At 44.9% G+C, this 144179-nt stretch overlaps 1 protein-coding gene, 1 long non-coding RNA gene and 1 pseudogene across 4 annotated transcripts; 1 reads left to right on the forward strand and 2 right to left on the reverse strand.

The window, feature by feature from the left end:
• Nucleotides 1-27165: 27165 nt before the first annotated feature.
• slc39a13 (solute carrier family 39 member 13) lies at nt 27166-95774 on the reverse strand. Of its 2 annotated transcripts, XM_078548815.1 has the most exons (11): nt 95610-95743; nt 94922-95062; nt 65679-66034; nt 57222-57335; nt 54818-54939; nt 52350-52535; nt 52155-52244; nt 44512-44562; nt 34355-34487; nt 31664-31763; nt 27166-29159 (listed from the first exon to the last, which is right to left on the reverse strand). In XM_078548815.1, exons 3-11 carry the CDS (start codon nt 65992-65994, stop codon nt 29087-29089), a joined length of 1185 nt encoding a protein of 394 aa, XP_078404941.1. In that variant the 5' UTR covers nt 65995-66034; nt 94922-95062; nt 95610-95743; the 3' UTR covers nt 27166-29086. The 2 variants fall into 2 exon arrangements, with proteins under 2 accessions (XP_078404941.1, XP_078404942.1); XM_078548816.1 differs by lacking the exon at nt 94922-95062 and having other exon boundaries at nt 95610-95774.
• A 111-nt stretch (nt 95775-95885) lies between these two features.
• Nucleotides 95886-101437, forward strand: LOC144684207 (uncharacterized). 2 transcript variants are annotated; one of them, XR_013577451.1, is made up of 3 exons: nt 95886-95990; nt 99433-99499; nt 100259-101437. It is a non-coding gene; the product is annotated as an uncharacterized LOC144684207 (long non-coding RNA). The 2 variants fall into 2 exon arrangements; XR_013577452.1 differs by having other exon boundaries at nt 95913-95990; nt 99439-99499.
• Nucleotides 101438-139179: 37742 nt separating this feature from the next.
• LOC144685055 (maestro heat-like repeat-containing protein family member 1 pseudogene) lies at nt 139180-143853 on the reverse strand (annotated as a pseudogene).
• Between the last annotated feature and the right edge of the window lie 326 nt (nt 143854-144179).

A 144179-nucleotide genomic window follows, 5' to 3' on the forward strand; every position in this document is an offset into this window, starting at 1 on the left:
GTACCGGGGCGGGGGTACGGTGAGGTTGCAGGGTGGGGGAAATTGAAGGTGTTGGAGGGGTGAGTTTGGAAGGGGGGAATCAAAGGTGTTGGGAGGGGGGAACAAAACTGTCGAGGGGTGAGGTTGGGGGAGAATCAAAGGTGTCAGGAGTAGGTGAGGTTTTGAGGGGGGAACAAAAGTGTTGGGGGGGTGAGGTTGGGCGGGAGGAATGAAGGTGTTGGGGGTGGGTGAGGTTGGGAGGGAGAAGGAAGGTGTCAGGGATGAGGTTGGGAGGAGGGTGTAATGGGGGCGAATGTAGCGAGTGGAAAGGTAGGTGTAAGGGGGGAGCAAGGTGTAAGGAAAAGAGTTCAGAGGGGGGAAGGAGACTGGAGGGGGGAAGGAGTCCAGAGGGGGGAAGGAGTCCAGAGGGGGGAAGGAGTCCAGAGGGAGGAAGGTGCCCCAGGGGAGGAGGGAGTTCAGAGGGAGGAAGGGTGGAGGAGGGAGTAAAGAGGGAGAGGGGGGGATGTCCAGGTGAACATGCAAGGCAGGGGTCTCCTGGGGAGTGCACTGGGGGTAGGAGGGAATGGTGAATCTGAGAGGGGGCTGAGGGAGCCTGAAGGGTGGGAGGGTAAGGGTGTGTCAGTAGCGGTAGAATGGATGGCGAGGGTGGTTGGTGGGGACTTGGAGGCAGACACGGACCCTGGGGGTGGGAGGAGGAGCTCAGGGAGGTCAGTGCGGATGGGGGTGGGATTCTCAGGAAGGTAGGGAACATACATGTTCACTTGGACATCCTGAAAAGAAAAGGGTTCGGGTTGATAGGTGACGGTGGGAAGGTAGGAGGTGATGCCAGGGGGGTCGGCAGTGATGGAGGAAAGGACATGGGTGACTGGGGGAGGGGAAAGGATGGGGGAGTTGAGCAAAAATCTAACTACACACACACACAGACAGACACACTTCTCCCTCCAGAGTCACTCATGGTCCAGCAGAGTGCAACTGAACTGCTAGTAGGGGTGGTGGATGCAGGGGGAGGACTCGCAAAGCCTGTCAATGAAGCTGAAAGACAACATTACACATTATTAAGTGAAAGTGAATATATTTTCCAATTATAAAGTAACAAAATGTGTTCACCTGTACAACCACTTGTCATCAGAATTTCTTAACTTTTCTAGGCCCACCACTTCTTCTAGGTGCTGCCCTGATATCCGCAGCAGGGGTGGAGACAGCCTGTGCAATAGTTGGCCCTGTTGCCTCTGATGACTTCAGCGTGGGTCCTCTGGAAAGCCAAGGCCTGGAGGGCCACAGCTTGCCTTGGCTGTCCTCCTGTGGGCCAGCTGCTCCCTCTGTGGTGACAGAGGACGAGGTTGAGGGGCTCACGGGCAAAATGGACTCGGAGGGAGAGGACAGCCTCTGAGATTCCTGTGTGGATGACCCAGGGGTGTCCAGCTGCCACTCCTCCTCCCTTCAGGTGCCCAGGGGCCCCGGCCTGACTCCTTGAAGGGAAGGAGCACCTGGAAGGACATTGAGGCGCCGTGTTTCCCTCTCGCGTTACCACCACAGGAATACACCCATGGCTCCCGCGATGGAGTGCAGGTCTGCACACATCTCCGTGTTCTGCTGGACCAGGGTCTCCATGGCGTCCACCATCCTTCCCATGGAGACCTCCATACGTGCACATGTGGGGCACCACTTCATCAGAGCGCAGGCAGATGCACTCCTCCGACTCGCAAGCCACTCTGTTGATGGCTTCCAACAGCTCTGTGTGATGTTCCCCTGCTTTTTGCTGAATCTCCACGATGAGTTGGAATGCGAATATAGAGGCTCGTCATCTGTCATGGGCCTCACAGGTATCTCTTCCCCAGCAGTCCTCTGAGTGCCGGGGGGGCTCAGCCAAACCTGCCTCCTCCTGTCCATGCAGTGACCACCAGATTGTGAACCGAGATTGTGGATCGAGGTCCCAACGAGGTGTGTGTCTCTGCGCTGGTGCAAGGTGTGGGTAAGCGCTGTGATGGCTCTTCCAGGTTGCTTATTTCCAGCTCTTCACTGGAGGGGGTCCTCTTAGCTGGAGGTGAGGATGTGGATGGAGCTGAGGGACTGGCAGGCTGAGGGTGTTGGTCGCTTGGCAGATTTCCCTGTGAATCCAAGTAGAGATAGTGCATGGCAGCAGAGGTAAAAGCAGGAGAGAAAGCACTCACATTTGCGTTGAGAGAGGGATGATGTGGTGCAGGATCCTCACGTGGGTGTTTGCCGCTGACCTCACCGTCGTCACAGGCAGGGTCCACGTCCTCACCAGTCAGCGCGATGGCACACTCCTCAAAGTGAGTGAGGGGTCTAATGTGGATCACTCCATCCCCGGTCTGGGATCTCTCCCTGCTGTTGTGAGCCAGCTTCTCCTGCATGAAAACAGATGGAGAGATTGGGAGCAGGGCACCTTGCACTGTGTGGAATGTTTGTGTGGTGAGCTGAGCCATGGACGGGATGAGAATGCGAGCTCCAGAGGATATGAATCTGATGGGCTCATAGATGTAAGGGTGTGTGTGAGAGTTAGTGGTGTTGTCCCTTGAGGTGTGAGATCCATGTGGATGTGTGATGGGTTTGTGAGTTGAGAGTGATGAGGTGGTTGACTTATGCTGGCAGAACAGATGAGAGCATTCATCCTCTCCCTACACTGGATGGCTGGTCTCTGTGCTCTGGTAACAGTGACTGCCACTGCCACCGCCTCCTAGGCTGGATTGGTGACTCTGGTGGACCTCCTGAGGCCAGAGCGGGGGTAGAGGACATCGCGGTGGCCTTCCACTGCATCCAACAGGTGCCCTACAGAGGTGCCACTAGACTTAGGGGCTGCCATCTTCTTTGCTTTCAGGTCCATCTGTCGCCTGGAGCAGTCCTGGTCTGTAGACATGAAGTAGGCATGCGCTCTGGTGCGCTTTAAACATGACACCCGGAGTGAGGTCATGGCGTGGCGGGCAAATCCGAGCCTGCCCACCAGCGATCTGACCTGTTTATCCCCTTAAACATCAGGTAAATTTCCCTTTGAATGCTTGAAATAGCAGCTCATGTCCAGTTACTTATCAATTCCAATTTCAGAAACAGGCTTGGTGGTTTTAAATTGTGGTTTTGCATCAGAGACAAAAGTGTTTGCAATCAGTTTAGAGGTGATTTCCATGTCTCCCATTCTCAAACACTTTATCTCGTAATGTAATAAATAGCCTGTGTAGTTAAGGCCCAGTCTCTGAAAGGTAAAGTCCTTTTGCTGCGCTTTAATTCTCAAAACTGCTGGCTTCACTTGGAGCTGGGAACCATCATCACCTGTTTAAAAAAACTCAAACAATCGATTGTGGCTCTGGCCAAGAGCCCAATGGGTTAATATATCCAAACATATCTGCAAATTTAGAAACTTAAAATGTAATAATGCCCAATATACATCAGTAATCCAAAGACTGTGTGAGGAATTTTTAAAAAACAGCTGTCAGCAGAAAGAGTTAACTCTGTTACATGTTTAGGGGGGTTGTGTGGGGTGGGGGGAGGGAGTGCCAAGAAAACTTGGCAGGCAATTGCATCACTTTACCAATTTAATAAAACTTCCCAAAGCACAAAAACCAAACTCGATTTTAAACTTGCAGTATTAAATTCTTTTCTTCAACTTCCCCAAATTTTAGTTTAAATTCCAATTATTTTGAAAGGTTGTTAGCATTTTGTAAGAGACAACAGCTGCTTAAAAAGACACACACGCAATGGCCTCACAGACTCCAGAAAAGGAACTGAATCCTCCCCATTGCTTTTGTTTATCCTTTACTCCTTTAAACCAATTTTCAAGACAAAAATAGAATTACCTGGAAAAACTCAGCAGGTCTGGCAGCATCGGCGGAGAAGAAAAGAGTTGACGTTTCGAGTCCTCATGAACCAATTTTCAAGTTCCGATATTTGCTGCTCACAGAATCTCACAGTGCAGAAGAGGCCCTTCGGCCCATCAAGTCTGCACTCAAACAAATGTAAAAGAAATAGTCAGTAAAATGTGAGTTTAGTTGACATTTTAGCAGTTCAGTGAATCGTATGATTTTGAAAGGTTCCCGTTGGATTGCTGCCGAACTCCAGGCTTATCTTTATATTTTGGGAACAAACTATTATTTTACAGTTGTATTCTAGCACAGTTCCCATTTCTTTTTAAACAGAAACTCTCAGCCATTGAAATTATTTTTTAGCTTCCTCTCCAAAGTAATTTTTTTGAATCTTTGATGTTTGCGAACAACACCCTTTTTAATAATAACAATTCGAATGTACCATATACTCTCAGCTGGGCTAAAGTACTCCATAGGGTCGGGGTAAGGATCCTAAATGATGCTGAGGCAGGAGGCAGATTTTTCTGCAAATACACTCGGGCTTTTGGTAGGGAACTGTTTGATGCTAACTAGGACCTCATGCGTGTCCCAGTCCATCTCTTGTTTTGATTCCAGGGAGCCTGCAGCTAGGATCAATTTAAAATCGTTTCCTAACTCTGCATTGGAACCTGCTTTGGTCCCTGTTGAACTCTGAAAAGAAAGATTCAGGTGGCTTCTCTGGAGCCACTTCAACCCTCACGGGTTCCAGTGTTTGGTCTAATTTTTCACCTTTTTATTCAGCTGTAAGGCAAACACATGTGCACTGTGGACCAACCTATTTGGAAGCTTTTTCAATGTCACCTTTTCTTTCTGAACCCTTTTAGAAAGCTTATCAAAAATACACTTGTAATCTTTCACTCCAAGCTTTCTTGTTTTCAGTCAAACTCTCTATTAGTCGTTCCCCAGCATATGCCGTTGTGACTCCTGGCTTCACTTAATAACTACACCACATGTTTGATTACAATTTAAAACTGCTGCTTCTTAAATTCCAAGCCAATTATACCTCGACTACTGTGTATCCCACTCCTGACACCATTTGCAGGATTTCCTGGATTCGGGACCACAGATACCTAAATAGGCAGTCTAGCTAGTCAAAAGTAATTTTAAGATGGTTTATTAAGAAGCAATAGTTTAGATATGATATATTAACTAATTAGGAGAAGTATACGACCTGTAACAGCTTATGATAACAGCATTCCACTCTCTAGTCGAAGAGTTAGGAAACTCTTCCCTCGATCTTCCCCATCCTCCTCTGGTCCATCTTCCATCTGAAGAAGGCAGCTGCCCATTGAGCCCTGCCACCTCAGCCCCCTGCCACCAGTATGACACAAATCTATATACCCTTTTTTGGGGGCGGGGGGCTGGCAGCTTACCCAGTGTCAATCATCTATCTAACTATGCTGACCAATGGACAATGTATATAGGTATTCCAAACGTCAGGGTGGTTACCACCCCCCTTCTGTGTCACCAGAGAGAGAATCAAGGCTGTTTAGCTAATCCCATAAAATGCAGAATACACCCACTTATTAAAGATTCCAATTTCTTACACCCCACAGCTCTTTCTACACCTTTCACACCAAATTACTCCAAATCTTCACACCTAAAAATCTTCCTCTTGGCCCCATCACAAATATTCCCCTCTCCTTCTCCCCACAAAATCTATCCCTCCTCTTTTCCTCATCCCATCTCCACCTTCTCCCGCTCTCCCCATCCCTCCCTCTCCCTAACCCTCTCATACGTACATACGAACATACGAATTAGGAGGAGTAGGCCCCTCAGCCCCTTGATCCTGCTCCGCCACCCAATAAGTTCATGGTTGATCTGAATGTAACCTCAACCTCATATTCCCGCCTACCCCGATAACCTTTCACCCCCTTGTTAATCAAGAATCTATCTACCTCTGCCTTAAAAATATTCAAAGTCTCTGCTTCCACTGCCTTTTGAGGAAGAGAGTTCCAAAGACTCACAACCCTCTGAGAGAAAAAAATTCTCATCTCTGTCTTAAATGAGTAATCCCTCATTTTTAAACAATGACCCCGAGTTCTGGATTCTCCCACAAGAGGAAACATCCTCTCCACATCCACCCTGTCAAGACCCCTCAGAATCTTAAAGGTTTCAATTAAGTTGCCTCTTACTCTTCTAAATTCCAGTGGATACAAGCCTCATCTGTCCAGTCTTTCATCATCAGATAACCCATCCATTCCTGGTATTAGTCTAGTAAACCTTCTCTGAATTGCTTCTAACGCATTTACATCTTTAAATGAGACCAGTACTGTATACAATACTCCAGATGTGGTCTCACCAGCGCCCTGTACAACTGAAGCATAACCTCCCTACTTTTGTGAGGGGAATTTTGTAATCAATTCCCCTCACAATAAACAATAACATTCTATTAGCTTTCCTATTAATTGCTGATCCTGCATACTAACCTTTTGTGATTCATGCACTAGGACACCCAGATCCCTCTGAATCTCAAAGCTCTGCAATCTTTCACCATTTAGATGATAAGCTTCTTTTTTACTCTTCCTGCCAAAATGAACAATTTCACATTTACTCTCTCTCCCCCCTCTCCCCACTTTTCTCCCCCTTTTTCCCATCCCAAAATCTTCCTCCTCCACTTCTCGCTACCCAAGTACCTCCCCTCCACCCCAAGTAGTTCCCCTTCCCTTCTTTTCCCAAACTTCCTCCCTCCACTTCTCCCCACGACCCCATTCCCAGAATTGGGCTTCAGTTATTTACAACCCATATCAGTAACTCAGACAAGTAGGACTGAGTTCAATGTAACCCATTTTGCTTTGACCCATCAAGCCTGCTTTGTGATTTAATAAGATCATGACTGAGTGTATACGTGATTCCATTTGCCTGCCCTATCCCCATCATTCTTGGTTCCATTTGTGCGCAAAAATCTCATTTTAAATATACTCCACATAGAATCCACAGCACTTGGGGGGTAGAGAATTCCAAACATTCACTCTGAATTCCTGAATGGCTGACCCCTTAACTTGAGGTTTTGATCCCTAGTTCTAAGCTCTCCAGCCAAGGGAAACAGCCTCTCAGCATCTACCCTGACAAGCCCGCGAATAATTTCTAAGTTTCAATGAGAAACTTCTTCTAAACTCTAGAGAGTAAAAGTTCATTCTATCCACTTTCTCCTCATAGGACTACCCTCTCATCCAAGGAACCAATCTAATGAATCTTTATTGGACACTCTCTTAAGGCAATTATATCCTTCCTTCAGTAAGGAGACTAAAAGTGTACATAGTACTCCTGGTGTGGTCTCACCAAAACCATAAACCAATACAGCAAGACTTCTTTCCTTCCATTTATACTCCAGCCCCTTTGCAATGAACAGTAACATATCATCTGCCTTCCTAATTGCTGTATCTACTTATTAACTTTGTGTGATTCATGTACAAGGACACCCAAGTTCCTCTGATATTTATTTGTCCCTCAGCTTTTAATAAAATATTCTGTTTTTCCTTTTTAATTCCAAAGTGGATAATTCCACACTTCCCAACATTAGACTCCATACTGCCCAATCACTTAACTGGTTTGTAGCCTTTTGCAGCCACTTTATGTCCTCCTCACAACTTATATTCCCATCTAGCTTTCTATTGTCAGAAAACTTGGCTATATTATGCTCAGTCCCCTCATTTATGGTTGTAAATAGCTGAGGCCTATGCACCTTTCCTTGCTGCACTCCAATAGTTGCACCCTGCCATCCCAAAAAATATCCATTTATTCATACTGTTTTCTCTTCATTAACCAAACCTTCACTCCACCCCAAATCATTTCCTGCCCTTTTCCACACTCCCCTGCCTTCCTGATCTCCTTCCCCTAACACACCCCAAACCCTTGCTAATCCCCTTCCCCTTACTCCACCGTGAACCGTTCCCAATCCCCTTCCCCTCACTCCACCCCAATCCTTTCCCAATCCTCTTCCCCTCACTCCAACCTAAACCCTTCCCAATCCCTTTCCCCTCACTCCACCCCAATCCCTTCCAAATCCCCTTCTCCTCACTCCATCCTAAAACCTTCCCAATCCCCTTCTCCTCACTCCATCCCAAACATTTCCTCCCCTTCATGTCATCAAAACCCTAAATCCTCTTGTTGCTTGACCCCAAACCCTTTGCCATTCTGGAAACGCTTTTCCACCTCAAACAAGTACCCTATCCTTCACTGTCCTAAATTCTTCCCCAACTCCAACACTTCCCTTCCCTCCACCACTCTCCGCTGCTGCCCTACTTCCCACCTCTTTACATCACCTACCCCAAATCCCTCCTGATTGCCCAGCCCAAACTATTCCCTTTCCCGTTTCCCCACCTGCACACCCCAAACCCTATCTCCCTTGTATACCTCTGTCTCCTGTCTCTAATGTGTTATCCTTCCTCATCCTTCTCAACCTGTCTGTAATTTTTAACACACTTTACTATACCATCCTGCTCCATCGTGGTATTCTAGCTGATTCAGATTGGTATCATTGGAATAATGTGAGAACGATCAGTTGCATCACAACCTCACGCCGAAACCTTTGGAGGCCTCCAAGGCTACATCCTTTCACCTTCCCCCTCATCTCACCCCCCACTATTTCTCACCCATGTATGTACCTTTGCAAGGTCATCAGAAAACATGTAAGGTTCCACATCTACACTGATGATACCCAGATATATCTCACCATCTCTCTTGACCTCTCTGCTGCCTCTGTGTTGTCAGACTGCTTGAATGATATCCAGTACTGGATGTGGCCCCTGCCACAATCTCCAGTCCTTCACACTGTTTCCATTCCCATCCCTAACACTGTGTGAGGGATGACCCAGACTGTTCACAACCTCACCATCTTATTTGACCCCGGGCTGTGCTTCCAAACCCCTTATGCTGTCCATCAAAGATCTCCTATTCCCGCCTCCATTACATCACCTGTCTCTGCCCCTGCCTCAGCTCATTTGCTGCTGAAACCCCACATCCACACTCTTGTTGGCTGCAGACTTGACAATTCTCCTGCTGTGCCGGCTGGCCTCCTCTTCTTCATCCTTTCAGAAATGTGAACTCATCTCAAATTCTGCTTCTTGAATCTGAACTTGCACCAAGTTCTGTTCATCTATCCCCCAATTCTTGTTGACCCACACAGACTCCCAGCCTGTAGAATCACAGAAGTGGGCAGTCATTTGGTCCAGAGTCTATGCTGGCTCTTTTGAAGAGATATCCATCCCACTTCCCCAGTTTTCTCCCAGATCCCTGAAAAAAATTCTCCTTCAATATTTATCCAGTTCCTTTTGACGGCTAATATTGAATCTGTATCCACCACCCTATTGGGCGATACAATTCAAATCATAATCACATGTTGTATCAAAAAGGTTTTTTTTCATGTCACCTCTTTTTTCATGTCACCTTTTTTTTGTCAATCACTTTAAACCCATGTCCTCTGAGTATTGATCCTTCAGCTATTGGAAACAGGCATTTAAGAAATAGAAGCAGAAGACCATATGTCCCCTTGAGCCTGCTCTGCGATTTAATATGATCATGGCTGATCTTACACCACTTTCCTGCTTGCTCTCAATATCTCTTGGTTCCCTAACAGACCAAAAATCTATTTCTCCCAACCTTGAGTATACACAACAATGGAACATCAACAACTCTGAGGTAAAAAATTCCAAAGATTCACAACTCTCTGAACAAAGATAGCTCTCCTCTCAGTTCTAAACGATTGTCCCCTTATCTTGAGAATCTGTCCCATGTTCTAGATTTCCTGACCAGCAGAAACAACCTCTCAGTATCTACCCGATCAAGCCCCTTCAGAATCTTGTACGTTTCAACGAAATCACCTCTCATTCTTCTATACTCCCACAGTATAGGCCCAATTTACTCAGCTTATAGTTAGAGGACTAGCCTCTCACCCCAGGATCTAATGTAGTGAACCTTTGCTGTACTGCCTCCAAACCAAGTATATCCTTCCTTAGAAATGGAGACTAAAAATGTGCACAGTATTCCACATGTGCTCTCGTCAAAGCTGTACACAATTGTATCAAGACTTCCTTATTCTTGTACTCCAATCCCTTTGCAATTTGCCTTCCTAATTGCTTGTACGAGCACACCTAAGTCTCTCTGACATCAACGTTTAAAAGTTTCATGCCTTTTTAAAAAATATCCTGCTTTTCTATTCTTACTAACAAAGTGAATAACCTCACACTTTTCACATTATACTCCATCTGCCATCTTGTTGTCCACTTACTTAATGTGCTTATTTCATTTTTCAGCCTCTTTGTGTCCTCCTCACAGCTTACATTCTCATCTAGCTTTGTATCATCATCAAATTGGATACATTACTCTTGATCTCTTCACCTAAATCATTAATATAGTTTGTAAATAGCTGAGGCCCCAGCATTGATCCTTATGGCACTCCTCTAGTTAGTCTGCCAATGTGAAAATGCCATGTTTATCCCTCCATAAGATAAAAACAAAAAACTACTGCGGATGCTGGAAATTCAAAACAAAAACAAAATTACCTGGAAAAACTCAGCAGGTCTGGCAGCATCAGCGGAGAAGAAAAGAGTTGACGTTTCGAGTCCTCATGACCCTTCAGCAGAACTGAGTGAAGTTAGGAGAGGGGTGAAATATAAGCTCTTTTAAGGTTGGGGGGGCGGGGGGGGCGGGGTGGGGGGGTGGAGGGGGGGTGGAAGAGAAGTTGGGTGGGGTGGGGGGGTTGTAGGGACAAGCAAGCAGTGATACAAATGATCAAAAATTGTTACAGACAAAGGAACAGGGAGGTGTTAAAGGTGGTGATATTATCTAAGAGAATGTGCTAATTAAGGATGGATGGCAGGACACTCAGGTCGTTGACAGGGCCCTCAACCGTGTCCGGCCCATCTCCCGCGCATCCGCCCTCACGCCTTCTCCTCCCTCCCAGAAACATGATAGGGTCCCCCTTGTCCTCACTTATCACCCCACCAGCCTCCGCATTCAAAGGATCATCATCTGCCATTTCCGCCAACTCCAGCATGATGCCACCACCAAACACATCTTCCCTTCACCCCCCCTGGCGGCATTCCGTAGGGATCGTTCCCTCCGGGACACCCTGGTCCACTCCTCCATCACCCCCTACTCCTCAACCCCCACCTATGGCACCTCCCCATGCCCATGCAGAAGATGCAACACCTGGCCCTTCACTTCCTCTCTCCTCACCGTCCAAGGGCCCAAACACTCCTTTCAAGTGAAGCAACATTTCACTTGCATTTCCTCTAACTTAGTCTACTGCATTCGTTGCTCCCAATGCGGTCTCCTCTATATTGGAGAGACAAAACGCAAACTGGGCGACCGCTTTGCAGAACACCTGCGGTCTGTCCGCAAGAAAGACCCAAACCTCCCTGTCGCTTGCCATTTTAACACTCCACCCTGCTCCCTTGCCCACATGTCTGTCCTTGGCTTGCTGCATTGTTCCAGTGAAGCCCAACGCAAACCGGAGGAACAGCACCTCATCTTCCGACTAGGCACTTTACAGCCTTCCGGGCTGAATATTGAATTCAACAACTTTAGATCTTAAACTCCCTCCCCCATCCCCACCCCCATTTCCATTTCTTCCTCCTCCCTTTTGTTTTTTCCAATAATTTATATAGATTTTTCTTTTCCCATCTATTTCCATTATTTTTAAATCTATAACTATAATACCCTGTCAGTCTTTCCACCCTACCCCCACTAGAGCTGTACTTTGAGTGTCCTGCCATCCATCCTTAATTAGATAATATCACCACCTTTAACATCTCCCTGTTCCTTTGTCTGTAACATCTTTTGATCATCTGTATCACTGCTTGCTTGTCCCTACAACCCCACCCACCCCCACCCAACTTCCCCCCCCACCCCCCCCGACCTTAAACCAGCTTATATTTCACCCCTCTCCTAACTTCACTCAGTTCTGCTGAAGGGTCATGAGGACTCGAAACGTCAACTCTTTTCTTCTCCGCCGATGCTGCCAGACCTGCTGAGTTTTTCCAGGTAATTTTGTTTATGTTTATCCCTACTCTCTGCTTCCTGTCCATTAACCAATCCTCTATCTGCACTAATATATTACCTCCAACTCCATGAGCCCTTATCTTGTATATTGACCTTTTTTGTGGCACCTTATCAAATGCCTTTTGGAAATCCAGGTATACTACATCTACTAGTTTCCCTTTATTTATTCTCCTAGATACATGCCCAAAAAACTTTAATTTGCCAAACATGATTTCTCTTTTGTAAAACCATTTTGACTCTGTTTGATCATACTAAGGTTTCCAAAGTGCCTTGTTAACACCTTGTTGCGGAAAGGAGGGAGGTTGATTTAAACAGCCCTGATTTCTCTACTCACCACCCATTGAACAGAAAGATGTTTTTGATTTTTGACTTCCCCCTTTATAAGTCATGGCGTATTTTCTCCAACCCTTCAGGTTTGGAGTTATCCAATCCTCTATTAACAACCCTACAGCAAGCTCGAGATAAGGTAAAATAAGAGGGGTAGTTTATTTTACACACACTCAAAAAATGCAGGATGGGGTTTTGCATTCATACAATAAAAGAGGGGCAAGGGAAAGAAAGGGGTTCAGGTCAAAGACCATGATAAAAATAAGAATTATGGTTTCACGTTAGTCCAGAGTGCAGAATTAATGTCCAAGGAAGGTTCTTTTAGGTGGCTTTGTCTGTCCTAGGAACTCAATTGCATGTTGAGTCTGTGAAGATGCAGCAAAGTATTCTTGCATCCTGGGTATTAGTTCACTCTGTAGGCAAAAATACAGGGTTCTTTCTGGAAATCAGACTTAGAGAGAGATGGAGGTCAAAGGCAGGCTGCTAGCCTGGAGTCTAGCTCCCTTCGGAGTTAAACCGCAACTGACGATAAAATTCAAAAGCTGTATAATTAAAGGAATTCAAACAACTCAAGTCTTAGTCATGTGACAGGGTGGTTTCAGGTTGAGCTATTCAGGTAACAAGGCCCCCTTGTTAAAACCCATTGTATTTTTAGCGGGTGACTCAAGAGCTATTAGTACAACATTGGAGATGACAAGTTCCAAACAAAGAGTTGTTTGCCTTTGTCCAGAGCTGGCTGGTACAGGCATATCATCCATGAATCCTTTGTGTTGGTTTGGCTGGAATATTTATACAATACAAGACACATTCCAGAAGATTGATGAGGCAACCTTTGTTCATTGGGAAAATTATAACCACCTCTTTTAGAACCCTAGGGTGTAGATCATCTGGTTCTAGGGATCTGTCAGCTTTTATTATTTTAAGTTTCTCTAATAATTTTTCTCTGGTTATTTGTTATGGCACAGTGGATGGTAACTACTGAGCTGCTCAAATCCCAGAGGGAAACTTGAAACAGCTGTCATAGCTATTTTGCAATTTGTACTTTATTTCGAGTTGCGTGCCCTAAATTCAGAAGTAATAAGACTGCCACGACATCAGAGGTTTTAGAAAACTAAATTAAACATTTATTAACAAAAGAAAAGATTTTAAGCACATACATAGGTCTACAAATTACTACTATAATAACTCCTAGCACTCCTAATTAATCAGGCTCCCAGTTATACCTCCGTTAAGGTAACAGTAAAAACAAATATGATACAACACGATACCCTGGGCAGTGAATTTTCTCAGTTTCGGTTCCTGTAGACAGCAACTTGATGCACAGAGGCTGGAGGCTTTTCACACTTGTGTTAGATCTTAGAATGCCTTCCCCCTTACATATAACCTCATCTTGTTTATACACGTTTCTCCCTTTTAATGCAAATTCCATTGCTCCCATATATTTTTGCAACTTACTTTTCTCATAAATCTTTTCATAGTACTAATTTTATCAGTAACCTTTGGGGAAAAATAAACACACTGTTTGGCTTAGCTTCTTCTGGCTAGATGTAATATCTTACCATCTCTTTGAAATTCAAACTACTCTGGCTTATCTAAAAATCCAAATTTTCCTCACACCTCACATTCTAAAACTTCAGCCATGTTTACGTATTTAGCATTTCAAACCTAGCTTCTTTGTTGATGGTTCAAAACCTCCAGATCAGCAGTCTCCAATTCAATTAAATCCCCCCACACATAGAAACTAATCCAAATCCCACTATTAGCCTACCTTTACAATAAATCACAATAATACTATGAAAATTACTATATTTTCATGACACTATATTAATTAAAGTTCCTCAATCTTATTAGTCCATCGGTTGCCCTCTATTTCTGATATATAACTTGTATCTTCCACTGTGCAGCAGATGTAAAATATTGTTCGATGTCTCTGCTATTTCCTCATTCCCCATTATACTTTTTCCAGTTTCTGCCTCTAAGGGTCCAATGTTTACTTAGACTACTCTCCTTTTTATATACATGTAAAAGCTCTTGCAATCTGTTTTTATGTTCCTGGCTAGTTTACTTTCATTCTGTTTCTCTTCTTTATAACCTTTTGGTCATCTTTTACTGGTTTCTAAAACTCTCCCAATCCTTACACTACCCTTCCTCACAACATTATCAGCCTCTTCTTTTAATCTGCTGCTATCCTTTACTTCCTTAGTAAGTCACAGATATAATTTTTCTTGCTGAGTTTTTGTTATTTTAAGAAATATATTTTTGTTGAACATTTTGAATCATTTCTTTAAATTCTTCCCCACTGTTTATTTGTTGCCATTCCTTTTAGTCTATTCACCCAAACAACTGTAGTTAGTTCTCTCCACCCCCTCCTCCTCCCTTCTTTGTCTAAATTTAAGATTTTTTTTGGGACTTGAGTATGTCATTCTCAACTTAATACGGAATTCAATTGTATTATTACTATCCTTTCCCAAAGGGTCATTTTCAATGAGATTACTAATTAACCCTGCCTCATTACATAGCAATAGATCTAAAATAGCTTTATCCCTAATTGATTCTATAATGTATTGTTCTAGGAAAGCATTCTATAAACTCATCTTCTATTCGACCTTTGTCCAGTTGATATATAGACAGGGCCAGGGAGAGAAATCACGGCTCCTGCTGATTCTCCATTTTCCGGGCCCCTTATTCAACTACCCCCCCCACCCCCAGCCCCACTTAACCACTCCCCCCCCGCCACCCTTGCCCCCAGGATATATATCCCCCTTTCAAGATTCACCAATCAATTGACCAATCATAGAAAGGTAGTAGTAAAATGATAATGGAAATTGTTGGTATTTGGTTACAAATATCATTCAATATATATGCTGCATGGGTCATTAATATTAAGAGCAGCAATGATATAATACAATGTGAGTTTGTGTGCGCCCTTTTGGTGATCTCACCATGACTATTAAACAAACCAGAGAGTACAAATTTTACTTTATCAGCATTGTGCAATATTGTTAATTTGACAGGATAATATCCCATTAGTTATTTATAACACTATGCAGATGATAACACTGATTTTGATGACTGCCCCAGCCCTCATTAACATGTTCTGCACATTGCACCATATGAACACAGTGACAGTAAATTCATATTTGGGGGAAAGATTCAATACTAGCAACCCAGATAACTGCACAAGATCTTTTCCATTCTGTAGAAGAATTAGGAAACTTCCTTCGGACTGGATGCATGATATTACTCAATATAATTATTTCATAGAAGAGGTGTAATTGGATTCTATTTTATCAGTAAGCTCATGGGTTAGAAAGATCAAATGACTCCTGAGCAACAAAGTGGAATGATTGAATGATATAGGTCTTCACTGTCAGTGAGAAGCATTAGAGCCCTCAGGTGTCTCTGTGTGACATAACTTTTAAGAGGCCAAAGCACAAAGACTGAATGGTTCACAATTGTGTCTGTGTCCCCTTGATCAGCAAGTCTGAAGACTCTGCTGATTGCTGCTTCTCACTACAATATATATTTCATTATCTACTATACAACACAACTTTATCACGATATTTCATTCCTCAAAAAGCTCATAAAAAGCACCAAGATAGAGTGGGATAGTAGGTAAGTAGACAAAGGACAAGATTGAAGTCAATGGAAAAGACTCTTGAGAATCATGCACAGTGTAAAACAGATTACTGATTCACTATGAGCCCATTACACACTCCTGTCCTGGCAATCTCACCCCACAAATGCCACTCACAATAAACTTTCATTAGGAACAATATAATCAGAACCCCAGCCATGATTCCACCCTCTTCGCAACATAATTATAGACGACAAAAGCCATCTAGCCCAGTTCATCTTATCCATCAAGAATGCCATATGAATATATGTATTATGAGCAGGAGTAGGCCATTCAGCCCCTCGAGCCTGCTCTGCGATTTGATAACATTGCCTACATTATACCAGCGACAATAACTCAAAAGTACTTAATTAGCTGTAAAGCAATTTGAGGCATTGTGAAAGATGCTGTATAAATGTACATTTTGTCTTTTTTTCATTAGACCTGAATGCAGTGGATAGAGTGGATGTAACAATGGTAAAATTGGAGGCCCAATGCTGATTCTCTAAGGATAATTAATCACAGAGCAATCAACTGATGTTAGGAAAGTGGCTACAAAAAAATCATTACATTTACAAAATAAGTTAACTCTGTAGCTAATGCAGCCTTATCATTCTGACTTCTCAGGCACCAACCCACAATATACCATAAATGGAATCTGCTCCTTTTACACTAATGACACCATCCCTAGCATTTGTCAATCAGACATTTACCAGTAGTTTAGGAAAAATGTAGATTGAATTGTTGATCTGAATTTTTCAGAGAAGAATGATACAAGATACATAAATTCAATACAGCCTTAGCTCAAGAGCTGTATTCTTTCTCCTTCCCCCAGAAGCTGTCATAAAAATTGTGTTGTACACTGTGAATTTACATCCTAAAATGGTAAAATGTAATTCATAAATAAGAAACTCCAAAAGCAGAAAAAGTGATACCCCCACCCCACACCACCCCTGCTACCCTACCCCTAACTACTCCTGCACCCCTCCAACACCCCCCAATCTCCCCGCACCTCTCCAACACTCCCAATCATCCCCCAAACCATGACAACCCCAACCACCCCCACACTCCACCAACACCCCCTCACCCCACATCCCACCAACACCCTCAACCACCCCCCACACCCCAACACCCCCACATCCCCAACCACCCCCACACCCCACTAACAACTCCAACCACCCCCCACACCCCCAACCACTCCCATATCCCAACACCCCTAACCACCCCCACATCCCACCAACACCCCCAACCTCCCCCACACCCCATCAACCACCCACACACCCCCTACCCAACACCCACAACCACCCACTCACCCCCCCACGCCAACACCCCCAACCATCCCACAGCCCACCACACCCCCAACCACCCCCACACCCCACCAACATGCCCAACCACCCCCACACCCCACCAACAACCTGCATCCTCTCTCCACGCACCAACACCTGACTTGCCCCACTCACCTCCAACACATCCCAATCTCCCCCCACCCAAACAAACCCCAACCTACCCCCAACCCAACAATAACCCCCAATCTTTCCCACACCCCACCAACAGCCACCAAACTCCCCCCACCCTCCACCCCTCCAAAAGCCCCCAATCTCACCCCTACCCCAACACCGCAACCTCCCCCTCACCTCCAACATCCCCAACCTCCCCCCTCCAACTTCCCCAACCCTCGCTCCACCCCTCCAATACTCCCCAGCTTCCATCCTCTAACACCCCCAACCTCCCCCCACACCTCTAACACCTGCAACCTCCCCCTCCAACATCCTCAACACTTGCTCCACCCCTCCAACACCCCCAACTTCCCCCACACCTCAAACATTCCCCAACCTCCCTGCACACCTACACCACCCAATCTCCCTCTATCCTCCAACACCCCCCAACCTCCCCTCCAACACTACCCATCCCTCCAACACTTCCAACCTCCTCCCACATCCCAACACACCCCAACCTCCCACTCTCCTCCAACACCCCCAACCTCCTCCTCCAACACCCACAACCTCCCCCTCCAACACCCACAACCTCCCCCTCCAACACCCACAACCTCCCCCTCCAGCACCCACAACCTCCCCCCACCCCTCCAACACCTTTCAACCTTTCCCCAGGCCTGCAACTTCCCCAATCTCCCCCACCCCTCCAACACCCCCAATCTACCCCCACCCCTCCAACACCTGCCAACCTCCCTCCACTCCTCCAACTTCTCCCTCGACCTCACCAACATCCTCCAACCTCTCTCCTCCCCTCCAACACTTGCCAACCTCTCCCACATCCCTCCAATGCTCCCAACCTCCGCTCACCCCCTAACTTCGCCCAATGAACCCCCCTCCAACATCCTCCAACCCCCCCATCTGTGCCAACCTCCCCCGACCTCTCCAACACCTCCAACCACCCCCCCACCCCTCCAACACCTCCAACCGCCCCCCCACCCCTCCAACACCACCAATCTCCCGCGCCCCTCCAACATCCCGCAACCTCACCCCACCCCTCCAACGTCCCCTCACCCCTCCAACTTCCCCCAACCTCCCCCCACCCCTCCAACACCCCCAACCCCTCCAACATCCTCAAACCCTCCACCCTCTCAACTGCCCCAACCTCCCCACTACCCCTCCAAAACCCCCCAACCTCCCCCAACCCCAACCTCCCCCGACCCCAACTTTCCCAACCTCCTCCCACCCCTCCAATACCCCCTACAAACCCCCATCAACACCTGCCAACATCCCCAATCTCCCCCTCCCCTCCAACATCTGCCAGCCTACCCCCAACCCCTTCAACATTCCCAATCTCCCGCTCCTCTCCAACATCCCACAACCTCGCCCACCTCTCCAACACCAACATTCCCTCCAACACCCCCAACCTCCTCCAACGGCCCCCCAACCTTCCATGAACATTCTCTCCCAGCCCCAATTGCCTCTAACATAGAGATTTCACTTACCAGTTTTCAAAAAGAACACTCTTAGTTGGAGGGGTGTGGGAAAGGTAGGCGAGGTGCTGTTGTTGACCTTCGGTCAGATTTGTGGTTTTCTGGCAGGCTTTTCAAAAAACAAATCAGAACTCCAAAGCTCCCCAAAGATCAGAAGTAGCAATGCAGCAACTCAGTGAAATTAACCTGGCAGATCGGCTTTAAAATATCCGAACTATCAAGATGACGGCTTTTTTTAAAGTCAGTCTTTCAGATCTGCCTCTGGCTGTTCAAGCTGGGGGAACAACAAGAAATTCCATTTAGAGCAACAAGCCTGGTCCCCTTTAGCCCCTGGGCCCCAGTGTTTGGCACCATCTGCATCCTGGGCCCTGTATACAGATTAAAGATCCCCCAATTATTATATTGCCTATGTTATAAGCTCCAATTTTTTCTTGTTTAATGCTTTGTCCAATGGTATAACTACTGTTATGGGACTTATAAACTATTCCCACCAATTTTTTCTGACCCTTATTATTCCTAATCTCCACTTTACCTGGCTTTTCAAAATGTTGTGCACCCTGGAATATTTATTTCCCAACCTTGGTCACCTTACAACCATGTCTCTGTAATAGCGATTCTACTCAACCCATTATCCTTATTTGTGCTGCTAGTTCACCTATCTTGTTATGATTGCCTCATGCTCTCAGATAAAGAGCCTTTAATGTTATTTTTTACCATTATTCTTTATATGAACCTTACTCGCTGGTATACTATTTCTGTTAAACTCTTTGGCCCTTCCTGTCCCACACTGAGTGACTTTACTGAAATTGTTACACTGCTTTGTTGTCTTGACTTTTCTCTTGAGATTCTTAAATTTTCCTGACCACCCACTCCTTTTAGGTAAAAGCCCTATACACACCTAGCTGTGTGATTCATTAGAACTCTGATCCCAGTCCAGTTTAAATGTAGCCCATCCCAAAAAACAGCTCCCTTTTTCCTGAGTGCTGGAGCCCCATGAGATGAAACCCTTTCTTTCCACACCACTCTGAGTCACACATTTAATTCTCTAATCTACTTGACACTGCCATGCATTGTTCAGGTAATAATTCAGACATTATTACCCTTGAGGTTCTGCTTAATTCAGAACACAGTTCCTCAAAATCCCTCCACAGAACCTCATGTTTAGTTTTACCTATGTCATTGGCTCCAACATGGACCATGACAATTGGATCCTCCCCTTCCCACTCATCCGTGGCTGCAAGGTGTCCTGAACTTTGGCACTGGGCAGGTAATGCAACCGTTGGAACTCCTGGTCATGGCTACAGAGAACAGTGTCTATCCCCTGACTATACCATCCCCTATCACTACCACATTTCTATTCACTTCCCTGATTTGAATGGCCTCCTGCACCATGGTGCCATAGTCAGTTTTCCCATCCACCCTGAATTCCGTGTTCTCATGCACACAGGTAGCAATCACCTCATTCTTGTTGGTCCAAGCCAAGGGCCAAGGCTTTTCCATCACAACATCCTGGATCCCTATATCTGCCTGACTCACAGTCGTACGCTCCTGTCCCTGGCCATTGACCACCTCTAAAGTACTACTTAACCCAAGGGGTATGACTGCCTCCTGTATCCAGGTAACTGTCCCCTGCAATTGCCCTGCAATTTCTGCAGTTCAGATGCCAGCTCAATAAATCTGTGTGGAAGTTCCTCAAGCTGCGCACACTTGCTTCAGATGTGATTGTCTGGGACTACAATGCTGTCCGCAAACTCCCACATCGCAGCTATAACACATCACCTGCCTGCCATTGCTATCTAAATTACTTACTATTTAATTATTTAAATTTATTGTTCAATCAATTGTTTTTGTTCTATGCTTAATTTATCTAGTTTATTAATTTAATAAATAGTAAGTTAGATTCTTAGCTCTGAGTTTGACACACCTCCCCAACTTAAAGAACAAAATAAAAGTACAATACTCAACCACCTAACTTCTGCCCTATGATATCATTCCTTTGTTTTTGTTGATTGATAGTCCACTTTGAGTCCCGCTCTGGTCTCTGCCACCACTGCACTGTTTATATATTTTTAGTAATCTCCTGGACTGCTCTGGTCTCTCATTTATTTAAACTACCTAAATGTTTAATGATCTTAAAATCTCTAGCAAATCTCCTCTCAGCCTTCTCTGTTCTAGGAGAAAAACCTTAAACTTCCCCAGTCTATCCATGTAACGTCATCCATCATCCTTGGAATCATTCTTATTTATCTCTTTGTACCCTCTACAATGCTTTCACGTTCTTCCTAGATCAGTGCCCACTATTGGTTGCAATACTCCAGCTGTGGCCAAACCCATGTCTTATATAGGTTCGGCATACCTTCCTGACTTTTGTGTTCTGTTCCTCTATTTATAAAGAACAACTTGCATTTATATAGCACCTTTCATTACTACAGGATGTCTCAAAGTGCTTTGCTGCCAATGAATAACTTTTGAAGTGTCATCACTTGTAGGAAACAAAACAGCCAAATTGTGCACAAGTTCCCCCAAATGGCCATGTGATAATGATCAGGTAATCTATTCATCTATGTTGATTTTTTAAAAATGTATTCTTTCACAGAATGTGGGCTTCGTTGGCTAGAGCGGCATTTATTGCCCATCCCCAGTTGCCCTTGAGAAGGTGGTGGTGAACTGCCTTCTTGAACTGGTGCAGTCCATGTGGTGTAGGTACACCCACGGTGCTGTTAGGGAGGGAGTTCCAGGGTTTTGACCCAACGACAGTGAAGGAACGGCGATATATTTCCAAGTCAGGATGGTGAGTAGCTTGAAGGGGAACTTCCAGGTGGTGGTGGTGTTCCCATCTATCTGCTGCCCTTGTCCTTCCCGACGGTAGTGGTCGTGGGTTTGGAAGGTGCTACCTAAGGAGCCTTTGAAAGTTCCTGCAGTGCATCTTGTAGATGGTACACACTGCTGCCACTGTGTGTTGGTGGTGGAGGGAGCAAATGTTTGTGGAAGGCGTGCCAATCAAGTGGACTGCTTTGTCCTGGACAGTGTCAGGCTTCTCGAATGTCATTGGAGCTGCAGTCATCCAGGCAAGTGGAGAGTATTCCATCACACTCCTGACTTGTGCCTTGTAAATGGTGGACAGGCTTTGGGGAGTTAGGAGGTGAGTTACTTGCTGCAGGATTCCTAGCCTCTGACCTGCTCTTGTAGCCACAGTATTTATATAGCCATATTTATATGGCTAGTCCAGTTCAGTTTCTGGTCAATGGTAACCCCCAGGATGTTGATAGTGGGGGATTCAATGCCATTGAACGTCAAGGAACGATGGTTAGATTCTTTCTTGTTGAAGATGATCATTGTCTGGCACTTGTGTAGTGTGAATGTTACTTGACAATTGCCAGCTCAAGCCTGGATATTGTCCAGGTCTTTCTGCATTTGGACATGGACTGCTTCAGTATCTGAGGAGTCGTGAATGGTGCTGAACATTGTGCAATCATCAGCGAACACCCGCACTTCTGACCTTAAGATGGAGGGAAGGTCATTGATGGAGCAGCTGAAGATGGTTGGGCCGAGGACACTATCCTGAGGAACTCCCACAGTGATGTCGTGGAACTGAGATGATTGACCTCCAACAACCACAAGCATTTCCTTTGTGCTAGGTGTGACTCCAACCAGCAGAGAGTTTTCCCCCTGATTCCCACTGACTCCAGTTTTGCTCCCTGATGCCACACTCTGTCAAAAACTGCCTTGATGTCAAGGCCATCCAAATACTTCCCCTACACTGCCCCCTGTATATCCAGACACTCCCCCTACACTGCCCCCTGTATATCCATACACTTCCCCCTACACTGCCACCTGTATATCCATACACTCCCCCTACATATCCATACACTCCCCCTACACTGCCCCCTGTAGTAATTGCGGCAATTGGCCGAGTTGAATTTGTCCTGCTTGTTGTGTGCAGGACATACCTGAGTAATTTTCCACATAGCCGTGTAGATGCCAGTGTTGTAACTGTACTGGAACAGCTTGGCTAGGGGCACAACAAGTTCTAGAACAAGTTCCTGATATCACCTGGAGTGAATTGAACTGACTGAAGACTGGGGACCTCCGGAGGAGGCCAAGATGGATCATCCACACAGCACTTCTGGCTGAAGATTGTTGCAAATGCTCCAGCCTTATTTTTGCATTGATATGCTAGGTTCCGCCATCACTGAGGATGGGGATATTTGTGGATCTTCCTCCTCCAGTGAGTTGTTTAATTGTCCACCATCATTCACGGCTGATGTGGCAGGACTGCCGAGCTTAGATCTGATCCGTTGGTTGTGGAGTCACTTAACTCTGTCTATCACTTGCTGCTTATGCTGTTTGGCACTCAAGTAGTCCTGTGTTTACCAGGTTGACACCTCATTTTTAAGTATGCCTGATGGTGCTCCTAGCATGCCCTCCTGACATTGAAGTCACCCACCCAGAGTAAATTCTGCACCCTTGCCACCCTCAGTGCTTCCTCTAAATGGTGTTCAACATGGAGGAGTACTGATTCACCATGGAGGTGGGGGAGGGGAGGGGGGGTGTGGGGTACGTGGTAATCAGCAGGAGGTTTCCTTGCCCATGTTTGACCTGATGCCTTGAGACTTCATGGGGGCCACAGATGATGTTGAGGACTCTCAGGGCAACTCCCTCCCGACTGTATACGAATGTGCGGCCACCTCTGCTGGGTCTGTCCTGCCGGTGGGACAGGACATACCCAGGGATGGTGATGGTGGTGTCTGGGAAATTATCTGTAAGGTATGATTCCGTGAGTGTGACTATGTCAGGCTGTTACTTGACTAAAACAAAAAACTACTGCGGATGCTGGAAATCCAAAACAAAAACAGAATTACCTGGAAAAACTCAGCAGGTCTGGCAGCATCGGTGGAGAAGAGTCGACGTTTCGGGTCCACACAACCCTTCAACAGAACTGAAGTATAGTTAGGAGAGGGGTGAAATATAAGCTGGTTTAAGGTGGGGGGCGGGGGGAGAGAAGTTGAGGGTGGGGTGGTTGTAGGGACAAGCAAGCAGTGATAGGAGCAGATAACCAAAAGATGTCACAGACAGAAGGATCAAAGAGGTGTTGAAGGTGGTGATATTATCTAAGAAAAGTGCTAATTAAGAATGGATGGCAGGACACTCAAGGTACAGCTCTAGTGGGGGTGGGGTGGAAAGAATACCTTGTCAATCTTTCCACCCCACCCCCACTAGAGCTGTACCTTGAGGGTCCTGTCTCCCATTCTTAATTAGCACTTTTCTTAGATAATATCACCACCTTCAACACCTCTTTGATCCTTTTGTCTGTGACATCTTTTGATTATCTGCACCTATCACTGCTTGCTTGTCCCTACAACCACCCCACCCTCAACTTCTCTCCCCCCGTCCCCCCACCTTAAACCAGCTTATATTTCACCCCTCTCCTAACTATACTTCAGTTCTGTTGAAGGGTCGTGTGGACCCGAAACGTCGAATCTTTTCTTCTCCACCGATGCTGCCAGACCTGCTGAGTTTTTCCAGGTAATTCTGTTTTTGTTACTTGACTCGTCTCTGGGACAACACACCCAATTTTGGCACAAGCCCTTCAGTTGTTAGTGAGGGAGGACTTTGCAGAGTCGACAAGGTTGAGTTTGCCGTCGTTTCTGGTGCCTAGGTTGATGCTGGGTGGGCTGTCTGGTTTCATTCCTTTTAGACTTTTTAAGTGGTTTGATACAACTGAGTGGCTTCCTAGGCCATTTCAGAGGGTATTTAAGAGTCAGCCACATTACTGTGGGTCCGGAGTCACATATTGCCAGACCAGGTAAGGATGGCAGATTTCCTTCCCTAAAGGATATTAGTGAACCAGTTTCAGAGTACCACCAAGGTGCACAGAATACTGGGAGAGACAGATAGCACTGGAGTAGGAAACAGAAAGGTATTATGTGAGGTCAGAGTAAGGGAGAAAGTAATAAAGTCTAAATCAGGGTTACTGTTCATGCATGTGAATGTGCAAGTATGGTAAATAAGATTGGGGAGTTAAATGTGCAGATTGCCATGTGGAAATATGATGTGCTTATTACAGAGACTTGGCTCAAAAAGGGGACAGGCTCAAACAAGGTGTTCAGGAAAGGAAGGAAATTGGAAGGCGTTGCAGTTTTGATTAAGGAGAGCATTGCAGTGCTGGAGAGAGAGGGTGTCCCAGAGCAGTCAAGGACAGAAGCTATTTGGCTAGAGCTAAGCAACAAAAAAGGTGCAATTACATTGCTTGGTGTCGTCCAGTGGGGTTGCAGGAGCACAGGGACCTGGAGTGTATCTATGCATAAATCATTACAGGTGGCAGGACAGGTTGAGAGGGTGGTTAATAAAACGTACACATCCTAGTCTTTATTAATAGAAGCACAGACCACAAAAGGAAGGTTATGTTAAACTTGTATAGAACGCTGGTTTGGCCTCAACTGGAGTACTGTGTCCAGTTCTGAGCACAGCACTTTAGAAAAGATGTGAAGGCATTAGCGAGGGTGCAGAAAGATTCACGAAAATGGTGCCAGGGATGAGGAACTTCAGTTACATAGATAGATTAGAGAAGTTGGGACTGTTTTCTTTGGAGAAGATTGAGAGGGGATTTAATCGAAGTATTCAAAATCATGAATTTGGGCAGAGTAGAAAGGAAGAAATTGCTCCCATTGGTGGAAGAATGGAGCACAAGAGGGCACAGATTTGAGGTAATTGGTAAAAGAAACAATGGTGACATGAGAAAAAACCTTTTTACGTATCGAGTGGTTGGGATCTGGAATATGTTGCCTGAGTGTGTGGTGTAGCAGGCTCAATTGAGACATTTAAGAGGGAATTGGATTATTATCTGAAAAGGAAGAATGCAAGGCTACGGATAGAAGGCTGAGGAGTGGCACTAGGTAAATTGCTCCTTCGGAGAGCTGGCGTAGACATGATAGGCTGAATGGCCTCCTGTGCTTATCATTCTGTGATTGTGAGATGGGTATGGATTTGGGGAGGGTGACAAAAGAGGAAGCTGGAGATGGAGAGGTAACTGGGTAGTACAGCAGGGGTGAGTTTTTTAATCAGTGATTAAAGTATCTACTGTTTAGAATATACTGTGTTATAAAGGACAGATAAAAGCTTGACAGAAGGAAGGAGCGGGTCAAACTGTTAATTTGAATTAACCATACCAGGCATTGAACTGGGATTTTCATCAAATTAATGCAAAGCAAGATGAAGTGTTTGAAATCTTCAAACTGTTCAGTATTCTTGTTAAACCTTAAATGACTAATTAGATTAAGGATAACATATTTGAAAGGGAGGGGAACAATACCTGACGAGAGGTAACTATGAGTCATAAGGCTGCTGGGTTGGGAAGACATAACCTCGGTCAACACTCCAATGCAGTACCAGGAGAGAGCTCATTATTTAAGCTGCTTATCTGAGGGCCTGAGTGTGTTTGAGCTTTACACTGTATCTAACCCTGTGCTGTACCTGTCCTGGGAGTGTTTGACGGGGACAGTGCAGAGGGAGCTTTACTCTGTATCGAACCTATGCTGATACTTTTCCTAGTTTTTTTAAATATAGGGCTTAAAAACTCACTGCAATCTCAACCATTAAACTTACCACTTGCTCCAGGTACTCTGTCTCCCTGCTGCGTTTCCCCAGGATTAGTAACTCTTAGAACAGTCGCTGTAAAGGAACACTGCACTTAAATAATCACCTTTTACAATATCTAGCCTTGTTCCAAAGTGCTTTACAGTCAATGAAACACTTCTGAAGGGTATTCACTGCTTTAACATAGGTAATTGTAATACAGTTCATTCTGGTGATTTACTGGCAGGAGATTATGGAGGCCTGTTAAGAGCTACAGGATGGTCCATTGAACAGTAGAGCACCATGGCACCTAGGTTATCCATATGTAATGCTGACCGCAACCCATTCATTACAAACCGTCACAAAATGAATGTTTGCGGCTGAGTTCACAGCGAACCAGGAGTCAGATTTAGTCCAAGATTGAAAGACATTTGGGATTCAGCAGTGACACGGCATTCAAACTGTGTCTTCACTCTAAGGCATGTACGTAACAGGCAAATTCAATCAGACCATTGAAATACCCAGACTGCACACAAGAGATGAGCTCATAAAAAAATCTCTCACCAATAATTGTTACCGAGTTTCCATCTTGATGCATCATTTTAAATCCTCTCCCCATGCCACTTCCCCCAAACCAGCCTCACACTGTGGGCGAGGGGCAGGGTGACCAGCCTCACCACTGTGGGCGAGGGGCAGGGTGACCAGCCTCACCACTGTGGGCGAGGGGCAGGGTGACCAGCCTCACCACTGTGGGCGAGGGGCAGGGTGACCAGCCTCACCACTGTGGGCGAGGGGCAGGGTGACCTGTGCATTAGCATGGTTTTTTCATCTTTGGATTTCAATAAAATACACGTATACATGACACAAACTGAATATGCATAGTTTATTTAAATATTTCATGCTAAATATTTACAAGTAAAATGAAAATACATAAAATGGCTTTAAAAAGAATACCTAAAATAAATCTATGCCTCAAGAAATAGGAGAAAGTGCAGAGAGTTAATTTCATTGATGGCTCTGTATATAGCTGGGAGGTACTGAAGATCTGATCCCTGTGCAATGAGCAACAGCCTCACACTAGAACAGACAGCACCATTAACACTAACAGCTGGTAGTAACAGTCAGTCCACAGGCTTCATCTGAATACCCAGATTGAGGAATATTTCTACGTTCCTAACGACTGGTTTCACTAATATGGCAGTACTGATAACCAAAGGAGTTTGATTCCTATGATGGCCTGGTTAAAGCGATGTAGTAAATGGGCAGTTGCCTCACGCCAAAAGCATCATTATGGCTGTAATTCCTGGCTGATGTGCTCAACAGCAGATTTCAGCAGAGTCCTTTTGGTTGTGGCAACCAACCACCTAATGTGCTGAAACCATCACCCATATGTTAGGCATAAAGAAATTAACACAATGTGATTATGAGTACCGTGGAAATGTGGGGGACTTTTAAGTAACTAATAGGAGAATAGGATAAATGGGGACAGACCGGTAGCGTTTGGGGAATAAGATCGAGGAGGACAGATGGCTCGTGTTTGGGAATAGAATTGAGGTGATTTGACGGCTACTGTTTGGGGAATAGGATTGAGGAGGGCAGACTGGTAGTGTTTGTACAATAAGATCGAGGAGGGCAGACTGGTACTGTTTGTACAACAAGATTGAGGAGAGCAGACTGGTAGTGTTTGTACAATAAGATCGAGGAGGGCAGACTGGTACTGTTTGTACAATAAGATCGAGGAGAGCAGACTGGTACTGTTTGTACAATAAGATCGAGGAGGGCAGACTGGTACTGTTTGGGGAATAAGATCGAGGAGGACAGACTGCTAGTATTTGGGGAATAAGATCGAGGAGGACAGACTGCTAGTGTTTGGGGAATAAGATCGAGGAGGACAGACTGCTAGTGTTTGGGGAATAAGAACGAGGAGGACAGACTGCTAGCGTTTGGGGAATAAGATCGAGGAGGACAGACGGCTCGTGTTTGAACAATAAGACTGACGAAGATAGACGGGTAGTGCTTGGAGAAGAAGATCGAGGAAGATAGTTGTTAGTGTCATCAGGCTCAGGTCATTTCCTCCCAGTTTGTTACATTCTAGTAACACAATCTAAGAGAAATGGGTGTCATTGAGCCTGATGTGGTCCAGCAGAAAGGACACAACTCCAATTACAGGTGCCAGTTGTTCCTCCGAGAGATCTTCCTGACCCCACCCTGATTTCAGAGAGCATACTGAGGCAATATGTGGGTTGGGCAGACACCTGCAAGTGGAAGTATTTCAGTAATGGTAACAATACTTATTGCAGCATCCCAGTGCTTTAACCTGTCGAAGTCTGACCTGTGTTGAGAAGCAATGTCCAAGCTCCAGGCAGCAATCTCAAATCAACAGCCAAACAACTGACAAGGCACATTTCCTATGCTCCTTCTGAATGAAGAGTGTGGAGTGGGGAACACAGTGGGGACCAGTCTGTGCAGAGCAGGACTCAAAAATTGCCGAGTACTTACAATAAAGCAACAAACTTGGTTAGGTAAGCCAAGGGCTTGGTTGTCTGACATTGAAGCACCATCAATTGTATAGTGGCTGTTCCTAGTTGTGCAACATCTGGTTTATTGCATTTTTCTTTGGTTCAGCATTTTACTGGAGGCTACGAGTCATTTTGCATTGCTCCATTTAGACTTGAGGGAAGAACATCAATATTTTTTTCATACTTGTACAGTAGTTAATCTTGATCAGTTGTCTGCAGGTCACCTTCCCTAGGTTGTACTGAAATGGCACTCTGGTCTGGACCTCAGTTAGACAATGGCAGAGACCAGCATCATGACTCCGATCCCACTGAACAGCAGCAACATCTGATACACAGAGTTCCTGAAACACACAAAGATCAAAAATGCGGGTACTGCAAAGGGAATCTCTGAAGAGTACAAGTGCAGTGCGTGCAATTCCCTGCCTGTCAGAAATCCACTTCTTTTCCCAGAATCATTTACTGCTTTGGTAGCTGATGCACAGAAATCTGTTGCTGAAAACAAGGTAGTAGGCCTCAGGACAGAGTCTCTGGCTTGACTAATTTGAGTACAGAGGATGATTTATGTGCAGCACACGCACCGTGCAGCAAAAGCACAAAGTAAATTCTCAGGTTAATTCTGCAGGGGTTAGGAAAAAGCATGGTGATCAAAGAAAACTTTGGTATTTGGGCTCTGTAACAGTGATGACATTCCCAAAATGGAATACACTAGTTGCAAAGCACTTTGGGAAATTCGGAGGACAGGATGAGAAGCTACATAAATGTAAGTCTTAATCTGAGGACTCTCCACACATTCACAAACAAGCAGATGACTGGGACACAATAAAGATCACTTTAAGGTTTCTATGTATTCTAAACCCTCACGGAGATGTGTAATTATGCAAATACATTTACCAACTGCAGAAAGGCAAGAGTGAACAATACTCAGCTTGGTAAATAGACAAACAGAAAGCAAAGCTTTTCCAAAAACAATCTTTGTGCTTATGGTGATAAATCAGGACCAAACATGTTAGGTACAGATAGATAGCATAAAGCATAAAACTCCTCAGTACTGCCTACATCAAACATTCCCAGGACAGGTACAGCACAGGGTTAGATATAGAGTAAAGCTCCCTCTACACTGTCCCCATCAAAACTCCCAGGATGGGTACAGCACAGGGTTAGATACAGAGTAAAGCTCCCTCTACACTGTTTCCATCAAACACTTCCAGGACAGGTACAGCACAGGGTTAGATACAGAGTAAAGCTCCCTCTACACTGTCCCCATCAAACATTCCCAGGACAGGTACAGCACTAGTTAGCTGTAACAAACTTACATCGACACAGCGCGTTCATGATGTCAGGATGTCCCAAAGTGCTTCACAGTGTATTATGTAATTTTGAAATTTAGTTACTATTGTGGGAAAACATAGCAATCAAATTGTTTCAGTCAAGTCCCTCAAACAGCAGTGATAAACAAACAGATAATTACTCAGTGATGTTGGCTGGGGGATAATTATTGCCCTGGACCCTTGGGGAACATAGCTTAACCCCAATACAAAAGCAAAGTTCTGCAGATCCAGGAAGTCTGAAATAAATATAAAAAATAGTGGAAAAACTGAGTGGGTCTGGCAACATCAGTGGACAGAGAACCAGAGTTAACATTTAAGATCAATTACTTTTTGTTAGAGCAGTTATGACAAAAGATCAACCTTAAACATGGACTGTTTCTTTCTCCACAGATGCTGACAGAACTATTGAATATTTCCACTATTTTCTGCTTTTATAACTTAACTCCAGTCATTGAAGAGTAGACCTTATTGTATCACATTTATATTGTTCCACTTTTCACATCTACCTCAGAAAGTTGCCAGCTTAAGCCCAATTAGGGGCAGTTTTGCATTGTGGATGTATTGCTGCCTTAAACTAGGTTGAGACTACAACACAGTGGCGCGAGCCTTTCATTTGAAACAGAAAGTACCAGATAGGTTTTTACAGCCAATGTTTCATACAGAGAGTTGTATAGAAATATGAAAGGAGGCAGGAGAGGCAGAATGTGAAGTATTGCTGTTTATGATTGAGTGGAATCAGACCAAGAGAATGTGAAGACCCCTTATCTGTTACTTGGGTCTTCAAACAACATTCTTCATCCTTTGATACCAGATAACCATTGAATGATTTTTGCCCAGAAGGACACTCCTCTACACATATTTTGGTCATAGCTGTTCTAACATCCAGCTGTTCTAGACTACATTCTAGGAGATGACTCAGATCTCGAGCTGAGTTCATTGCTTCCTGGGCCTGTCAACAGGTGAGGTTTCCCATTACAAGCAGGCTAGTACGAACTATTGAAGTACAACAAAGATGTGACAGAAATACATGTGAACACACCACAGTCAAGTCACGAGGTGTTCAGCTTCTGCCTGAAACTGGGGAAATACCAGATAATGTAGGACCTGTTCTTGGAGACTCAGTGAGCACCGTTTATTCCCTGCAAAGAAACCAAGTCAGTGGCCATGAAGTACAACAACCCTTACCAACATTCCCACTAGTAAACAGGACCTTTTCTTCCAACCTGTCCCAAGCAAAACCAATCTGCTTCAACTCTGTCCTCCATCACTCGTAGTGTAAAAGTGCAGTTATGCCACATGGCTGGGATGGCTCAACACTCCCCTCCATGTAAGCACAATGGAGTCAAGCATTAAGCACTAGCATTATAAAACTGTTAACACCAGGATGTGAAGGTCATCAAACTTATATCATCTCTCTGATGAGCGGGAAGGTCTGGGTTTTACTTCATCTCTCTGCCCAACATTTCCAGAAACAACAGACACACTATATGGAGCCTCTGATAGGAATGATTACTTACCACACATCCTTTTCCTGAAGGAGGTCAGGTACCACAGAAACCAGAGCAATATACAGAAATCCTCCTGAAGTGAATGGTAAAATCCAAGCTACGCTGTCCCCTGTAAAATTGAAGAACTCGATGCATGAGAATTATAGAGACAGGCTACTGAGTTCCTGAGACACACCTTATATGTGAACATGTCACAGAACATAGAACTACCTTTGTGTGGCAAATGACAGGGAGGGGCTTGGGGGGGTGGGGGTGCAGGTGAGCTGGCCAGAGAGAGAGGGGGCATGTTGGCCCGCCGTGGGGGAGCGTCAGAGAGAGAGAGGGGGTGGGCAGGCTGGCCGTGGGGCAAGTGTCACAGAGAGAGGGGGTGGGCGGGTGGGCTGTGGGGGAGTGTCAGGGAGAGAGGGGGTGGGCAGGCTGGCCATGGGGCGAGTGTCACAGAGAGAGGGGGTGGGCGGGCGGGCCGTGGGGGAGCGTCAGGGAGAGAGGGGGTGGGTAGGCAGGCCGTGGGGGAGTGTCAGAGAGAGGGGGTGCGCGGGCGGGCCGTGGGGGAGTGTCAGGGAGAGAGGGGGTGGGCGTGGGGGAGTGTCAGGGAGAGAGAGGGGTGGGCGGGCCAAGGGGGAGCGTCAGAGAGGGGGTGGGTGGGTGGGCCATGGGGGGAGTGTCAGAGAGAGAAGGGGTGGGCGGGTGGGCCATGAGGGAGCGTCAGAGAGAGGGGGTGCGCGGGCGGGCCGTGGGGGAGTGTCAGGGAGAGAGGGGGTGGGCGTGGCGGAGCGTCAGAGAGAGAGTGGGATGGGCGGGCCGAGGGGGAGCATCAGGGAGAGTGGGGGTGGGCAGGCTGGCCGTGGGGCGAGTGTCAGAGAGAGAGGGGGTGGGTGGGCGGGCCGTGGGGGAGCATCAGGGAGAGAGGGGGTGGGTGGGCGGGCCGTGGGGGAGCATCAGGGAGAGGGGGTGGATGGGCAGGCCGTGGGGGAGCGTCAGGGAGAGAGGGGGTGGGTGGGCAGGCCGTGGGGGAGCGTCAGGGAGAGAGGGGGTGCGCGGGCGGGCCGTGGGGGAGTGTCAGGGAGAGAGGGGGTGGGCGTGGGGCAGCGTCAGAGAGAGAGAGGGGTGGGCGGGCCGAGGGGGAGCATCAGAGAGAGAGGGGGTGGGCGGGCCAAGGGGGAGCATCAGAGAAGGGGGGGTGGGCTGCAGGGGGTTAGTCAGAAAGGGAGGGGGCGGGACCATCAGAGAGGGAGGGGGCGGGCCAAGGGGTGTCAGACAGCGAGAGGGGATGTCAGAGGAGGGCGAGGGCTGCAGGAGGGCAAGTCAGAGAGGGAGGGGGGTTGGCATCAGAGGGAGTGGGCAGGCTGGGGAGGGCAGAGGGGGAGGGGGAAGGCCAGGAGGGCATCAGAGAGGGAGAGGGCGGGGGGCCGTCAGAGAGGGGTGGGGTTCAGAGAGGGAAGGAGCAGGCAGGCGGGCCAGGGGTGGCGTCAGCGAGGGAAGGTGTGGGCCGGTGTTGGTCAGAGTGTGGTGGGCTAGAGAGGGGAGAGCAGAGGTGTGTTTTGGTGGTGGGGTGGGGGATGCAGTGCATAAGAATGAGAGCGTGGGACAGAGATAGGAGTTCATAACGTGGGGAAGAATTGGGCTCTACACAGTGGAATGGCAAGTGAGACACAAAGCCAGAGAAAGTAGGTAATGGAGAATGTGAGAGAGAGAGAACTCAAAGGGGGAAGGGAGAGAACCCAGGACAGAGGCGTGGGGGGAGGGAATGTTGAGGGCAGAAGTGTTGAGCGGAGGGAGCGTTGCATGGTGGGGGTGAGGGTTGGTGAGAAGGCGAGAGAACCTAGAGAGGGAAGGGGAAGGCGAGGACCCAGACATAGAGGGGGTGGGGGTAGGTGAGCAGAGGGAGAGGGGAGGTGGGGTATGGTGTGGATTCAGTCAGAGAGAGGAGGTGGGGGAAAGTGAGGACTCAGAGGGGTTGAGGAAGGTGAGGAACCAGCGAGAGAGAGGCTGGGGTAAGGGCAAGACCCAACGAGAGAGAGAGGGGGAGGATCCAGACAGAGAATGTGGGGGAAGGTGAAGGCTTAGGGGAAGATGAAGATTCAGAGAGGACTCAGAGAGGGGATTGGGGGGGTGGTGGTGGTGGGGGGGGGGGGGGCAGAGGAGGACCCAGAGAGAGGGGGGTGGGGCAAGAGGAGGGCCCAGAGAGAGAGGGAACAGTGAGGGAAGCGGGCAGGACTCAGAGAGAGAGGGCGTGCAGGATGGTGTGGACCCAGAGAGGGGGTGAAGGAAGCGAAAGGCCCAGAGAGAGGGGGTGGGGGAAGGGGAGAGAACTGAGGGGAATTTGGTGGGGGGCTACTGGTGGTGTGGACTGGGGCAGAGAGAACCCAGAGGGAGGGGGTATGCGAAGGTGACAGAACCCAGAGGAACTTCGTGTTGGGTAGGGGAGGGGAGGGAACCCAGAGTGGGATGCGTTGATGGGGGTTGGGAGTTCCCAAAGGGAGTGGGGAAAACAGAAAGAGACAGGAATATAGAGAGCGTGTACTTGAGCAGGGGAAGATGGGGCGAGTGATAAATGGAGAGAGCCGAGACTGAGTGCACAGCTCTACGGTGGGTCCTGTTCGAGACTCGAACAAAATGAGAAATAATGGGGCTCTCTCTCGCTTTCCTCCCCACTGCATTGCCAAGTTTCTCATTTACATCAAGCAGATTAAACAGTACCTGCCCCTTCTGGAGACTGTGCACACATGGCAAAGCAGGCCCCCAGCACTCCTCCAAACGCAGTTGTCAGCTGCATTTTTGCTGCACTCCATCTATCAAATCCTGCCCTGAGCAGGATGGCAAAATCTCCAACCTATGGGTTAAACAGTGAAGTAGTCAGTCAGGCCAAGTTCACTCAGATTAATTTTTCCAGAGGGAATCCAAAATTCTGGCTTTAAATCTTTACCAAGGGAAATTCATCTCTGGACAAAACAATAAGATGCAAGAAAAACATTAGGCAGGAGATTTCTGTGGATTAAAAGTGTTATGATCCCAGCTGATGTTACTACTGAACAAGCCTGATCCCAGGGTGGAACCTGGCTTGATAGGTTATGACTTTTACTTTTTGTTTAGACATGTGGAGGGTGGCTACTGAACAGAGTCATAGGAGTCAGCTGATGAGCTTTTAACAAATAAGAATAAAACATTTATTAAACAAGAAAAGATTAACTATATTACAATACCCCTTCACCCACAATTATACCTTTACAGATTATACAGATTTGTAAGGATAACACAAATTACAAAAGCTGTCTACTACTCTAATGTTCACAGTAAGTACACAGTTCATGTAAACCAATAGGTGACCTGTGGTCAGACAGACTACACACTGAAACCAAGTGACAGATCCCACCCCGAAAAGATGCTACGGATCTGTCATCAACTCCCCCCTCCAGACACTTGTCAGACCACGAGCCAACCGGTCTCACTGAATTCTGTCTTTCACGCGAGGGTTTCCAATCTCCACTGTCTCTCAAATGCCTTCCACAAGGGTCCACCTCCAGGGTTTCGAACTCTCCTTCCAGTGTTCCTCTCCCCTAGATTGCCACATGCATTTAAGCTTTCTTCCACACACTCTCTCTCTGACTCAGCCATGCTAACAGTACGCCACTGCTTCACATACTCATAGCAAAGAGTTTCAGACTTTCAGTTGTCTCCTTGGAATTTCTGGCTTTTTGTATGCCTAAATCGCTTTAAATTTGCGTCCTGCACTTTCTTCTCTTTAAGCTTGAAGCCTTCCTCTCCGCTCCTTACTTTCACTTCCACAAAACAGGACCTTCTCCAGATTCCTGTCCTTGTCCTTTGACTAGACTGTCCTCTTGGATCTTCCCTGTTCCCAATTTTGGAACTTTCTTCTTTAGTTTCTAGAACCAGCTTCTGCAGTTTCCTATACTGTCCAGCCTCTCTTGGCAGCTGGCTTCAACTTTAGTTTGGGACTTGCTACCTGTCACTCTGCTGTCCAGCCTTTCTGGAGTTCTGGCTTCAACAGAACTCAAACTGAACTGAAATTGCTTTTCTAGTTTTATGTGCGCACGCGTGTATGTGTGGGACCTCCCTCTCCAGAACCCTGTTGCTAGGCAACAGCAGAGTTTTTTTAAACCTTTTAACTTTCTTAAACCATTATCTCCCTCTCCCCCAACTGATAACACAGCTCAAGGGTCATAAAACTCATTAGAAATGCAGGTATACAAACAGTGATTTAGACCTGCTGTCTCCACTCAAAAATGAAACTAGATCCCAGGTTTCACCTTTTAACCCACAAGTAGAAAAAAGTATAAATTGAACTTAAACTTAAAGATATGCCTTATTTCTAAAACCCACAAATATAAATATAGCTTACTTAAATTATCTTGGTTTCCTAACAAAAGGAATGCCTGTTTCAGAAATGTAAATCACTGCTTCACCTGGAAACATGTACTTCCAACTGCATTCACTCCTCACAATGCACTCTCCTCTAAATTGGGGAGACCTTGCGAAACACCTCTGCTCAGTTCACAAGAATGACCCTGAGCTTCAGGTGGCTTATCATTTTAATTCACCATCTGGCTCTGATGCTGACCCCTCTGTTCTCAGCCTATTGCAGTGTTCCAATGTTGCTCAGCACAAGCTCGAGGAACAGCATTTCATCTTTTGACTAGGCACTTTACAACCTTCTGCACTCAACATTCAAGTTCAGCCCTTCCCATTTTGTCTCACTTTCTTTGCAGGTTTCGGTCTTAACCTGGTTTTTCTTTTGGATAGCAGCTGTGTATCATTCTGCTTTTCACACCTCCTCTGGCCACATCTTTTGTTTCTTTACCTGTCCCATTACTACTCCCTTTATTTCCACCAACTCTTTAGTCATTTAACATCTCCCATCTTCCACCCTACCATAGACCTTCCCGTTTGTTTTTTTCCACCCTCTCTCCCTTTCACCTCCTTAAACCTATTACATTTCTAACAATTTTCTGATCTGATGAAAGAGTTAATGTTTCTGGTCATAGCTGGCTTCCTCTCCACAGATTCTGCATAACTTACTGTGTATTTGGAGCATTTTCTGTTTTCAGTTCCATGTACGGCTTTTGAATTTATTTCTTAATGCCAGTTTGCGTCAGGTCACTACACTAGTATTATGGCCTGCATTTTCCATCTCCAGCTCAAAGTGACTGGATAAGTCAAGGGTGCTTATAATAGCTGGCGACTAAGGGCAGCAGAAGTATTTTTATATTCAGTCATGGAATGTGAGCCTCACTGACAAATTCAGCATTTGTTGTTCATCCCATTTGTCCTTGGGAAGGTGGTGGTGAGCAGCTTTTCTGTACAGCTACAGTCCATGTAGAGAATGTACATCCATGGTGCTGTTAAGAAGGCAGTTCCAGAATTTTGACCCAACAACGATGAAGGAACAGTGATATAATTTCAAATCAGGATGGTACGCAACTTGGAGGGGAACTCTCAGGTGTTCTCGCCTATCTGTCGCCCTTATCCTCGGTCAGAGTTTTGGAAACCGCTGTTGAAGTTGTCATGGCCGATTGCTGCTGTGCATCTTGTAGATGGTACACACTGCAGCCATGATGTGCCAATGGTGGAGTGAGTGAACGTGTAAGTAATAAATCGAATGCCAATTAAGCGGGCTTTGTCAAGGATGATGTCGAGCTTCTTGAGTGTTGTTGGAACCACACTCATCCAGGCAAGTGGAGAATATTGCATCACACTCCTGACTTGTGCCTTGTAGATGGTGGACAGGCTGTGGGAGTCAGGTGGTGAGTCATTTGCCACAGAATGCCTAGCCTCTGACCTGCTGTTATAGCCACAGTATTTATAGGCTGGTCTAATTAAGTTTCTGGTCAATGTCACCCCTCAAGATGTTGACAGTGGGGATTCAGCAATGGTAATGCCATTGAATAACAAGGGGAGATAGTTAGATTCTCTCTTGTTGGAGATGGTCATTGCCTGGCACTTGTGTGAATGTTACTTGTGTTACAAACAGGGTTGGGTGAGAACTGAAACCCTTGTACCCTTTTCCCTTAAAGTGTAATCAGTGTGTTGTTGGAAAGGAAGATGTGTGTGTTTCTTAGCCCCTGGAGTGTGTGGTCACTTTAAATAACAGCAGCAAGCTTTTGTGGGTTTAAATAAAGAGGATTATTTACTCGCGCATTCACACAAAATCTAAAGGCTACATTACTCGCACACACACGAGAAAGATACAGTTCAAGAGAGTAATGCACTTTTACAAGTTGTAAACAAAAGAAGAGTTTGGTTCATTGTAGGAAAACAGTAGCTGTGGACCCGATGGATAGTTTAGGTAGTTTCAATAACTGTAGTTGGCTATCAGGGATTATTGTAGGATTCCTTCCAAGAGATGGATGCTCAGCAGGTCGTGACATTAGTCATTTGTAATTTCTTCTTACCAGATCATCAAGTTTCTTTACAGGTGGGCTTGGAATAGGAATCAGGCTGGGAGATTATTTAAATCAACACTCTCCAATTTTAAAAAGTGTGGATCTACTGCCTTTTCTGCTGTTGATGTCTTGCAGCTCGTGCTGCACAGACAGCTCGAGTTTTTCTCTGGGTCCTGAGATAAATACAATTTGTTATCTGAAGACAGTTTTGGAGCCTGGATAATTGATACACGGGGGTGTGGGAGTGGGGGAAATATAACCCATCAACATATCAGCTACAATTAGGTCATTGGAAGACCTTATTTGACATTCCACCCTCATGGCTCTGACACATCCACAGTCATTGTTTGTTAGATCTCTTCCATTGAGCTGGTAAGGATGGTCCCTTTGCACCTGAGAACCCCATTTGCATTTGAGAACTTTTCAGAGGCACTTTCAGACAGAGTTAATCCTTTGTCTGTGCAGAAATTGCAAAAAGCACCTGACCCTTTGTAGCCAGCTTAACAGTCTTGTTAGTGCCCATTTTCAAATAAAAGACGGTTCCAGAAAATTATATACCGAGTGTAGTCCACGTTTTAAGTTATGAATAGGGCATACCTTCACTGGGCATGATACTTGCTACTCATCAGCTCAAGTCCGGAACACTGTCCTGGTCTGGCTGCATGGGGGCATGGACTGCTTCATGAACAGAGAATTTGCTAATGGAAGTAGACTCTGCAATTATCAACAAACATCCCCACTTCTGACGGCGAAATGATCATTGAAGAAGCAGCTAAAGACGCTTGCGCCTAGAACACTATCCTGAGGAATTCATGCAGCAATTTTCTAAGATGACCTCCAACAGCCAAGCCATCTTATTTTGAACAATGTATGTATCACTCCAGCCACTGAAGAGTTTTCCTCAATCCCCATTGACAGCAAATTTTCTAGGGCTCCTTGATGCCACACTTGGTTAAATGCTGCCTTGATGGCTGTCACTCTCATCTCACATTTGGAATTCAGCTTTTAGTCCACACTTCTACCAAGACTATAACGCAATGTGGATCTAAGTGTTCCTGGCAGATCACAAACTGAGAATCAGTGAGTAAGTGCTACTGAAGGGATGGGATCTGTCCTGCTTTTTGTGGACAGGACACACCAGGGCAATTTTCCACATTGTTGGGTAGATGCCAGTGTTGCAGCAGTAGTAGAGCAGCTTGGCTAGGGGTGCAGCCTGTTCTAGAGCAGAAGTCTTCAGCATTACAGCTGTGATGTTGTCAGGATCCCCAGACTTTGCAAGGTCCAGTGCGCTCAGCTGTTCCTTGATCGCGTGAAGCAAATCAAATTGACTCAAAACTGGTATTTGTGATAATGACTACTTTAGGAAGACCCTGAGGTGGAACATCACTTGGCACTTCTGGCTGAAGATGGTTACAAATGCTTTGACCTTCTCCTTTGCGCTGATGTGCTGGGTTCCAGGATTATTGAGGATGGGAATACTCATGGAGCCTCCTTCAACCCATTACATGGTTAATTGTTCACTACCATTCTCAGGACTGCAGAAGTTTGGTCTGATCTGTTGGCTGAGAGATTGCTTAGCACTGTCTATAGCAAGCTGCTTCTGTGTTTAGCATGCATTTAGTCATGTCTTGTAGCTTCACCAGGTTGGTACTTCATTTTTAGCTACATCTGATGCTGCTGTTTGCATGCTGTCCTAAGGTTACAGATTGTGGCGGAGTACAATTCTGCTGCTTTTGAAGGCCCACAGGCTGCCCAGTTTTGAGCTGCTAGATCTGTTCCGAATCCATCTCATTTAGCGCAATGTAGTGTTGCAAAACACTTTGGGGGTGTGTTTCCACAAGCTGTGGTTGCTCCTACCAATGCTGCCATGGACAGATGCATTTGCGACATGTAGATTGGGGAGAATGAGATCAAATGGGTGTTTTCCTCGTGTTAATTTTCTCACCATCTGCCATGGGCTCAGTTTGGCAGATATGTCCTTCAGGACTCGGCCAACTCAGTCAGGAGTGGTGCTACTAGACCACTCTGAGAGACATTGATGTCTTCCACCCAGAGTATACTCAGAATCCTTGTTACGATAAGTGCTTCTTCCAAGTGGTGCTGAACATGGAAGAATACTGATTCATCAGCTGAGAGGAGGCGGTAGGTGATATCAGCAGGAGGTTTCCCCGAGTCTGGAGTCAATGTTGAGGACTCAGGGCAACTCCCTCCGGACTGTATACTGCTGTGCCGCCACCTCTGGTGGGTCTGCCTTGCCAGTGGGACAGTAGGAATCTGGGACATTGACTGGAGGGTATGATTATGAAGACATGCCTGAGGGGAAAACTGTGCTGGAGAGCAACAGGTAACAGTGATGGACCAGACGGAGGTATTAGAAAGTCTGGCTGTGCATAAAGTTGACAAGTCACTAGGACCAGATGGGTTGCATCCAAGGATGCTGAGGGAAGTAAGAGTGGAAATTGCACTGGTTCAGGCTATAATCTTCCAATCCTCCTTAGATGTGGGGGTGGTGCCAGAGGACTGGAGAATTACAAATGTTACATCCTTGTTCAAAAATGGGTGCAAGGATAAGGCCAGCAACTGCAGGTCAGTCGGTTTAACCTCAGTGGTGGGAAAGTTTAGAGATGATAATCTGGGGCAAACTAATTAAGGAAAGCCAACACTATTTGTTAAAGGTAAATTGGCTTTAACTAACTTGATTGAGTTTTTTGCTGAACTAACAGAGAGGGTTGTTGAGGTTAATGCAGTTGATCAGGTATTTATGGACTTCCAAAAGGCATTTGATACAGTTCTCCATAATAGACTTGCCAGCAAAGTTGAAAGCCATGGAATAAAAGAACAGTGGCCCAATTTACAAAATTTGCTGAGTGATAGAACACAGTAGTGGTAAATGGTTCACATAGGGCTGGAGGAAAACATACAGTGGAGTTTCCCCAAGAGCCAGGACGAGGACCGCTGCTTTTCATGATCAATGTTAATGGCCTCGACTTGGGTGTACAGGGCACAATTTCACAATTTGCAGCTGATATACAGCTTGGAAGCATTGTGATCTGTGAGGAGGTTAAACATAAACTTCAAGGGGACATAGGCAGGCTGGTGAATATGGCGGACGCATGGCTGATGAAATTTAATGCACAGAAGTGTGAGGTGATTCATTTTGGTAGGAAGAACAAAGAAAAGCAATATGAAATAAAGGGTACAATTCTAAAGGGGGTGCAGGAGCAGAAGGACCTGGGTGTACATGTGCACAAATTGAAGACGGTTAAGTCAGGTTGAAAAAGTGGCTTAGAAAAAGTGGCTTAAAAAAAAGTGTAAAGGATCCTGGGCCTTTTAAATGGAGGCAGAGAGTACAAACGTAATGATGAACCTTTATAAAACATTGGTTGGGCCTCAACTGGAGTATTCTATCCAATTCTGGGCACTACATTTCATGAATGGTGTGGAGGCTTTAAAGTGGGTGTAGAAAGAATTTATGAGAATTCAGGTACCAGGGATAAAGGACTTCAGTTATGTGGAGAAGCTGGGGTGGCTTAGAGAAGGTTGAGGGGAAGTCTGATAGAAGTGTTCAAAATTATGAGGGGTCTAGACAGTAGACAGGGAGAGGAACTGTTCGCATTGGCGCAAGGATCAAGAACCAGAGGACACTGAGAACAAAAGACTCTATGAGAAGGATGCACCATCCGTGGCTAACTAAGTAAGTTAAGGATGGTGTCAGATTGAAAGAAAAGACACACAATGCTGCAAAGATTAGTGGTAGGTCAGAAGATTGGGAACATTTTAGAAACCAGCAAAGGATAACTAATAAAGGGGGAGAAATTGGAATAATTGTGTAAGATATTTAAAAACAGCCAGTAAAATCTTCTGCAAATATAAAATAAAGGAGTAGCTAAATGAATATTGGTCCCTCAGAAGGTGAGACTAGGAAATTAAAATGAGAAACAAGGAAATGGCAGAGCCTTTGAACAAGTATTTTGGATCTGTCTTCACAGTACAAGACACAAAAAGCATCCCAAGAATAGTAGAAAGTCAAGAGGCAAAAGGAAGGGAGGAACTGAAAACAATCACGATCACTAGAGAAAAAGTACTAGGAAAACTAATGGGACTAAAGGTTGACAAGTCCCCTGGACCTGATGGCCTGCATCCTAGGGTCTTAAAAGAAGTGGTTGCAGAGATAGTGAATGCATTGGTTGTAATCTTCCAAAATTCCCTAGATTTCCGAAAGGCCTCAGTGGACTGGAAAAGCTCTATTCAAGAAAGGAGGGAAACAGAAATCAGAGACTATAACAAAAACAGAATTACCTGGAAAAACTCAGCAGGTCTGGCAGCATCGGTGGAGAAGAAAACAGTTGACGTTTCGAGTCCTCATGACCCTTCGGAAGAACTGAAGTATAGTTAGGAGAGAGGTGAAATAGAAGCTGGTCTAAGGTCGGGGGTGGGGGGAGAGAGAAGTTGAGGTTGGGGTGGTTGTATCGATAAGCAAGCAGTGATAGGAGCAGATAATCAAAAAATGTCACAGACAAAAGGATCAAAGAGGTGTTGAAGGTGGTGATATTATCTAAGAAAAGTGCTAATTAAGAATGGATGGCAGGATACTCAAGGTACAGCTCTAGTGGGGGTGGGGTGGAAAGACTAACAAAGTATTAGTTGTAGATTTAAAAATAATGGAAATAGGTGGGAAAAGAAGAATCTATATAAATTATTGAAAAAAAAAAGGGGAGGGGGAAGAAACGGGGTGGGGATGGGGGGAGGGGGAGTTTAAGATCTAAAGTTGTTGAATTCAATATTCAGCCCGGAAGGCTTTAAAGTGCCTAGTCGGAAGATGAGGTGCTGTTCCTCCACCTTCAACACCTCTTTGATCCTTTTGTCTGTGACATCTTTTGATTATCTGCTCCTATCACTGCTTGCTTATCCCTACAACCACCCCACCCTCAACTTCTCTCTCCCCCCGCCCCCCACCTTAGACCAGCTTATATTTCACCTCTCTCCTAACTATACTTCAGTTCTGCCGAAGGGTCATGAGGACTCGAAATGTCAACTGTTTTCTTCTCCACCGATGCTGCCAGACCTGCTGAGTTTTTCCAGGTAATTCTGTTTTTGTTTTGGATTTCCAGCATCCTCAGTAGCAGTAGCTTTTTGTTTTTAAGCAGAAACTATAGGTCAGTTAGCTTAACACCTATGCTAGAATCCATTGTTAAGGAAGTGGTAGCAGGGCATTTAGAAAATCATTACACAATCAGGCAGAGTCAATGTGGTTTTGTGAAAGGAAAATCGTGTTTGACAAATTTATTAGAATTCTTTGGGGATATATTAAGCAGGGTGGATAACAGGGAACTAGTAGATATAGTGTATTTAGATTTCCAAAAAGGCATTTGATAAGGTGTCACACAAAAGGTTACTGCACAAGATAAGAGCTCATGGTGTTGGGTGTGATATATTAGCATGGATAGAGTTGGATCATTTTTATGCTGGCAAACTGTAATGAGTGGAGTGCTACAGGGATCATTGCAGGGGCCTGAGCTATTTACTATCTATATCAATGACTTGGATAAAGTGACCAGATTTGCCAGATGATACAAAGAAGGGTAGGAAAGCAAGTTGTGAGGAGGATACAAAGAGTCTGCAAAGGGATAAGGGATAGGTTAAATGAGTGGGCAAAAATTTGGCAGATAGAGTATAACATGGGAAAATGTGAGGTTGTCCACTTTGGCAGGAAGAATAGAAAAGCAGAAAATTATTGAATGGAGGGAAACTGCAGAATGCTGCAGTACAGAGGGATCTAAGTGTCCTCGTACATGAATCACTAAAAGTTAGCATGCAGGTACAGCACGTAATTAGGAAGGCAAATGGAATGTTGGCCGGCCTTTATTGTAAAGGGGATGGAATATAAAGTTAGGCAAGTCTTGCTACAACTATACAGGGCATTGGTGAGACTAGATTACTGTGTACAGAATTGGTCTTCTAACTTATGATCTTACACCATTTTAAGGCGATTGGGAAAAGAAGCAATGGTGATATGAGAAAAGTTTTTTACACAGCGAGCTGTTAGGATCTAGAATGCATTGCCTGAGTGTGGTGGAGGCAGACAACTGCTTTCAAGAGGGAATTGGAAAAGCACCTGAAGAGAAAAGAAATGCAGGGCTAAGGGGAAAGGGCAGCGGGGTGGGACTAGCTGTGCTGCTCTTGCACAGAGACAGCACAGACAATGAGTTGAATGGCCTCCTTCTGTGCTGTAACCATTCTATGAGTCTATGAGCAAGACTACGGCAGGCTCATGCTTAACTATGTATGCTTTGGGGATGTCTGCCCTCCTTGCCATCTGCCCATCCAAAAGAGGTATTTCTGTTGGAATGGAAGAGAGGACGGGGGGAAATGGCAGTGCCCTGTACTAAGGAAACATTTTTTTAAAAGGGAGGTTTGAAAGGGTCAATTATTCACATGAAGTATGAGCTCACTCACCTCATGTGGAACTTCATGGAGGAGGATGGCTAGGGTTGTTGTGAGTCCAACCTGCAGGATAAGACAGGTTACATGTCAACAATGGAACTGACCTAGCAGACAGCCTTAGACATAATAATGACTTGTACTGGATAATGCAACTGTAAGAAGCATATCTCTAGCACTCTGCCATCACTGCAGAGATGGCTGAAGGAAACCAAGACAAAGAGATAGTGAAATCAATTTAACTATATCCATTTGTAGAAAAAAAGCAGCCCTGGCACCAGTCAAAAGTATTAACTACCAGGGTGTGGGAAAAAAAAAGCCCCGATAAAATCAGTTACATTCCAAAAACAAGCACACATGCAGGATGTCTCACCTTGAAGAACTTCTTTTGCTCCACTCACTTCTTTCAACTAAAAGGTGTTGCTATGGGAATCTGTATGGGTCCTTGGTATGTCTGCCTTTTTATGGGATGTGAGAAACATTCTTTGTTCCAGTGCTACTCAGGATCCCTCCCTCACTTTTTTCTGGTACTTTAATGACTGCATCAATGGTCCCAGTAATTTCTGTTTGCTATGAGCGGCTGCTTTTAAGATTGGTATGCAGCTTTGCATGTGCACCTTTGAAGGGAACGTTGTTTCTGCGAGGCCTGTTTGTTTCTTGTGTAGCACATTCCTGACTGCTGTGTGGTCACACACCCGTTCAGCTTAGACAGAACATTGGTGCTGATTCCTATCTCACCCTTAACTGCAAAACGTCATCAACTTTGCTTTCAATTTCCACTCTTCCTTTGCCATCACTTGACCCATCTCTAACTCTTCCTTTCCTCAACATCCTTCTCCTTTTCTGGAGATGGGCTATCAATCAATTTCCATTTAAGCCCACTGACTCCAACAACTACCTCAACTACATTTCCTCATGTCCTGCTTTCTATAAGGGCCCTATTTCATTCTCCCAGTTTACTTCCCTCACATCTGTTCTGACAATGCAACCTTCCATATCAGTGCTTCAGATGTCTTCCTTTATCCTTACTGTCGATTTCTCCACCTGCCTCGACCACGTCCACTTCACTACCCGCATCCCTGCTCTCACCACCACCCCAAACCACATTATGGTTCCCCCTGTCCTCACCTTCCAGCCCATCAGCCACCACATTCAATGCATCATTCTACATCATCTCCAGCCAAACACATCTTGTCTCCTCTCCTTTCAGCATTCTGAAAGGACCATTCCCTCCCAAGCACCCTGATCAACTTCTCAATCAACCCCCCAATACTCCCTCTCCTTCCCATGGCACTTAGTCATGCAAGAACAGGAGATGCAACACCTGCCCTTTTATCTCCTCTCTTCTCACTGGCCAAGATGCCAAACGCTCTTCCAGGTGAAACAGTGGTTCATGTGTACTTTCAATTTAAAATACTGTATTTGCTGCTCACAATATGGTCTCCTCTACATTGAGCAGAATAAACGCAGGTTGGGTGACTGCTTTGTGCAACACTTCTGAGAAGTCTGCAAGCATGACCCCAAGCTTCTGGTGGCCTGCCATTTTAATTCTCCACCTTGCTCCCAGTCTGATCTCTCTGTCCTCAGACTCCTGTACTGTTCCAATGAAGGAACAGGAGAGAGCGAGAGAAGGACTCTGGGACAGGCAGTCAGCAGCACCTAGAGGCAGTCAGCTGCAGCTCCTGGAAGCCTGGGTTTTGGAGCTGGAGCGGCAGCTGGAGACACTGTGGAGCATCTGCGAGGCGGAGAGTATCATGGATAGCATGTATAGAGAGGTGGTCACACCACAGACTTAGAGTCCACAGGCAAAAAGGAAATGGGTGACCACCAGGCAAAGCAAGAGGACTAGGCAGGCAGTGCAGGAATCTCCTGTGGCTATTCCCCTGCAAAACAGATATACCACTTTGGATACTGTTGGGGGGAATGGTCTCTCAGGAGAAAGCAGCAACAGCCACAGCTCTGCTGCACAGGGGAGGATTAAAAAGTGTGGGAATGCAATAGTTATAGGGGATTCAATTGTAAGGGGAATAGATAGGCGTTTCTGTGGCTGCAAATGAGACTGCAGGATGGTTTGTTGCCTCCCTGGTGCTAGGGTCAAGGATGTCTCAGAGCGGCTAGAGGATATTCTGAAGGGGGAGGGTGAACAGCCAGTGGTCGTGGTACACATTGGTACAAATGACATAAGTAAAAAAAGGGATGAGGTCCTAAAAGCAGAATATAGGGAGTTAGGACGTAAGTTGAAAAGTAGGACCTCAAAGGTAGTGATCTCAGGATTACTACCAGTGCCACGTGCCAGTCAGAGTAGAAATAGCAGGATATATCGGATGAATACATGGCTGAAGAGATGGTGTGAAGCGGAGGGTTTCAGATTTCTGGGGCATTGGGACCAGTTCTGGGGGAGGTGGGACCAGTACAAACTGGACGGGTTACACCTGGGCAGGACCGGGACTGATGTCCTAGGGGGAACATTTGCTAGAGTGGTTGGGGAGGGTTTAAACTAAAATGGCAGGGCGATGGGAACCTATGCAAGGAGTCAGATTAAGGGGAATCAAAGACAAGAACAAAAGACAGAAAGCAGAATAAGAAAAGTGATAGTCAGAGAAATCAAGGGCAAGAATCAAACAGGGCCTCAGTGAAAAATAGTGGGAAGGGGACAAGTAATGTTAAAAAGACAAGCCTTAAGGCTTTGTGCCTTAACGCGAGGAGCATTCGCAATAAAGTGGATGAATTAACCGCGCAAATCGATGTAAACAGGTATGATATAGTCGGGATTATGGAGACATGGCTGCAGGATGACCAGGGATGGGAACTGACCATCAGGGGTATTCAGTATTTAGGAAGGACAAACAAAAAGGAAAAGGCGGTGGAGTTGCATTGCTGGTTAAAGAGGAAATTAACGGAATAGTGAGGAATGATATTAGCTCCAACGATGTGGAATCTGTATGGACAGAGATGAGAAACACTAAGGGGCAACAAACGTTAGTGGGGGTTGTATATAGACACCCAAACTGTAGAGGTGATGTTGGGAATGGCATTAAACAGGAAACTAGAGACGCATGTAATAAAGGAACATCTGTAATTATGGGTGACTTTAATATGCATATAGATTGGGCAAATCAAATTAGTAACAATACCGTAGAGGAGGAATTCCTGGAGTGTATACAGGATGTTTTTCTGGACCAATACATTGAGGAACCAATGAGAGAACAGGCCATCCTCGACTCGGTATTGTGTAATGAGAAAAGAATAATTGGCAATCTAGTTGTGCGAAGCCCTTTGGGGATGTGTGACCATAATATGATAGACTTCGTCATCAAGATGGAGAGTGACGTATTTGATTCTAAGACTTGGGTCCTGAATCTTAATAAAGGAAACTACGATGGTATGAGGCGCTAGTTGGCTATGATGGATTGGGAAGCGTTACTTAAAGGGATGATGGTGGATAGGCAATGGCAAACATTCAAAGAGCGCATGGGTGAACTGCAACAATTGTTTATTCCTGTGTGGCGCAAAAGTAAAACAGGAAACCAAATCATGGCTTACAAGGGAAATTAGAGATAGTATTAGATGCAAGGAAGAGGCATACAAATTGGCCAGAAAAAAACAACAGACCTGAGGATTGGGAGCAGTTTAGAATTCAGCAAAGGAGGACCAAGGGATTGATTAAGAAGGGGAAAATAGAGTACAAGAGTAAGCTTGCAGGGATTATGAAAACTGACTGTAAAAGTTTCTATAGGTATGTGAAGAGAAAAAGATTGGTGAAGACAAATGTAGGTCCCTTACAGTCAGAAACAGGGGACTTTATAATGAGGAACAAAGAAATGGCTGACCAACTAAATACATACTTTGGTTCTGTCTTCACAAAGGAGGACACTAATAACATACCAGAAATGTTGGGGAACACAGGGTTTAGTGAGAGGGAAGAACTGAAAGAAATCAGCATTAGTAGGGAAATGGTGTTGGGGAAATTGATGGGATTGAAGGCTGATGCCTGATAATCTACATCCCAGAGTACTTAAGGAAGTTGCCCTAGAAATAGCGGATGCATCTTCCAAGATGCTATAGGCTCTGGAACAGATCCTACAGATTGGAGGGTAGCTAATGTAACCCCACTATTTAAAAAGGGAGGCAGAGAGAAAACAGGGAATTATAGACCAGTCAGCCTGACGTCGGTAGTGGGGAGAATTCTAGAGTCCATTATAAAAGATTTAATAGCTGAGCATGTGGAAAACAGTGGCAGAATCGGACAGAGTCAGCATGGATTTATGAAATGGAAATCATGCTCGACAAATCTGCTGGAATTTTTCGAGGATGTAACTAGTAGAGTTGATGAGGGGAGCCAGTGGATGTGGTTTATTTGGACTTTCAGAAGGCTTTCGACAAAGTCCCACATAAGAGATTGGCGTGTAAAATTAAAGCGCATGGGATTGGGAGTAGTGTATTGAGATGGATAGAAAACTGGTTGGCAAACAGGAAACAATGAGTAGGAATAAACGGGTCTTTTTCCGAATGGCAGGCAGTGACTAGTGAGGTACCACAGGGATCGGTACTGGGACCCAAGCTATTCACAATATATATTAATGATTTAGATGAGGGAATTAAATGTAATATCTCCAAATTTGCAGATGACACAAAGCTGGGGGGAGGGTGAGCTGTGAGGAGGATGCAGAGGTGCTTCAGTGTGATCTGGACAAGCTGAGTGAGTGGGCAAATGCATGGCAGATGCAGTATAATGTGGATAAATGTGAGGTTATCCATTTTCGTAGCAAAAACAGGAAGGTAGATTATCTGAATGGGTATAAATTGAGAGAGGGGAATGTGCAACGAGACCTGGGTGTCCTTGTACACTAGTCGCTGAAGGTAAGCACGCAGATGCAGCAGGCGGTAAAAAAGGCAAATGGTATGTTGGCCTTCATAGCCAGAGGATTTGTGTACAGGAGCAGGGATGTCTTGCTGAAATTGTACAGGGCCTTGGTGAGACCACACCTGGAATATTGTGTGCAGTTTTGGTCTCCTTATCTGAGGAAGGATGTACTTGCTATAGAGGGAGTGCAGCGAAGGTTTACCCGACTGATTCCTGGGATGGCGGGACTGACATATGAGGAGAGGTTGAGTCGATTAGGATTATATTCGCTGGAGTTCAGAAGAATGAGGGGGGGATCTCATTGAAAACTATAAAATTCCAACAGGACTAGATAGGGGAGATGCAGTAAGGGTGTTCCCGATGGGGGAGTCCAGAACCAGGGGTCACAGTCTGAGGATATGTGGTAAACCATTTAGGACTGAGATGAGGAGAAATTTCTTCACCCAGAGAGTGGTGAGCCTGTGGAATTCGTTACCATAGAAAGTAGTTGAGACCAAAAGATTGTATGATTTCAAGAAGGAGTTAGATATAGCGCTTGGGGCGAAAGGGATCAAAGGGTATGGGGAGAAAGCGGGAGCAGGCTATTGAGTTGGATGATCAGCCATGATCATAATGAATGGCAGAGCAGGCTCAAAGGGCCAAATGGCCTACTCCTGCTCCTAGTTTCTATGTTTCAACAGCAGTTCGAGGAACAGCATCTCATTTTTCAATTAAGCACTTCACAGCATTCAGAACTCAACATTGCAATCAGCAATTTCACATCATAGCCCATGCCCTAAATGTTTTTTTTTGTTTTTACAAGGCAGCTGTTGGTGATGATTCTGCTTTTCCCATTTCCCATCTCCTCGGAATCCATCTATAGTTTCTTTGTTTGTCCCATTGCCTTGCATCATCATCCCTTTTGTCATTTAATCTCTCCTGGCTCCACCCCATCACAGAGCTTTCCTTTTGATCTTCTTCACCCTCCAACCCCATTACTGCCACTGTATTTGCTCAAAATATCGATTAACTAAAGAGCAATGAGAGCTTTAGGGCCCATGAAGTAGTCAAGCAATCCTTCAAATTCTATGGCCACGCTTCAAGTACAACACTTAAGTTTATTGATTCACTGCCGGAATTGTGACTGGGGGAGAACAAACAGGCAGAAACCATTTGCCCTATAGATTACATTCCTAACTTTTACCAACTTCTGTTGAAAGGTCAATGATCTGAAATTTTAACTCTGTTTCTCTCTCTACAAATGCTGCCAGACCTGGAGTATTTCCAGTATTTTCTTTTTGTTACACATATAGTAGGACTTGGGGCAGCCCTGTCCTTGAATATTAAAGTGGACAGGCCAGTCGTCTCTGGTCAGTTTTTTTTAACCACCAAAGCCGTCTGGAAGGAAAAGATGAAGTGACAATCTACAGAAAAACTGGAAAGTAACTTAACAGTCTTTCTGGAGCAAGCACAGATTTTCAGAAGACTGCCCTTGGAAAAAGCATTTCTGCTTTGATCACTGAGGAGGGTGGATCATGAAGATGAGTGCAGTACAGAGAGGGGGGACCAAGAAACACAAAAGCAGTTTATCTGCACCTGGGACACAGATTGGGAGCTGTAGAGAGGTGGCAGTGTTGGGTTTCCTTAATGTCCTCAACCCTTTCAAAATGGAACATTATTTCTCCCTCATCCCACAGCAAACCTAGAGTGACCATGAAAGCTACACATTTTGTGGAGCACAGTTGTTACACGCAACATAAGTCTGGCAGGTACTCAGGTAAAACTGACTGCAGAATCCATTCTGTCACACTGGGGGTTAAGTCACAACGAGCTTTACCAGTGTGAGCATCACCAAGAGGCAGACAAATACAGTGCTTTCAACATCAAAAGTTACAGTAAGGCTTACCAACAGACATTATCCACGATGTTTACAGTTTACATACCAATACACACCAAGCAGTGAGCATGAGGCCAAGAGGTGTCTCACGGTTCTAGGTATTACTTGATTAGCTTCCAGCCTATAACTCATCCCTGGGTATCTAGTCATTTCAGTCTCTAATTCACAGCTGGATATGTTATCCCATCCCACACATGCTTATCTATAATCGCCATTGCCTCCAAAAGAAACTTGAAACATTGATGACTTTTCCCCCTCTAGACAAGAATTTCTGAAGAAACGAAGAGAAGCCTGTAGATTTTTTGAGCAGGTCAGACTTACCAATTAACTAAAGAGTAATGAGAGCTTTGGGCCCATGAAGTAGTCAAGTAATCCTTCAAATTCTATAGCCACTCAACAAGTGCAACACCTAAGTTTATTGATTCACTGCTGGAATTGTAACTGGGGGAGAACAAACAGGCAGGAACCATTTTCCCATCACCCCACTGCTCATTGACCTACTTTGGTTCTGGGTTAAGCAATGCTTTGATTTTAAACTTCTCAACTGGGTTTTTTAATTTATCCATGGCCTTGCCCACCCCATGTCTATAACCCTCAGATATCTGCAGTCAGGTCCTTCAGCAACCTCAATTTTAATTGTTCTACAATTGACAGCCACACCTTCAGCTGTCAAGGCCCTAAGCTATGGAATTCCCTCCATGCATCTCCCTGCCTCTCTTTCCACTTTTAAGATGCTGCTTAAAACCTACCTCTGATAATATTTCACTTGACTCAGTGGCAAATTTTGATACAATCCTGTGAACCAACCTGGGGCATTTTACTACATTAAAGGAATTATACAAATAAAAAAATCGTACTGATGTTAAGATTTGCACTTCACTACTCTCTTTGCAAATCATTTTCTCCTCTTTCACTTACCTTTCTGCTGACAAGGAAGCTCCCAGCCACTGCCAGGCCATGTGTGAAGTTATCAATACCATTGGCAACAAGGTTCAGGTACCCACTAATCTACAAAACAAAGGCAAGTGTCAGATTCCCAAAAAAAGAATTGCTTGCGCAGCCAAGCAGAATTCAAGAAAGGATCAGTGGTAACAAACAACAGTGACCGCTTACCTTGATGGCTTGAACAGGCTGAGTGGATTCCCTAAGCTGCAGAGTGGAGCTATGGCAGTGGCCGTTAGTAAGCTGCACACAAGAACCATTGCGATGAGTGCTGGCAGAGGGAATGAGTTTTCCATTTTTAAGGCATTTGATTGCCTTATCCACACAAACATGCCCATTCTGCAATGTCTTCTTGGTCTGAAAAGGTGCGTAGAAGAAAGATGATAATACTTCATGTGAACAGAAAATGAGGGGCCCATTTGCTGTAGGAAGTGATAATTTTTTTTCAAAGGAAAAGGAAGACTTACATTTATATAGCCTCAGGACATCACAAAGCATAACTAATGAAGTACTTTTGAAAAGTAGTTATTGTTGTAATGCAGGAAACGTGGTCAATTTGCACACAGCAACATCCCACAAACAATTAGATAATCTATGATGCTGGTTGAGGAATAAAATGTTGTGCCCTGGTCAACACATGTAACAGCATACTTCAGTTATTCAAGACTGTCTTTAATAGCTCACTGGCTATTATGTAAAATACATCCACAATTAAGAGCAGCAGTCGCAACTTCATTGAAACATTGATTATAATTTATCAACTACACACTCATGAGGAAGAATTCTGTACAGGTACAGTAGCTCAAATTCGGCTAGTTTTGATTAGCCCCCTGAACTGAACCACCCGACCCAAAAGCCAGCAAGATCCAAAATCCAGGATGGATTGGGCCCCGAAGTTGCTGGTTTTGAAATGCTGTACCTGTGCTAAAGAGATCAGAATCTATCAATGGGTCTGGAAAGGATCTATTTCAAATACATGTAAACAACACATGTAGAGAGAGGATGTTAACATATCTTGAAATTCTAATGTTTTACTGTCTTTGTTGCTTCCTCTTGGGTTTTAAAGGGTGACTCTTTAAAGATGCTTGCTGCAATTATAGATGTTTCAAAGATAAAAAGAGAAAACTAAAGGTTCTGTATCTGAATGCTCATAGCATTCACAACAAAGTAAATGAATTGATTGTGCACATTGAAGTAAATAAATATGATCTGATAGCCATTATGAAGCTGCAGGATAACAAGGATTGGGTCCTGAATATTGAGGGGTATATGATATTTAAGAGGTATAGGTAAAAATATTCAATGACCCTGCCTTCACCACCTTCTGAGGCAGAGAGTTCCAAAGTCTCTCAACCATCAGAAAAATATTCTCATCTCTGTCCTATAAGGGCAACACCTAATTTTAAAATAGTGCCCCCTAGTTCTGGACTCACCCACAAAAGGAAACATCCTTCCTACGTCCACCTTGTCAAGACTGTTCAGGATCTTGTATACTTCAGTCAAATCACCCCTCAGTTTTCTAAACTCCAGTGGATACAAGCCCAGTCTGTCGAACATTTTCCTCATAAGACAACCCATCCATTCCAGGTATCAATCTAGTGAACCTCCTCCAATGCAGTTACATCCTCCTTTAAATAGGAGACCAGAATGTAGGCCAGACCAGGTAAGGATGGCAGATTTCCTTCCTTAAAGGACATTAGTGAACTAGATGGTTTTTTTGCAACAATCAATGATAGTTTCATAGTCACCATTACTAGCTTTCAATCCTAGGTTTTATTAATTAATTGAATTTAAATTCCAATTTAAATTGCTGATGGGATTTGAACCCCATCTCCAAGGCATTAGCCTGGGCCTCTGGATTATTAGTCCAGTGACATTACCACTGCATCACCATCTCTCCACTGTATGCAGGAGTGTTCCTTTCAGAGCCAGTACTTTGTCACACTTAATTAATCTGGTATCCAAAAGAAATACAAATGATTGAGATAGGATTGATTGCGGAATCAGAACTACCATGCCCACTGCCAGTCAGTATCAGTCTCCCTTTGGGTTGGGTCTCTCTTGCCATCCTTCATTTAGCTGCATTCTGAGCTCCCTCATCTGCGCTCCCTTCATATTGCCCTCAAAGTTCTCTCATCCTGTGCTGTATTCAAGCTCCTCCTTACTTGGGGATTCACTTTCTTTCTCCATCTCGCATTGTGCTGTTCTTGGAGATGACTCTCTTTTACTGTTCTGAGTTCTCTTGCTTAATCATCCACTCTCTCTCCCCTCCATCACCTGTGGATTTTTCAAAAAGCTGTGCTCCCACTCCAACTTGGTTGTCCTCAATGTTTGCCTTCCACATCCCTTGTTGAGTTTCTCCCAGAGTTTCTCTGTCCCAGCACTTGCCATTCAGTCTCGCTCACAGGGCAGTATGCCCTTCCTCTTCCTCAAACTCTCTCCTGTATTTTGTGCATCGCTAACCAACACAAACTGCTTCCTGTATTTGCTGTATCAAATGATGGGAGTCCATAAGCACTGTGAAAGGGAGTTGATTGGTGGGAAGCTGTGGAAGGAACTGGCTTGCTGGACCAAATTCTTCTTTGGTGTTTTGTAAATAGTTATTTTGTATCTCTTTGTACGCTACTGGAGTAACTTACTTCGTGATACTCTGTATCCTCCTCTTTATCTGGGAAGACTTTCTCCAAAATGAAGAATGCAAGCAATCCGACAATCACCCACAAACCCAACTTCCTCTGCTGTATACGACTGTGGCTTCCATCTACACAAACAGAAAAAATGGTTACAGGAGCAGATTAGAAGTAGGAGACCAACAAACTCATCCAAGCAAGAACCTGTTGACAAACTGTTGAAATTTTCCTTCCTCAGGTGCAAATTTGTGGCTTTGAATGTGCAATGAACAATCAGACCAGCTTCACTGTCAAACCTGGTTTGACTACCTCAAGCATTTAAAAAAAAATATTCATCTTCAGGATGTGGGCAATCCTGGCAAGTCTGGCATTGATTGCCCTTCCTTAGTTAGCCTGAGAAGGTGATGGGCTACCTTCTTTGTAGTCATTTGATACAACTGGTCAACTTGCTGATCCACAGGTCAGTTAAGACTCAATCACATTGCTGAGGACCTAGAGCCACATATAGGCCCAGCCAGGTAAGGATGCTAGGTTTCCTTCCTTGAAAGGATGATCCAGTTGGGTTCAAGACAATCCAGCAACTTCATGGTCACTCCCTTTCTACATACAAATCTACATATTAGAATCATCGAATCTTAAAGATTAGAGAAAGTACAGCATTTGGCCCATCTCTTTGAATGTGCTAACCAATTAGTCCCATTACTTGCTCTTTCTCCAAAGTACTGAAAATTTTCCTTTTCAAATATTTATCCAATTCCCTTTTGAAAGTTCCTATTGAATTTGCTTTCACCACCTTTTAATGCATTATATTTCAAACGATAACTCACGGCATATATACAAAAACAAGTCTTCATTTGTAATTTCTCCCAGTTCTTTCAATTTATCCAATTATCTTAAATGTGTGTCCTTCAATCATTAACCCTCCTGCCAGTGGGAACAGTTTCTCTCTACCCAATTTATTTATTTAAAAATTTTATTCATGGAAAGTGGGCATCACTGGCTGGCCAGTATTTATTGCCCATCACTATTTGCCCTTGAGAAGGTGGTGGTGAGCTGCCTTCTTGAACCACTGCAGTCCATGTGGTGTAGGTACATCTCCAATGCTGTTAGGAAGGGAGTTCCAGGATTTTGACACAGCAACAGGGAAGGAACAGCGATATATTTTGAGTGACTTGGAGGGGAACTTCCAGGTGGTGGTGTTCCCATCTATCTGCTGCCCTTGTCCTTCTAGATGGTAGTGGTCATGGGTTTGGAAAGTGCTATCTAAGAAGCCTTGGTGAATTCCTGCAGTTCATCTTGTAGATGGTACACAATGCTGCCATTGAGTGTCGGTGGTGGAGGGAGTGAATTTTTGTGGATGTGCCACCAATCAAGTGGGCTGCTTTGTCCTGGATAATGTCAAGTTTCTTGAGTGTTGTGGGAGCTGCACTCATCCAGGCAAGTGGAGACTATTCTATCACACTCCTGACTCGTACCTCGTCAATGGTGCTCAGGGGAGTCAGGAGGTGAGTTACTTGCTGCAGGATTCCTAGCCTCTGACCTGCTCTTGTAGCCACAGTATTTATATGGCTAGTCCAGTTCAGTTTCTGGACAATGGTAACCTTTAATAATTTTGAGCATCTGTATTAAATCTGCCCCGAGTCCTCTCTGCGCTAAGGAGAACATGAGCTTATCAAGTCTCTTCACTTAACTCAAGTCCTCATCTCTGGTACACTTCTAATACATTTTCTCTCCTTCATGTCCTTCCTAACGTGCAATGCCCAGAACGCTTAGCCAGTGATTCATAAAAGTTTAGCATAATGTTCTTGCTTTTGTACTTTATGCCTCTATTTATAAAGCCCAGGATCCCATCATTCTTCTTTAATAAAACTTATCCTTTTGTCTTGCCACAAAGAATTATGTACGTGAGTCACAGGTTTCTCTGTCCCTGCACCCCATTAAAATGAGTTGCGGCTCTAAAACTGATCCCCAGGGACCACCACTGTATATTTCCATCTAGTCTGATGGACGACCATTCATCACGACACTTTGCCAACTTCATATCCATGCTGCTACCACCTATTAAGTCCCACATGCTTTCTCCACCGCTATCAAACTAACCTGTCTGTAGCTCCTGGGTTTATCCTGCTCCCCTTTTCTAAATAGGGGTGTAACATATGGAAATCATACCAATTAAGATCTTTCAGGGGAAGTATAACTCCTCTTGAACAACCATTTCTTCGGTTTCCCCCACTTGGGCACTAAATGAGATAAGCTCAGCTCTTCATATCCATGCCCACACAGCCGAGGCAGCAAATTACATGGCGGCCTTTTTGTTTATCAGTCTCTATGCTGCCATTTTTGGTTGCCCTATAACATCCTTTAAGGATGCTACAGCAATACAAGTTGTGGGGTCCATCAGTCTATTCCTTACCTGGATTACTATTACAGGTGTAGGCCCATGCCTCAGGCAATAGGTGCAGAAAGACATCCCCGAGCAGCCCACCAATAGCAAAACTCAACAACCGTTTCAAACGCTGGGATCCATCTACAACAGTAGAAAAAGAAAAACATGGAAGTCAAGCTTTTTCCATCAACAACACAAAGGGCAACCATGAATTTAGAGATGTTTGTATTGGTATTTTGGTCAGGTATCTGAATGTCAATGCACCTATTAATAACTGACTGTGGTGTGACAGTAATAACCACTGGTCAACAGAAAAGTGGCTTAATGAGCTAACTTGATCGCGTTCAGTCCTGTATTGTTGTGTTATTAAATTTAACAGCCACTGGATTCTACATCACTATAACCAGAAAATCCTTAGGGATTAAGATTTAGAACTGCCTGGAGAGTTTCTGATTTCTTTGCTTGCTCAAGGTACACAATCGTTCTCCCAACAGCAAGTACACCACATCTAAGCTAATTTCTCACTTTGTCCAGTTTATGAAACAGCAATGTCCAGGCTCTGGCATTGTCCTTTCAGAGTAGTATTTGGTGATTCTCTTTCCAAAGAAAGATTTAACTTCCACTCAGCATCATTCCACAATAGTAGGACTATAATCCGGAGTTCAATGTGTAAAATATCATGAACACAAAGCTACATTTGTCATTCTTGGTGCACCATGCTGGGGTTCCTCTTTCCCACCTCCACATCCATCACCCCCATCCCCACCAGGGCACAAACTGCTAATTGTATCTGAGAAATCTCACATAGGCCTCCTGTTTATACATCACTTTCCTTGGCAATTTCACACTCCCTTCTTCCCAAGAGGTCAGTCAGTCATGCAGGCTTAAAGATTTGCAGCCAAATGCTTGTTTTGTACATTAACAGCATTGAACATGGAAACATAGAAAATAGGAGCAGGAGTAGGTCAATCGGCCCTTCGAGCCCGTTCCGCCATTCAATATGAGCATGGCTGATCTGCTATCTCAACGCCAAACTCCTGCTCTCTCCCTATACGCTCTGATGCCTTTAGAGTCTAGAAATCTATTTTCTTTTTAAGTATATTCAGTGACTTGGCCTCTACAGCCCTCTGTGGTAGAGAGTTCCACAGGTTCACCACCCTCTGAGTGAAGAAATTTCTCCTCATCTCAGTCCTGAATGGCCCACCCCATATCCTCAGACCATGGCGCCTTGTTCTAGACACACGCATCACCTCCTCCCACCCCCCACCCCCCCACCCCACCCCCACCACCTGCAGCCGGGGGAAATATCCTCCCTGCATCCAGTCCTGTCAGAATTTTATATGTTTCAATGAGATCCCCTCTCATTCTTCTAACCTCCAGTAAATGCAGGCCTAGTCGACCCAATTCTTCCTCATACAACAATCCTGCCATCCCAGGAATCGTCTGATGAACCTTTGCTGCACTCCCTCTATGGCAAGTATATCCTTTCTGAGGCATGGAGATGAAAACTGCAAACAATACTCCAGGTGTGGTCTCACCAAGGCCCTGCACAGCTGCAGTAAAACATCCTTGCTCTTGTACTCATATATACCATTTGCCCTCTTAACTGCTTGCTGCACCTGCATGCTTGCTTTCAATGACTGGTGTACAAGGACACCCAGGTCCCTTTGTACATCAGCATTTCCCAATTTATCACCATTTAAATCATACTTTGCCATTCTGTTTTTCCAACCAAAGTGGATAGCTTCACGCTTATCCACATTATACTGCATCTGCCATGTGTTTGCCCACTCACCCAACTTGTCTAAATCACCTTGAAGCCTCTTTATATCCTCCTCACCACTTACATTCCCACCTAGTTTTGTATCATCAGCAAACTTGGAAATATTACATTTGGTTCCCTCATCTAAATCATTGATTATATATTGTGAATAACCCAAGCTCTGTTCCCTGCGGTACCCCACTAGTCACTGCCTGCCACTCCGAAAAAGACCCATTTATTCCTATTCTCTGTTTCCTGTCTGTCAACCATTTCTCAATCCATGCCACTATATTACCCCCAGTCCCAGGTGCTTTAATTTTTCACACTAACCTCTTATCTTGACTTGATCAAAAACTTTTTGAAAATCCAAATACACCACATCCACTGGTTCTCCCTTATCTATTCTACTAGTTACATCCTCAAAAAAACTCCAGCAGGTTTGCAAACATGATTTCCCTTTCATAAATCCATGTTGACTTTGCCTAAACCCGTTGATATTTTCTAAGCGTCCTGTTATCACACCTTTTATAACAGAGTCAAGCATTTTCCCTGCTACAGATGTTAGGCTAACCGATCTGTAATTCCCTGTTTTCTCCCTCCCTCCCTTTTTTAAAATAGTGGGGTTATATTTGCCACCCTCCAATCTGCCGGGACTGTTCCAGAATCTACAGAATTTTGGAAGATGACAACCAACACACCCAATATTTCCATAGCCACCTCCTTCAGTACCCTGGGATGTAGCTTATGAGGACCTGGGGATTTATTGGCTTTCGGTCCCATTAATTTCTCCAGCACTATTTTTTTTTTAGGTAATACTAATTTCCTTCAATTCCTCCTTCTTGCCAGATGCTTGATTCCCTAGTATTTCTGGGCAGTTATGTGTCTTCACGAATCTTTTCCTTTTTACATTCTAAGAGGAACTTTTACAGACCACTTTTATGTTCCTTGTAAGTTTACTCTCATGCTCTATTTTTCCTCTCAAGGCTCTATTTTCCCCCTCAATCAATCTCTTGGCCCTCCTTTGCTGAATTCTAAACTGCTCCCAATCCTTGAGCTTGCTACTTTATCCAGCAACTTTATATCACAGAATCTCAGTGCAGAAGAGGCCCTTCGGCCCATCGAGTCTGCATCGACATGTGAGAAATACCTGACCTACCTACCTAATCCCATTTACCAGCACTTGGCCCATAGTCTTGAATGTTATGACATGCCAAGTGCTCATCCAGGTTCTTTTTAAAGGATGTGAGGCAACCCGCCCCCCACCACCCTCCCAGGCAGCGCATTCCAGACCATCACCACCCTCTGGGTAAAAAAGTTATTCCTCACATCCCCCTCTAAACCTCCTGCCCCTCACCTTGAACTTATGTCCTCCCGTGACTGACCCTTCAACTAAGGGGAGCAGTTGCTCCCTGTCCATGCCCCTCATAATCTTGTACACCTCGATCAGGTTGCCCCTCAGTCTTCTCTACTCCAACGAAAACAACCCAAGTCTATCCAACCTCTCTTCATAACTTAAATGTTTCGTCCCAGGCAACATCCTGGTGAATCTCCTCTGCACCCCCTCCAATGCAATCACATCCTTCCTATAATGTGGTGACCAGAACTGTACACAGTACTCCAGCTGTGGCCTCACCAAGGTTCTCCAACTCCAACATGCCCTCCCTACTTTTGTAATCTAAGCCTCAATTGATAAAGGCAAGTGTCCCATTTGCCTTTTTCACCACCCCACTAACGTGCCCCTCCGCCTTCAGAGATCTATGGATACAAACGCCAAGGTCCCTTTGTTCCTCAGAACTTCCTGGCGTCATGTTGTTCATTGAATACTTCCTTGTCAAATTACTCCTTCCAAAGTGTATCACCTCTCACTTTTCAGGGTTAAATTCCATCTGCCACTTATCTGCCCATTTGACCATCCCGTCTATACCTTCCTGCAGCCCAAGACACTCAACCTCACTGTTAACCACCCATATCATCTTATGACTCCTCCTTGGATCTAATACGATCCTTAATTTCTTTCGTTAGCCATGGTTGGGCTGCTTCACTTGTTTTTGCGCCAGAAAGGAAGGTATAACTGTTGCAATGCATACATTTGTTCCTTCAATATTAGCCATTGTCTATCCACTGGTATGCCTTTTAAAGAAGTTCCCCAATCCATCTTATCCAACTCATACCTTCGTAGTTTCCTTTGCTTTAGGACCCTCGTTTCCATCCTAATGAAGCATTCCAACATATTATTATCACTCTTCCCAAAAGGACCCCGCACAAAACAATTATTAATTAACCCCTTCTCATTGCATGATACTAAAACTAAGATAGCCTGTTTGCTAGTTGGTTCCTCAACGAACTTGTCTAAAAAAACCATCTCCTATGCACTCCCGGAATTCATCCACCATAGTATTATTGCTAATTTGGTTTGCCCAGTCTATATGCAGATTAAAGTCACCCATGATTACCGTAGCACCCTTGTTACATGCATCTCCAATTTCCCATTTAGTACCACGCCCTATCTTACCACTACTGTTTGGAGACCTATAGACAACTCTCACTAATGCTACCCACCCCTTGTTGCTTCTTAGCTCCACCGAGACTGATTTTACATCTAGATTTTCTGAGCCAATATCCTTTCTCACTATTGCACTGATTTCATCCTTAACAAACAATGCCACACCATCTCATTTTCACCTGTCTTTCCTAAATATTGAATACCCTTAGATATTCAGTTCCCAGTCTTGGTCACCCTGCAGCCATGTCTTCGTAATTGCAACCATATCATTGCTGGTAGCATCTATTTGCGCTTTTAATTTGTCCACTTTATTGCAAATGATCCGTGCATTCAGATAAAATGCCTTTGGATTTGTCCGTTCAACCTTTTTTTTAAGGGTTGTGGGCATCGCTGGCTAGGCCAGCATTTAGTGCCCATCCCTAATTGCCCTTGAGAGGGCGGTGGTAAGCTGCCTTCTTGAACCCCTGCAGTTCACGTGGTGTACCGATTGTTCCAGCATTTAAGGCCTTTTGCGGGAAAGAAAGGTCCATATTTCTACTACTCCTTGTGTGGATGAAGTGCTTCCTAAATAGCCTCTCTCTAATTTTAAGATTACCCCCCTTGTTCTAGATTTTCCACAAGCGGAAATAGTTTTCTGACGGCCTCCAAAGTTGAAATAAAGACTTAAATAACCAATGACAGGGCATCCAGATCACACATCTACTTTTTTCAGTAGAATTGAGATCCTAAAAATAGATAAAGCAGTCAAGACGGATGTTATCCACCCGAAGGTCTTTAGGGAGATGGGACACGTGCTGTGCAAGTTTCTTTTAAAAAGCTCACTGCAGTCTGGGACAGTTCTTGGAGACTGGAAGGAGATTAATGCTGTCCCTATCTTTAAAATCTTTTAATGGTAACTCTCGGCCAATTAGTTTGGCATCAGTAATAAAAAAGATGCATGAGGGAATCATTAGGAATGTACTATATGATTACTTGGGTAGAGGGGGAGCATTCTTGGGCCACAACATGACTTCAAAAAAGTAATGTCTTACAATTTTGATCGCATTTTTTTTGAAAACATCACCAAGGTGATGTTACAATCCCTGTCGAGACCAATAACCTGAAAAGAAAGGAAACCCCAAACAATCCCAACGAAAGGAATTGATGGACAAGATTTCACTTTTTCAAACTTTTAATGTAAGTCAAATCAAAAATCGACATAAAATCAAGCATGCATTAGCTGACAAATGGTATTTCAATAAAAATGAAAAATGTGACTTTAAATGGTTGCTACAACATAGATATGTCTCACATTCCCTTCAGCATGTTCTGCCTGATGTAACTACACAGTTCCACAATATGCTGTTCTTTATCCTAGTAGGATAAGTCAGGAGACACCACCCTGAGTTTCACGGGTACGATTATCATCAGCAAGGCACACTTCTATGAACACCCATTCCCTGGGGTCACGACAGTCCTATGGTGTAGCTTTCCAGAGCTCTGTTTCAACCAACCAACACTACCCCAGTTCACAGTCTGGCCACTTCTAGTAAAACACCCAGTTCTTTAGCGTCTCCAAGCTATTTACAGTTTTCCAGCTCACACAGCGCCTCCAAGAGCTCCTGTCTCCTTTTCTGTTTAAAAGAAAACCTGACCTCTTTCTGAGAGAGATTTGCTTCTTCTCTTCACAAGAATCTGTGTTCTGCTGAACACAAGCTATAAGCCAAAGCTCCAATTAGTTTTTAAGCCAACTCTCATTTCCATAGCAACCTAAATGACAGCCTAGTTCACGGCTTTGCCTCTTCTCTGAATCCTGCCTCCCTAGCAACCAGGAATCAGTTTATATCTCAGAAATCTAATGACCCCATAGCCAGGAATTCCAATTATACCCCTCTTTCCAGAACTCCTTTAGTTTAATTTTGGTTTAAAGAGATATCTCAGGAATACAAGCTTTTTAGCAAAGTACATAATTGGCCATAGGTGAGTGAGTGAAGCCCAGTAGATGTTATCTATTTTGACTTCCAAAAAGCTTCTGACAGGGTAACACACAAGGGGCTGCTCAATAAGATCACACACTCTAGTATTGCTGGTAATATAGTGAGCTGGATTGAGAATTGTTTGGAAGGACATAGACAGATTGCAGTTATGGATCGGTCATTAGTGACGTCCATCAGTGTTGGGACCATGCTCTTTTTTGTTAACGATCTAGATGTATGTTGGGGGCAAGATCTGCAAAGCTGCAGATGATACAAAGATCTGAGCTAGTGTCAAGACTTTAGACAATGCTCAACTGTTTCAGATGGATTGTGAAGTGTTCCATCTGTTGGGAATTGATCTCATGGCTGGCACATGGTGGTAATTTGGAAAAGAGAAGCGTTATGCATGTGGTCAGATGAATGCACGGCATACATACACCATTCAGGGAAAAGCATTGAAGGCTGAGAAAGAGGTCTGAGCATTCTAGTGCATACATCTCTAAAGGTTCAAGAGTATTGCCATGAAGCAATAACTACAGAAAGTTGTATTTATAGGACAAGTAACTACAAAACAAAGCAATTTACTGTAAGACAAAGCAAACTATTTCATCTTGCACAGGACTTCTGTGAGGCCTCAGATGAAATAGTGTATCCAATTTTAGTCTCCTCTCATGGTAGGTGACATTGAGGCTTTGGAATGGGTGCACAGGGTGGCTACTGGTCCAATTCCCAGTTTAAAGCAGCTTCATTATCAAGATAAGCTAAAAGAGCTGGGACTTTGCACTTTAGAGGATCATAGTCTTAGGGGTGACCTGATCAAGGTTTAGAGAGTGAAGAGAATAGGCTCGTGGAGTTTGTTCCAATTTATGAAAACATTTGACCCAGAACAGTATACTAAGAAAAGGTCTGTGGAATCTGTAATTGCTTTTAAGCATGTTTGAAAAGCATTTTTAAGAGTTTGCATTAATTGTAAAGGGATCAATTGCAATTTTCATGAATAATAATAAAATACTGGTCCATGTGACCTGGTGACCCTTGACCTGGAAACAGAAAGGAAATTTAGATAAATTTAGAAAAAGCTACATGGCCAGAAACAAAAAAGATAGTCAAAGAAGCTATAGCTATAAAAAAACTGTGAAGAAGAGCTACAGCAAAAGGGAGAACAGAGAAGGCACGTTTACAAGGAACCATGTGTGTGTAATAGAGTTAAACAGGACAGAAATCTGAGGACAGAGTTATAGCAGGTATTCTGAATTGGACAATTTTACTGCTACTGTTTTTCCAGAGCTGATCAGACCATTTAACGGGGATTAAGGGTTGGATAAAGGAGTCTCTGGGGAATCTTTGCCATCAAGACTGTCATGATCCTCACTAAGGGGTTTCTGCAGGAGCGTACTGTTTGGGCGATGACCGTCCCGGGGACCATGGATGGAATACGGCTGCCGGTGAATGCGACTTGACGCCAACTCAACTTAGTGAGAAAGAGAGAGATCCTAAGTACCAGAGGCCGAATTAAAGACTCTGGAATTATACGTAGTGCCACATGTCTGTGGAGAGTGGTGCAAATTCTTATCATTGTGTAAGACATATCTTTGTTGTATCAACTCTGTAAAGTGAAATTTACCTTTTTATTTCAAGTATCATTTACCTGTTAATTTATGTTTAATTTGAGTTGGTTCTGTTTCATTTCATAGTAAAAGTTACAAAAAAGTGAACTCTCGTTGATAATTACTTTATTCTGGGGTCATTTGGTAAATTTGGTTACTTTGGTTTACAGTTCCCCAACAGGGTTGTTACACAATTAAATAGGCCTGGGAGTTACCGTTTTAAGTAGTATAATGCCAGATCTAGGTTAGATGTCAGGAAGTGGTTCTTTTCTCAGAATAGTGGGCTTCTGAAACAGGTTGCTGGCTTGGTGGGCACTGATTCTCTGAACCCCTTCAAGTAAGAGCTGGACCTGTTTCTGGTTAGGGCGAAGATCACCTCCTCTTACAAAAGACAAGAAGGAATGATCAGGGCCAGAGTGATCTCCTGGGTTACTTTAGACTGTCTGGAAGATCAGACAAGAATTTCTCAGATATTCTCCTCCAAACGGGTCTGGATTTTTAAATCTATTTTCGTGCCTCTCCCAGGAAATCATAAGATTTTGGGTGGGGTAGAGTGTGTATATACACAAGGGCCACAATTGTGTTTGACAGGCTGGATGAAATAATCACAAACTAACTATACATTAATTCTTCTTTACCAAAGTTGTATGAATTTACCTTTAGATTTCAGCGCTGCCCCAGCCTCAATTGGGATGACGAGGAGAGGAAAGATACCACTGAGCCCAACCATCACCGAGCCAATCAAAGAGCAGATCCAGGCATCAACACGCTCTCCAGAGAATAGTTCGGACCATGAGCGGAGTTCAAACACATTTTCGGGGCACCACCTATGGCTCCCAATGGCAGCTTGTGCAGCTGCTGCCTTTCGGGCCAGTTTCTTGGCATTGGCTCTGTGAATATCTGCATTGGACAGTGACGGAAATAATATACAAAAGAGGACCACAAGGATCCAGAGTCGCTTCTGTCCCACCATCTTGATCCCAGGCTGAGGTAGACCAACACCAGTCCATTCACTGTAAAACAAACAGAAAAAGGGTAATCTAAAAGGCCGGGGGGGTGGGGGGAAGAGAGGGGGGAGGTGGGTGATAGTCTGAAAATGAAATTGGCAAGCAATTTCCGTCACATCTCGAATTTACCCAAATTCAAGCCATTTCCCAGGAAAGAAGTACTGCCTGTTTGGATTGTCATTACCAAAAGCTTCTGTGACCCCTGTCCTGTTCAGTAACAGCATTGGAAATAAATATGCAATAGTACCTGTCATCCAGACTGTTAACCATCAATGCAAATATGTCCTGGCTCACTGAGGTTAACATCTTTGGACGCAATTTTAAAAAAGGTGTACACATGCACCCTCCCCAAGCTTGTTGGGGCGAGAACGGGAAGGGTGAGGATGGTCAGCTATGACCTTGTTAAATGGCAGACCAGTCAGGAATGGCCAAATGGCCTATCCCAGATTCTATTTCTATGTAAGAGGCAGCAACCAGTGTTCAATCTGCAACCCAGACACATGGTCATTGTGCACTTCAATTCCTTCACTGTGCTGATTGGTGCATGTCTATTGCTGACTGCCCAATTTTTCCCCTTCATATTAACTAGTGCAGGGTGCTATTCACTCAGATTTTGTACCATTCATCTTCAAAGTCAATACTAAATTCCTTACAGAATTCCACAAACTGAAGGTCATTAAACCTTGTTGCCTATAATTTGCCATTTGTTTCACTCCTAAATTTTAGGGTTACCCTCTGGTATCATCTCCAAATGATCCTTCCCATATGAATGTTAGCAAGCTATTCGACTGTGCAGCAGTACTGCTAAATGCAATCTTGTCCTTTCTTGATGTGGGCTATATATGCCATTTCTAGCAGGGGCAACTAGATATTGATCAGGTATGACAACCTGGCTTAGTTGTTCCCTCTTTAACTCGAGTGCTGAAACTGATTACATATCTCGTCGCAGAAAATGCTGGAATCTAGCTAAGGATGGGAAAGATCTAAAGATGAAAATCTGGTCAGTGGGCCAGACACAAAGGGAGGTTAATTTTGTGGGTGAGATCCTGCTGATGGAAGGTCTAGTTGTAGTATTATCCTATTTTCCCAAATGTTAACAGGTCAGATGCACAGGTTTGTTTTAATTCATGACTGATGGCAATCAAAATGGAGTTTTAAGAAACTTAGCCATCCAGCAGTGTATGAAATCAATAATAGAGGGAAAAACCAGGAAGAGAGAGATCACAATAAAGGTGAAGGTCATTCCGAACATTCTAGTTCATTTATGTTGAAAGTCCTGCAGCTCTCCATCACCACATGTCATGAAAAGCTGATTACAGCCACGAATTACTAATGGGCATATTGAACTTTTTAAGGAAGACTTGTGTGTTTTTAAAGAAATACAAGCAAGGACACTGAGCAAAAGATGGCTGATAATGTAAAGTGACCACTTTCTGGAAAATTCCTATGTGGCTCATTGGCAGACCAGTTCTGAGAGAACATGGAATGTTGCACCTGTCATAGCCTTCTTCAAGCAGAGACACTTGAAAGGGAGACACGAAAGATGCAAGAGACTGAACTTTAATCTCATGTGGTTGCAGAGACAAAAGATTGATTTGCATGTCTCAGCAGTCACCCAAAAATCCATCTCCTGTTGATTAAAATCATAGAATGTGTAAATAGTTCTGATATGAATGCAAGATGACTATTTCCACTCCTGGAATACATAGGGGGGGAAATGGGTTAAAAAGCTGGTGTGCTCTGAGAGCGACAGCACAAGGCCACTAACTAGTCACCGCTGCAGTTGCAGGTGAAGCCTGTCTCTCTCTCTCTGTTGCTGGAGGCAAGGCTTAGCAGAAGCCACAATCGAAAAGGAAATAGGGCATCCTCTCCGGCTACTCTGGAGAACCAAGTGTTTCCAAACGAACTGCGAAACTGCCAAAGTCAGCTCTACTGGAATTACCTAACTTAATGGTCGCAATGTACCACCATCTATGCCCCACGGACAAGCCAAAGACTGATTTGTACATCTTTTAAAACTTTTATTTCGACTCTTAACTTCTCATTTCTGATGTGTGTGTTGCATTTTTATTGCTTTTTCCTCAGGTTTTAGTAACTAATAAACTTACTCTTTCTTTGACTCAAGAAAGCCTGGTTAAATTGGCTCCTTCTAAAAAAATATACATTTTGACCGGGAAAAGGTAGCCATGGGGAGGAGCAATCCCTTTCAAATTAACCTTGTTGCGACCAACCGAGGAGGTTGAATAAAGAAGGAGAGCCAGCTCATTCCTCCTCACCTGGAAGCATAGCAAAATTGGGGTCCCGTAGAGCTGAGAAACACTAAGGGGCAAAAAACGTTAGTGGGGGTTGTATATAGACCCCCAAACTGTAGAGGTGACGTTGGAAATGGCATTAAACAGGAAATTAGAGATGCATGTAATAAAGGAACATCTGTAATTATGGGTGACTTTAACATGCATATAGATTGGGCAAATCAAATTAGTAACAATACCATAGAGGAGGAATTCCTGGAGTGTATACAGGATGTTTTTCTGGACCAATACATTGAGGAACCAACGAGAGAACAGGCCATCCTCGACTTGGTATTGTGTAATGAGAAAAAAATAATTAGCAATCTAGTTGTGCGAAGCCCCTTGGGGATGAGCGACCATAATATGATAGACTTCTTCATCAAGATGGAGAGTGACGTATTTGATTCTGAGACTTGGGTCCTGAATCTTAATAAAGGAAACTACGATGGTATGCGGCGCTAGTTGGCTATGATGGATTGGGAAAGGTTACTTAAAGGGATGATGGTGGATAGGCAATGGCAAACATTCAAAGAGCGCATGGGTGAACTGCAACAATTGTCTGGCGCAAAAGTAAAACAGGAAACCAAATCATGGCTTACAAGGGAAATTAGAGATAGTATTAGATGCAAGAGGCATACAAATTGGCCAGAAAAAAACAACAGACCTGAGGATTGGGAGCAGTTTAGAATTCAGCAAAGGAGGACCAGGGGATTGATTAAGAAGGGGAAAATAGAGTACAAGAGTAAGCTTGCAGGGATTATAAAAACTGACTGTAAAAGTTTCTATAGGTATGTGAAGAGAAAAGGATTGGTGAAGACAAATGTAGGTCCCTTACAGTCAGAAACAGGGGAATTTATAACGGGGAACAAAGAAATGGCTGACCAACTAAATACATACTTTGGTTCTGTCTTCACAAAGGAGGACACTAATAACATACCAGAAATGTTGGGGAACACAGGGTTTAGTGAGAGGGAGGAACTGAAAGAAATCAGTATTAGTAGGGAAATGGTGTTGGGGAAATTGATGGGATTGAAGGCTGATGCCTGATAATCTACATCCCAGAGTACTTAAGGAAGTTGCCCTAGAAATAGCGGATGCATTGGTGGTCATCTTCCAAGATGCTATAGACTCTGGAACAGGTCGTACAGATTGGAGGGTAGCTAATCTAACCCCACTATTTAAAAAGGGAGGCAGGGAGAAAACAGGGAATTATAGACCAGTCAGCCTGACGTCGGTAGTGGGGAAAATTCTAGAGTCCATTATAAAAGATTTAATAGCTGAGCATGTGGAAAACAGTGGCAGAATCTGAGAGTCAGCATGGATTTATGAAAGGGAAATCATGCTTGACAAATCTGCTGGAATTTTTCAAGGATGTAACTAGTAGAGTTGATGAGGGGAGCCAGTGGATGTGGTTTATTTGGACTTTCAGAAGGCTTTCAACAAAGTCCGACTTAAGAGATTGGCGTGTAAAATTAAAGCGCATGGGATTGGGAGTAGTGTATTGAGATGGATAGAAAACTGGTTGGCAAACAGGAAACAAAGAGTAGGAATAAACGGGTCTTTTTCCGAATGGCAGGCAGTGACTAGTGGGGTACTGCAGGGATCGGTGTTGGGACCCCAGTTATTCACAATATATATATTAATGATTTAGATGAGGGAATTAAATGTAATATCTCCAAATTTGCAGATGATACAAAGCTGGGTGGGAGAGTGAGCTGTGAGGAGGATGCAGAGATGCTTCAGTGTGATTTGGACAAGCTGAGTAAGTGGGCAAATGCATGGCAGATGCAGTATAATGTGGATAAATGTGAGGTTATCCATTTTGGTAGCAAAAACAGGAAGGCAGATTATCTGAATGGCTATAAATTGAGAGAGGGGAATGTGCAACGAGACCTGGGTGTCCTTGTACACCAGCTGCTGAAGGTAAGCACGCAGATGCAGCAGGCGGTAAAGAAGGCAAATGGTATGTTGGCCTTCATAGCCAGAGGATTCGATTACAGGAGCAGGGATGTCTTGCTGAAATTGTACAGGGCCTTGGTGAGACCACACCTGGAATATTGTGTGCAGTTTTGGTCTCCTTATCTGAGGAAGGATGTACTTGCCATAGAGGGAGTGCAGCGAAGGTTTACCCGACTGATTCCTGGGACGGCGGGACTGACATATGAGGAGAGATTGAGTCGATTAGGATTATATTCGCTGGAGTTCAGAAGAATGAGGGGGGGGATCTCTTTGAAAACTATAAAATTCTAACAGGACTAGATAGGGTAGATGCAGTAAGGGTGTTCCCGATGGTGGGGGAGTCCAGAACCAGTCTGAGGATATGGGGTAAACCATTTAGGATTGAGATGAGGAGAAATTTCTTCACCCAGAGAGTGGTGAGCCTGTGGAATTCGTTACCACAGAAAGTAGTTGAGACGAAAACATTGTAAGCTTTCAAGAAGTAGTTAGATATAGCTCTTGGGGCGAAAAGGATCAAAGGGTATGGGGAGAAAGCGGGAGCAGGCTATTGAGTTGGATGATCAGCCATGATCATAATGAATGGCAGAGCAGGCTCGAAGGGCCAAATGGCCTACTCCTGCTCCTAGTTTCTATGTTTGGGAAGTTAACAAATTGGGGGGGCATGGCCCGTGAACCAGTCATAACACATTCAACTCTGGTACCACCCACCTGAAAGTCCAATCAATGTTCTGCAAAGGATTTCCTAACATTAATTGTAGATTTATTGTTCATTAGTTTGAACCTCTGTTCCTCACTGTTCTCATGAAATTCAATGGCAGATTTAAGATACAAAAACCAGAAAAACTCAAGCAGCAGTGCACAGCTGGCTTATAAAACTACATCTGGTCTTCTGGTCTTTACGACAAACCAATAGCTTCATGGTCATCATGTGGATGTAAAAGATCCCATGGTAATATTCAGAAGAGCAGGGGAATATCCCCAACATTTATCCTGGTCAATATTTATCCAATTTAAAGTTATTTATCTAGAATGAGCCTTTTAAAACCAGGTGCCTTTCATCCCAGCTCCAAGAGCACAGGAAAGAAAGAAATATTTTTAAATAGTGTGACCATTCATATTTGTAATGGAAGTCTATAAACACTATGCTATATTAAATATGTGCAGAAACTGCTAATGATGCCTAAATAGAACCAAGGCTTATAAGTATATTTACAGAAACTCAGCAAATGTTGTACTTTTGTATAGGTATTGCATGGTACCTACAGCACAGAATCAGGCCATTTGGCCTGACTAGTCTGTTCTGGTGCTTGAGCCTCCGCCTACTAAAAGAACAGATTACCTGGTTGTGATCACATTCCTGTTTGTTGGAACTTGCTGTGCACAAATTGACTGTAAAAGATTACTAGGGTGTCCTGAGGTTGTGATGGACATTGTATAAATGCAAGATTTCTTTCTTTCTGCTGGAGAAAGGCAAGTATTTAAGTTTGATCCCTGAAACAACAAACAAGGTGAGGTCCCATGGCGCTCTACAACATGAACTAGCAATTCCGAAGGAGTTGAGTATCAGCCAGCCCTGTCCTGTATGAAGTACAAGGCAGCATCAGAGGCAGCCACAAAAATCCAACCAGGACTACAGAGTAGTGGGGCAGGTGGAGAAAGAATCCTATCCACAGAAATAACCTGAACTGTAATGCTAACATCACCCATTGAGCTAGGAAAAACAAAGAATGGAACAGATTGTTAGAGAAAAATCTTAAACATTCAATGGGAATTGGATTATTATCTGAAAAGGAAGAACGTGCAGGGTTACAGGGAGAAGGTGGAGCAATGGCACAAGGTGGATTGCTCATTCGGAGAGCCGGTGCAGACACAATGGGCTGAATGTCCTCCTTATGTGCTGTAATTATTCCGTGATATTGTATTAGCTTTTTGATTCTACAATTTAAATTTCCCCTGTTGCCTTGATGGGATTTGAACTAGTGCCTTCAGATTATTAGTCAAGGCCTATGGGTTACTAGTCCAGTATGCTACCACCCCCTTGTATTCGGAATTATTGGAGTTTTGACCAGTGAACCGCATGGCTACACTCTTAGAAATAACCATCCCCACCATGTCTTCTTCGCAAGATATTGTTGCTGGTAGCCTAAAAAATTGTTTTGGCAGACTGCTGGCATTATCAAGAACTGTCAAGTACAAAAATAAACATTTGAAGAATTCTTTTTCTAAAGAGACAATTCCAAACCAGCAGCATTTCTGCTGCACCGACTCCAGCTGCTGCCATTTTGCGTAAGGATTAAGATAAACAGATGCTTTTTGTGCATTCCAAACCCACTTCTCACTCAGTTCTTGTAAACACCAAAACCTGGGTGTACATGTTCTATCGTAGAGTACACTTTGCTGACTCACAATTTGCATTGCTGTAAAGTCCTGTCCTATCCTGTAGCAGTTTAGAGATTAAATCCAACTCCACTCATTCAAACACAGACTGCCACTGAAAAGATTTGTAGACTGCTGCAGCCTTCCCCTACAATGCCTTTCTCTTGACAAGCCCCAAGGGCAGGTATTAATACTGGTAACACTTCATAAAGCATTGACATAGCTTTCAGCACATGATTAATAACAGTCACCCCACACCCATACCTGTCTGATCCTTCCTTCCTTGCCACCATCTGGTGTTACATTTTGTATTCTACATCTTGTTTATAAAAAAGCTGTGAATTAAAAGTTAACTTGCCTGTGAATCTCCTCAAAATGAAATTCTCAGTTTGTTTAAATCTCTCCATGCTTTCCCCTTTCTCCATCTCTGTAACGCCACTGCTATCTCCATGTCAACTTTGTTACACAGAGTTAGGCTGAGTTAGGCTGATTTTTGATTGACAAGGGAGTCAAGGGTTCTGGGGGGCAGTGGAGTTATGGCCACAATCAGATCAGCCATGTTACTGAATGGCAGAGCAGGCTTGAACGGCCTACTCCTATTTATGATCTTATGTACTAAATTTGTCAAATACGATTTCCTCTCCACAAAATATGTTGACCCTGCCCGATTGTATTAGGATTTTCTAAATATCCTGCTGCGACTTTCTTAATAATAGATTCCAGCATTTTTTCTGTGACAGACGATAGGCTAACTGGCCTATAGTTTCCTGCTTTCTGTCTCCCTCCTTTCTTGAATAGAGGTGTTACCAGAATCTAGGGAATTTTAAAAGATTACAACCAATGTGCAGCCTCTCTGTAGCCACTTCTTTTAAGACCCAAGGATGCAGGTCATCAGGTTCAGGGGGCTTGTCAGCCTTTAGGCCCATTAGTTTTCCCAGTACTATTCTCTAGTGATTGTGATGCTTTAAATTCCTCCCCATCCCACCTTTTACATCCCGATTTTCTACTATTCTTGGGATGCTTTTTGTGTCTTCTATGGTGAAGACAGATACAAAATATTTGTTCAAAGTCTCTGCAATTTCCTTGTTTCTCATTATTAATTCCCCAGTCTCATCCTCTAAGTGACCAATGCTAACTTTAGCTACTCTCTTTCTTATATACTTGAGGAAGCTTGCTGTCTGTTGTTATATTTCTTGCTAGTTTTCTCCCATACTCCAAATTTTCCCTTTTGTTTTTACTCATCCTTTGCTGGTTTCTAATAACTTGCCAATCTTTTGACCTACCACTAATTTTTGCAGCATTGTACACCTTTTCATTCAATTTAATACCATCCTTAACTTCTTTAGTTAACCACAGATAGACTATAAGATGATGCACTTTCTCTTTCAATGGAATATACCTTTGAAAGTTTTGAAATGTCTCTTTAAATGTCAACCACTGCTTCTCTTCTGTCTCATCATTTAACATATTTTCCCATTCCACTTTGGCCAACTCTGTCTCCATAACCTTGTAACTGCCTTTAAGTTTAAGACACTAGTTTTAGACCCACATTTTTCATCCTTAAACTGTATGTGAAAATCTATCATGTTATGATCACTGTTGCCTAGATGATCCTTTACAAGGTCGTCATTAATTAATACTGTCTCAGTACACATTACCAGGTCTAACATTGCCTGCTCTCTGTTTGTTCCAGAACGCATTGTTCTAATGGACTGGCCGGAATTCATTCTATAAACCCATCCTTCAGGCTACCTTTGTCAATTTGATTTGTCCAATCTATATGAAATTAAAATCGTCCATGATTATTGCAGTGCCTTTTTACAAGCCTCCATTATTTCTTCATTTATACCCTGATCTGCAGTGTAGCTGTTAGGGGCCCTATAAACTACTGCCATCAGTGGCTAATTTTCTTTGCTATATGTTATTTCTACTCAAATTGATTCTACATCTTGATTTTCCAGACCAAGATCACTTCTCACTGATCTCATCCCTTTTTAACAGAGCTACCCCACCTCCTATTTCTTTCTTCTTATCCTTTTGAAATGTCAAATACACTTGAATATTCAGGTCCCAGCCTTGGTCACCTTGTAACCATGTCTGTGTTATGGCTGTCATATCATATCAAATTAATTTATAACAAGAAATGCTGTAAAAACTTTTTGTTTCGTTCTCATTGGTAGCAAACTCACAAATGGGCCAAAGGCCACCGCTATCGGTCCTGAAAAGTGCCCGGTCTACTTCAAATTACACTGCAAAGGTAAAGTATTTCAAAAATTTGTACAGGTTAAGGAAGGTGCTTTGCGCTGCTACTATACAGTGGCAAAGCGAGTGGTATTTTAAAAAAGAGTGACATCACAGGAAAACTGTAAGTTCATTGGTTGGTAAGTAACTGCTAGTTTGAACTACCTATTCTAAGTTGATTTCAGATTAAAGGTGACTACTGGGACCCAGGATTCGAGACCTAACATTCCAGCTTCAACTAAGCAGAGAGAGTGAGTGCCAGTCGATTTTAAAAAGTGTATTTTGAATCTCTATTCTAACTTGCTTTCAGAATAAAGGTAAATAGGAGAAATATTTTACAGATTGATAAACTAAAGACCAGTAGGAAATTTAAAAACAAACTGAAAAACTAATTAAATAAAAGAGATGCAGGGCCAGGCGTTGTGCTGTAGCTGCATGATGTGGGAGCTGGTGGACTCTATTGTGGTTCCTAGTGACCACATCTGTAGCAAATGTTGGTTGCTCGATGAACTCCGGCTCAGAGTTGATGAGCTAAAGTCTGAGCTTCGGACACTGCGACACATCAGGGAGGGGGAGAGTTACCTGGACACTGTGTTTCAGGAGATAGTCACACTGCTTAGATTAACTACCTTAAATTCAGCCAGTGGTCAGGGACAGGAGGGTGTGACTGTGAGCGAGGCGGGTAGAGGGATCCAGGAAGTAGCACAGCAGGAGCCTCAGCCCTTGCCCTTATCCAACAGGTTCGAGATTCTTTCTCCCTGTGTGGACGAGAGTGGGGGCTGTAGGGAGGATGAGCAAACTGACCATAGCACCGTGGTACAGGGAGCCATTCAAGTCGGGGAGAAAAGAGAAATGTAGTTCTAATCGGGGATAGTAGTTAGGGGAATAGATACTGTTCTCTGTAGCCAGGATCGAGAGTCCCGAAGGCTGTGTTGCCTACCTGGTGCCTGGGTTAAGGATATCTCATCTGGGCTGCAGAGGAACTTGGAGCAGGAGGGGAAAAATCCAGTTGTCATGGTCCACATAGATACCAACGATATAGGTAGAACGAGCTAATTGGCACTGGATCAATAAGATTAAAGAGGTAAATGTGTGGCTCAAAGATTGGTGTGGGAGAAATGGGTTCGATTTGATGGGACATTGGTACCAGTACTGGGGAAAGAGGGAGCTATTCCATTTGGACGGGCTCCACTTGAATCATGCTGGGACCAGTGTCCTGGCGAATCGCATAACTAGGATTGTAGATAGGGCTTTAAACTAAATAGTGGGGGGGGGAGGTTTCAGTTGCATGGAAATATAAAAAAATCAAAGATTAAGGAGAAGGTAAGAGTGCAGGTTAGTGACGAGGCTGATTGTTACCAAAAAGTGAAAGGAAGGGACAGAGTGTGTGAACGCCATATTGCACCAAAGAATCATATAAGGGTAGGGAAAATTGACAATAGGGCAAACTTAAAGGCTTTATATCTGAATGCACGTAGCATTCAGAATTAAACTAATGAGTTAACAGTGCAAATAGAGATAAATAGATATGATTTGGTACCGATTACTGAGACGTGGTTACAGGGAGAACAGGTCTGGGAGTTGAATATTCAAGGGTACTCAGTGTTTCGGAAGGATAGGGAGGAAGGAAAAGGAGGTGGTGTAGCTTTGTTAGTAAAGGAAGAGATCAGTGCTATAGTGAGGAATGCTATAGGCACTGCAGAGCAAGATGTAGAGTCAGTCTGGGTAGAAATAAGAGATAGCAAGGGAAAGCGGTCCCTGGTGGGAATAAACTATAGGTCCCCAAACAGTGGTTCAGCAGTAGGGCACAGTATAAACCAGGAAATACTGGGAGCATGTAAGAAAGGCACGCAATAATCATGGGTGATTTTAATATGCATATAGACTGGGCTAATCAAATTGGCAAGGGTAGCCTCAAGGGAGAGTTCATAGGGTGTATTAGGGATTGTTTCTTGGAGCAATATGTTGTGGAACCAACCAGGGAGCAGGCTATTCTGGATTTGGTTGTGTGTAATGAGATGGGATTAATTAATAATCTCATAGTAAAGGATGCTCTGGGGAAGAGTGATCATAGCATGATGGAATTTCAAGTTTGAGAGTGAGAAACGTGAGTCCCACACTAGTGTTCTGGAGTTAAACAAAGGTAACTACATAGGCATGGGGGCAGATCTGGCCCTAGTGGACTGGGCAGGAAGACTACAAGGTAGGACAGTTGACGAACAGTGGCAGATATTTAAGGAGATATTCAATTCCTCCCAAGTAAAATATATTCCAAAGAGGAAGAAAGATGGTGAGAGGGGGAAAAACGCATCCATGGCTAAGCAAGGAAATTAAAGATAGCATAAAGGCAAAAACTAAGGCATACCAAATTGCAAAGGTCAGTGGCAGGCTGGAAGATTGGGAAACTTTTAAAGATCAACAAAGGGTTACTAAAAAAAATGTTAAAAAGAGCAAAGGTAAATTATGAAAGAAAACTAGCGCAAAATGTAAAAACTGATACCAAAAGCTTCTACAAGTATATAAAAGAAGAGAGTAGCTAAAGTCAATGTTGGTCCCTTGGAGGATGAGACTGGGGAGTTAATAATGGGGAATGCAGAAATGGCAGAGACGCTTAATCAATATTTTGCCTCAGTTTTCATGGTGGAGGACACTAGTACCACCCCAATAGTAACAGGTAGTGCAGAGGGTATGGACAAGGAGGAACTTAGAACAATCACCATCACTGGAGAAAAAGTACTGAGCAAACTATTGAGATTAAAGGGTGACAAGTCCCCAGTACCTGACAGCCTACATCCCAGGGTCTTAAAGGAAGTGGCAGCGGAGATAGTGGATGTATTGGCTACAATATACCAAAATTCCCTGGATTCAGGAAAGGTTCCAGTGGATTGGAAAAATGCTAATATAACACCATTATTCAAAAAGGGGGGAGGCAGAAAGTAGGAAAAAATAGACCAGCTAGTTTAATGTCTGTTGTTGGGAAATTGTTGGAACCTATTGTTAAGGAAGTTGTAATGGGGCATTTGGAAAGTCAAAATGCAATCCATCAGATTCAGCATGGTTTTACGAAGAGTAAATTGTGTTTGACTAATTTGCTAGAGTTCTTTGAAGATGTGACAAGCAAAGTGGATAATGGGGATCCTGTAGATGCAGTATATCTGGACTTCCAGAAGGCCTCTGATAAAGTGCCGCACAAAAGATTAATACACAAGATAACATCACACAGAGTTAGGGGTAATATATTAACTTGGATAGAAGATTGGCTAACCAACAGAAAGCAGAGTTGGGATAAATGGGTCTTTTTCTGGATGTCAAGCTGTAACTAGTGGGGTGCCACAGGGTTCGGTCTTTGGGCCCCAACTATTTACAATCTATATTAATGACTTGGATTCAGGGATAGAAGGTACTATACCTAAATTTGCAGATGACACCAAAATAGGTGGGAAAGTAAGCTGTAATGAAGAAATATGAAATTTACAAATCGATATTGACAGTTAGTTGAATGGGCTAAAATTTGGCAGATGGAGTGTAACGTGGATAAGTGTGAGGTTATCCATTTTGGTCGGAAGAATAAAAAGACGACTTATTTAAATGGAGAGAAACTTCAGAATGCTTCAGTGCAGAGGGATCTGGGTATCCTCGTGCATGAATTGCTGAAAGCTAGTATGCAGGTACAGCAGGTAATAAGGAAGGCAAATGTAATTTTGGCATTTATTGCTAAAGGAATAGAGTATAAAAAATAGGGAAGTGTTGTTGCAACTGTACAAGGCATTGGTGAGACCGCACCTGGAGTACTGAGCACAGTTTTGGTCCTCTTACTTGAGGAAGGATGCAGTTGTATTGGAGGTGGTTCAGAGGAGGTTCACTAGATTGATTTCAGAGATGCGGGGCTTGTCTTATGAGGAGAGATTGAGCAGTTTAGGCCTATACTCGCTAGAGTTTAGAAGGACGAGAGGAGATCTAATTGAGGTATATAAGATGCTAAAGGCGACAGACAAAGCAGACGTGGAGCGGATGTTTCCCCTGGTGGGGCGTTCTAGAACGAGAGGCCATAGTTTTAGGTTAAGGAGTGGTAGATTTAAATCAGAGAGGAGGAGGAATTACTTTTCTCAAAGGATCATGAATCTGTGGAATTCACTACCTCAGAGTGCAGTGGATGCTGGGACGCTGAATAAATTTGAGGAGATAGACAGATTTTTAATTAGTAACAGGTTGAAAGGTTATGGGGAGAGGGTGGGAAATTGGAGTTGAGACCGAAACGAGATCAGCCATGATTGTATTAAATGGCGGGGCAGGCTCGATGGGCTGTATTGCCTACTCCTGCTCCTAGTTCTTATGTTCTTACAAGGATGCTGCTGTCAGTCCAAAAAGATATTCTGCCTACCACACAATTGAGCAACATGCATGAATTTCAGTACCGATGCGATGCCAGGTATGTAGGCTGTACTTCCCAGCGATTGGCTGGTTGAATCAAACAGCATGTTCCTTCAGTTGTTCATTTTTTTTTTCTTTCGAGTACAATCACAGTTCTTGGTTTCCGGGAGTGGGACATGAACCCACAACCCTCTGATTCAAAGGCGAGGGTGCTATGAACTGAGCCACAGCTGACACCTCTCAGTTGTTCATAGTAGGCAGAGTACAGACCGTACTCAACCAGCTCGTGCTTGCAAAACCCAAAACTTAACTGTGATGTTGTTCTGTGATTGGACAGCATTTGAACAATCCTAAGTGTGCTAATAGCTACACCAACAACCAATTTAAGATAATTAGTTTTACTCTTAACGGTATTACAGTTGAATAAAGGCAACTACAGAGGCATGAGGGAGGAGCTGGCCAGAATTGACTGGGAGATGAGCCTAGCAGGAAAGACAGTGGAACAGCAATGGCAGGAGTTTCTGGGAGTAACTTGGGAGACACGGCAAAAATTCTTCCCTAAGAAGAAGAAGCGTGCTAAAGGGAGGACGAGGCAACCAACGAGGCTGACAAGGGAAGTCAGGGACAGCATAAAAGCTAAAGAGAAAGCATACAATGCGGCGAAGAGCAGTGAGAAACCAGGGGATTGGGAAGCCTACAAAGACCAACAGAGGACAACTAAAAAAGAAATAAGGAGGGAGAAGATTAACTATGAGGGTAAACTAGCCAGTCATATAAAAGAAGATTGCACGAGTTTTTTTAGATATATAAAGGGTAAGAGAGAGGCAAAAGTGGACATTGGGCCACTGGAAAATGACGCTGGAGAAGTAGTAGTGGGGAACAAAGAAATGGCGGAGAAACTGAATTGGTACTTCGCGTCAGTCTTCACGGTGGAAGACACGAGTGACATCCCCAAAGTTCAAGAGAGTCGGGGGGCAGAGGTGAGTATGGTGGCCATTACCAAGGAGAAGGTGCTAGGAAAACTGAAAGGTCGGAAGGTGGATAAATCACCTGGACCAGATGGATTACACCCCAGAGTTCTGAAGGAGATAGCTGAAGAGATAGTGAGGCGTTAGTGGTGATCTTTCAGGAATCACTCAAGTCAGGGAGGGTCCCAGAGGACTGGAAAATCGCTAATGTAACCCCCCCTGTTTAAGAAGGGAGTGAGGCAAAAGACAGGAAATTACAGGCCGATTAGCCTGACCTCAGTCGTTGGTAAGATTTTAGAGTCCAGTATTAAGGATAAGATTTCAGAATACTTGGAAGTGCATGGTAAAATAGGGCAAAGTCAGCATGGTTTCATCAAGGGGAGGTCATGCCTGACAAATCTGTTAGAATTCTTTGAGGAGGTAACGAGTAGGTTAGACAAAGGAGAGCCAATGGATGTTATCTACTTGGACTTCCAGAAGGCCTTTGACAAGGTGCCGCACAGGAGGCTGCTCAGTAAGATAAGAGCTCATGGTGTTAGAGGCAAGGTACTAGCATGGATAGAAGATTGGCTGTCTGGCAGGAGGCAGAGAATGGGGATAAGGGGGTCCTTCTCAGGATGGCGGCCAGTGACTAGTGGAGTTCCGCAGAGGTCAATGTTGGGACCACAACTTTTCACTTTATACATTAATGATCTAGATGAAGGAACTGAGGGCATTCTGGCTAAGTTTGCAGATGATACAAGATAGGTGGAGGGGCAGGTAGTATTGAGGAGGCAGGGAGGCTGCAGAAGGATCTGGACAGGTTAGGAGAATGGGAAAAGAAGTGGCAGATGTAATACAACGTGGGGAAGTGTGAGGTCATACACTTTAGTAGGAAGAATAGAGGTATAGACTATTTTCAAAATGGGGAGAGAATTCAGAAATCTGGAGTGCAAAGGGACTTGGGAGTCCTAGTCCAGGATTTTCTTAAGGTTAACTTGCAGGTTGAGTCGGTAGCTAGGAAGGCAAATGCAATGTTGGTATTTATTTCGAGACGACTAGAATATAAAAGCAGGGATGTGCTGCTGAGGCTTTATAAGGCTCTGGTCAGACCACACTTAGAATATTGTGAGCAATTTTGGGCCCCGTATCTCAGGAAGGATGTGCTGGCCCTGGAGAGGGTCCAGAGGAGGTTCACGAGAACGATCCCAGGAATGAAAGGCTTAACATATGAGGAACGTTTGAGGACTCTGGGTCTATACTCGATGGAGTTTAGAAGGATGAGGGGGGATCTGATTGAAACTTACAGAATACTGAAAGGCCTGGATAGAGTGGACGTGGGGAAGATGTTTCCATTAGTAGGAGAGGCTAAGACCCGAGGGCACAGCCTCAGAGTAAAGGGAAGACCTTTTAGAACAGAGATGAGGAGAAACTTCTTTAGCCATAGAGTGGTGAATCTATGGAATTCATTGCCACAGAAGGCTGTGGAGGCCAGGTCATTGAGTGTATTTAAGACCGAGATAGATAGGTTCTTGATTGGTATGGGGATCAAAGGTTACGGGGAGAAGGCAGGAGAATGGGGTTGAGAAACTTATCAGCCATGATTCGGCAGAGCAGACTCGATGGGCCGAATGTCTGCTCCTAGGTCTTACAGTCACATGGCTCATTTACGTATGCTAGAAGCAACATACATTTATATGCAGGATCTGTTTCCTGCAAACAAAAGGAATATGTTCAAGCCTTGCGCCTTTTTTGAGTTACCCGGGAGCTTGAGGAGCCTATAATTCCCCACTGCTTTCTTCATGGCAATACCTTAGCCAATCAAAGTTGACTTGGCAAACAATCAGCACCCTTTTTTCCTGCAGTATAAATTGTTGTGATTGTTTGAAATCTGGCATTCTTGTGTTTGGCCTGACGAGCGTAAAATGAAAAGCTTCAGCAACATGTCTCTCTTTTCAGCAACATTCAAGTTCTGTAAGACCAAGCAACCATTTATTTCTATTTGTGCGATCAATTCATCCATGTTGTCATGATTTCTGTGTGCATTCAGATGAAGAGCCTTCAATTCTACATTATAGGGAGCAGAGCGAGAGCACCCGAGGGAGCAGAGCAAGAGCGCCCGAGGGAGCAGAGCGAGAGCCCTGTGTGGCAGAGCGGAGAGACAGAGCAAGAGCAGTGTGGTAGAGCATTACAGAGTTGGTCGAAACATGAATAAAAGCTGAATTTCAGTGTTTTACATAGGATTATGTTAGGGGGAAGAAAGTAAGTAAGAATTTATGGTAAGGGAGAATTTATTGAAAAGGAATGAGTTACTTAAAATCTTCAGGCAGCCAATGCTATCAAGCACATTAACAGTTAAAGGTTACCAGATGAACCTTGCACAGCCTTAGGGCCTGTAAGCAACAGAAAGGCTTTGGGAACCGGACTGGAGTCAGAGGACGGCAATAACATAGATTAAGTGTGCTCTTCAACAGATAGGGGAAGGACAGATGGTCTCAGCTTAGATAGGAGGGAAGGTCTCTGCCTGGGTGAAAATAGGGACATACAATGCATGTACCAGAGATGTCTGTTTAATGTAAACCTATATGTTGATGAGATCGGAATGTGGAAACTGTTCCTGTACGTGGCCAATAATGTATAAATATGTTGAACACTTGTAATTTAGCAGAGTGCTATCTCAACCTGCATTGAGATGGTTCTCTCCTTGCAATTGCTCGAATAAATGGTTGTGACCTGTACCTGAGACTCGTGGTTCATTTGTCAAAGTGACCACAACAGTTTGGCGTAGTTGGCAGGATACTCAGATTGGACCCTTGGGACAGCTCTACAAAGTGGGTGAGTATATTTCATTTACTACCCGTAGTTAGTGCAGGAAGCCTACCCGAGTATAGTCCGGCCGAGTATCAAAGAATCAGGAGGAGGATTCAGGACAGGACAGAGATAGGAGGCGTCAGGGTAGGAGGGGGAGCCGCGCAGGAAGGCCAGACCCCAGTTAAGAGGAGGCGGAACCGTGCTGGCAGGTTATGGTTTGAAATACAACCATAGCCGAAGCCGCGCAGGAAGGCCAGACCCCAGTGAAATAAGTGAAACTGCACATACCACAAGTAACTAAGTTGTTAGGACTGCGCGAACGTACCACGCAGAGATAGACGGGAATAAGAACAGAGTGCCGTCAGGGAAGCAGAATAGTGCTATGGAACTCGACTGGGGAACTGCGGACTCCATTACGAGGTTCATAGCGGAACAACAGTCAAGATTAATCACAAAAATGCAGAAAGGGGGCTGGAATCCACAGGGAACCCCTGGAGAACAAAAACAGTGGCAGGTAAAACAGAAAAAGGATAAGGAAAAGAAAGGGGTGATGGTTATTATTACCTTGTATCTCCAATTGTGTAGACAGATTAATACTAAGGTCCAGTCGATTAGAGAGGGAGAGACAATGACAAATCCAGGACAGATCAGAGCAGTGGCAACAGTTTGTAGTGATACTGACCAGGAGGAGGAAAGCTCCAGAGGTGAAACCTATGACAGAATTGGGACAAAACCACCCTTATACAACACTGTACCAACCGCCCCACTGTGCTCGTTGAATCCCATGGCCCCTATGGCAGTAAATGTTAGGAAAAGTCAAAAAAGGCGGATTAAAAGCCAAGGGGAGAAGTAAGGGGGCTGAGGAATGGGAAGAGGATGAGGAGGTTGAGAGGGTTATGGAGCAAGTTAAGCATGTAACATTCAGCCCGGGGGAGAAGCAAGTTTTGCTTAAAGAACTGCCGAGACTTAAAACTCGGCATAACAACCCAGATTTTTGGACCAAACTGCGGGAAATGCAAGATTTCCATGCAATGCACCCCCTTGATACCCATATACTGGTGAAGGCTAAATGCCCAGGGGATATCTGGGGAAGATTACCCCTGCAGTTTAGAAGTGGAGACTGGGCGAAACCTGGGGACGTCCCAGGTCGGGAGGAGGGACTTTGAGGAGGCAGTTCAGGATGCCTTGGGGGAGGGAGACATGAATTGGGGGTGTATAACGTCCATAGTACAGAAGAAGGGTGAGTCCATAATGGACTATGCAGAGCGGAAGTAGGAGACGTATGTACAGTTTTCAGGACAACCGCATCCCATGCGGGATGACGAGATTTTCCTGAAAATGTGGAAGAATGATTGGGCCTCGAAAGGTCCACCACTGAATTTTCTGTAACTTAAAAAAATGAATTGATCTAAGTTACAAGAGCTGCTTGTACTGAAGAGAGAGAGAGAGAAAGAGAGAAAAGGGGGTACCCTAGGGAGATTAATAAGCACTGACAGGTAGTAGCAGGGGAAATGTGAGCTTTCGTCAGTTTGATGGTCCCTATAGGTGGAGCCTTCAAGATCCCTTTATTTCCCCCACTGCTATTTGAAGTTTCGTTTAGAATATGAGAGTTTTAAGTCGTTAAGTTAAGGATATAGGAATATAAATACATACCTCTAAATATATGTTTGTTTGTGTGCAAGGAAGCATTTGTATGTGAGCTTTAATGTGTTTTCTTCTGTAAATTGTCATTTGTGTGTAGTTCAGCACTTTAGGGTTGAAAGCCCCATGTTAGATTAGAGGAAAAGTATACTAAAACATTCCAAAGTTTTGAGAATAAGGTTTGAGTTGAGATTTCTGGCAAAAAAAATCGCAATTTGAAGGTATCATAAAGCCAAACAGGGTTAGATGAACCAACCTTTGTACCACCCCCTTGCAGACTAGTATCACCAGCTTCCAAGCTGATTGGGATTGATACTTACGAGTTGCATTAACTCATACGAGTTAGTATTCTAAAGTTCTGTGAAAAAAAATTACCTGAAATTCAAAAGGATTCTAGGAAAACCAAAAGACATAAACATACATGTCTAAGTGGTTCCAATGGATAAAAAGGGGTTTATTTTGAAGAGATGAATTAAATATGAAAGGAAATCTGCATCCCAACAGCACTGTAATTTGAATTTGGGACAATCTTGAGATGTAAAGTGCAGTGTAATTTAACAGATTACTTTGAATAACGAGGATGCTATCCAAAGGTAAAGAATGTATCGATAAACATATGGGACTTTTGACTTGGATACAAATCATTACACATGAAAAAGAGGTTGTTTTAATTTTGATAGTGTAAATTTCATTTCTTACAAAGTTTAAAATTTGAGGTTTGGTTCCTGATTTCTCAAAAGGGAATTTTCATTTTAAAAGGTTTGACAACAATTGGCACTAATTCAAATGCTGCAAGCTTTTGTATTTGTAAGTCTGTTCCCAAAATATGAAGCTAAGCTCAAGACCTTGACAAAGTTTGGCAGAAATCCAATTTTTGGCCGAGTTAATGAATCTGTGATAATTCTAAAAGAAACGGGTCAGACACAATTTAGTGGGTTACTTTTGAGACAATAAAATGTTATTTGAGAAGAAGATAAGGAAGCAAAACATGTCAATGCCTGATTTCTGTTTTAAAACTGTTATGAGAATACTTTATTGGATTTTAAATTCTCTCCAGACACCTGAACAAAATAAGATTGTAGTCTGTTGTATGTGTAAAATGGTATGAGGCAAGTAGGAGAGAGAGTTAGGGAAAGAGGACACAATATACAAACTATTTTAAGAGAAGATAATCTGGCCATCAACTGAGACATTGGAAATGCACAGGGGAAGATAAGCAAAGATCTAGAGACAGAGACCCACGTTGACATGGAATAGTTAATTCGGCCTAAAGAGCAAGGAAACATTATAAATGATCAAGACAATAGAGAAACTGACCTCAAAAGAATCTTAGGATGATCATGGTCAGGGGAAAAAAAAACTGAGAGGTAAAACTATGGGGAATCTGTAGTTCAGGAATTGAAATGTAAGGAGAAATAATACTTAACAACAATTTACCACAAGATGGACATAGGTAAAGGGAAAGCTGGAAAAAGGCTAAATAGATATATTACTGATTGTATCAATGTGCCTGCGAGCTACAAAAAGTAAGACCACAAGATTAACACTATGATGACAGACAGAGTTAAGCGGCTCGCAGAGAGAACCGTCACTGGAAGTGAAGATACTGAGTCATTGAAAGATAGGATAAGAAGGTGCACTGTAGAGTTGTGTAGGCAGTTTAAGGAATTGAGGTCCGACCTGGGACAGCAGCAGGAGACAATAGATTGGAAGGAGTGGAAGGTGCCTATCCAGATGGATTCAGATCAGGGATCACAGGAAGAGTCATTAAAGAAATGTATAAATTTAAATACAGAAATTCCAGATTTCCTACCAGCCACAGAGCTTGGGGATGGTGGAAAGGATGAACCGAACTTAAAAAAACATCAATAGCAAAAGCAATTCAAGAGACAGGGAATAGCCCAATATTCTAATGCGCCTTAGGGCTACCCCAAGCAGGACCACTAGGTTCACCCCATTTGAACTAATGACAAGGAGAGCAATGCAGTTACCAAGAGAATCATAGTAGGAGGGGGAGATGTAGGACTGCTAAAAGGGTGTGCGAGACTGTGAGAGGGAAATGAGTAAGCAATTGCTTGAGTTAAGGAAGGAAGTCACAGACCGACAGGTGATAAGGATATGGAAACGGGCAAATCCAAAGAGCAACAATGGACCCCCCGCACTTCCAAGTGGGGAATAAGGTGATGGTCAAGGTGAGCCAGGGGTGAACAGGCATGGACCGTACAAGGTAATTATGACAGGTGATACGTGGGCACTTGTAGATATGAGAATGGGAAGTAAATGGAGGCATTACATACAGTTAAAGATACATGACAATTGACCAAGCGGTAACCCGGAGAACGGGAGTCGATGTTAATGTCTCCACAGATCTACGATCCTGGTCGTGGGCGTATCAGTGCTGACAAGGTCGGGATCATCACTACTCATCCCGCACCGCAGGAGGAACTTTGGTACAGCACAGACAGTGCCGAATGTGACACGCAACGGGGAATGATGAATGTAACAGTAGGAGAACAAGTGCTTTTGAATTGTTGTAAGGGTTTGCTTCAGGTCGGGTGTGGGCAGTCCACCCAAAAGAGAAGATTAGTACCACTACCCAGCCACCTCCCACGTCTACATCCACAGTTCAAGTAGAGATAGTTGAAACCTCTCAAACCACACCGACTGACCCACCTTGTCTGACTATGCATCCAGGACCGACGAATGGTTTGGTACTGGGTAATCAGAAGTTTTGTATGATAATGTACACCATGAGCTGGTACCCGTAGTCTTGAACATATCCGGAATTGGCCCGCCCCAGTGGTGCTCAACTTATATTCGAGCACTATATATGGCTCTGATGGGCCAGCTGATGACTGAAGCATCTTAGTTCAACGGCTGGATGCGATCAGACTTGGGAGGGAACCGCGTTAAGTGCAGCCTGATAAATGATGCCGTTACGATATTCAATATAGGGACATCAGTGGTTAATTCAGAACCTGGCAACTGTTGACCAGAAGGTCCGGACTTTGAGCTTTAAGCTTAAGGAGACGTTAGAGCGGGGACAGGGAATTCATAACACCCAATTAAATACAGACCAGGACATGACATGGTTAATTCAAAACCTGACTACCATGCCCGAAAGTCATGCAGGGACTATCAATAAACTGATTGTGATAGGGAAAAATATTTCAGATGAAGCAAGCAGAAATTATGTTTGCAGCACCTATGGATCTTGGGCACTAGAACAAGCCCGAGAGGATTTAAGACAGATTAATGAAGAGGTAACTAATGAACACACATTTAATCTTTCATGACATAAGGATCATGACTTGACCGGTTGCCAGCTCAGAGGTTTAACATGTATATACAGAATGAATGTTGAATGTACAGTGAATAGTAATATGCTAATTGTCTTAATGATACCTGTTATACCTATGTCAACACCTTGGAGAACATTGCATGGAGTAGAAAATATTGGGGCGATACGGGGGGATTACTATATTAAGTACCACGATATTCCGCCATATGCAGTAGACATAGAAGAGAATATAGTTAGCACCACTTTAGAAGGGTGTAGGATAGAGGCCACCACAATAGTATGCACACCCAATATACGAGACAGATGAAGCTAAGTGCCGAATTAAAGCAGCAACAAATTGTACAATGGTGTCAGCTGTGGCTCAGTTCATAGCACCCTTGCCTTTGAATCAGAGGGTTGTGGGTTCATGTCCCACTCCTGGAAACCAAGAACTGTGAATGTACTCGAAAAGAGTTACATGCGATCTGTTGATAACTCGAAAAAAAACAAATTGTACAATGGTCTTCAGCAACCCTGCAGATGGAGCGCAGCATAGATACACCTGGTCGCGGCCAGATAGGTCCATCCGTTCCAGGATAGACTTCCTGTTTGTGTCCCGTGCGTTCGCAGTCAGATCCACCGACATCAAGCCGGTGTTCTTCTCTGATCACTGCCTCCTACTGGCTGACTGTCACTTAGAGGAAGACCAGAGGGTGGGCAGGGGGGCATGGAAGCTAAACATGCAACTGCTGACCCCAGAGAACATTGAGGAGCTCAAGAGGGATTACAAAGGTTGGAGAACCATGAAACCCCTCTTTGAGTCCCTGACACACTGGTGGGAAGCAATCAAGGGAAGCATCAAGAGGTTTTTCATCCTCAAAGGCGCCCAGAAAGCTAGGAAGGGACAGAGGGAAATGTCCCGACTCCAGAAAAACATGCAGGACCTGCTGCGGCTGCAGTCGATGGGGGTCAATGTCAACGAGGAACTCCAGGAGGTGAAGAGCCAGCAAGCCTCGCTCTTTGCCTCGGAGGCCTCCAAGATCATCTTCCGGTCCAGAGTCTGCTCCGTGGAGCAGGATGAGACTTGCTCACGTTTCTTCTTCCAAAAGGTACACAGAGAGAGCTCTGTGATCAGCAGCCTGAAGGAAGAAGACGGCTCAGTAAAGTCATCGCAGTCCGACATTTTGAGGATCAGCAAATCCTTTTATGCCGGATTGTATGACGTTAAGCCCACAGACAGCACGGCCTCCCAGTCCTTCCTGTCCTCTATCGCGGAGGTCTTAGACAACAGTACACGGGAGAGCCTGGACAAACCGTTAACTCCTGCCAAACTGACTAAGGCCCTTGAGTCCTTTGAGAAGAGTAAAACTCCCAGAAGCGACGGCTTGCCGGCAGAGTTCTATTTGGCTCTGTGGGACTGGATCGGCCCAGACCTGCTAGAAGTGTACGAGAGTATGCTTCTGGCCGGCAGCATGTCAGAATCCATGAGGAAAGGCATCATCACCCTCATCTACAAGCACAAGGGGGAAAGGGAGGAAATTAGAAATTGGCTGTTGAATGTGGACTATAAGATTCTGTCCAAGGTCATCGCCAATCAGGTCGAGTCCGCTCTGGAATTGGTGATCCACCCTGACCAGACCTGCACTGTGCCGGGCAGGAAGATCTCTGACAGCCTCGCGCTGCTCAGGGATATGATTGCCTATGTGTAGGACAGGGGTGTGGACACCTGCCTCATCAGCCTGGATCAGGAGAAGGCCTTTGACAGAATATCGCACACCTACATGGTGAATGTGCTCTCCAAAATGGGGTTCGGGGAGGGAATTCGCAATTGGATCCAATTGCTCTACACTAACATCAGTAACGCAGTCTCAATCAATGGGTAGGAATAAGATTGCTTTCCTATTAAATCTGGAGTCAGGCAGGGCTGTCCTCTCTCCCCTGTCCTGTTTGTGTGTTGCATAGAACCCTTTGCTAGGTCCATCAGGAAGGATCCAGGCATAAGAGGAGTGACAATCCCAGGCAGTGGAGGCACTCAGGTCAAAGCCTCCCTGTACATGGACGAAGTCGTCGTGGTGTGCTTGGATCCGCTGTCGGTGCGCAGACTGATCCACATCTGCGACCAGTTCGAACTGGCTTTGGGAGCCAAGGTAAATCGTGGGAAGAGCGAGGCCATGTTCTTTGGGAACTGGGCTGACCGATCCTGTGTCCCCTTCACCTTCAGGACTGACGGCCTGAAGGTGCTGGGGATATGGTTTGGAGGGACTGGGGCATGCGTTAGAAACTGGAAGGAGCGAGTGTCTATGGTGAAAAGAAAACTGGGCTTGTGGGAGCGACACTCCCTCTCCATTGCAGGTAAGAACCTGGTCATCTGGTGTGAGGCACTCTCGCTGTTGCTGTACGTGGTGCAGATCTGGCCCATTCCAGACTTCTGCGCGATGGCGATCACCCGAGCCATCTTCCGCTTTTTTTGGAGGTCAAAAATGGATCGTGTCCGCAGGGACGCGATGTACAAGCCTCTAGATAAGGGGGGAAAAAAATGAATTACTTAAAATCTTCAGGCAGCCAGTGCTATCAAGCACATTAAGAGTTAAAGGTTACCAGCTGAACCTTGCACAGGTTTAGGGCCTGTAAGCAACAGAAAGGCTTTGGGAACTGGACTGGAGTCAGAGGATGGCAATAACATAGATTAAGTGTGCTCTTCAACAGATAGGGGAAGGACAGATGGTCTCAGCTTAGATAGGAGGGAAGGTCTCTGCCTGGGTGAAAATAGGGACATACGATTCATGTACCTGTTACCAGAGATGTCTAAAAACAAAAAGCTAAAAGCTACTGCGGATGCTGGAAATCCAAAACAAAAACAGAATTACCTGGAAAAATTCAGCAGGTCTGGCAGCATCGGTGGAGAAGAAATCAGTTAACGTTTCGAGTCCTCATGACCCTTCGGCAGAACTGAGTATAGTTAGGAGAAAGGTGAAATATAAGCTGGTCTAAGGTGGGGGCGCGGGGGGAGAGAGAAGTTGAGGGTGGGGTGATTGTGGGGATAAGCAAGCAGTGATAGGAGCAGATAATCAAAAGGTGTCACAGACAAAAGGATCAAAGAGGTGTTGAAGGTGGTGATATTATCTAAGAAAAGTGCTAATTAAGAATGGAAGGCAGGATACTCAAGGTACAGCTCTAGTGGGGGTGGGGTGTTTATGTTGATGAGATCGGAATCTGGAAACTGTTCTTGTACGTGACCAATAAAGTATAAATATGTTGAACACTTGTAATTTAGTAGAGTGCTATCTCAACCTGCATTGAGATGGTTCTCTCTTTGCAATTGCTCGAATAAACGATCATGACCTATTCCTGAGACTCCAGTGGTCCATTTGTCAAAGTGACCACAACAGTTACATAGAATGTACAGCACAGAAAAGGCCATTCAGCCTAACCAGTCTGTGCCAGTGTTTGTGCTCTACTCAATCCTCCTCCCATCTTTCCTCATCCATCAGCATAGCCCTCTAATCCCTTCTCTCATACCTTTAGCCCCCTCTCAAATACATCCATATATTCACTTCAACCACTCCCTGTAGTTGGGAGTTCCAAATTCTCACTAGTCTCTGGCTAAAGAAGTTTTTTCTGAATTTTCTATTTGATTTCTTGGTCAGCATTTTATACTGATGACCTCTGATTTTGCTCTTCCCCACTTCCTCATCTGGGAGGCGATGGCGTAGTGGTATTGTTGCTGGACTCGTCACCCAGGCACCCATGGCAATTCTCTGGGGACCCTGGTTCGAAGCCTGCCACAGATGGCGGAATTTAATTCAATAAAAATATGGAATTAAAAGTCTAATGAGATAATTGTTGATTGTTGTAAAAACCCATCTGGTTTACTAATGTCCTTTAGGGAAGGAAATCTTCTGACCTTACCTGGTCTAGCCTACATGCAACTCCAGACCCACAGCAATGTGGTTGACTCTTAAATGTCCTCTAAACAAGGGCAATTAGGGATGGGCAATAAATGCTGGCCAAGCCAGCGATGCCCACATCCTGTAAATTAATTTAAAAATGTGGAATCATTCTCTGTCTACTGTATCAAAACCTTTCCTAATTTTAAAGACCTCCATTAGCTCATCTTTCAGTCTACTCTTTTCAATAGACCGAGTCTGTACATCCTCTCCGGTTGGACATACCCTGACATTTCTGTTATCATCCTTAGAAATCTTTTCTGCACCCTCTCCCGAGTCTCCATGTCTTTTTTACAATATGGCGACCCAGACTTGTACACAGTAATACAGGGTTCGATCCAAGTTGAGTGTAACTTTATTTTTCAGTTCTATTCCTCTAGAAATAAACAACGGCTTTGTTAGCCAGCATCACTAATTTTACTGATTTGTGTATTTGTATTCCTAGATTCTTTTGCTCCTTGACCCTATTTAGTTCTTTTTTTAATTCATTCATGGGATGTGGGCATCGCTGCCTAGGCCAGCCTTTATTGCCCATCCCTAATTGCCCTTGAGAAGGTGGTGGTGAGCTGTCTTCTTGAACCGCTGCAGTCCATGTGGTGTAGCTACACCCTCAGCATTGTTAGGGAGGGAGTTCCAGGATTTTGGCCCAGTGACAGTGAAGGAGCGGTGATATATTTTCAAGTCAGGATGGTGAGCGAGTTGGAAGGGAACTTCCAGGCGGTGGTGTTCCCATGTGTCTGCTGCCCTTGTCCTTCTAGGTGGTAATGGCGTGGGTTTGGAAAGTGCTGTCTATGGAGTCTTGGTGAGTTTCTGCAGTGCATCATGTAGATGGCAAACTCTGCTGCTACTGTGCGTCGGTGGTGGAGGGAGTGAATGTGGATGTGGTGCCAATCAAGCAGGCTGCTTTGTCCTAGATGCTGTCAAGCTTCTTGAGTGTTGTTGGAGCTGCACTCATCCAGGCAAGTGGAGAGTATTCCATCACACTCCTGACTTGTGCTTTGTAGATGGTGGACAGGCTTTGGGGAGTCAGGAGATGAGTTACTCACCGCAGGATTCCTAGCCTCTGACCTGTGCTTGTAGCCACTGTTTTTATATGGCTACTCCAGTTCAGTTTCTGGTCAATGGTAACCCCCAGGATGTTGATGGTGGGGGATTCAGTGATGGTAAAGTCATTGAATGTCAAGGGGCAGTGGTTAGATTCTCTCTTGTTGAAGATGGTCATTGTCTGGCACTTGTGTGGTGTGAATGTTACTTGCCACTTGTCAGCCTAAGCCTGGGTATTGTCCAGGTCTTGCTGCATTTGGACATGGACTGCTTCAGTATCTGAGGAGTCACGAATGGTGCTGAACATTGCGCAATCATCAGCGAACACCTGCACTATTGACCTTATGGAAGGTCATCGATGAAGCAGCTGAAGATGGTTGGGCTGAGGACACTACCTTGAGGAACTCCTGCAGTAATGTCCTGGAGCTGAGATGACTGATCTCCAACAACCACAACCATCTTCCTTTGTGCTAGGTATGACTCCAACGAACAGAGTTTTCCCCGATTCCCATTGACTCCAGTTTTGCTAAGGCTCCTTTGATGCCACACTCTGTCCAATGCTGCCTTGATGTCAAAGGTAGTCACTTTCACCTCACCTCGGGAGTTCAGCTTTTTTGTCTATGTTTGAACCAAGGCTGTAATAAGGTTAGGAGCCTTGTGGCCCTGGTGGAACCCAAACAGCGTCAGTGAGCAGGTTACTGCTAAGCAAGTGCTGCTTCAAGGCACTGCTGATGACCCCTTCCATCACTTTACTGATGATCAAGATTAGACTGATGGGGCAGAACTTGGTCGGTTTGGATTTGTCCTGCATTTTCTGTACAGGACATACCTGGGCAATTTTCCACATAGCTGGGCAGATGCCAGTGTTGTAGCTGTACTGGAACAGCTTGGCTAGGGGCACAGCAAGTTTTTGGAGCACAAATCTTCAGTATTATTGCTGGAATATCGTCAGAGCCAATAGCCTTTGCATTATCCAGTGCCTTCAGTTGTTTCTTAATATCATTTGGAGTGAAATAAATTGGCTGAAGGCTGGCATCTGTGATGCTGGAAACCTCTGGAGAAGGCTGAGGTGGATCATCCAATCAGCACTTCTGGCCAAAGATCGCAGCAAATCCTGATCTTTTATACTGATGTGCTGGGCTCCTCCATCATTGAGGACAGGGATATTTGTGCAGCCTCCTCCTCCAATGAATTGTTTAATTGTCCATCACCATTCACAACTGGATGTCACAGGACTGCAGATCTTAGGTCTGATCTGTTGGTTGTGGAATTGCTTTGCTCTATCACTTGCTGCTTATGCTGTTTGGCAAGCAAGTAGCCCTGTGTTATAGCTTCACCAGGTTGACACCTCATTTCTAAGTATGCCTGGTGCTGCTCCTGACATGCCCTCCTGCACCCTTCATTGAACAGGGTTGATCCCCTGGCTTGGTGGTAATGGGAGATTGGGGAAATGCTGGGCCATAAGGTTACAGATTGTGGTCAAGTTCAATTCTGTTGCTGCTGATGGCCCACAGCACCTCATGGTTGCCCAGTCTTGAGTTGCTAGATCTGTTTGAAACCTATCCCATTTAGCACGGTGGTAGTGCCACAGAGCACAATGGAGGGTATCCTCAATGTGAAGATGGGACTTTGTCTCCACAATGACTGTGCGGTGGTCACTCCTACCGATACTGTCATGGGCAGATGCATCTGCGGCAGGCAGGTTGGTGAGGATGAGGTCAAGTACGTTTTTCCCTCTTCTTGGTTTCCTCACCACTTGCCACAGACCCAGTCTAGTAGCTATGTCCTTTAGCACTCGGCCAGCTCGGTCCGTGGTGGTGATACCGAGCCACTCTTGGTGATGGACATTGAAGTCCCCCACCCAGAGCACATTCTGCACCCTTGCCGCCCTCAGTGCTTCCTCCAAGTGGTGTTCAACATGGAGGAGCACTGATTCATCAGTTAAGGGGTGGGAGTACGTGGTAATCAGCAGGAGGTTTACTTACCCGTGTTTGACTTGATGCCATGAGACTTCATGGGGGTGACAGTCGACAGTTGAGGACTCCCAGAGCAACTCCCCCTTGACTGTATACGGCTGTGCTGTCACCTCTGCTAGGTCTGTCCTGTCGGTGGTGATGTCCTAGACACTGTAAAGTATGATTCCATGAGTACAACTATGTCAGGATGTTGCTTGACTAGTCTGTGAGACAGCTCACCCTATTTTGACACTAGCCCCCATATGTTAATGAGTGGCTTAGTAGGACATTTGAGGGGGCATTTAAGAGTCAATCACATTGCTGTGGGTCTGGAGTCACATGTAAGCCAGGCCAGGTAAGGACAGCAGATTTCCTTCCCTAAAGGGCACGAAAGAACCAGGCTTTTACAATAATCGACAATGGTTTCATGGTTAGCCAGACATTTACTGAATTTAAATTCCACCCTTGGCCGTAGTGGGGTTTTTCTGGTCAGGTTTTTTTGTCATATTTATCTATGCCACTTATATGCCCATTCTGTAAACTGTAAGGGTGGGTGCGGGGCCCTACTCTACCTTTTGCCCTATAGGGGCACAGTGATTTCCAGTTTGTGTGGAGTTTGAGGTTGCATCAACTTTACAGAAAGTTGGTGGGGCGGGAAAGGGGGGGGGGTGGTGATAGGGGAACCCCCGACTCGCTCTCATCCACCCTGAGCACTCACCTCCTCCGGGATCCTCGGGCAATCTCCACCGAGTCGCCAGGAACAGACACTGCTGCCGCCGCCGGCTCCCGATGTTTATTCCTCCTCCTTCCCCTTTCGCCCTGTGATCCTGCAGATCCAGCCGCCGCCACGTAGTCAGCGGAGAATGTAGAGCTCGAGCTGCCGACTGCGTGCGCGGCCACGCACGGGATCCTGAGGCAGCGTACGCGGCCACGCACGGAATCCAGTAATAGCGTGCGCGGTCACGCGTAGGATCCTGAAGCAGCCTAGGCACAAAGGGATTGTCACGCAACGTAAGCTGGACCACTTGGGATCCACAGGCTGCGAGCGCGAGCAGGCATGGGTCCTTCGAAAAGCGGGCACGAGGCTCGTGTGAACACGGTGAGGCAGCTGAGCACGCGCAGTACCAAACTACAGCCCCGCCCCGCTCGCTAGCCCGCTAGTAGCTGGAAACGCGCCGGTTTTGAATTTTCCGTCCGTTACTGAGTGCAGTACCGCGGGTGATGGGGTGGGGGGAAGAAATCGGGGCGAGATGGGGGAGGGGAGTTGGGGGAAGTGGAGATGAGGGGAAGGGGAGATATGGGGGGTGGGAGATGTGGGGGTGAGGGAGATGTGGGGGTGAGGGAGATGAGGGGAGGGGGAGATGAGGGGAGGGGGAGGGGGAGATGAGGGGAGGGGGAGGGGGATGGGAGGGGAGATGGATGGGGAGATGGGAGGTAGGAGAGGGGGAGGGGGGAGTGGGGATAGGGGGGAGGGGGAGTGGGGATAGGGGAGGGGGGAGGGAGGGGGAGTGGGGATAGGGGAGGGGGGAGGGAGATGGAGGGGGTGGGGGAGGGAGATGGAGGGGGTGGGGGAGGGAGATGGAGGGGGTGGGGGAGGGAGATGGAGGGGGTGGGGGAGGGAGATGGAGGGGGTGGGGGAGGGAGATGGAGGGGGTGGGGGAGGGAGATGGAGGGGTGATGGGAGGGGAGGGGGGATGGGATGGAGGGGGGATGGGAGGGGGGATGGGAGGGGAGGGGGGAATGGGAGGGGAGGGGGGAATGGGAGGGGGGAGGGGGAATGGGAGGGGGGAATGGGAGGGGAGGGGGGAATGGGAGGGGGGAATGGGAGGGGAGGGGGGAATGGGAGGGGAGGGGGGAATGGGAGGGGGAAGGGGGGGTGGGAGGGGGAAGGGGGGGTGGGAGGGGGAGGAAAGAAATGGGGGGTGGGAGGGGGAGGGAAGAAATGGGGGGTGGGATGGGGAGGAAAGAAATGGGAGGGAGGGGGAGGAAAGAAATGGGAGGGAGGGGGAGGGAAGAAATGGGGGGTGGGAGGGGGAGGGAAGAAATGGGGGGTGGGAGGGGGAGGGAAGAAATGGGGGGTGGGAGGGGGAGGGAAGAAATGGGGGGTGGGAGGGGGAGGGAAGAAATGGGAGGGGAAATGGGAAGGGAGCATGGAAATAGGGTTGGGGGGCATACAGGGAAATGGGAGGGGGTGGAGAAATGTGGTGGGGGATGGGGAAATGGGTGGGGAGGGGGGAAATGGGGTGGTGGAGTGGTGCAAAGGACGGGGAAGTGGGGCGGGGGCGTGGAAGTGAAGTGGGGGTTGGGGAAATTAGGGAGAGGTGAGGGGGAATTGGGGTTAGGGCAATGGGGTGTAGGGGAATGGATGGTAATAGGGGAGGGAGAGGGAATGGGGAGGAGGGGAAGTGGGAATGGATGAGGGGGAATTGGGAGAGGGGAAATGGGATGAGTAGGAATGGGGGAAGGGGAATGGGAGGATGGAGCAGAGGAGCAATGGGGGAGAGGGGGAATAGGGGAGGAGGGTTAATGGGGAACGGGGAGGAGGAGCAATTGAGCAGTGGGGTAATGGAGTGGAAGGGAAATGGGGAAGAGGGGGCTTGGGGAGGGGTGGTTGGGGGGATGGGGGTAGGGTGGATGGGGGGTTAGGATGATTGAAGTAGCGGGAATGGGGTAGGAGAAACGGGGCAATGGGATGGGGTGAGTGAATGGAGGGATAGGGTCAAGGCTGAGAGGAGAGGGAATGGGGAGGAGGGGGAATGTGGGGAGGAGGGTTAATGGGGAGGGCAGAGGAGAGGGAATGGGGCGAGGCGGAATAGGGGGTGGGGAAATGGGGGGAGAGAGAAAGGGGGTGGGGAAGGACCAGTCGGACCTGACAATGGATTTCTAAAACAGGTTAGTGCCAGGTGCATTCAAGTCTGTACCCTTGGACTGAGGCCATGACAGTAAGGGTCAAACAGAGCAGGAGAAAGTAAGGACTTTACTAGAAATGAGGGCATCTAAGGTCTGCCTGGGTGATTGGGCAGATTGACAACTGCAGACATATCATGACCAACAGGGGATAAATGCAAGACAGTTGGTGTTTGAAAGTTCAGTTGTAAGCGATGAGGCGAGCGGCACTTTTTTCCGAAGAACCTATGCAAAATGAAAGGAATCAGAATGAAGTAGGGCGATGTAGGTAATGATATAGGATACAAAGAAGTGGTCAGCGATGGCCTTGTCAGTGATTGAGAAAACGGGGAGGCCGTGCGAAATGGCATGGCCAAAGCAATATGGAAATCGCAAAGTGAGATTTTTCAAATGTGAGTAAAGATAATGAGTAGTAGCAGGTCATCCTGGCTGATTTCAGTCCTGACTTTACCACATGTTCACTCACTCAGTCATGTTCTGCTGTGGTAGGTGGGGGTGTGGAGGAATCACTGAATACCAAGGAACTCTGCCTAATCTTCCATCTCTAAACAGGACATTGAGGCCAATTGTAGCATTCATCCCATTGTCCTGGCTAGGATCACCTAATTGATCCCAGATTTGGGAATGGAACTTTCCTGATCTCTGAAAACCACATCCTTACTCAGTTGAGGCATTGGGAGCTGAAAAATAATGTTTAAAACCAGCTGGAGTGGTTTCCTGTGTTGGTTCTAGGAGATTGATTGATCCTTTCTTGTGCGGATGATATAGACAGGATGGTCAAATGGGCAGATAAGTGGCAGATGGAATTTAACTCTGAAAAGTGTGAGGTGATACACTTTGGAAGGAGTAATTTGACAAGCAAGTATTCAATGAACGGCATGACACCAGGAAGTTCTGAGGAACAAAGGGACCTTGGCATGTGTGTCCATAGATCTCTGAAGGCGGAGGGGCACGTTAGTGGGGTGGTGAAAAAGGCATTTGGGACACTTGCCTTTATCAATCAAGGCATAGATTACAAAAGTAGGGAGGTCATGTTGGAGTTGTATAGAACCTTGGTGAGGCCACAGCTGGAGTACTGTGTGCAGTTCTGGTCACCACATTATAGGAAGGATGTGATTGCACTGGAGTGGGTACAGAGGAGATTCACCAGGATGTTGCCTGGGATGAAACATTTAAGTTATGAAGAGAGGTTGGATAGACTTGGATTGTTTTCATTGGAGCAGAGAAGACTGAGGGGCGACCTGATCGAGGTGTACAAGATTATGAGGGGCGTGGACAGGGTGGATAGGGAGCAGCTGTTCCCTTTATTTGAAGGGTCAGTCACGAGGGGACATAAGTTCAAGGTGAGGGGCAGGAGGTTTAGGGGGATGTGAGGAAAAACTCTTTTACCCAGAGTTGTGGTGACGGTCTGGAATGCGCTGCCTGAGAGGGTGGTTGAGGCGGGTTGCCTCACATCCTTTAAAAAGTACCTTGATGAGCACTTGGCACGTCATAACATTCAAGGCTATGGGCCAAGTGCTGGTAAATGGGATTAAGTAGGTAGGTCAGGTGTTTCTCAGGTGTTGGTGCAGAATCAATGGGCCGAAGGGCCTCTTCTGCACGGTGTGATTCTGTAATTTGTGACTGTTTTTCAGCTCCAGATTTTATTTGAAAAGAAAGCAAACTGTTCCAAACTGGGCGCACTTGCCAAGAGTGCAGAAGGTAAGAGTCAAAGCAACCTGGTAGATGTCAAGAAAAGAGGGGTTTCTACATCATCTGTTTTTCTCACCTGGTTATTCAGTTTTTAATCAAAGTACTGTGTTCAGCAGATGCTTTTGAATTCAAACACAGGTCTATTGGTCTGGGTGATATAGCAAGACTGTGTAGCAAGGATAACTTTAACAATGTCAGATATTTGATAGCATTAATAGTCCAGAGAAAACACTTTTACGTTATCCTGGTGCCAAACGTTAGTGCAGGTTATCATGCAGCCAACTGCAATGCAAGATAAACTGATAGATTTGCTAAGGCTGCCAGCTGAGATCATCCAAGCTGTTTTAGCCTTTGCTAAGAATCTGAGTTGATGCAGATTTTGCTGTCAGCTGCACAAACCCAGTAACTCTACGATAATAAAAGAAAGGTTAAAGACTTTGGATAGAATTCCAGATATCAGCCTTGTCTGGGAGCTAGGCAGAAGAAGCAGTGGTTGATGCTTTGTCACTGTTATTTTGAGATATCTTGCACAATTTCACACAAATCTGCAGAAGCTAAGAAACACTCCATTTATTCAGTACAAAATCCCCCAAATGATTTCAAATAAATCTTGCAATGATCACTAAACTATTTAAGATTAATCATCAAAAAGTTTTGGAAAACGGCATCCATCATAAGCTCAATTAATCGCCCAGTTAGAAAAGGTTTATACTTTATACTACAACTAGGAAAATACAGTCTGCACTGATTAACTCTCATTTCTTTTAGTTACAGAAACCACAGTCAGTTAACCCTGAGGTCTACACAACACAAATACAGTTGTGTAGATCTACTTCAGCTGATCCCTAAACTCAGATAGTTATCTGTCACTTGGCCATCAAAGTTATAGAGATGAAGGGCAAGATCATAAAGTGATTTAAATTCAAGGATGAGAATTTTAAATTTGAGGTATTCAGGGAAACAATGTATGTCAGCAAACACAAGACTGAAGAGTGAGCAGGAACTGGTGGGTTTTGGATGAGCGGAAGTGTCTCTGGAGAGCATGGAATATTTGAGTCTTAAGTTGACTAAAATCTTGTATGAAGGATGAGCTGATGTAGGGGCAGAACTGGATGATACAGAGATGGAGTAAGTGATGTATGTCCCGGCCAGAAGACAGGAAGTAAATATATATACTTTATAAAATTATTATTTTTATTTCATAAATGGACAAGGCTTTATCCTGACTAGCTATGACTCATACTAGAGGAATTTCTAACCTTCAGAAACCAGCAGGGACCTCGTTATCTTTAAAGAGGTGCTAATGCCCTCTATGGCGGCTGACAATCACATTCTAAAGAAGTGCATTTCTAAGGCAGGGCTCCGACCAACAGAAACGGTATGTCTACAAAGGACTAAAGGGACGCTGCCTCCTCTATTAAACATCTCAAGATTCCAGACCTGGGAAATACATCCTTTGACCAAAACCCATGAGAAGAAGTGGGAGGTATGTCACATGACCTCCCCAAGCTGCTAGAACCTTTAACATTGCTGCATGGAACTAAAACGATCTAACAGGTATCAGCAGAAAGAGCTCTGCTGAGTTGAATTGCCTGGCCCTCATCTACACTGTGAACTACTGGAACATTTGAACTTCTGTATCTGTGCTTTCAAGACTAATTCATCTCTATGTGCCTTCTTCCATTGTGGAAGTCCTCACTTCTGGAAAGTCAGATCATCCTGCAACAGTTTCAGCCTGCTAAACTCTGGAGGAATACACCACTGGACCTTTTGATTCTGGGCTCTGGACTCACATGAAACCATAGCTCTTATTTTTATCATGATCTTGTCCTGTACCCTTTTCTTTCTCTTATTTTTTTGTTGAATGAATGCAATAAGAGGCAGACGTTGCGAAACCCCTTTCCTGCGATTTGTGGGCATCTAAAATAAACCAACCCTCTTAGTGTACCTTATCCGAGTTTGCTATGGGGTTATTAATAGAGGATTGGATCACTCCAAACTGAAGGGTTGGGGAAAGCATGCCATCACTTATAATAGGGAGAAATCAGAAATCAAAAAAACCTTTCTGTATACGGACAGGTAGTGAGAGGAGAGATCAGGGCTGTTTAAATTAATCCCCCTCTGGTCTGGAACAGAAATTGGGAGTTCAGTCCGGGAAAATCCAATTGGAATTTGGCAGAGACCAAAATTTCAAAACAAGCCTCAATTGGATACTGAAAGAAACCAATTGGAAGCCAAAGAAGGAAAATTCAATGGCTGGAACTAATTTTAAGACAAGTAACTTACCACAGCAAATTCCTTGTCCTAATACTAAGAAAATGGCAGTGTTTGATGCTCAAATGTTTGTTCAGCAAGAGAATCTAAATGGGGAAAGTTTGGAGACCTTTAGCACAGATCAATTGAAAACTGTAGCTAGGGAGAAACATTTTAAATTGCCCAGCAAAATCAAAAGAAAGGAACTGATCCTGGACCTGACTTTACCAGTAGAACAGTCAGATGAAGAGCTCAATCATCGCTCCAAATCCCCTTCCCTAGCCAATTTCGAGCTGAAAAAGCTTAAATTGCAGCTAGAATTTCAGGAGAGGGAAAGAGAGAAATAGTGGGAAGCCCAAGAGAGGGAAGCGCTGGAAAAGGAAGAAAATTCCAGCTCCAATAATTAAAAATGGAGCTAGCTGCTCAAAGGGAGAGAGGCAGCAGACAACTCGCCACTGCAAGGGAAAATCTCTCTCTACCTGGCAGTACCCCCTATCCTAACCTGGAACCACTCTCTGAAGCCCTCAAGTATGTGAGATTCCTTCCCAAATTTGAAGAGAGTGATGTGGAGTCATTTTTGCCATCTTTGAGAAATGAGCAGGGCAACTAAAATGGCCCTCAGGGATCTGAACATTTTTAATTCAAGGGCAGCTGTCAGGGAGAACTCATTGAGTCTACTCCATGCTGCATTCTGAGATGTCCCTAAATTATGAGCAGACTAAGGCTGCCATCTTAAGTGCCTCCAAGTTAGCCCCAGAGGATTAATATTAATAAGATTAGTCCCAGCAATCCCAGAACACTCATATGAAGCCAACCCAAACCTACATCGAGTTTGAATGTTTGAAACAAATCGCATTTGACGATGGATATAGATCCCTAAAAATTGCACACATCTATGAGGGGCTGTGTGAGCTAGTACTGTTGGAGTAAAATTGCCTACCCTCCAACCTGCGAATATACCTCAAGGAGCAGAGAATCCTCACAGCCAGGGGTTCAGAAGTCACAGCGGAAAGCTATGACCTCACCTATAGGCCTGGAAACTCAGGCAGACCCTTTCCAAACCATTCCCATGAACATTGGAAAGACAAGCAGGGCAATCTAGTTAGGAAAGAATTTTGTCCATTCAGGAACAGTGTCCCCTACCCATCCCAATATATGAGCAAGCCTGTGGTATTGCTACGGGACACAGGGGCCACTCAGTCCTTAATGTTGGCGGGAAACCTAAACCTACCCCCTGAGCCTTCCCTGAAGGCCAAAGCCCTGATCAGTAGAGTAGGAGGAGGATCTGTGTTTGCAACCCTCCATTGGAATAGGAGGATAGAGAGGATGAATGTGTGGCTGAAGAGGTGGTGCAGGAGGGAGGGTTTTAGTTTCCTGGATCACTGGGTCTGGCGAAGGTGGGGCCTGTACAAGTCAGACGGGTTGCCCCTGAACTGGAACGGGACCAATATCCTTGTGGGGAGGTTTGCTAGTGCTGTTGGGGGGGGTGGAGTTTAAACTAATTTGGCAGGGGGATGGGATACAGAGTAGAGGTACAGAAGGGGGTCATGCACAGCCAAATTTTGGAGAGAAACTAAGTCAGTCTGGAAGGTAGAGCAAATATAGACCTGTTAAGGCACAAGAGAATAATGCAAGGCTGGATTGCATCTATTTTAATGCACGGAGCCTTACAGTAAGACAGATGAATTAAGGGTGTTGATTAACACATGGGAATACAATATTGTTGCTATCACAGAGACATGGTTGAGGGAAGGGCAGGACTGGTACCTCAGTATTCCAAGGTATAGAATCTTCAGGCGTGACAGGGGGGGTGTAAAAGAGGAGGTGGCATTGCACTATTAATCAAGTAGTCAATTACTGCAGTAAGGAGGGATGGTATCTTAGAAGGTTCCTCAAATGAGGCCATATGGGTAGAATTTAAAAACAAAAAGGGGGCAATCACTTTGCTGAGAGTGTACCATAGGTCTCTAAACAGTCAGCGGGAGATAAAGGAGCAGATATGTAGGCAAATCTCAGAGAAGTGTAAAAATGACAGGGTAATAGGGGATTTCAACTTCCCCAATATTAACTGGATAGTCATGGTGTGAAAGGCTTAGAGGGGGCGGAATTCTTATGTGCATTCAAAAGAACTTTTTGAGTCAGCACGTAGAAAGTCCTACAAGAGATGGGGTGGTACTAGACCTAATCTTAGTGAATGAAGCCGGGCAAAAGGTAGGAGTGTCAGTGGGGGAGCATTTTGAGGATAGTGATCATAACTCTGTAAGACTTAAGGTAGTTTTGGAAAAGGACAAAGATGGACCAGAAATAAAGGTCCTGAATTGGGGGAAGGCCGATTTCAGTATGATAAGACAGGATTGGGCCAACATGGATTGGGAGAAGCTACTTGTAGGAAAGTCTACATCAGACCAGTGGTGTCATTGAAAAAGGAAATAGTGAGAGCTCAGGGCCAACATGTTCCAGTAAAGGTGAAGGGTAGGACCAAAATGTTCAGAGAACCCTGGATGTCAAGGGTTATAGAGGATTGGATAAGGGAAAAAAGGAGGCTTATGGCTGATACAGAGGGCTGAAAACATTGGAAGCCCTAGAGGAGTATAGAAAGTGTAGGGGAGATACTTAAAAAAGTAATTAGGAGGACAAAGAGGGGCATGAAAAACACAGTGGCAAGAAAAAGGAAAATCCCAAGGCATTTTATAAGGGCAAGAGGATAACCAGGGAAAGAGTAGGGCCAATTAGGAACCAAAGTAGCAATCTGTGCATGGAGCCGGAGGACATAGGTGAGGTTTTAAATGTTTACTTTTCATCTGTGTTCACATTGGAGGACGATGTAGGTGCAGAAATCAGGAGGGGGTCTGTGATATACATAAACAAATTAGCATTGAAAGGGAAGAGGTATTGGTGGTTTTGGTGGGCTTAAAAGTGGATAAATCCTCAGGCCCAGATGAGATGTATCCCAGGCTGCTATGTGAAGCAAGGGAGGAGCTTGCAGCGGCTCTGACACTAATTTTCAAATCCTCTCTGGCCACCGGAGAGGTACCAGAGGACTGGAGGACAGGGAACGTCGTACCATTATTCAAGAAGGGTAGTAGGGATAAACCAGGTAATTACAGGCCAGTGAGCCTAACATCAGTGGTAGGGAAACTATTGGAAAAAATTCTGAGAGACAGGATTAATCTCCACTTGGAGAGGCAGGGATTAATCAGGGATAGTCAACATGGCTTTGTCAGGGGGAGATCATATCTAACAAATTTGAATTTTTTGAGGAGGTGACTAGTTGTGTAGATGAGGATAGTGCAGTTGATGTAGTCTACATGGACTTCATTAAGGCTTTTGACAAGTTCCTGCATGGGAGAATGGTCAAGAAGGCCAGAGCTCATGGGGTCCAGGGAAATTTGGCAAATTGGATCCAAAATTGCCTCTGTGGCAGGAGGCAGAGGGTGGCAGGAGGCAGAGGGTGATGGTCGAAGTTGTTTTTGCGATTAGAAGCCTGTGACAATTGATGTACTGCAGGGATCGGTGATGGGACCCTTGTTGTTTGTAGTGTACATTAATGATTTAGACGTGAGTATAGGAGGTATGATCAGTAAGTTCGCAGATGACATGAAAATTAGTGGTGTCAAAAATAGTGAGGAGGAAAGCCTTTGATGACAGGACGATATAGATGGACTGGTAAGAAGGGCAGAGCAGTGGCAAATGGAATTTAATCCTGAGAAGTGTGATGTGATGCATTTTGGGAGGACTAACACAGTAAGGGAATACACAATGAATGGTAGGACCCTAGGAAGTACAGAGGATCAGAGGGACCTTAGTGTACATGTCCTTAGATCCTTGAAGGCACCAGGACAGGTAGATAAGGTGGTTAAGAAGGCATATGGGATATTTGCCTTTATTAGCTGAGGCATAGAATATAAGAGCCGGGAGGTTATGTTGGAGCTGTATAAAACGCAAGTTAGACCACAGCTGGAGTACTGTGTGCAGTTCTGGTGTGCAGCACTGGAGAGGGTGCAGAGGAGATTCACCAGGATGTTGCCTGGGCTGGAGCGTTTCAGCTATGAAGATAGACTGGATAGGCTAGGGTTGTTTTCCTTAGAGCAGAGAAGTCTGAGGGGGTACCTGATAGAGGTATACAAAATTATGAGGGGCATAGATAGGGTAGATAGGAAGAAACTTTTCCCCTTAGCGGAGGTGTCAATAGCCAAGGGTTTAACCAAGATTTAAAGTAAGGGGCAGGAGGTTTAGAGGGGATTTGTGGAAACATTTTTTCACCCAGAGGGTGGATGGAATCTGGGACACACTGCCTGAGGGGGTTGTAGAGATAGAAACCCTCGCAACATTTAAGAAGTATTTAGATGAGCACTTGAAACGCCATACATACAGGGCTACAGGCCAAGTGCTGGAAATTGGGATTAAAATAGATAGGTGCTTGAAGGCTGGCTTGGACACGATGGCCAAAGGGCCTGTTTCTGTGCTGTATAACGCTATGACTCTATAAGGTCCACCTAGAGTGTGACCTTGTTTCAGGCCCTATTACAGTAGGAATTGTCCGCAAGCTACCAATAGCGGGAATCGATTTCCTCCTTGGGGACGATTTGGCTGGCAGCCAGGTGTTAGCCAGCGAAAAAAAAGAGGCCAAGGCCAAACAGTGGAAATCTGCAGAAGGGTAGATAGCTGGAGAAGGTCCAGAGGCCCAAAAGGGTCATAGATCTTGAGCGAGAGCTACTCGAAGATGGCAAGGCCAAACCAGGCCAGTAGGTCCAGAGGCCCAAAAGGGTCATAGATCTCGAGCGAGAGCTACTTGAAGATGGCAAGGCCAAACCAGGCCAGTAGAATTAAATGGGGTCCAGAGAAGGCCCCTAGAATCTGAAATAGATTCCCCAAATATCCACATGTTGCATAGGGACCAGAGAAGTCCTGAAGCAGGGAAAGAAATAGTGAGGGAGATGCCCCATGTAGCTAAAGAGCCTGAAAGAGGACAGGTTATTAAGCCTGGAAAGGAAAAGGTTAAGGACTTGCCTGAAGTATGCTTGCAGAAACCTTCTTTTCAGCAATAAATAGGGACAAAGAGAGTTCCCAAACTAATATGCAGATAGGGAGCCTCCCCCAGTCGAAAAGCCACCAGGGAGGGTGGCTAGAGCTGCACCTCCACTCGAGAGCAGTGGTGTTCCAGAGGACATGGAATGGTGAGAGAATGCCCCCTCCAAAGCCAAAGGCCCTGGCCAAGAAGCCACTGACTGATTTTGCTGACCACTTCATGGTGAATTTAAATGTGGGGCAGAAAAGTTCCTAAATTGCCCCAAGAAGAATAAGGGTGATGCCTCACCTAGTTGATAAGCCACCTGGAGATACAGCAAGAGCTGATCATTCCCCAGAGGGTAGTAGTGTCCCAAAAAACACTGAACCTATCACGCAACTGAGCAGCAGAGGGACCCCAGCCAGATTGGACCCCATGCTCACTCACCATCATGCAGAATTGCAAGAGGACCAGACAGAGTGAACCACCCTCTTTAAAGTTATCCATAACCCTCGCCCTCACCAGCCACCAATCCCCCCTCCCCACCCCGGCAACCACTGGATCATCCACGTCAGCGGGAAAGCACGCTGACATGTTTCACAACGGTACTAAAAGGCATGTACTTGGCAGGCTGCACTTTAAGGGGAACTCTGCTGTACATCATTGCTGTATATTCACCTCAATCATTGGACTTTAAGCTTGAGGAGCGTTATTGGTGGGTGGGGGGGGTCAAGGGCAGCCCTGCCGTTGAAGTGACTCGTGGTTGGGGGGGAGAGGAGCCGGGGCAGCCCTGCCTTTGAATATAGCACACAAGCATTTGGTGTGGAGCATAGGGTGGGCGAGGGAAGCAGCCACGCATTAGGGAAACCTGTATAAAGTGACATTCCTCTGCAGCTCAGACAGTTCCGGCTCAGCCGCTTTGATATGATTGGAGTTGGGCTTCTAGCTTATCTAAAAGCAAAAAAATGCGGATGCTGGAAATCCAAAACAAAAACAAAAATACCCGGAAAAACCCAGCAGGTCTGGCAGCATCTGTGGAGAGGAGCACAGTTAACGTTTCGAGTCCGCATGACTCTTCAACAGAACTAAGGAAAAATAGAAAAGGGGTGAAATATAAGCTGGTTTAAGGGGTGGGGGGGGTGGGACAAGAAGAGCTGGATAGAGGGCCAGTGATAGGTGGAGATAACCAAAAGATGTCACAGACAAAAGGACAAAGAGGTGTTGAAGGTGGTGATATTATCTAAAGGAATGTGCTAATTAAGGGTAGAAAGCAGGACGAGCAAGGTGCAGATAGCCCTAGTGGGAGTGGGGTGGGGTGAAGGAATCGAAAAAGGCTAAAAGGTAGAGATAAAACAATGATGGAAATGCATTTAAAAATAATGGAAATAGGTGGGAAAAGAAAAATCTATATAAATTATTGGAAAAAACAAAAAGGAGGAGGAAAATCGGAAAGGGAGTGGGGATGGAGGAGAGAGTTCATGATCTAAAATTGTTGAACTCAATATTCAGTCTGGAAGGCTGTAAAGTGCCTAGTCGGAAGATGAGGTGCTGTTCCTCCAGTTTGCGTTGAGCTTCACTGGAGCAATCCAGCAAGCCAAGGACGGACATGTGGTCATGAGAGCAGGGTGGAGTGTTAAAATGGCAAGCGACAGGGAGGTCTGGGTAATGCTTACGGACAGACCAAAGGTGTTCTGCAAAGCGGTCACCCAGTCTACGTTTGGTCTCTCCAATGTAGAGGAAATCGCATTGGAAGCAATGAATGCAGTAGACTAAGTTGAGGCAAGTGCAAGTGAAATGCTGCTTCACTTGAAATGAGTGTTTGGGCCCTTGGACGGTGAGGAGAGGGGAAGTAAAGGGGCAGGTGTTGCATCTTCTGCGGTTGCATGGGAAGGTGCCGTGGGAGGGGGTTGAGGTGTAGGGGGTGATGGAGGAGTGGACCAGGGTGTCCCGGAGGGAACGATCCCTATGGAATGCCGCCGGGGGGGTGAAGGGAAGATGTGTTTGGTGGTGGCATCATGCTGGAGTTGGCGGAAATGGCAGAGGATGATCCTTTGAATGCGGAGGCTGGTGGGGTGATAAGTGAGGACAAGGGGGACCCTATCATGTTTCTGGGTGGGAGGAGAAGGTGTGAGGGCGGATGCGCGGGAGATGGGCCGGACACGGTTGAGGTCCCTGTCAACCACCGTGGGTGGAAAACCTCGGCTAAGGAAGAAGGAGGACATGTCAGAGGAACTGTTTTTGAAAGTGGCATCATCAGAACAGATGCGACGGAGGCGAAGGAACTAAGGAACTGAGAGAATGGGATGGAGTCTTTACAGGAAGCGGGGTGTGAGGAGCTGTAGTCGAGGTAGCTGTGGGAATCGGTAGGCTTGTAATGGATATTGGTGAACAGTCCATCACCAGAAATTGAGACAGAGAGGTCAAGGAAGGGAAGGGAAGTGTCAGAGATGGACCATGTGAAAATGATGGAGGCTAGCTTATCTGCCCACTCAAGCAATGCAGAGGCATCAAAGTGCCATCAAGTACTCCAAAGCTTTTCACCATGCCCCTGGCACAGACTGCAAAGCCATGAGCATTTTAGTGGACTGCAGAACAGTTGGACGACTGCACACATTGTACAATCTCCTCACTAAAGTTGGCCATGGAACAGTCACTGCTGGAGACGCTCACAGCACCTTGCAATGTCAGCATCCCGGTTTGGACCAGTCTCCCCCATGGTTCATGCTAACAGTGCAACCTTGCAGTGTGGGTTAGGAGAATGCCTGCACCTGAGCTGAGAGCACAACATTCAGTCCATTGGGCAAAGCTGATGCCAATCGATCGGGTGGAGTGGGGCAGAGGTGGGTGGGGTTTCGGACAGCCATGCAGTGCATTAATCTCTGGCCATCCAAGTGGTGGCCAGCACTCTCCGGGAAGCGTTAAGAAGTCTGCACACTTAACCAGGACAGGTTCTTAGTACACCCATTCTAACCACATGCCAGATAATAAGTATACCTGACACATGTGGGTGGTGAGTGGTCACATGGATGGGATGAGGACAATAATGGTGAGCATGAGAGAGTGAATGGTGATGTCCCTTGAACCGGCAGTGAGTGAGGGCTCTGTGGATATGTGATGGGTTTGTGAGTGTGTGAGTTGAGAATGATGAGAAGAGTGACTTACCCTGGAACCGAGGAGATCATTCATCCTCTTGTGGCACTGGTTGGCTGTCATCTTTTGAAGGGCTTTGGCACTGACCACCGCTGCCACTGCCTCCCAAGCCTAGTTGGTCACGCCGCTGCCCATCCTGCGGCCAGAGCGGGGGCAGAGGACATCCCGGTGGGAGTCCAAGGCATCCAAAAGGTGTTCCAGTGAAACGTTGCTAAGCCTGAGGCCTGCAGTCTTTTTGCCTTTCACAGACATCTTCCCTGCAGCAGTTGTGGGCTGGAAGCACTCAGATGTGTGCTCGGCTGGACTTTAAGTATGGCACCCGGTGTGGTGAAGCGGCAAGATGATGGTGGGTGAATGACAGCCCGCCTGCCATGGAAATGGCATGTTTTTCGGGAATGCATAAATAATGTGGCGGGTTTGAGATGATACGATGTGGAAACCCGCCATCTTGGCTGGTGGGTAAAATGATGTTTTACTCGCCTGCTTCGCACTTAGTGCAAATCTGGAACGATTCCGCCCTATGTTTGTGAAAGATGTCATTAAGGGATAGAATGTAGATGAAGAAAAGAAGTAGGTTAAGGATAGATCCTTGGAGGACTTCAGAGGGAACAGTGCAGGAAAATAAACCATTGCCCAAGATTCTCTAGCCACAATCAGATAAGTAAGAGTGGAAACAAGAGAGGGCCATCCAACTGAACTGAGGAATGGAGAAGAAGTATTGGAGGAAGATTGTGTGGACAACCATACCAAAGGCTGCAGAGAAGGAGGAAGCATAAAGCACCATGGTCACAGGTATAGAGGATGTAATTTGTAACTTTGATTTGGCCATTTCAGCTCACACAACTTTCTAAATCTTCCTACCTGAGACCTGGCATTTGGCAAGTTCTATAATCTATAACTCCTCGTGATGCACTCACTTCAAACCCTCCTCCCCCATTCTGATCAGTAATGGAGCTTTTCCTCGATCATTAGAAACAAAAGGCCCAATATTAACTCACTCAAAACCCCACTTACACAGAGTGTCATGACCACATAAAAGGCGTTTCCTTAAATTGGTCTGTGAGCTAAGAATTTGTTTGTGTGTGTGTGAAAAAGATAAAAGCAGATAAAGAAAAAAGATACTTAAAGATTTGATTTCAAATCAGTCTCTGCAATATATCATTGTGGACCTGTAGCTTGATTTCCTTCTTTCCAAAGTGAAGGGGTTGAAACTTGAGGTTTTGTTTAACACCTGCGATGGCTTCTGCAGTCAACTATTTGGAGGTTTACCTTTTCAGGTGGTCTCAGCAGGTTTTTGGGAGAGAGAGAGAGAAGGCTTTCTATTCCCCACTAATTCTGTGGTCACAGCTCTTATCATTGCCTGGACTCTTTCGGCAGAACAACAGTTGATTTCTTAATACCTTCCTCTTTGTCCTCCCTTGGCCAAGAACCATCTCTGACGTTGTTTCTCAGAGTTCTTCCTGGAGTTCTGCATACAAAATGGCTGTTCTCAGCCTGTCTCCATCACAACTAAAACAAAATGGCTGCTATGTTAATTTCGATAAAGCAGTGATCCACCAGGCAAAGAAATTAATTACGTTGAGGTCCTTTGAAATCCCTTCCTATCTCTGTTCCCTCAGAAGTAAAAAGATTTTTCACACCTTTTATAATTCAATGGACATCCCTGAAGGGGTCTTTGCATTTTAATGACTTTTCGTAGCCAGCTCTAGAGATATAAGTCTGACAAGGTTTGAACAAACACTAGAAGATGCCAACAAAGATAAAAACAAAAAACTACTGCGGATGCTGGAAATCCAAAACAAAAACAGAATTACCTTGAAAAACTCAGCAGGTCTGGCAGCATCAAGAGTCCTCATGACCCTTCCGCAGAACTGAGTAAAGTTAGGAGAGGGGTGAAATATAAGCCATCTCCCACGCATCCGCCCTCACACCTTCTCCTCCCTCCCAGAAACATGATAGGGTCCCCCTTGTCCTCACTTATCACCCCACCAGCCTCCTCATTCAAAGGATCATCCTCCACCATTTCCGCCAACTCCAGCATGATGCCACCACCAAACACATCTTCCCTTCACCCCCCCTGGTGGCATTCCGTAGGGATCGTTCCCTCCGGGACACCCTGGTCCACTCCTCCATCACCCCCTACTCCTCAACCCCCACCTATGGCACCTCCCCATGCCCACACAGAAGATGCAACACCTGCCCCTTCACTTCCTCTCGCCTCACCGTCCAAGGGCCCAAACACTCCTTTCAAGTGAAGCAGCATTTCACTTGCATTTCCCCTAACTTGGTCTACTGCATTCGTTGCTCCCAATGCGGTCTCCTCTACATTGGAGAGACCAAACGCAAACTGGGCGACCGCTTTGCAGAACACCTGCGGTCTGTCCGCAAGAAAGACCCAAACCTCCCTGTCACTTGCCATTTTAACACTCCACCCTGCTCTCTTGCCTACATGTCTGTCCTTGGCTTTCTGCATTGTTCCAGTGAAGCCCAACGCAAACTGGAGGAACAGCACCTCATCTTCCGATTAGGCACTTTACAGCCTTCCGGGCTGAATACTGAATTCAACAACTTTAGATCTTAAACTCCTTCCCCCATCCCCACCCCTTTTCCGTTTCTTCCCCTTCCCTTTTGTTTTTTCCAATAATTTATATAGATTTTTCTTTTCTCACCTATTTCCATTATTTTTAAATCTATACCTGTAATGCCCTGTCAATCTTTCCACCCCACCCCCACTAGAGCTGTACCTTGAGTGTCCTGCCATCCATTCTTAATTAGCACATTCTCTTAGATAATAACACCACCTTTAACACATCTTTGTTCATTTTGTCTGTGACATCTTTTGATTATCTGCTCCTATCACTGCTTGCTTGTCCCTACAGCCACCACCACCCCCCCCGCCCCCAACCCACCTTAAACCAGCTTATATTTCACCCCTCTCCTAACTTTACTCAGTTCTGCGGAAGGGTCATGAGGACTCGAAACGTCAACTCTTTTCTTCTCCGCCGATGCTGCCAGACCTGCTGAGTTTTTCCAGGTAATTCTGTTTTTGTTTTGTACTAAAACATGCCATATTGTCTGTCTGTACTCCCACTTTGAAAAAGGGAATTGGATAGCTCTTTGAATGTAAAGCTTTGAAAACAAAAATGTGCCTTTAAAACAGTTGCCCTTAAAATCTGTAATATCATAATTACATGTTCGTGATGCAGAGTTACAATTAGGCCCTAAAAACACTTATGGCATAGAAAGAGGCCATTCAGTGCATCACATCTGCCAGCCAAGAAAGCTATCCAACCGAATCCAGCTTTCCAGCCCTCGATTCATAGCCTTGTAGGTTACGGCACTTCAAATGTACATCTGAGTATTTTTTAAATGCGATGAGGATTTCTGTCTCTACCACCCTTTCTGGCAGCGGGTTCCAGATTCCCACCATGCTTTGGGCTCAACGATATCTGTGTACATCAGATGATGCTCCACCTGCATGAACTTCCCCATTTATCAGAACCATAAGAAGCTTATTGCAAAGTGCTGGGCACATCAGCTGGCGTCTGTCACAGAATCATAGAATGCTGCAGCACAGAATGAGGCAATTGCCCCATTGTGCCTGTGTTGAAAGAGCCTCTTTGAAAGAGCTATCCAATTTATCCAGTTCTCTTTTGAAAGTTATTATTAAACCTCCTTCAATCATCTTTTCAGGCAGTCCAGCATTCCAGATTTTTCTCTGTGGTTAATCTCATTATCATGTCCTGCCAAGAGAAAAGTACAAAAATACTTTGAAATAATCTCCTGGATTTTGCACTTACTTGAGCTTGTGAGAAGAAGATTGGCTGCTGAGATTGTTACCTGATTATAAATAGCTGAGAAAAGTAAACAAGGAACTGAAGTTGGGTTAATAGAGTTCTGCTGCGTGAAGCTGCTAGGTATAGAAGGGAATTTAACAATAAACTCGGTGATTGTTAGCCAGTGACCACAATCTCACTGAAAATATCCAAAAGCTCAGTGTGTGAATTATGCTCTATTTCAGTTCTAGGATGTGCACCTTTGTCTTACTAACTGCTAATTTTCACAGAAAATATTAACACCTTAAATTCATTCCAACTGTTAAAAATTAACTGGTTCAAGCCTTGTGAAAACCTAACCCTTTCATCACCATCCTTAGCCCCTTTCTAATTCTGGCTTGATTCCTGTTCACCTTTTTTTTGATTATTGCTGGATTAAAGATGCAATGTTGAAGCTGTGGTTTCAGTTTCTGAGCTCCTGAAATGCAGGGTCAGCGCAATCATCTTATAATATCATGCACAGGGTCATTTGCCAAAAAAAAAATCAGTCGGATTCATCTGCATAATCGTTGCCAAAATCTTTGTCCCTTGATTCGTCGAGGTCCTTCACAACGAAGGACTGGGCTCAATAGCATGGAGATCATCCTCCAGAAAATTCAACTTGGATAGGCAGGCCATGTCTCCCACATGGATGACTACAGAATCCCCAAGCAGATCTTCCATGGGAAATTGCCTCAAGACAAACAACATCAAGGTGGTCAGTAAAATGATACAAGGACGCCTTAAGAGAAGAGTCTCACAAACATCTGCACTGCAGACTACCTTTCTTGGGAAAACACTGCAGCTGACTGCCCACAAGGAGGCAAGCGCTGAAATTTGGTTCAGCGAGTTTCGAGGATCTTCTACGTCAGATTCGTAACATCCAATGTGCCCAGAGGAAGGCCAGAGGTGGGCCAGCTGCAGACGGTCTAAGCGCTGCAGTTCTGCCACTCGTTAATTGTAGTGGACAATTAAACAACTCACTGGAGGAGGAGACTACGCAAATATCCCCATCCTCATTGATGGGGGAGCCCAGCACATCAGTGCAAAAGACAGTATCACAGTACCTTAGAGTGCAGGATGAGGCCATTCGGCCCATCGAGTCTGCACTGGCTCTCTGAAAGAGAATTCCACCTAGTCCCACTCCCCAGCCTTATCCCCGTAACCTTGCACATTCTCTCTTTTCACGTAGCAATCCAATTCCCTTTTGAATACCTCGATCGAACTTGCCTCCATCACCCTTCCAGGAGGTTTGTTCCAGACTCCAACCACCCTCTAGGTGAAAACATTTTTCCTCACATCACATTTACTCCTTTTGCCAATTATTTTGAATCTGTGCCCTCTAGTTCTTGGTGTTCTCTTCTCACTATTTACCCTGTCCATACCTCTCAGGATCTTGAATAGCTCTATCAAGTCTCCTCTCAGCCTTCTTTTCTCCAAGGAAAACAGTCCCAACCCCTCCAATCTATCCTCATAGCTACAGTTCTTCACCCTGGAAATCATTCTTGTGAATCTCTTCCGTACTCTCTCCAATGTCTCCACATCCTTCCTCAAGTATGGTACCCAGAACTGGATACAGTACTCCAGATGAGGCCTAACTAGTGTCTTATAAAAGTTCAACATGACCTCCTTACTCTTGTATTCAATGCCCCTATTAATAAAGCCTAAGATATTATATGCTTTACTAACTGCTCTCTTAACATGCCCTGCCATCATCAACAACCTATGTACATATACAACCGAGGTCCCTCTGCCCCTGCACCTCCTTTAGAGGCTCTCCCTTTATCTTATACTGCCTTGCCATATCTTTCCTGCCAAACGAATCACCTCACACTCAAAAACATAGAAAATAGAAGCAGGAGTAGGTCATTTGGCCCTTCGAGCCTGCTCTGCCATTCAATATGATCATGGCTGATCCTCTATCTCAATGCCATACTCCCGCTCTCTCCCCATACTCCTTGACGCCATTAGAGTCTAGAAATCTATCTATTTCCTTCTTAAATATATTCAATGACTTGGCCTCCACAGCACTCTGTGGTAGAGAATTCCATAGGTTCATCACCCTTTGAGTGAAGAAGTTTCTCCTCATCTCAGTCCTAAATGGTCTACCCTGCATCCTGAGATTGTTCTAGACACCCCGGCCAGAGGAAACATCATCACTGCATCCAGTCTGTCCAGCCCTGCCAGAATTTTACACATTTCAATGAGACCCCTCTCATTTTTCTAAACTCCAGTGAATACAGGCCTAGTTGGCCCAATCTCTTGTCATACGACAATCCTGCCATCCCAGGAATCAGTTTGGTGAACCTTCGCTGCACTCCCTTTATGAGAGTACATCCATTCTTAGGTAAGGAGATCAAAACCGCACACAATACTCCAGGTGTGGTCTCACCAAGGCCCTGTACAGTTGCAGGAAAACATTCTTGCTCCTGTACTCAAATCCTTTTGCGATGAAGGCCAACATACCATTTACCTTCTTAACTGCTTGCTGCACCTGCATGCTTGCTTTCAGTGATTGGTGTACAAGGACACCCAGGTCCCTTTGTACATCAACATTTCCCAATTTATCACCATTTAAATAATACTCTGCCATTCTCCTTTACTACCACAGTGGATAACTTCACACTTATCCATATTATACTGCACCTGCCATGTATTTGCCCACTCACTCAACTTGCCTAAATCACCTTGAAGCCTCTTTACACCCTCCTCACCACTCACATTCCCACCTAGTTTTGTGTCATCAGCAAACTTGGAAATATTATATTTGGTTCCCTCATCTAAATTATTGATTATATATTGTGAATAGCTGTGACCCAAGCATTGTTCCCTGCAGTACCCCACTAGTCGCCGCTTGCCACTCTGAAAAAGACTCATTTATTTCTATTCTCTGTTTCATGTCTGCTAACCAATTCTCAATCTATGCCAATATATTACCCCCAATCCCATGCAAATTAATTTTGCACACTAACCTCTTATGTGGGACTTGATCAAAAGCTTTCTGAAAATCCAAATACACCACATCCACAGGTTCTCCCTTATCTATTCTGCTAGTTACATCCTCAAAAAACTCCAGCAGGTTTGTCAAACATGATTTCCCTTTCATAAATCCATGTTGACTTTGTCTAATCCCGTTGATATTTTTTAAGAGTCCTGTTATCACATCCTTTATAATATACTCAAGCATTTCCCCTGCTACTGATGTTAGGCTAACTGGTCTGTAATTCCCTGTTTTTTCCCTCCGCCCTTTTTTAAATAGTGGGTTTACATTTGCCACCATCCAATCTTCCGGGACTGTTCCCGAATCTACAGAATTTTGGAAGATGACAACCAACACACCCACTATTTCCATAGCCACCACCTTCAGTACCCTGAGATGTAGGTTATCAGGCCCTGGGGATTTATTGGCTTTCAGTCCCATTAATTTCCCCAGCACTGTTTTTTCAGTAATACTAATTTCCTTCAATTCTTCCTTCTCACTAGACTTTTGATCCCCTAGTATTTCTGGGAAGTTATTTGTGTCTTCCTTCATGAAGACAGAACTAAAGCAGCTGTTTAATTGCTCTGACATTTCCTTGTTCTCTATAATAAATTCTTCCATTTCAGACTGTAAGGGACCTACATTTGTCTTCACCAATCTTTTTTCTTCTAACATATAGAAGCTTTTACAGTCCTTTTTTATGTTCCTTGCAAGTTTACTCTCGTACTCTATTTTTCCCCTCTTAATCAATCTCTTGGTCCTCCTTTGCTGAACTCTAAACTGCTCCTAATCCTCAGGCTTGCTAATTTTTCTAGCAACTTTATATGACTCTTCTTTGAATCTAATATGATCCTTAATCTCTTTTGTTAGCCATGGTTGGGCCACTTTTCCTGTTGTGTTTTTGCGCCGGAAAGGAATATATAACAGTTGCAATGCATACAGTCGTTCCTTAAATATTAGCCATTGCCTATCCACCGTCATGCCTTTTAATGAAGCTCCCCAATCTACCTTTGCCAACTCATGCCTCATACCCTTGTAGTTTCTTTTGTTTCGATTTAGGACCCTAGTTTTGGATTGGACTACTTCATTTTCCAACCTAAGGAAGAATTCTATCATGTTATGGTCACTGTTCCCTCAAGGACCCAGCACAACAAGATTATTAACTAACCCCTCCTCATTGCACAAAACCAAATTTAGGATAGCCTGTTCCCTAGATGGTTCCCCGATGCCCTGGCCTAAAAAACCATCTTGTACACACTCCAGGAATTCATCCACCACAGTATTATTGTTAATTTGGTTTGCCCAGTCTATATGTAGATTAAAGTCACCCATGATTACTGGAGCACCCTTGTTACATGCATCTCTAATTTCCTGTTTAATGCCGTCCCCTACCTTACCACTACTGTTTGGAGGCCTATAGACAACACCCACTAATGTTTTCAGCTGCTTGTTGCTTCTTAGCTGCACCCAGACTGACTCTACATCTAGATCTTCTGAGCCAATATGCTCTCTCACTATTGCACTGATTTCATCCTTAACTAACAGTGCCACGCCACCTCCTTTAACTTTTTGCCTGTTCTTCCTAAACATTGAATACCCTTGGATATTCAGTTCCCAGCCTTGGTCATCCTGCAGCCATCTTTCTTTAATCGTAATCATATCATACCCGTTTACATCTATTTGCCCTGTTAATTTGTCTACCTTATTGCAAATGCTCCATGCATTCAGATACAGTGCCTTTGTACTTGCCTTTTTAACATTTTTACGCATTTTTTTATGCTATAGCCCTATTTGCTGCTAGCCCCTGTTTCCTCTGCCTTCCACTTTGACTTTTTACTTTTCTGTCCTCCATCTCTATCTTTGTTTCCCCCTCTTGTGTTTCCCCACTCAGGTTCCCATCTCCCTGCCACTCTAGTTCACACTCTCCCCCACAGTACTGGTGAATACTCCAGCGAGGATATTGGTCCTGGACCTGCTGGGGTGCAACCCGTCCAGCTTGTACATGTCCCATCTTCCCCAGAATTGGTCCCAATGCCTCAGGAATCTAAATCCCTCCCTCCTACACCATCTCTTCAGTCACGCATTCATCCAGTCTATTTTCCTATTCCTGATCTCGCTAGCACGTGGCACTGGAAGTAATCCTGAGATTACTACCTTTGAGGTCCTGCTTTTTAATTTATTTCCTAGTTCCCAATATTCTGCTTGCAGGACCTCATCCCTCTTTTCACCTATTTCGTTAGTACCAATATGGACCATGACCTCTGGCTGTTCACCCTCCCCCTTCAGAATGTCCTGCAGCCGCTCAGTGACGCCCTTGACCCTGGCACCAGGGAGGCAACATACCGTCCTAGTGTCACGTCTGCAGCCGCAGAAACGTCTATCTGTTCCCCTTATGATAGAATCCCCTATCACTATTGCTCTCCCACTCTTCCCCCTGTACGGCTGAGCCATTCATGGTGCCACGGACTTGGCTCTCGATGCATTCCCCTGAGAAACCATCTCCCCCAGCAGTATCCAAATAGAAAAATCTGTTATAGAAGGAGATAGACACAGGGCAGCCCTGCACTACCTGCCTTGTGTCTTTACTCTGTCTGGCATTCACCCATTCCCTTTCTGCCTGTGCACTCTTTACCTGCGGTGTGACCACCTTACTGTATGTGTTATCCGTGAAGATCTCAGCCCTGCGGATGCTCTACAGTGAATCCAGCCACTGCTGCAGACCCAAAACACGGATTTCAAGTTGCTGCAGCTGGAAACACTTCCTGCACACATGGTCACCATGGACACTGGATGTATCCCAACTTCCCACATCGCACAGGCGGAGCATTCTACGTGGCTGAGCTGCCCTGTCACGACTTACCTTTAAATTACTCCCTTTACTTTTACTTCTAGTTTAGAGAATATTAAATATATACTAGGGACCTTACTTTGCTTCTTATACTTCAAACGCAACTTAATCTAAATTAAAAACACAAAACTACTGCGGATGCTGGAAATCCAAAACAAAAACAGAATTACCTGGAAAAACTCAGCAGGTCTGGCAGCGTCGGCGGAGAAGAAAAGAGTTGACGTTTCGAGTCCTCATGATCCTTCGACAGAACTGAGTAAAATTAGGAGAGGGGTGAAATATAAGCTGGTTTAAGGTCGGGGAGGGGGTGGGGGGGGTGGAGAGAGGTTGGGGGTGGGGGGGGTGGTGGTTGTAGGGACAAGCAAGCAGTGATAGGAGCAGCTAATCAAAAGATGTCACAGACAAAGGAACAAAGAGGTATTAAAGGTGGTGATATTATCTAAGAGAAAGTTCTAATTAAGAATGGATGGCAGGACACTCAAGGTACAGCTCTAGTGGGGGTGGGGTGGAAAGATTGACAGGGCATTACAGGTATAGATTTAAAAATAATGGAAATAGGTGGGAAAAGAAAAATCTATATAAATTATTGGAAAAAACAAAAGGGAGGGGGAAGAAATGGAAAGGAGGCGGGGATGGAGGAGGGAGTTCAAGATCTAAAGTTGTTGAATTCAATATTCAGTGTGGAAGGCTGTAAAGTGCCTAGTCGGAAGATGAGGTGCTGTTCCTCCAGTTTGCGTTGGGCTTCACTGGAACAATGCAGCAAGCCAAGGACAGACATGTGGGCAAGAGAGCAGGGTGGAGTGTTAAAATGGCAAGTGACAGGGAGGTTTGGGTCTTTCTTGCGGACAGACCGCAGGTGTTCTGCAAAGCGGTCGCCCAGTTTACGTTTGGTCTCTCCAATGTAGAGGAGACCGCATTGGGAGCTACGAATGCAGTAGACTAAGTTAGGGGAAATGCAAGTGAAATGCTGCTTCACTTGAAAGGAGTGTTTGGGCCCTTGGACGGTGAGGAGAGAGGAAGTGGAGGGGCAGGTGTTGCATCTTCTGCGTGGGCATGGGGAAGTGCCATAGGTGGGGGTTGAGGAGTAGGGGGTGATGGAGGAGTGAACCAGGGTGTCCCGGAGGGAACGATCCCTATGGAATGCCGCCGGGGGGGTGAAGGGAAGATGTGTTTGGTGGTGGCATCATGCTGGAGTTGGCGGAAATGGCGGAGGATGATCCTTTGAATGCGGAGGCTGGTGGGGTGACAAGTGAAGTCAAGGGGGACCCTATCATGTTTCTGGGAGGGAGGAGAAGGCGTGAGGGCGGATGCGCGGGAGCTGGGCCGGACACGGTTGAGGCCCCTGTCAACCACCGTGGGTGGAAAACCTCGGTTAAGGAAGAAGGAGGACATGTCAGAGGAACTGTTTTTGAAGATAGCATCATCAGAACAGATGCGACGGAGGCGAAGGAACTGAGAGAATGGGATGGAGTCCTTACAGGAAGCGGGGTGTGAGGAACTGTAGTCGAGGTAGCTGTGGGAGTCGGTAGGCTTGTAATGGATATTGGTGAACAGTCTATCACCAGAAATTGAGACAGAGAGGTCAAGGAAGGGAAGGGAAGTGTCAGAGATGGACCATGTGAAAATGATGGAGGGGTGGAGATTGGAAGCAAAATTAATAAATTTTTCCAGGTCCCGACGAGAGCGTGAAGCAGCACCGAAGTAATCATCGATGTACCGGAGAAAGAGTTGTGGGAGGGGGCCGGAGTAGGACTGGAACAAGGAATGTTCCACATACCCCATAAAGAGACAGGCATAGCTGGGGCCCATGCGGGTACCCATAGCCACACCTTTTATTTGGAGGAAGTGAGAGGAGTTAAAGGAGAAATTGTTCAGTGTGAGAACAAGTTCAGCCAGACGGAGGATAGTTGTGGTGGATGGGGATTGTTCGGGCCTCTGTTCAACGAAGAAGCTAAGGGCCCTCAGACCATCCTGGTGGGGGATGGAGGTGTAGAGGGATTTGACATGCATGGTGAAGAGGAAGCGGTTGGGGCCAGGGAACTGGAAATTGTTGTTGTGACGTAAGGTGTCAGAGGAATCACGGATGTAGGTGGGAAGGGACTGGACAAGGGGAGAGAGAAGGGAGTCAAGATAACGAGAAATGAGTTCCGTGGGGCAGGAACAGGCTGACACGATCGGTCTGCCGGGACAGTTCTGTTTGTGGATTTTGGGTAGGAGGTAGAAACGGGCCTTCCGAGGTTGGGCGACTATCAGGTTGGAAGCTGTGGGAGGAAGATCTCCAGAGGAGATGAGGTCAGTGACAGTCCTGGAAACAATGGCTTGATGTTCAGTGGTAGGGTCATGGTCCAGGGAGAGGTAGGAGGAAGTGTCTGCGAGTTGACGCTCAGCCTCCGCGAGGTAGAGATCAGTGCGCCAGACACATTCTATTAGATAATATCACCACCTTTAACACCTCTTTGTTCCTTTGTCTGTGACATCTTTTGATTATCTGCTCCTATCACTGCTTGCTTGTCCCTACAACTACTCTCCCCCCACCATCCCCCCACCCCCACCACCACCTTAAACCAGCTTATATTTCACCCCTCTCCTAATTTTACTCAGTTCTGTTGAAGGGTCATGAGGACTTGAAACGTCAATTCTTTTCTTCTCCGCCGATGCTGCCAGACCTGCTGAGTTTTTCCAGGTAATTCTGTTTTAATCTAAATTTATCTTATTATGAAAACAACCTTGCACTTACCAATAAAGTACCAGTATTAAAAGATACATAAGCAAAATAAGTAAAATACTCACCAACCAATCAGTTACCTAGTTCCCTATGATGACACACTTGACTTTCTCCAAATCTGGTCGGAAACACTCACAAAGTCCTACTTACTAAGGCCACTGCTCTTCTTTCTGAGTGTGATGGAATACTCTCCACTTGCCTGGATGAGTGCAGCTCCAACAACACTCAAGAAGCTCGACTCCATCCAGGACAAAGCAGCCCACTTAATTGGCACCCCATCCACCACAATAAGCATTCACTTCCTCCGCCACCGATGCACAGCAGGAACTCACCAAGGTTCCTTCGACAGCACCTTCCAAACTCCTGACCTCCAGCACCTAGAAGGGCAAAGACAGCAGATGCATGGGAACACCACCACCTGGAAGTTCCCCTCCAAGTCACTCACCATCCTGACTTGTAAATATATTGCTGTTCCTTCACTGTCGTAGGGGCAAAATCCTGGAACTCCCTTCCCAACAGCACTGTGGGTGTACCTACATCACATGGACTGCAGCAGTTTAAGAAGGCAGCTCACCACCACCTTCTCAAGGGCAATTAAGGATGTGCAATAAATGCTGGCTTAACCAGCAATGCCCACATCTCATGAACAAATATTAAAAAAAAGTTCCCTCAAGCAACAACATGAACTGCCTGTTCTCTGGACATCCACGCTAATCTCACATCAGACTCTGCAGTCACGAAAGAATGCAAACACGATGAAGTCACTTATAGCTTTGTCAGAATTGAATAACAAGGAATCTACCGTCACCACATTTCTAGGATGTTTGTTGTATCTTTCCCCTCTTCCCTCCCTGGCTCTTGCGAATTCGTACCGAGTGCTTCACTAGTTCTTGCAGAATGCTTCTTTAACCTAAGCTGTAAAATTCACACTGTTAATATCTGAGATGCTGGCACCGAGTGTAAAATCGAGTGATGGTGTTTCTTCATCTTCAATATCTTTTTTTTTTCCTTTATTCTTTCATGGGACGTGAACATCACTGGTAAGGCCAGCATTTGTTGCCCATCCCTAATTGCCCTTGAACTGAGTGGCTCGCTAGGCCATTTCAGAGGGCAGGAAGTCGATCACATTGCTGTGGGTCTGCAGTCATATGTAGGCTAGACCAGGTAAGGATGGCTTTCTTGCCTGAAGGATATTAGTGAACCAGATGGGTTTTTACAACAATCGATGATAGTTGCCATGCTCATCATTACCAAGACTAACTTTGTATTCCAGACTTAATAATAGAATTTAAATTCCACCAGCTGCCATGGTGGAATTTGAACCCATGTCCCCAGAGCATTAGCCTGGGCCTCTGGGTTGCTGGTCCAGTGACATATGAACATATGAATTAGGAGCAGGGGCAGGCTACTTGGCCCTTCCAGCTTGCTCCACCATTCAATGAGATCATGGCTGATCAGATTGTAACCTCCCACCTACCCCCAGTAACCTTTCATCCCCTTGTTTATCAAGAACCTATCTAGCTCTGCCTTAATATTCCAAAACTCTGTTTCTACTGCCTTTTGAAGAAGAGAGTTCCAAAAACTCACTACCCTCTGAGAGAAACAATTTCTTCTCATCTCTGTCTTCAGTGGGTGATCCCTTATTTTTAAACAGTGATCCCTAGTTCTAGATTGTCCCACTAGAGGAAACACCCTTTCCACATCCACCCTATCAGGACCCCTCAGATCTTAAATGTTTCAATCAAGTCACCTCTTACTCTTTGAAACTCCAGTGGATACAAGCCTAGCCTGGCCAACCTTTCCTCATAAGACAACTCCCCCATTCCTGATATTAGTCTAGTAAGCCTTCTCTGAACTGCTTCTGACACATTTACACCCTTCCTTAAATAAGGAGACCAATATTGTACACGATATTCCAGATATGGTCTCACCAGTGTCCTGTACAACTAAAGCATAACCTCTCTACTTTTATATTCAATTACCTTTGCAATAAACGATAACATGCTATTAGCTTTCCTAATTACTTGCTGTACCTGCATATTAGCCTTTTGTGACTCATGCACTATGGCACCCACATCCCTCTGAATCTCAGAGCTCTGCAATCTCTCACCTTTTAGATAATATGCTTCTTTTTTATTCTTCCATGCCAGAATGGACAATTTCACATTTGCTCACATTATACTCCATTTGCCAGATCTTTGCCCACTCACTTAATCTATCTACTATCTACATTACCACCACCCATCTCCTGTTCCTCCTTTGCCTGGACAAGTTCCAGACCTTGGGTATCTGAAATGAAAAATAGACAAGGATTGGGTTGTGGTGAGGAGAAAAGAGAAAGTAAGAACTGTGTGCTCAGACTTCCTGTAGTTTTTTCAGTTGGAAGTGGGATGAGAGAAGGGGGATTTGGTGTGTGGATACATTCAATTGCTTCAGCTGTAAATGGCCACACCTCAGTGATGTCTCTTTCCATCATCACCAGTGCTGTCTTCTCTCTGGGGGTTAAAACATACAGTTGTGATTGTCCTTGTCCAGTTCTTTGCCGCTGCCTATTGTTTTGTAATACCTTCTCCAGTAAGAAAATGCGAAGTATGTCAGTATCATGCAATATGTTTGGGTGATGTGACTCATCACCTAGAACAACCCATCATGGAACCAACAAGGGAAAAGGTTACTTTAGATCTCTGTAATGCGATTGGGTTAATTAGTAATTTCATGGTAAGGGTTATCTGAGGAAGAGTGATCATAACGTGACAGAATTTTATGTGGATTTTGAGAGTGATGTAAATAAGTTCGAAACTAAAGTAATAACTTTAAATTAAGTTAGTTATGTAAACACGAGGAGCAAGATGGAAAATTTTATTTCTCCCTATGTTGGTAGATAAGCAATGGTGAACATTGAAAGAAATATTTTGTACGGCTCAACAAATATACAATCCTTTGAAGAATCAAAACTCCACAGGAGAAATGCTCCATCATGGCTAACTGAAGATGTTAGGGATGATATGAAATTAAAAGAGGCTTATTGCCAAGAAGAGTAATCCACAAGCATTTTTCTGAAATCTGAAAAGGTTGACCAAAAAATTGATTAAGGGCGAGAAATTTCTACAAGTGTATAAAAAAGGGAGAGAGCAGCTAAAGTAAATATGGGTCCCTTAGAGGCTGAGACCAGAGAAACTATAATGTGGAATAAGGAAATGACAGGGACACTAACCAATTTTTTTGTCTGAATTCACAGTAGAAGACACAAAATACATAGCAGAAATAATGGGAAACCAAAGGTTTAATGAGAGTGAGAAAGTTAAAGTAATTAGATTGTTAAAGTACTGGAGAGTTACTGAGACTAAAAGCCAACAAATCCACTTTCTATATTCTAGAGATCCAGAAGAATTGGCTGCAGAGATGATGGGTGGAATCTTCCGCTCTCCCAGGAAGGGCTTGTAATTAGGCAGGATGGTGGCGTAACGGAACCCCACCATCTTCCTGCCTTTGCCAGAAGTAAGTTCTCCACCAGAAGGCCAATGGTCGATCTTCCTGACCCACTGCTGATATTAACTCGGCTGCAAGTGGGCCTGTCGCCATGCGATGTGCGCAACAGCTAAAACCGTGCGGCCAGCCTGTCACCTCCTCGGGGCAGGGGGTCACCCAGAGGCACTCAATGTCTGATTGAGGGACTGGACATTGGGAAGGGGTGCCCACTAACAGCCAACCCTTTCCCTTGCCGACCCTCCTGCACCCCTCTCCCTGCAACCCCCACCCCACTTACCTCTGGCCTGGGTCGCTCCACAGTCCTGGGACTCCGGTGCCTGTCCTTCTAGCAGCGGCCACAGCCTCCCCTGTGGGGCTGCTGAGCACAAGAGCTACTGGCCTCTGATTGGTCGGCAGCTCTCAACAGGCAAGACTCCCACCCTGAGGCCTTGATTCCAGGGAATGGCTTGCTACTGGCCTTGCCAGATTGGCTTGTGGTTCGACGGGCCTTCCCGAAAAGAAGCAGCACGGATCTCTCACCGGCTCTCCAACTGGCAGGCGAGACCCCCAACGCTTCAACAAGATTCTGCCTGTAGATGCACTGGCTGTGATCTTCCAAAATTCTCAATATTCTGGAATGGGCCCTGTAGTTTGGAAGGTAGAAAATATAACATTGCTATTCAAGAAAGAGGAAAAGGGAAACAGACCAGTTAGCCTGACATCAATTGTTGGAAAATACTGGAATCCATTTTTGAAGGATTAGATAACAGGGGACATTACATCAGTATTTATGTAGTGTGTTAATATTATAATATATCCAAAAGCACAGGAGTGTTAAGCAAAATTTGGCACCAAATCTCATAAATAACTATTAGGACAGATAATCAATAACTTGGTAAAATTGATAGGTTTTAAGGAGTACATGAGGAGCAAGAGAGATAGAGAGTTGTAGAAGTTTAGGGAGAAATTTCTAAAGCTTAAGACCTAAGCAGCTGAAGGCTCAGCCCCTAATGGTGGAGCAATGAAAATCAGGGACACCCAAGAGGCCAGAATGAGATGAGTGCAGATATCTCGGAGAGTTGTGGGGCTTGGGAGGAGGGACGAATCCATGGAAGAATTTGAAAACAAGGATGAAAATTTTAAAATCGAGTCATGTCTTGACCAGGAGCCACTTTAGGACACTGAGCAGAAGGGTGGTGGGTGTACAAGACTAGTGAAGGACACAGGCAACAGGGTTTTGGATGGCCTCAAGGCATACAGGGTAGCGTCGTATTATGGTCTGGTACATACAGGGTTAATGTGGGACTGAGTACGACTGAGTACAGTACCAGTGATGCAAGAAGGCACATGACCTGGAGCCAAGGTCAATCTAGAGATGGACAGAGATGTGTAAAGACCAGGATGGAGTCAACTCCATCCCTGTACCCTCTACTGTAAATATGTATTTAGTTATAAGTTGTTAATATTAAGACTTGCTGTTAATATACTCAAGATTACAAAGTGTACTTCCTGGTGTCCGAAGCAAGATTCTTCAAGGTGGCAGCAGTGGGATGAAAAACTCTTATCCTCACAAAAATGTAGATAAACTAAGGAAAAGAACACCTTCAACGGATTCTGTACTGAAACAAACTCCCAACTGAAGCTACAGGTGTGGAGAAAATTCACCAGAAAGAAATTGTTCCAGAGATAGAAGAGCCTGGAAGCAAAAAGGTAGAAGTTTTACTCCAACATAAGACTCCATTGAATTTGCTTTGGATGTCCAGCTTCAGCAAGCAGAGCTCATAGCCTGTAAGGGTGAGATAAATTTGTTTAAATTCCGGGCCAGCCAGTCCTGAGAAACCCCTTGTCATTCTTTCATTCAGAAATGCCATTTGAAAGAAACCTGTCACTAATCCTGTTCCCTGAGTCCCAACATATAGCTCCCAAGTTTGGCAAAGAGAGAATAAATAAATAAATAAATAAATGTGTCTACTTTGGGTGCCTCATGACCATCTGATTTCCTAAACAGCAAGCCTGCTGTTCTTTTCTACATGCCCTGAATCACAACGCCAAACTGCTGATTAAATTAAGTCGCAGCCCACCAACCCACGCAACCATTGTGGACCCTTCTTCTTCAGGCAAAAGCACACCGCCGCTATTTTGGAAAGACTGCCAAAAACCGGCAAGCATGGGAAGATCCATAGTTCAGCAGTGAACGACAACACCATCTTGGAAGCCTCTAATCTCTTAAAGCAGTACCCACACTTTTAAAATCTTCAAAATGGATCACAATTCCACACTATTAGGGGCACATGGTGGTGTAGTGCTAATGTCACTAGCCAGAGGCCCAGGCTAATGCACTGGGGACATGGATTCAAATCTCGCCGTGGCAGCTGGTGGAATATAAGTGCAATTCATAAACCTGGAATTGGAAGCTTGTCTCAGTAATGGTGACCATGAAACTATCATCAATTGTTGTAAAAACCCATATGGTTCACTAATGACCTTTAGGGAAGGAAATCTGTCATCCTTACCTAGTCTGATCTACAAGTGACTTGCTATCCACAGCAATGTGGTTGACCCTTAACTACCCTCTGAAATGGCCTAGCAAGCTGCTTCAAGGGCAATTAGGGATGGACAACAAATGCTGGCCTTGCTAGCGATGCCCACATCCCATGAAGGACTAAAGAAAACAATTTCCCAGTCCACTGGGATTCACCTATGAATTGGAGACAGCATTGCCCCAGACTTCAGTAAAAATTCTGCAGACCTGCAAGCTTGATGCTATCTTACCTAGACAAGGCAAACCAGCTAGTCAGACTATCTGATTTATGTGAACAACACAGGATTAAGGGGAGAGAATACTACTTGAGGCAGAAACCAACCCTAAGTCCACCATATCAGGTCACAGGAATGCAGGGATCATCCAAGTCAAGGAAAGCAATTTGTGAATCGCCCAGCAGAGGGACCTTGCCAGCGCTGCAGTGTGAAACACCGTTACAGGAGAGATCAGTGTCCTGCGAGTACTGCAACCAACAGGGACACTCTGGCAAACTGTACAAGTCAAAACCCCAGCACCGCACAGATAGTCCAAAGGTAAACCTAGAAGACATACAGCCATGCTTCTTTGGTGAGATCAAAGTTTATGGTTCTTCATTTTGGAATGCTGACATCCTGGTAAATGGTCATCTCACAAATTTTAAATTAGATTCAGGAGCCAGGGTCACAGTTCTGTCAGACAAGGAACCATGGCTAAAAGACCTCAAACTTCAAACAACAGACACTCCACTTCACATGGCAGGGGACTCCACATTCCAGTAAAGGGCGCTCTGTAGGCCACTCTGCAGTACAAGAACAAAATGATCCAAGCAACCCTCTGCGTGGTCCACAATCATGATGACTATCTGCACCCGTATTGAGCTTAACCTCCTGCAATGGATTGGTGAAATCAACCAGCAAGTGCCTGGCTCCAAGTACAGAAAAGAGTTTCCAAAGTTCTTCACGGGAATGGGATGCCTGAAAAATGCCTGCAGGATCATGCTCAGGAGTGATGCCAAGCCAGTGTGCCTCCTTACTCCACAAAAGGTCCCTCACTCCCCTATGGAGGAGGTATGTCAACAGCTGGACAACATGGTCAACATGGGGGTCATTTCCATAGACAAGCAACCTACCACATGGTGCTCAGGGATGGTTTTGGTCCGAAAACCAAACAGGTCTCTCCCCATCTATGTAGACTTCACACAGCTTAACAAGGCCATAACTGGAGAGGGTCATCCCATGTCCTCAGTAGAAAAGAACCTGACCAAGCTTTCAAGCAGCACAGTATTTTCTAAACTAGATGCTAACAGCGGTTTCTGCCTCAATGAGGATGCCTGGCTCCTAACTGCATTTATTACTGGCTTTGGTAGATTTTGCTTCAACCGCCTGCCCTTTGGGATTACATCGGTATCAGAGATATTCCAACACATGATGTCAGATATCGTGCAGGGCCTTCAGTGAGACATTTGCCACATGGACGATGTCCTGGTTCACAGGGCCATGGTGGAAGAACATGACAAAAGGCTCTCAACAGTCTTGGAGTGGTTGCAAGAGGCAGGGATGGCGCTAAATGATAAATGTGAGTTTACCAAAACATCCATCCACTTCCTGGGCCATGTCACCAGGGACAAGGGTTTCACAGCAGCCCATACAAAACCAAGGCAATTACCGACTTCCCCACCCCTTTCTCCATCCGGTTCCTGGGTCACGTCAACAACAAAGGTATTTCAGCAGACCCACATAAAACTAAGGCAATCACCAGCTTCCCCACTCCTTCCTCCATCCCCGACCCCCAGCATCTTCTCGGGATTGTAACCCAGCTGGCCAAGTTTTCATCTCACTTGGCACAAGTCACAGCACCATTGAGACACCTGCTCAAGCAAGACCAAGCATGGTATTGGGGCTGCTAGGAAGAGCATGCAATCACTCGTATCAAGGAGATGTTGCTCTCCACCAACATTTTCCCCCACTATGATCTGACGCTGCCCACCGCCATAGCGGTCGATGTTTTGCCCACAGGCCTTGGGGCAGTCCTCTTTCAGCAGCAGTTGGATGGCACATGGCAGCCAGTCTACTATGCTTCTAGAGGACTATCAGACACAGAATCCAGGTATGCCGTCATCGAGAAGGAAGCTCTGGCAGTCACATGGGCCTGTGAGAAGTTCTCCGACTGCAACATTGGTCTCAAAATCACAGTCAAGGCAGACCATAAACCACTGGCCTACTTGTTAAACGAAAAGGAACTCACAAAGATGCTCCCTCGAATCCAGAGGTTTCACCAACACACCATGAGATTGACATATGAGACTGTCGATGTCCAGGGAAAGAATCAGACTATGGCAGATGCACTTTCAAGGGCCACTGTGGTATTTCCAACCAAACAAGTTGTCGTGTTTGTCACTGAGCTGGAGGCCTACTCTCAACCACTATCAAACAGCTACCGGCCAGCACAACCATGCTCCAATAGATCTGCCAAGAGCAGCTCTGTGATAAAGAATGTGCCTGCATCTGCACCTGCTGCCAACAGGGATGGCCTCTTCAGAGACCAAGCAGTGCTTCTGCCAAAATGTGGTTCGAACAGCAGAGCCACTTCACAGTCATAGTCGGCCTCCTGGTATATGACGAATGGCTGGGCATTCCAGCCTCTCTGTGGGCAGATGTCCTTCAGAAGATACACCAAGGTCATCTGGGAATCTCTAAGTGAAGGGCACAGGTCCAATCCATCGCCATCTTGTGGCCATGTATCTCCAAAGCAATAAAAGAGACCATTGCCATTTGCCAGGTTTGTGCATTGCACCGCCATGCAGTTTCCCAGCCTTGGGAAAGGCTGGTCATATACCTGTTTGTCAACACTGGCAGGTCCTTCCTAATCATTGTAGACTACCTCTCCAGATGGGTGGAGCAACTTTACATGACTATCACAGAGATGGTCATCAAAGCACTCAAGGAGATGTTTGCAAGCCATTGCATCTTGGACGAGTTCATATCAGACAACGGCCCTCAGTTCTCTAATGAATGTTTTGCACGCTTTGCAGCTGTAGCTGCACCAGCTCCCCAAGATACCCGTAGTCAAACGGTGAGGCAGAATGAGGATTCTATATGGTGAAGGCCTTCCTGAAGGAAAATGAAGACTTCCTAACTGCACTGCTCACTTACAGATCCACCTCCTTTTTTTCATTCATTGGATGTGGACATCACTGGTGTTATTGTCCACCCCAAATTACCTTTGTTCAGAGAGCCATTTAAGAGGCAACCACACTGCTGGAGTCACATGTAGGCCAGACCATAAGAACATAAGAAATAAGAGCATAAGAAGGCCATTCGGCCCCTCAAGCCTGCCCTGCCTTTCAATAAGATCATGGCTAATCTGCCTCAGGCCTCAACCTCTCTTTCGTACCAGCACCTCATAGTTCTCAACCCGACATTTTAAAAATCTACCTATCTCCTCTTTAAATACTTTCAGTGATCTAGCCTCCACAACTCTCTGAAGTAGAGAATTCCAGACATTCACTACCCTTTAAGAGAGGGAATTCCTTCACAACCCAGTTTTAAATGTTCCTTACTGAGGTAAGGAAAGGACCTAGCCCTAAAGGACAGGTTTTTACAACAATTGGCAATGGTTTCATGGTGATCATAAGACTTCATTCCAGATTTTTATTGAATTCAAATTTCACCATCTGCCATTTGAACCCAGGTCCCCAGAGCATTACACTGGGTCTCTGGAATGCTAACCCAGTGACAATATCACTAAGCCACCACCTTCCCTCATAGTGTATCCTGTCTGAACTCCTGATGGGCAGGAAACTTCGTACACAACTCCGAACTTTGCTGAAGAAACTCCTGTCCGGGTTGGTAGCCAAAGACAATAGGCCGTACAAGCAAAAGAGCAGAGCTACAGATGGAAGCAAGCTTCTGTCTGCAACAGATGGCACCACACCAGGCACTTGCTGCCACTGCAGCAGGATGACAACATCTGGATTCCGGACCTCAGGAGACAAGAGACAGTCCTCTGCTAGAACGGGGACCAACCGCACTCCTACCAGATTGATACGCCAGAGGGCACAGTCAGATGCAACAGGAGGAGTCTCCGTCCTCTCCCTAGACAGGCTACCTCCATTGCATAATGGAGGACATTTGATGAAGATGCCCAGATACCGATCCAACCTCCAAGCCAACAACAAGAACCAGAACCACCAGAGTCTACCACTTTCCCGACAGAATGGCGAACAAGAAGTGAAAGGGTTATAAGGCATCCAGACCTCCTGAACCTCTAACTTCAAGGACTTGAAGGGGGGAAATGAGGTAGCAAGAATGTTGTTAATGTTAATGCTGTATTATAAATAATGTTGGAATAGCATTAAGGTTGTAACAATAAGGTAAATGCCCAAGAATTATAACAATGTAAGACTTAAAGTAAGCTAAAGTAACTCTATATCTACAGGATAAAGACTTGGCGGGGTGGTGGGGGTGGGGGGGTGGGGTGGGGGGTGGTAGGGGGGTGGGGTATCGTCGTATGGTCTGGTACCTACAGGGTTAATGTGAGACTCAGTACAGTACTGTGCACGCAGTGTTAAAAGAAGGTACATGACCCAGAGCCAGGTTCTGTTTAGAGATTGACAGAGATCTGTAAAGACTTAGGATGGAGTCAGCTCCATACCTGTACCCTCTACTGTATATAGTTCTGAGTTGTTAATAAAATCTTGCTATTAATATACTCTTAGGAAATAGAGATAGTTTAAGTAAGTTATGTTGGTATTTGTGGGTGCTAGGAATGAGTTTTAGCTTTAATGTTTCAGTTTGATTTGTATTTCTGTATGTGTATGTTAAGAAAAGGTCAAGTTAAACTTTAGTTTCACTTTAAAAGGTGCCTGCATTTCTAATGAGAGTTTACGACTGTAAGAGAAGTTAAGCAAACACAAAAGTAGGAAAACTGGGCTGTTGCTTAGCAACAGGGGTCCAGAAAGGCATGTCCCTCCCACAGACTCATACAGAAGAAACTAGAAACAGCAATTTTTAAGTTCAGTTTTGAAGACAGCTGCCAGGCAGAAGAAGCCTAGAAGGCTCAGATAGCCAGTTCCAAGCTAAAGTTGGCTGAAAGTAGCTGCCAGGGAGAAACTGGAGCAAAGGGGACAGATAGTCAGTCCCAAGCTAAAGAAGAAGGTCCCCAAGAATCTAGGGGAGTGGAACAGGAGAAAGTCCCAAGCAAACCTTCTAGTCAAAGGAAGGACAGGAACCTGGGGAAGGTCCTGTTAAGTGAAGTTAAGAGTGAGGGGCAGAGAAAAGCTCCAAGCTGCAGGAAGCAGAGTCAAGGCGATATAAAGGCTTCTGGGAAGTCAGAAGATCCAAAGACGCAACTGAAGGCTTGTAACTCTTTGTTATGGGCACTTGAAGCAGTGGTGTACTGTTGACAGCTGAGTATGTGAGAGAGAGTGCGGGAAAGAAAGCTTGAATGCACGTGGTGACCCAGGGGAGAGGAACATCGGAAGGTTTGAAACCCTGGAAGTGGACGCTTGCGGAAGGCGTTTGAGAGAAAGCGTTGGTTTGGTAAAAGATTTCAAGGCGAGTTCTTGGAAAGTGGAGATTGGAAACCCTCGTGCAAAAGACGGAGTTCAGTAAGGCTGGTTAGCTCATGGTGTAACAAGCATCTGGGGGGAGCTGAGGAGAGATCCATAGCATCTGTCTGAAGTGGCATCTGTCACTTGATTTCTGAGTGTGGTGTGTCTGACAGAATGGTGCTGAGCAGGAGTCCGGGTCTAACATGGAACTGCCTGGCAACAACATTTTAATTGGCTGCCAATCAGGTGACCAGGGTTTTTGAGAGAGCAGTGCAGAAAGAGAAAAGCTCCTACCCTGAAAAGAGAAAAGACTTAAAACCTCTTTCTCCTGTGTGTGTGAGATCCCAGTAATTCTACAATAATAGCTAGCTGTTTTTTACCCCCTCATATCTCTATAACCTGCTCTCTCTCTGAAAAACCCCTGTCCAAATGAAAAGGGGAACATCACTGTTAGAGACATTGAAAAACAATTGCTCAACCAGAGAGCTAAATACTGAAAGTGCTGGAAGACTACCTCGTGTCATCAACAAAGAACTGGAAGGAATTTGGAAGACATTGATCAAAATCAACCCATCGAATCCTGTACTCCGGAGTTGGTGCTATTAAACTGTTTTATCCCACCCTTAGAATGCATGTTTTTGTGTGTCTTATGTGTCTTGTATGTGTGTGTATATGGATTTAAGAAGGGGTAGAGTTTAAGTTATAGAGTTAGAAGTAAGCAGTTCATAATTCTTATTTAAAGACAATTTATTCAATAAACAGTTTTTATTTATTAAGTTTACAAACCTGGTACTCATATTCTATTAACCTAAATTAAATAATTAGGTGAAAGCAAAAAACTGTGGATGCTGGAAATCCAAAACAAAAATAAAAATACCTGGAAAAACTCAGCAGGTCTGACAGCATCTGCAGAGAGGAACACAGTTAACGTTTCGAGTCCGTATGACTCTTCAACAGAACTAAGGAAAAATAGAAAAGAGGTGAAATATAAACTGGTTTAAGGGGGTGGGGGGGTGGGGGGTGGGGGTGGGGGGGGGGGGTGGGGCTGGTGGGACAGGTAGAGCTGGAGATAGCCAAAAGATGTCATAGACAAAAGGACAAAGAGGTGTTGAAGGTGGTGATATTATCTAAGGAATGTGCTAATAGGTGACATTAAGGGTAGAAAGCAGGACGAGCAAGGTACAAATAGCCCTAGTAGGGGTGGGTGGGGGTAAGGGATCAAAATAGGCTAAAAGGTAGAGATAAAACAATGGATGGAAATACATTTAAAAATAATGGAAATAGGTGGGAAAAGAAAAATCTATATAAATTATTGGAAAAAAGGGGGATCGGAAAGGGGGTGGGGATGGAGGAGAGAGTTCATGAGAGTTCACTGAAGCTCAACGCAAACTGGAGGAACAGCACCTCATCTTCCGACTAGGCACTTTACAGCCTTCCGGACTGAATATTGAGTTCAACAATTTTAGATCATGAACTCTCTCCTCCATCCCCACCCTCTTTCCGATCCCCCTTTTTTCCAATAATTTATATAGATTTTTCTTTTCCCACCTATTTCCATTATTTTTAAATGTATTTCCATCCATTGTTTTATCTCTACCTTTTAGCCTATTTCGATCCCTTCCCCCCACCCCACCCCCACTAGGGCTATCTGTACCTTGCTCGTCCTGCTTTCTACCCTTAATGTCACCTATTAGCACATTCCTTTGATAATATCACCACCTTCATCACCTCTTTGTCCTTTTGTCTATGACATCTTTTGGCTATCTCCACCTATCAATGGCCCTCTATCCAGCTCTACCTGTCCCACCGCCCCTTAAACCAGCTTATATTTCACCTCTTTTCTATTTTTCCTTAGTTCTGTTGAAGAGTCATATGGACTCGAAACATTAACTGTGTTCCTCTCCGCAGATGCTGTCAGACCTGCTGAGTTTTTCCAGGTATTTTTATTTTTGTTTTAAATAATTAGGTGGTTTGATCAAACTTTTCACATTTGTCATGGCTCGGGGAGTGGGGCTTGATATTGCAGCACACTATCCCCAGTGAAGGTATATCTGTGAAGATATAGTTATGAGTGAAGGAACATTGTAATATAGTTCATCTTTTCCTGTTTGATAAATATTTTATGCTTTTGTTTAAAGCTCATTAGCTGACCCTAAATATGTTCAGTAGCCCCTCTCCATGTATCTAAACAAACAAATAAAAGTTAGGATCTATCACGCTGGGTTCCACCCTGGGATCAGGTTTGTCCAGTGGTAATCTTAGCTGGGATCATAACAATACTCAAGATTGCAAAGCCTACTTCCTGGTATTCAAAGAAGGATTCCTAAGGTAGAATGTTCTAAAGGACAAAAAACAGAATGGGAATAACAAGTCATTTTCATGTTGACAGGCTTTTGCTTGTGCAATGCCATAAGGATCAGTGCTGAAGAAACTGATTGTAATGTATCTAAGCTTGCTGGAGGCCCAAGGCTAGGTGGGAAGGTAGGTTGTGAGGTGTACACAAACAGTCTGAAAAATGATATATATATAGATTAAGTGAGTGGATAAGAAGGTGGCAGATGGAGTATAAGGTTGGGAAATGTGAGGTTATTCCCTTTGTTATGAAGAATGGTTTTAAGTGTGAGAAACTTAAATTTTAATGTTCAGATGGATTGGGTGTTTATTTACACGAAACACAGAAAGTTAACATGCAAGCAATTAGGAATATAAATGATATGTTGGCCTTTATTGCAAAGGGATTGAAGTAAAAAGGTAAAAAGTCTTACTACAATTGTAATTGTACCTAGAGTGCAGTTTTGACCTCTGTATCTAAGGAACAATATACTTTCCTTATGAAGGGAGCAACAAAAGTTCACTAGATTGATTTCTAGGATGGAAGGGTTTTCCCATGAGAAGAGGTTGCACAGAATGGGACTATAAGGCTCTGGAGTTTAGAAGAATAAGAGGTGATCTCATTGAAACACATAAGAAACTGAAAGGGCTTGACAGAGTAGATGCTGTTTCTTCAGGCTGGAGAGTTTAATTATGGGGAATAGAATCACGACAAAGAGTTGGCCACTTAGGACTCACATGAGGAGAAATTTCTTTATTCAGAGAGTTGTTGACCCCAGAGGGTTTTGGATGTTCAGTCATTGAATACATTCAAGTCTGAGATTGAGTCTTTGGACTCTAATGGAATCAGGAATAAAGGGATTGGGTAGGAAAGTGGAGTTGAGATTGAAGGTCTGCCAAGATTTATTGCATGGCAGGGCAGGTTTGTATGGTCTCCTCCTGCTCCTATTTCTTATGTTATATCCTAAATGAATAGCATTGAATGGTGACCAGTTAATGCAACATGTTTGTTTTTTTCATAAATTCTCATTCAAGTTGATCAGACACATTGTGGGAGACCTTGGCTAAGAGCTGAAAACTGGCACAGATATCGCAATGCGTGATTAACCTACACATTTGCACAGCATGGCATGTTATTTGTGCATCTTGCTCCTTTAAATGATTCCCGCATGTGTGTGCAAGTTGAGAGTTGTGGATGTGAGATTCAGTTTTGAGAAAAACTCTGATTTGTTAGTCACAGTGTACCTCCCCTTTAAGAGGTGCAGGCTGCCTTTAAGTAGCACTAAACACTCATGTTATTGAACCCCCTGCTGATGTATGCAGCCAATGAACAATGCAGGTAGTGCTGGCTGTATGCAGAAATCATTTAAAGAAGCAGGGAGCACAAATTTAACATGTAGCCTGCAACACTATGGACCTGCATGAGATAATCGTGCATCACAAAATCTGCGCCAGTTTTCAGCTCTTATCCAAGTTCACCCTCTACAAGTCGGGGAGGTGTCAGCTGTGGCTCAGTTCATAGCACCCTCGCCTTTGAATCAGAGGGTTGTGGGTTCATGTCCCACTCCCGGAAACCAAGAAACTGTGATTGTACTCGAAAGAGTTGCAATCTGTGACTGTTGATAACTCACCCTCTACAAGTCTAATCAAAGTGAATGAGACTTTGTGGAAAGATAAATAGGTTGTATTAATTGGTCACCATTTAATGTAATACTGTAGAAAGTGTATATTAAACTAATAGTGTTATGAGTCAATGTTTACTAAAGCTTGCTGTTAAAAACCAATTTTGCCCGAATTTGAACAGAGGGTATTATTGCCGGACCAACAACATTTTGTTGCGAGTTACCACAGAAAACCCACTTTACACTGTGCTCTTTGAGGGGGATTATCCCCTTCTATTGGAAGCAGTGTGCCCCCCTTTTGAAATCTGTGTTCCCCTCATTTAGGTTTTGTGTTCTCTTCTCTTGGAAGCTGTGTTTCTTTCCCCAGTAACCTACCACTATGTTCTTCCAGCTCCAACACCAGACCTCGCTGAAGAATTGATTAATAATTTAAATATTTAACTAATTGTATGAGTAAAACAATTTTAGGCATTAATTTTTTACCCCAGATCTTCAGCCCCTGGACATTTTGGCTCTGGCTGTACTTCAGCAGCAGTATCAGTTCAGGTGAGCAGAATTGAAACTGTAAACCACCCCATTTGCTGCGGCAAGGCTCAGGCATGATGGATTAGACCTGTACTGGGCATTTTGACCAGGTCTGTAGGTGCAGGCCTCCTGCATTTTCTGGAGTGAGGCCTTGCCAGTTTAAATCTGCACTCTGGGCTATGACCAGACCATGTTGATGCCCCAGTACACCATATTGTACCAAGACCCACTCAGTGCGAACAACTGAAGCATCTGTTCAGCATCATGATAGGGCAGCTGGGAAAATAAATCCATACAATACCAGAACAGAAAGAACGGTGTTGTCCCAATCACCAAGACAGCGTCAGGTTCTGCCCAGGCAGTAGTGTGTGCAATGAATTTGTTCCAAGATACTCAGTGAGCTAAAGAATGGGAACTGTTTCCGTAAATAAAATAGCCTCCCGATCCTGTGAAGAATTCCATAGACTGAGGGATAGAATTTGTCTCTGCATCAGAATTTAGTACTGCACAGTTTGAAGTTTAACCAATGATTATAACAGAACAACAGGATTTCAGTTAATTTATAATAAAGAAAATTACATAATATAATTCAGAAACAATCAACAATTTATTGCAAAGTAGAGGAGAAGCTGGAGGATGATCAGGGCCTGTGTTGGAGAAGAGGAGGTCGAGAAGGATCAGGCCCTGTGTTGAAGAAGAGAAGGGCGAGGAGGGTCAGGGCTTGTATTGAAGAGAAGGTTGAGGAGGATCAGGGCCTGTGTTGAAGAGAAGGTCTAGGTAGTTCAGGGCCTGTGTTGAAGGGAAGGAGGTTGAGGAGGATCAAGGGCTGTGTTGAAGAGGAGGTCGAGGATCAGGGGCTGTGTTGAATTCAGACAAATGGTCAATCTCTGCTTTAGTATTTATATTTTTTCCACCACCTGACCCTCTGGGCAGGTTTTGAACATTCTTCTGGACTTTGGAGAAAGAAAGCTGAAAGGGCAATTGCATTTGCTCGGATCTGCACTTGAGGGTTGTTGAAGAAGGATATACAGTCTGTAACATATGAGTGGATCCTATCAGGGAAATCTTTAATCAATTGTTTTGAAATGTCCCTCAGGCATTCTGTGTAGTTCAGGGTAATCTCCCCTAAATGCTTCTCAACCTCTGAGGATGTCTCAGCTGAGCCAATAAGGGGAATGACCAAACCAAGTGTTGAGTTACAAGATCTAGACACTTCTTTGCTGTTTCCACCCAGGTGCAGCAATAAACAAACCAGGTGTGAATGGATTTGTCGGTAAAAATAGGTCCTGGGATCTCTACATCCACACTTGGCTAAGCTCCCCAACACACTAAATGCTTCAGCCCGCACCTTCTCACACTTAGCTTCAAAGAATGGTTGGATCCCACTGATGATTTTCAGGACAAAGGGTCTGATAGTATTTGGTCTCAGCTGATCCAAATGCTTTGAGAGGCATAACAACACCTCAAACATTAGCAGCTCGTTGTCATTCTCCCCGGTTTCCATCAGACTAGTCATTGCACAAAGCACTGGCCGCGAATATTTTTCTATTCTGTGAGGAGCTCCAGTTGTAACATTGCTCAGGCCCCGAACACACAGAAACTGGACAACTGAAGAAGAATTAAACAGACATCGAAGCAGTCTGTTCATCAGAGTATCAGTCAGCTGAAGCTGTAAGGTCAGTGGAGACTTTAAAAGTTCTCCAAAGAAGGCAGCCACAGTGACTTTCTGACATTCTTCTACTGTAAGGATGAGAGCTGAGAGTTGCACTACAATCCCTGTCAGACTAGAGCTGGCATATCGGACCATTGCTTTAGCCAGCAGAATAACCCCTCTGTGCGACTTGCGTAGGTCCATCATCTGATTCCAACCTCCACTTTCCACCATGAAATGTACCACTTGTTTATTGTTTGACATATTCAGCAGTTCCATTAACATCTCTACACAGTTCACACACACATCTCTGCTGCTCAATGATTGAGGTTCAGCCGAGAAATCTCTCTGTTTCGATTCATGATGAGGAACAAAAACCTTGGGCAGACGAACATTGATGGAGGAGCTGTGATGGATGAGCAGGGTGCTGAATAATTGGGGGAATAATTTGATGACAGTCTCTCTTGACTCAGGTGTGGTTATCATCTCATACAGAGCACACACAGCAGCCAGGGATTCAAGGGTTGAATATTGATTCAGGTTCTCAGTGATGGGATAGGTTTTCCTTTCCCCAGCTGGTAACTGTTTGTTCAGTACATTCAGCAGCTCCCTCACTGTGTTCATGGAACATTCTGTCTCTTCTGCTAGTGTTCTCCATATATCACTGACATACTCATCCAAAGGAACAGGGAAAGTGAGCAGACAAGACACAACTGTTGGTGTGTTGTGTGAGGTTAGAATAGCAATACTACGTAGAACAGAAAATCTCACAGCATCTGATGGAACTGACTGTAACTGAACTCTCAGCAGGTCAAGTATCTCAGAGACCTGGTCCCGAAGTTCACTGCCACGTCTTTTAATGATGGTTTTCAGAAGGACAGCAGCTGCACTGGAACAGTTGGGATGTTGGTCGGTCAGTCCTTTAAAGACTGCAAAGAGCAGATTGCCCAGCTGGTCATGGGGCAAACAGTTAGAAATAACTTCAGTGATTTGACTGCATGTTTGAAAGAGGACTGAACTGTCAGTGCTGACAAAGTCTTCTCTGACTGCTTTCAGAACATCTAGCTGCTCTTTATGCTGATTCAGGTTGGTGCCTTCATATGAGAACTGAATGGACATGATAATGTACAAACTGTCCATGGCCAACTGCCCAATGGATGGTGATGGATCTACACAGTGTGGCATCAATCGTCCAATCAGAGTCCCCATGTTATTTAATGGCACTGCATTTTTAACATCAAGTGTCTCCAAGTAACATTTCAGCAGCTTTAAGGTAGTGTCCATGGCTCGCTCTCGTTCATAGTCCTTTGTTGACATGATCCACTCTTCTACCTGCTTGAATATGGCCTGAAGGCCTTCAGGGGACAGGTCCTGAAGTAATATTTGCTTCAGAAGCTCCTGCAGGGCAGTCATGGTTTTTTTATAAAGTGTAGATGCCTCTTTGGTGTTATTATCTGTGTCTTTGGCCTTGTCCAGTTCTGAAGGGACCAAGCTGAAAGTACTAGCTAGACAGGTTTGAATTAATTGCGAGATGTTATCCTGGTTTGAGTCAGTGTGTAGTTGTACGAGATACGTGCAGGCTGACATGGCTAACTGTCGTACAGGGCTCAGCAGGAGCTCTGGTGGCTCAGCCTCAAGAAGGTCCTGCATGTATATCAAAAGCTGCCTTTTCCCACTGAAGTTGAAGGGAACTCTCTGGTGGATTGACTGTAGGGATCTGGCTATCAGAGTCACAGTCTTTATTAGGCTGAGCTTTAGTGTGAGATCTTTGGATTCAGCCTTTATCCCCTGCACCCTTATAATAAATTGGTTAACCACAGCTGGCAAAATATGGCTCTCGATTCTGGATAGAACGAGTTCCTCAGGTGAATAGAGGGCCATGTTCCCATAGCACAGAACCAGTGTACTCTTAACTTTATCCAGATCCACATCAGGCTTATCCCTCAGAATATTGAAGAAATTATTTGTGTTCTTTGAGCTGTTGGAATTAGCAAACTCCCCTAGGATACTGAGGGTATCATCAAAGTGGGTCATAGCACAGAAACCAATGGCAGCGGCTGCTCCCTCTCTCTCCGCACTCTCACTGTGTTGTACACTCAGTAACATTTGGTGAAGCTCTTGCTTTATGTTCTTACTGGGGACATGATGGAGCACTGTCCCAAGAGATTTGTAAAGAAAGCCTTTCTCTTGTGAGCAGTGATGATTGGTGTGGATCTGTTTACACATTTCATCACTCAGTTTACCTGTCCATTCCTCGTCGTCAATGTGATTCAGAGTTCTGGACAAGAACAACAACAGTTTCTTCTCCCATTCTTGTTGGGACAGAGACTCCTCTGAATTCCCCAATAAATGATCAGTTAATGATGGAAGTTCCTCTCCCCACCCTGTCACTGCTGCTGGGTGGATATTGAAGCTCAGGACTTGCAATAGCCTCAGTGCAGCCGCTCCTTGGCCTCCTCCCTGATACGGGCAACAGGACACAATGAGGAGTCGGGCCAACAGTGCCTGGGCTTTAGGGAGATTGGTTTCTTCATTGTAAGGAAGTGAAAAGCTTTCATTGCCAGCTTGCAATTTCCTTTTCCCTAGCTGTGTTAAACAATTGCAGATTGTTGTTAAAGCTTTAGTGTACTGGCTCATTGTGACACACTCTAATAAGAATGGCCAGAGAATATCCTCCATCTTCATTGTATTTGTGATCATAAACAACACTGTTTCACATACTGTAACTACATCTTCATCAGTAACCTGATCAGGATGTTGATCAGATGATACCAGGCTCCCTGAATGAATGGGTGCAGCGCACTGTCGGATGAGAAATTCCACCATTACCTTTCCTCCTTCTGGCTCAAGGTAACCTTGCTGGGCCATGGCACATATTACCTGGGCAATTACCTTCTTTTCCTGATTGCTGCCCTTGTCTAGAAGAACTGGTTTTACTGCAGCCACAATCTGAGCCTTCTTCCTCTCTAAGTGTAAGGAGACTGAGCTGATGAGGTGTCTCAAGACACTGAGAGTTCCTACTCTTGCTTGTTGGTCAGCATTCTCTAACTTAGTTAAGAGGAAGTCGACCAATGAATCTGCATAAACTGGAGTCAGAACTGTGAAACAGTGAAGGATCTCAGTGTGGTTCTTCATGGCAAGTTGGTTACTAAAGTCCACTGAAAGACAAATCTGCTGGTGGAGATTGTTAAGCACATTGTCCACTTGTGCTTTCAGGTTGAAACATTTCATCTCTGTGGCAATTTCTAGTACCCGGCGCAGACACTCTGTGATTGAATAATACCCCCCGTGTTTCTTGGAGAGAGACAGGAGGCCTCGGATTAACTTGGGCAGCTCTTCCTCTAGTCTGTCCTTGGGTAGCAGGGAGCTGACATAGCCTAGAGCTTCCACTGTTGGGATGTTCAACTTGGAATGTTCTTTTTCTAGCCACAATTTGAACAACAGACTATAGACAATGTTAATCTCAGTAGAGAAAGTCTTTCTAGTCACTGTAGGGTCTGGGACTTTCTCCTTATTCCCCAGATAGTTCAGGATGCTTTTGCTAAAGCTACCCATTGCTGAGGCAAAAACAGACTTCAACTCATCCTCTTTAACTCCAATAAGAACTGGGATCATGGTTTCCATGATAGATTTGAGAAAAGGGACCATGCCATACACGTTTTGTGTCGACATTTTGCTCAAGGTCTTCACCATGTACACATGGGGAAGGTGCCCTTGTTTAAAATTCTCCATCGTCAACTGGACAACTTCATTAATAAATCTGAAGCTCATGGCCACTAGGAGATTGCATGCAGCTTCCTGGCTGTCAGTTTGTGTTCCTGTTAATGTCGTCATCCACAGTGTAGCCAAAGAAATAACTTTCTGTGCTAGTGCCGTGCTGATTTGATCAATGGTGTCCTTGATAATCTTCGTCATGCTTTCCAATATTACAACCCCCTGTGGAACTGTCACCATGGTGCGTTGGGACAGATAGTCATGGCAGCCCTTTAACACTGCTTCTGGGTGATGACACCCCAATGTGTGGAGGGTGTCTGATATTTTCTGATGACAACTTTCATCTTCCTCTGCAGCCATCTTCACCAGAGCAACTGAGAATAATTCCACACTGCTGTACATTTTAGGAATCTTTCCACAACCTGAGACTGGAAAGCTAAAATTGCTAAGTTCAGTATTTACAAAAAGTGCCCTCTCACTAAAGGATGTGTCCTTTCAGAATGAAAGCCCTGAGCTCTCTGATATGT

Source organism: Cetorhinus maximus, chromosome 9, assembly GCF_964194155.1.
Source record: "Cetorhinus maximus chromosome 9, sCetMax3.hap1.1, whole genome shotgun sequence".
NCBI classification, from domain to species: domain Eukaryota; kingdom Metazoa; phylum Chordata; class Chondrichthyes; order Lamniformes; family Cetorhinidae; genus Cetorhinus; species Cetorhinus maximus.

Coding starts and splice junctions, on each gene's coding strand:
- slc39a13 (XM_078548816.1), bottom strand. CDS start 65,994: ATGGTGGGACAGAAGCGACTCTGGATCCTTGTGGTCCTCTTTTGTATA. Junction 52,536..54,817: donor AGGATACAGAGTATCACGAA/GTAAGTTACTCC, acceptor GCACCTTTTCAG/ACCAAGAAGACATTGCAGAA. Junction 31,764..34,354: donor ACAGTCTCCAGAAGGGGCAG/GTACTGTTTAAT, acceptor TCAATTTTACAG/GGGACAGCGTAGCTTGGATT.